At 38.9% G+C, this 144,179-nt stretch overlaps 1 long non-coding RNA gene across 1 annotated transcript in view; it reads right to left on the reverse strand.

Annotated features, from left to right (window-relative positions):
• Positions 1 to 4,842, reverse strand: part of LOC129145939 (uncharacterized) — a 138,004-nt gene extending 133,162 nt beyond the window's left edge. The window contains exon 1 of the long non-coding RNA XR_008552158.1: positions 4,785 to 4,842. This is a non-coding gene — a long non-coding RNA (uncharacterized LOC129145939). The remainder of the gene's footprint in view (positions 1 to 4,784) is intronic.
• Positions 4,843 to 144,179: the final 139,337 nt, after the last annotated feature.

Consider the following 144,179-nt stretch of genomic DNA (forward strand, 5'->3'; position numbering starts at 1 on the left):
ACCTATTAGGATCAATTTTTTATCAGTAGGAGTTCTAGAATCATAATAGAAACAGAAGGAATTCAATTATGAAAGAAACAGTAGTGACAATTTCTAGGAACTGAAGAACATGCATATATTTGCAGGGCATGAAAGAGACAACTTAATACCCATTATAGAGGAGGTGATCAGGTATAAATGAAGGAATGTTATTCTGGAATTTTACAACACTGTTAAGGATTAAGAGGATAAGGAATGAGAAGAGAGTTGGACTTTATGCTAGCCACATAGCAGACTAGAAAAAGCAAAGTTACACTTTCATAAATCTAAGAGAGAATTATTTCCAACCCGTAGAATATAAAACAAAATGTACTTCATATACATCACTTTTAGGACTACTGAAGATATATTCATGAAAATGATGGTAATTCAAGAATGAATAAGTTACAGAATGCAAGCAAGAAGGAATCCAACCTAAGAAAGAAGGACAAATGAATCCCCAGGAGGTGCTTGTACAGTAGGCTTAAGACTTCATTGGTCCAGAGAAAATAGATGGAAGTCACTTTGAGAATAGCATTTTTCATCATGACCCCAACTGGAAGCAAACCAAATCTCCATCACCAGTAGGAAAGATAAATAGTGATATAATAATGCAAAACATAGCCATATAACAGAGAATTAAAACAATGATAGTGAGCAGACTTAGAGCTCCATGCAGCAATGTGCTTGAATCTGTTGGGAGAACAAAGCAGACACCGAAGAACACAATGTATAATTTCACATCTATAAACTCAAACCCAAGCAAAACTAGCAAAACTAGGTAATAGAAGTGAGACCAGTTACTTTTTAAAAAATGTCTGTGACCAATAAGGAGATTAAGGGAGACTTCTGACAGGTGCGATGGGGACTGATAATGTTCTCTCCTTTGAGCTGGAGGAGGGCTACATAGATGTGTTCACTTTGTAAAATTTCATGAATTAGGATCTGCAAGCTCTTTTCTCTAAATGTAATATTTACAATGAAAAGGTTTGCTTTGAAAAGGCCAGAACACAAGACATGTTTACAGTATGATCCCAATTTCATTGAAAAATTATAGGCACTCACAATATAAAATATGACAGAGCACTGATAATACTGATAATGTTTACCTCTTGCATATACAATTATTCAGCAAATTGGTCAGGGATCGAACTCATGCTGCAGTGGCTGGCAATAGCTTGATAGCGCTGAGACTTTAGTCCCTGGACACTCCAGGGACACTCCAAAATTTGGATAATATTACCTTTCCTACTCCTATTCCTGAGTAGTTCAGAAAATATAAACTGTATACGGTCAGGTCTTGCCAGTCTTATTCACTGCTAAATCCACATCTCCACCCTCCCAATATAAAACATTCCCTGACACAGGGTAGCATGTTGAATGAATATTTGTTGAATGGATGAATGATTTATCAAAAACCATTGTTTTGCAAAGGCTGAATGACAAAATTTAGGAGCTGATTACATAGTCATTAAAAATGATCACTATTACCTATGTTTATTAACATGGAAGCAGTTTGAAGAATAGAATTGTCTGTACTGTTTGATGATCTAAATGTCTCTTTAGTTTGTAGAAATAAATACAATGTTCAAAATTATACTTCACATGCTGGGTAGGTGGGTGGGTGGGGGGGCTTAAGTCCAGGGATTTATGAGATGTTTATTGTAAAGCTAGGCTCTTACAAATATGTAAGTTTTGTGCATATTTCAAGCCAAGTTTTCTGCTGGGTTTTGTTACTATATAAATGGAAAAACAATATTTTATTCAAAAAATGAATCATCCACAAAAATAGTGCTATGGTGGGATAGAAAATAATTTTATGGATAGCAGTAAATCTTGGTGGAATAAGATCCTAATCTTTTTATGAAAACATGGGGTATGTGTCTAGATGCTGATTACCTCTATGCAGAAACTACACAGAATGTAAGTATTCTAGTCATCTATTCTAATTAAAATTTAAATTGAAATCTGGGTTCTAATGAAGAGAAGCTTAGTGCTGGTCCTGTGGGAACTTTTCAGAGGGTAACAACAAAAATGCACAAAGGCAAAAAGAGATTTCACACAGACATTTTCTTCCCATGTGTTTTATTTGAACATAAAATTTATGTTTTATATGGGAACATGTCTTTCCTTGATGGAAGCCAAACACTGTCCTTTTGACATGGACATTCTTAATACTGTGTCATATCCCAACAGCGTGAACCCAGCTATGTCATTGTGGACATGTTGGCATTATCCTTCTGACACCACATCTCAGGGAAATTAGGTGACAGCTCAGATCTACCTGAGAATCAGATTCATTACTACCAATTTTAGGCATGTGCTCTGGCTCAAACAGAGTTCAATGCCAAAGGTTATTGCTGTATTGGAAAAAAAATGAATGTTGAATTGCTAAAGGGATAGCAAAAGAATAATAAAAAATAAAACTATACAAATCTTATTGGACAACTTAAAAAATTAACTCTGGATGTCAAATTATTTTACATTACCTCTATAAGAGCTATTTATTAAGCAACACGCACAAGCACACCCCTACAGAATGCATTCAGAGATAACTTATTCAAAACATGAACAAGAAATAAAATGTAAGGAATAAAGACATTTCAAAAGAAAGTTGTCAAAATGGTGATTTCTGGTTAAAGGCATCATTGTCACAAACAACTTAAATATAGGAAATGGAAGCATTAAAAATCTCTTAGAGTATTTTAAAAGACTTATATTCGTACCACTTAAAATGATGTGATTCAAACAAGACATTTGAGTCAAATCCAACTATATTTTTTAACTGTAAAGTGCATTTGTTGCCAAAACATGACACACTGAGCATGTCATTTCTCTGTCTTCTAGAGTATTTCCTGCTTTATTTCCCCCACATTTATCTCTTGGGTTAATTGGGGAAGTGAAATTAATTCTCTATTCAGGATTCCTTCTCAGTTGAGAACAAAGGCTTTTCTGTTACAGGAAAATATCTGATGGCAGATGCCTTTCTAGAAAAGTAATAAACATTGTGTTAGGGCATCTTTCCCTGGTGCAGTGAGCTTTCTACAGATGAAAGTTAGCCACTGTCTTTTGGACACTGTGAGTGGCAGTTTGCAAAAAAAAAAAAGAGAGAGGACACGCTCATAGCCAATCTTTTGTGAACAATATGCAGTATCTCCTCAGGAACCTCTCTTGGTTACTCTGCAGAGAGCAAGCTGGGAGAGGGAGATCTCCCCAGCAACAGTTAAAGAAGGAACACAGTGAAATCACAACACCCAAAATAACAAGGGTAGATCTGACACAGACTACAAGCAGTATTTGATTAAAATGTACCAAAATTGTAATTTTTCCTTCCCCATTTAACTATAAGACACAGTCAATGTTGGTTAATGTCAATGCTGTTAATGAAGTTGTCAGGCTTGTCACTTTCATTGAATACCAAGAAACTGGTACTACAATTACCTCCAGCTCTATACGATTAAATTCATCAAAGCACGCCCAGGTTTCAGACTGTGCCAGATCTTTGAAGAATTTCCCTATGCCTTTGGATTCTGCCCCATCAGAACAACTCAAAATGCCCAGTGAAAGACAGATGTTTAAAACAATCATCAGGGAAAAAGTATTTAGGACTTTCTCTCCCAAAGTGGGCCAGCTGGGTAGTGAAGAGTTTCATTCTCCTTGAACAGAACTAACCTCATTCACATATTCTACAGCTTCTTTTGAGGCACTACTCCAGGACTCCGTGTTCCTAATATCTGTCTTCCCCACCTCTGCCACAAGTGAAATGAATTGCTTCCATTTTCCCTTTATTCAATCATTCATTCCTTTATTCTCTCATTCAAGGATTTGAATGTATTAATTTTGGATTAAGCATTATAAATCTAAGGAAGAGGAGATCTTCAGGAATTAGAAATTCTAATAGGGTAGAGAGACATGTGCATAAACAGGTAAAATCCAAGGGCGAAGTGGTAAGCCCTGCAAAGAAGAAAAAATGCTGTGGGCTGGAATTCAGGTGGGAAGATAAAAGAAAGTTTGAAGCTAAGGTTGCATCTGAACTAGGCTTTCAAGAGTAGATAATATTTGAATATTGGGGTAGTTGCTGAGCTCTCTCCTTGAAATGTTTTGATCTTCATATGACAAGCTCCTTCTTATTATTTGGTTTGAGATCAAATGTCATCCACTCAGAAATATCTCTTCCTGTACACCCAAGGAAATGACACCCCTTTCCCTCTCACTGTCCACCACATCATCCTGTTTATTGCCTTTATAGCATTACACTCTCTGAAAGGCTTGTGTTTATTTATTGCTTTCACCCATTGGAATAAAAGTTCCATGAGCATAGATGCCTTGTACCACTTGCTTAAGGCTGTTTTCTTAGAGTCAGAATAGTAACTGATGTACAACAAATAGTAAGAAAATAGAAATGAATGAATTGAATGAAAAAGAGGAGGGAGAGAAGGTTCCAGGTATAGGGAAGAATATACAAAATGGTGAGGAGGTTAGAAGACAAGGATGTGCAAATCAAACAGTAAACAGATGTCAGGCCAGGTGAATAATGCATTCTGAAAGGTCATTGGAGACAGATGTTGAAAGTGACAGAAGCTGATTTAAGGAATGAATTTTTTTTTTAAAGTGGGTGGCACAGATACTACAATACGAAAGTCCCTCAAAAACAGTATTGGAAAAATTTACCCTTCAACTTTGTCCAAAGTAAAGAGAAAAAGAGACTGAAGTCTGAAGATAGAGGACTATTTAATAATTTAAGTGGGAAGAAATTAGATTCATACCTTTGGGGAAAGACCACAGAACGTTGATTAATCCTCCACCCCTCTGTGTATTAGTGTATCCAATCTCTCTGTGGGAATTAAATAAAACTATTCAAGGGATAGTATTCAGTTTTAAACAAATGCCAGAGGGCCAAGGAGAAATGATTCTGGGTCCTGACATCTAAGCTGGTTGGAAAGACCTTCGGACTAAGAGATATTCTATTCCTGGGACATGCAGGGAGGAGGGGATGATCTTGAAAGGACCTTCAAATTGTTTACAGAGCTGGCCCTATCTTCAAGCTGAGAAGCCCAATTTGGGTTCTGGTATGCATTGTCTGGTTCCTTTTAATTCTTTAGGAAAAGAAAATACCATTTGATTGTACTTTGGTCTGCTTATGTGACCACAGAGGCAAAGCCTGCTTCTCACATTCGATGGTTCTTGGTTCTTTAAGAATATCTGGATATATAACATACAGTGACACCTGAAACCAGACCAACTGGGTTTAAATTCTGACTCTGCCTAATTGCATGCCTTTGAACAAGTTATCTAAATACTCAATGCCTCAGTTTCCTCCTTTGTTAAGGTGTGGTGATAACAGTAGCTCCAACAATGTAGAGCTTTTGTGAGAAAAACATATACAGTGCTCAGAGGAGTACCTGGCACACAGAATGTTCAGCAATTCTTAGCTATTGCTATTTATTCACATATGTAAATATATTTAATATACTACTATATCATGTATTTATGCCTTAAAATGTTAAATATAAGTATAAAATTAAAAAAAAAATTAAATAGAAAATTATTGTGTGTATTATTGCAACTCCTCACTGCATTTGTAGCATCATGTATACTACTCCATGTGTTCTCACTATTGCTCTTAATCTTAGAAAGTATGACTTTATTTATGCACTGGATTTTTAAAGAAATATCCTAGTAAGTCATGTATTCATCAACCTTCATAATGTCAGGACTCTGTTTGGATGATGAAATAGCTTCAACTATTTCCCTACAAAATTGCCATGTCACTTACTTTTCCATGAGTGACACAGTTCACTGATCCATATGTTCATCATCATCATCACCATCGTCATTATCACCATCATCATCACAATCATCACCACTATCCTAGTTATCAAGTTAAGTATTGAAGGTTCACCAGGTACCAGGCAATTCTAGTTGATCCAAATGACTAATAAGCATGCAATGTGTACCAGGAAAAACTTGAGAGTCTAGGAATGTAACAGTGAACAAAATCTTTTCTTTAACCTTAAGGAGATAGTAATCTTTTGTAAATATGGTTTCACTTAATCTTCCTCTAAGTAAGAATAATTATAACTTCTGTTATTGATAAAAAGCTTGAGGCTCAGAACAACTATTAAAATTTGAAAAATCATGTGTTGCTTCCTCAACATCTTGAATCTCTGACGTAACAAGTATCCATTTATAAATATCTATAGTTCATGTTTAGTAAAAACTTGCTTCTTTATTTGACAGTCATTCAAATTGACATTTCTGAGAAAGATATATTAAACAACTGGGCTAAAATTTTGCTTTGGATAGAATTCCAATGAAACATTTTTAGATTCCTCTTCAGAAATATACAAGGAACAAGGTATACTCAAATATGAAAGCAGTGTCTTGTTGTTCTTGGCTTTGTTGAAAACCAATACAAGAAAGCTTGAACAAAAGTGAAGGGACAATATTAATTTCTATAATTGAAATTTAGAGGGATAGATGCATTCAGGTATGTCTTGATCCATGTGCCTCAAAGAATATCATTGGGCTTGTCTTGATCTCTCTGTTGACTTGACTCTACTTTTTTTCTTTTGGCTTCAGTTCTAGACAGGAAACTCTCCTTGTGGTTGACTTGTACTATCAGCTAGTAATCATATAGAAGTTTCTTTTCATATGACTCTGCCAAGCTCCTGGGGAGAACTGTTTTTGAACCTGTTCAGGTCATATGACCACCAGTTCTAGGGGATATGGGCATTCCATCTCTAGGTCATGTCACTTACTAAGAGACACTTACTAAGAGAAACTTTGTCTTTGTCTCAGTTCATTGCCCTTTTGCCCAATTGAAGAAACAATCACTGTTTTCCCTTCTTACCCAAAAGTCATGGGCCAGACTGGATTTTTATAGAATACAAGAGATCTAAATATTGCTCCAAGAGAAGAATTCTGGAAGGGTATGGATCCAGTGTAACTAGGAAAGTCCAAAGCTACACAGGACAGAAAGCAAGCAGAGAGTGACAAAGAGTCCAATAAAGTTCACCAAAAGTAAGCCACAGTTAATCACTGGAATAAAAGATTAATGTGGTCACTCTGGTAATTTCATTACTTTGCCAGAAGGTTTGAATTACTTATCTGAAACTTAAAACTGGAAAATTTATGTGGGATTAACTTTTTACTGTAGTGATAAATGCTAGAGCTAACCCTTCCAAAGTAAACATATGCTCCATATGGGTTGAGTCACAAAATAGTTGCACTAAAGAATATATTTCTTTGCTAGTTGCTGGAAACTTTTGCCCTTGAAAGTTTCTAATCTTCCCCAAAGCAAATCCTCTTCTTGCATAAATTTATGATTGAATTGAAGAAAGCATCTAGGTGATAAATTTTATGTACACTTTACACTCAAGATTTTTCTTTTCATTTCCCTATGTTTTCATCTCCCCCTTTCTGTGCGTTCTCAATTTCTTCCATTTTTCTTTCCAGCTTTATGCCCAATGCATCTGTCAATCTCAATTGACTGCCTTCATTTTCCATAAACCCCTGTCATCATACACATAGATGTCTCATAGAACAAAGCTTAAGAATTGCCCTGGGGATCTCCCTGGTGGTGCAAGGGGTTAAATCTCAGCACTATGAAGCTATCGGCAGCCACCACAGCATGAGTTTGATCCCTGGTCAGGGAGCTAACCCACATGGCACAGCAGACCTCTCCTGCTGCTCCCCTCAGCAGTGTATTTCAGTGGATCTGCCTATTCTGCTCCCCACTCTCTCTGGTGAATCCTCTCACTGAACCCCCCCCCCCCACCCATACCTCTGACCTGTACCCTAATTCTTGCATGCATAAATAAATAAATCTTAAAAAAAAAGAGTTGCTCTGGGAAGATTTCCAATAGCAGTCCACACCAAGGTGTGATTTTTGTAAGAGAGTTGATTCCCACTCTGATGACAACCTTGCTCACATGTGGAGCAGATAAAAAAGAAAGGGACTAAGCAGTCCTAAGCCTCTTCTATGCACTAAACACTATGAAACTGTCGATGTCCTCTTGCTCCTCCTCTCCCCAGCTTCTGTGAACCAGCTCTGCTCACCATCTTACGGGAAAGCAAGTTGGTTGAAAAAGGGTAACAGCCAAAATTTAAACCATCTGCCTGACTCCAGAACTCTTTTCTGTTCCAGTTCTAATTACTATGTGATTTTTATGTCTGGACACCATGTCCTCTCCATTTTTTCCTCCTACATACTTCTTTAATTTCCACCCTCCAGGGTCTACTTTAGGCTATCACCATTGGTTCCTGGACAACAGCAACAGTCTCAACTAATCTTGACTCCTTGCTTATTCTTCTTCATGCCACTCTCCAATTTGCTTAATGACCATCCTAAATACCGATCTTCTCAGGATGTCCTTTTTCTTTAAAACTCCTGAAAGGCCCCAGCATTCTTATGGTCAAGTTCTTTTTTTTTTTCAAATGTAGTTAGATCTACCTTCCTCTACATCCTCAGCTACATCTTTCTTTTCCTTTATTTTATGTTCCAGTCATACTGATTTCTCCTAGGTCTTCACTCGTCTTGAATGCCAGTGTTTGGCTGCCTGTTCTTTCCTCTACCATCTGCCATTGTCTCTTTACTTTGCTGACTCCTATTATCTTTCTTGACATATCACTCCTTCTGGAAAGCTTTTCCTGACTTCCTAGTCTGTGTTAGATTCTGCTGAGCACTATGCATTCCCCTAGCACCACACACCTCTCTGAATGAAGTGTTTATCACATCCCAGAGAATTTTCCCAAGAAGGGCATAGAGCATGGTGGTCTTGCTCACCAGGGACTCCCTAATACTTAGCACAATGTTTGACATTGCAGTTGGCCCTCATTTTCTATTTGTCAACTGTTCAGTGACTTCAAGTTATGCCATTGCCTATGAGTCTCCCTGAGACACTAAATAGATGGTATGGGGTTGATCTCCCCAAAAGGGTCACGTAGGCCTTTCTCAATATGGCTAGCATAGGCCTCTTCAGTAATTTCACCTTGGTATGGCTTGGAGAACTAAAAGTGGGTGGAGACCATGTGAGCCTTGGGAGATCTAAAGAATATAGATAACTTTAAGTTAAGAGCATCCTCTAGGCTCTTAAAATTCTAAAGCCCTAGAAGCTAAGAGAAACTTTGTCTTTGTCTCAGTTCATTGCCCTTTTCCCTAATTGAAGAAGCAATCACTGTTTTCCTTTCTTATGACCTAGAAGCATGTAATTGGTATGTGGGAGGTTAGCATCCAGGATCCACCGGTCTATTTAGGGATGTGTGGCACATACAGAGAAAAGAATTAGTTAGCCTGGGAACCATTGTAATAATTGTCTGAGGAGGCCAGGAAAATCAATTTTGACTGGTGTGTTCAGAAAGTCTGGTTGGAAAACAACAGCTCTGATAGATATTTAGGATTGGAGGATCAAAAAAGAGTTGGAAAGGTATCCCTGGTGAGGGAAGAGTATGATCAATGCCAGAGTTAAGACAGGAGGTGATAGGTCTTCCTGGTGGTGCAGGGGTTAAATCTCAGTGATAACAAGCTGGTGCCAGACACTGAGGCAAGAGTTCTATCCTTGGCCAGGGAGATAACCCACATGGCACAGCAGACCTCTCCTGTCTCGCCTGCTGCTCCACAGCAGTGTATTTCAGTTGATCTGCCTATTCTGCTCCCACTCTGTCTCTAGTGGAGCCCCCTGCACCTCTGGTCTATACCCCAGTTCTTGCATGCATGCATAAATAAAAATAAATCTTAAAAAAAAAAAAGACAGGAGGTGAGTTAGCTGGAGTGAAGGGTTTGTATGGAGAAGGTAGACAGGATTAGACAGGTTGGAAGGGTTTGATTTTACTGAGTCATGAAACCAAACTGAGAAGTTGGCATTTTATGCTATTGAAGGCAGTTAGGAATTTTCTTGATATGCATATGATATAAAATATACAAACATTGTTATTTTAGAAACAGAAAATTTTCCTGAGTATTTCAGAAAGGTCAATGTCTTTCTTGTTCCGTTTCTACTAATCATTTCATAATTGTTAGATTAATATTCTAACTCCCACTAGACTTTAACTTTCTTGAGAGGAAGAGGCATTCTTGTTTCACATCTTCAGTGTCTAGCACATTTCCTGGCACATATCGCATGTTTGTTGAGTGACTAACAGATGCCAAGAATTGGTTAATCAGTCACTAAGGAATCAAGGGGTTATGTGATTTGAAATAAGCAGAGAAGAGATAATTGGTTAATGACAATAAACAAGGCATGACAGAGTAGAGACTTGGGATAGCTCTAAGTACTGATGCTAGAGATGTTTGGAAGAACTGTATGCGTCATCCTTGGTAACATATGGACTGATGAGACTAGATGAGGAAAAGAAGTAAGAAGCAGGTGTAAAATACTGAGAACCTGCAATGGATGGAAACAAGAAATTGAAAAGTAAACTGACGAACTTTTTTCTATGCCTGGTAGCCCAAAATGGAAATCTCTCACTAAGGAGAAACTAGACAAATATTGACTGAGAAACCAGAGATAATCATTCAAATAAAAACTTTTGAACAAAATGAGAAAGTTTCTAATGATGCTTATTTTGGTCCTTATCAAAATTTCATAGTGAAACAATATTATAGCATCATTATATTATTGAAAAGTATCTATAAAAATCTTCATGACATGCTGAACAGAATCTATGGAAAAGGTGAATCACAAATTTTGTCTATGGCCTTCAGGATTATAAGAAATTTTGGCTTTGCTTTTGCTTCTATGAATTTTTAGAGTTCTCTTAAAAACTATAAACACCTCTCAAGGAGTACTAATGAATCCTGGTTCTGTTTTAAAATTGTTACAGGGATAACTTAGGTGTTTTACCTTTGCTGAAATTGCTTTGCCCATCAGAGCAAGATATCAATTTTGGAGCCACGTATATACACATGAGAAAAAAAACCATCTACTTGTGAAACAGGAAGATGAAAAATATGCCAAACTATCCATCCTTTATGGCCATCAAGCTCCTTTACTTTACAATATTATTTTCAATTACATCCTCAAGTGGCACTTTTATTTTATAATTTAAAATTGTGCACTGGATAATATATATACCTGAGAGTAGCTTTACTACATCATAGTCCATGGAAATAAATCCTGCCCGTATCCACTCTAGTGTACTTACCTTGTAAATCTCCGTTAACTACATGGAGGCATTATGCATATGAGAAGTGGCATTTTTTTTTTTTTATTACCACTTGGTTGGAGCTCACTCAGGCTTCCCCTGCATACTGGTTTCAGCATGCGATATGTAAAATGGAATCTTTCCAAATCACATCTTCTCTCTGCTTAAGTGTGTGTTCGCCTGTTGCTCACTCTGCAATTTCTCCTTGGTTTCCAAATCCCCTCCCACTGGCCCTCACAGAGCAGCTCCAGAGAACAGTATCCTCCCATCGGTTTAGCAAACAGCTGGATTTCCTAGGCAGCCCTTTGGTTGGTGAGCAACTGTGTGTGCTCCAGTGACTCACACACTCGTAATTATGTGCACTCAGGGGCTCTCCATCCTGAGTTTGGTTTTTCACCTCCTGTAGTTTAAGTCATAAAGAGGGGACTTTTCCCTCTTTTCTAAAGCCCAAACAACCTGCTTGGGGCAGCCTTTGTGAGTCCTTCCGCAGGTTTCTGTTTTCCCTGTCCCTGCTGATCCCTCTGGCTTTCAACCAGGGTTTAACCATAAGACTCCTGCCAGAGTCCTTCAAGAAGAAAGGTTTCCTGCATGAGTACACTATATTAATAAATGAAACCCAACCTTTTAAAAATTACACTGTCAGAAAAACCCATTAGGCTGTAAAAGAGTTGAAGTAAACATTAGATTTTAATATCTACTGCTGCTTAGATTTTTCCGAACTGAAAAATCCCTGGTGAGCACTTAAAACTTCATTACTCCACTGAAAGGTTGTGAAAGGCTATTTAAAGGTTTTCAATTTTGTTGAAGTCTAGAGGTTATTACAGCTGGAAAGAATACAAACCCTAATATTACAAGGAACGAAAGGAATGAAATTTATGTTCTCATCTTCCCTGCAGTTTAATCCAGGTCTATTAGATTCATTGGTAAAAATTAGGGCAGGTTCAAAACTTTTCTACAGGTTTGATGAAAAATAATATTTGGACACTATGAGACATATCGCTTTCTGCATCACACTCAGAGAAATACTTATCTCCCAGGTCTCTGGTCAGAAGTTATTTCAATATCAGTCTCTGTTTAAACAGTTTTCAAAATGCAAAAATTTTGTTCATACCTGCAAACACTACCCAAAATATCAACACATAAAATTGGACCTTCAACTCAGACTCCCCAGTACAAGTAATTTGATAGTGATGTATTCTTTTTCAGTGATTTCCAAAAATTCTAATTTCTTTTAAAGGGAAGAAATTTTGTGACTTAATTTCCTTTTATTTTGCCTAACCTGAGATTAAAATGATTGAACCGAGTAGTATCAGATGCTTTATAAATCCTTAATTTGTTTTTAAACACCCACTTGATCCTCTCCAGCCAGATTCTGTACTGTGACATGATTTTGAGCTTAATAGAATGTTAAGATCTACCTGTCCTTCTACCCACTCATCCACCTACTCACCTGTTCACTCACTCTGCAAACATGCCTGGCACTATGCAGGGTTGCAGGAGGTCATGAAAAGATTACTGACTATTGGGGTGTAGACAAGTTACAAGCTGCAGCATAAAGTGGGGTGATGAGTAATGTTCTGGAGGTGTGTCCAAGGAGCAGTGAGCTCTTAGAGAAGAAATCTGACCTCACTGCCTGATAGAGAAGTTTATTGGAGGAAAAGATATTGAGCTGGATTTAAAAGAATGTGTCATGGAGAAAATGGTGAAAGGGAGCATAAGGCAAACCTTATATTTAGGCCTGGTGGTATATAAGGGCAAAACTTCTAATTCAGGTTCAAGGTGGTCATTGTAGAGTTTTGGCATGAGAGGAGTCTGGAGAAGTCTGTGATGAATGGTGAAAGGCTGTTGTTGAGTAATGCATGTGTTTGTTTTTAATCAAAATTTATGAATGTGCCATTCATTTAAACTACATCATTTTGGGAGTACAACTTCACACCTCAACATTGCACAGAAGTATAATAGATATGGTTAGGGATTTTAAATTTTTTTCTAAATATAAAGGTAATGATATGCGATTATGAAAAATTAAGAATTTAGAAAAGTATAAAGGAAAAAAATTAATCATCCATTATCCCACCATGCATTGTAAATCATTGCTTAGATTTTGTTGCATTTCTTTCTAGATTTCTATACTTTGGGGGGATATAGTTGACATCAAATCATACAATTCTTATATATTGTTATTTATCAAGTAGTAATAAACAAATGTATAATTATTATCCTTTCCTCCTAATCATAATTTTAATGGTTGCATCATAACCTATTATAATGAAACCATTGCTTAATTGATGGATTTTAATATTACTTTTCAGTTCTGACACTATAAACAATGTCATGATGACCATTTTCTGCATAAATATTTTTCCAAATTTTAGATTATTTTACTAGGTTTTGTCGGATTGTGTAGCAGTTGACTCAAATATTAGCAATTGTTGTGTAGTAGTTGACTCAAATATTAGCAATTGTTACTTTCATAAATGGAAACTTTGGGTATAAAGGTAAGATTACTTTGTAGTTTCCTGATACATGTTATACTTTTTCTAAATTATTTTAATGCTTTATTCTTCTGCAAGAGGTAACATGAAGTCCCTCTTTCGTTGCATCTTTTCTCACTGTAAATATTATCATAAAAGCAATTTGCTAATTTGGTAGTGAAGCATAGTAAGCCATTTTTAACGTTTTAATCTACATTTCTTTGAGTCCATTGATACCAAGTATTAATTCAATACTTATTAATATTTTGAAATTCCTCTTCTGTGTTCATATTCTTTGACCATTGTTTATAAAGGATTTGGAAAGCCCTTTGAGAGAACTGGGACTTTATCCAACTAACAATGGGGAGTCACTGAAGCTTTTCAAGTTTTTGCAGTAGCACAAAAATGACCAACCCAGTAATATCACTCATTGCTCTTTGATTATTAGCTCCATATAATACTAATTATATATGGTTTGAAGAGCCATGATGATAATAATATATTATAAAAGTGACTGCTATTTAATACATTCTTACTACCAGTATTTTCTAGGCATTTCTAATATTATTTTAATTAATCTTCTCAGTATTATGAAGTAGTTATTATAATCTCTGCACCATAGCTTGAAGTTTAGGAGTGGAAATTATTCATCTTTCCTTCCCCCTGATTACATCCATTAATATATATCCTGTAATGTAATGTCTAGACAACTGTAAGTATACACATGGGATTTGTCATATGACTTAAATGTTCACTCCTAACATACCTAAAATATAAACAATCGGCACTATGTTTATATGCAACTGCACAATGTGATTTCAAAAGCATTATTATTATTGTGTCTATTTTATAAATATACATAGTTAGTGGATGATCATTTGGGGAAATCTTAATAAAGTCATTAGGTAATTTGGCTATTAAATATGTGGAGTTGACACCATTTCCCCAAGAAAGTTCTCCTCAGTTTTAGGAAAGATTGTATGGTATATAGATCTAATTTCAAGACTGGCCAGAACTTATCTAAATCAAGCAATACAAAAAAAAAAAAAAAAAGCAAGTGAGGTTTTCATAATTCTGGTTTTGAACTGTGGTTCATAACCTAACTTCTAATCATATTTTTCATCCAAAATATGTGTTGATTCCAACAAGGAGTTAGAAATTGAAATTTGTCTTCAAGAGGAAATAAGCACCAGTAATCCACCAAATTCCCTTAGCATGTTCTCTTGTAATAAATACTTTCAGGGAAAGTACAGAAGGGGGCCTCCCCGGTGGCACAGCGGGTTGCTATGAAGCTGTCTGCAGCCTCTGCAGCGCAGGTTCGATTCCCAGCTGGCCAGGGAGATAGCCACATGGCACAGCAGACCTCTCCTGTCGCGCCCGCTGCTCCCCTCAGCAGTGTATCTTGGTCAGTCTGCCTGTTCTGTTCCCCTCTCTGTCTCTGGTGACTCCTCTCACCCTCCCGTGCCTCTGGCCTGTACCCCAGCTCTTGTATAAAAAATAAATAAATCTTAAAAAAGAAGTACAGAAAGATATAATGAGTCATAGAGAAGACAGCCCCAAGGAAGTGGTGTTTTGCCTGAGGTGAGAAGGTTGAGTTAGAATGGCTGTGTCAGGTAAAGATGCTTGGGAGAGGTCCTGAGAGGGAAAGAGAGGAAGGGTTTCTTCAGAGGTCGGTGTGGTTGGAAGCCAGGCTGGGCTGTTTCCATTCTGAAACAGAGTGGAAAGGAAATGGTTGTGTAAGCTCTGCTGGGAAGTCAACACTTCTGGGTATTCATGATTTTGTTTAATATTGTTCTAGCAGAGGGGTGAAGAATGGTTCTACCATTAAGTATATAGGCAGGTGAAAAAGAGTGGTGTTTGGTAGGAACTGAGAAAAGAATTATAAAGGGCTAATATTTTAATGGTATGATCAAACTTTCTAAAAATAATGGGCGGCACTGAGAATGGCTGTGCTATTTCTGCAGAGAGAGATAAGGAAGAAGACTGGATGGACAAGAGGGGAGAAGAGACGCCCCCAAGGAGGCAGATGGAGCAGAGTCATGTGAGGAAGAAGCTGTGCTTGCTTCTCAGCCTCGGACTTGTACCAGGGACCTGGGGCACATGGTACGAGCCCTTGAAAGAGTCAGAGATGTGGGTGAGAGACCCATGGGGAGGCTGGCAATGGCAGCCTTTGTCTTGTATTTTCATTTTGCTCTTTTCCTTCCAGACTTGCCTGGCCCCTTGTGCCTCTTTCCTATGGTTCCCCACCAGAAGGTGCCTTAGACCTGTGCCAAGCATTTGGGCCTCAGCTGCCCTGCTTTGGTTTAACCCTGTTTGGCTGGGCATTTACCCACGAGGGGATGGCTAACTTTGGGTATTTGATTGGAAACTATTTTAACTATATTTTTTCTCTTCTTTATTGCACACTCCTTGTCTCTGTTGCACACTAATTATATTAAAGCTCTTTCCTATTGAAGGTCTTACACAATAAAATCATGTTTATCTTATGCAGTGGATGGCAGAACTTATTTTGAGTAGGTAGGTTTGAGGTCCTAGGTGCGCTTCACCTTGCCCTGTAACATTTCCTGTATGGTCCTTTTAGAATGGGATTATATCTGGGATGTGTGTGTTGTGTTTCGGGGGGTAGGGAAATCACTGGATTGAATCATTTAAGGGAATGAGTTCATAAGATTGCTTTTCTTTGTTGCTTTGGAGACAGTGATTGTTGTGACCATACTGGTGTATGGGGTAAGGGAAAAGGGTAACTGATACAGAAAGGAAAGGGGACACTCTAGCTGATCTAGAGAAAGGAAGAAGGAGGAATTGGGAAATAAAATAGCTGTCATCTCATCCATAATTTTGGCTGGCTCTGGTGCTGGTAACTAGATAAATCTGTATTGCACTGATCATAGCTCAGACCACATGGCACGACAAACCTCTCCTGCCACGCCCGCTGCACCCCTTAGCAGTGTATTTCGTCAGTCTGCCTGTTCTGCTCCACAGTTGGGCCCTGGTGAATTCTCTCACCCTCCCGCACTTCTGACTATACCCAGTGCTTGTATAAATGAATAAACAAATCTTTAAAAAAAAAACCCATTTTAATTTCCAGACCCACACTCAGTTTACTAGTATTTGCATTTAGTTCCTTTCTCCCTCTACCACTCCCTTTCTGTCTTTCCTTTTCTCCCTCCTTCTATCAAAAAAGGACCATGCGTTGGGCATAAAACAAGCTGAATCTTTCTTTAAACACAGTTCAAATATTAAAGACCTATTATCACCAACCCTCCAAGTCCTCTCAGGATTGATACTCCTTGTTTTGTTTTCCAATCACAATTAAATTACTTTTAATTTCATAACATAAATACAATCTGCTTGTTGTTCCCACATTTCACACCAGGGTGACAGTTCGTCTGAAAGCGTTTAGTGGGGAAATAATCATTTCAACCCAAACAAGATAAATGCATGCTCTTAAGAGTTTCCTTTGCCTCCAAGTATTTGATTTTTCTCCACAGGTGATAGGAAATTCCTTATTTGACTCTTTCTTAAAAAAATAAATACACCTCAGTTGCCAGCAATTAGAAGCCCAACTTTAAATTGTTCTTTTAATAACACTACATTTTTGCCTTATTCAGATGATCTGATTTTCAGAGCTATGACTATAATAAAACAAGTAACTGTGCTAAAATTTAGATTTTCTATTATGAGAATGATAACGTTAGAGGAACCAATTAAATTAATGGTGCTCTGAGTAGGATGCTGTCTGCTGCATTGCTTGTCATATAAAGTACCCTTCTCTCAAGCTTCTGACCCCAAACTGCACGCACACTCAGATTTTCTCATTAGATGCCTACCCAGATGAATTAGTGTTCAGGTGCTCACTGCAGTACCAAATGCTTGACTCTCAAGCCTGGGTCAACTTGATCTAGCTCATGCAGACATCACATTAACAGCAGAAACATTCTTACCTTGAAATTGTAAGACCAATCCTATATAAGATTAAGTCCTGTTTCTCCGAACTTCCTGGCGATTACTCTTCTCATTTGACATTCATTATATACAACTGTTCTGAAATTTTATTATTTATTTATATACATTCTCACAGCCCATTTCTCCCCTTTACAACATCAGAAGGTCTTCTCACTGATAACCAATTTACTAAATAACATCTACCCGCTCCTTGAAGACTTCACCCTGTCACTTTTCTAGATGGAACTTGACCCTGTCCAGAAACTGGTAAATTAAGGACTACTGCCAGAGGCAAAGAGAGGGAAAATCAGGGGAAAAAATGACATACTGGTAACCCAAACATCTTATAAATATGTAAAAATATCTCACATTCCTTTTCCAGGCACTGTCTAGAGAGGCCATAAGAATCAGTCACAGCCAGTGAGGCACAAGTTCAAGTCAGCTAAGAACTGTCTGCGAGAGCTTATGCTCCTGGTAAGAAGCTGGGGAAGTAAGAGTGACTGTTTTTTCCCTCTTTCCTTCTTTTATACTGTGGTGCAATAGTATAAGGATGTGTAGTGTGGAGCTTCCATGAAGATCCTGCAGCCACACTGGTGGCCATTGCTTATACACTGTTGGTGGTAAGAGAGAAAAGTGGGAAGTGTTCTTGATGACATCATAGAGACTGTGTATGTTCTTCCTTGCTGAGCACCAACTACCCCAAAACTTAGCTGTTTAAAGCAATAACCATTTATCTAGCTTAGAATTCTATAGCTGCCTGTTTATGCTGGATTTGGTCTAATTCATGCATTTGTGGTGAGCTGTGGGCTAATTCGTGCATCAGTGGTGAGCTGTGGGCTAGTTGCCAGCTGGTTGGTATACAGAGGAGTGACAAGTGCATAGTTGGGGTGGCTCATTCCACTCCACATGGTTTCGTCCTCCAAAAGAAGTTAGTCCAAGCTGATTCACAGGGTGGTCAGTTAGAATTCAAGCATAAAAATGAAACACAACAAAATCTCCGGAAGCTTAAGTTCAAAATGTTTGCAACATTGCTTCTGCTGCATTCTCTTAGATCAAGAAAGGTTGCAGGCAGTGTAGACTCAAGGAGTGGAAAATAGGCCCAGCCTTTTGATGAGGGGAGCTGCAATGAATTGCGGCTAATTTTTTTATCTGCTGCAAATACTGAAATAATCCTGGGATCACCTACCTTTGGACATCTTGCTATGCAAGCAATAAATATCATTTTGATCTAAACCACTACAGTTGGTTTTATGTTACTTTCTGGCGATGTTGTTCTAATTGATCCAACCAGCATTCCAGCCCTCTTGCAGTCCAACAATTGACCCTCAAGTTGAGGAGGTAGCCTTCACTCTAGGCAAAATTACAAGTTAAACTCTTTAATGTTCAGAACATAAATACCCCATGCGATACTTGGAGTGCTGGCATGCTGAGAAAATTATCCTCCTTTTAATCAACAGCACAGAAAATCTGCATTTCTGGGCATGGGAGTGATTTCCACTTTTAATTGTCTTTTATGCTGTTTCTGTCAAAGAGGAACAGACAATTGCCATCCCACTGGGATTACCTGTTAAACCTTCCTTTAGAGTCTCTAAGCCTCAATTTATTCTGTCTTGCTTTCCAGGTAGCTGCTCGCATGCTGGTCTCCAGCCCTGGATGGCACCCAATGCTGTTACCTCCATTCCCCATGGCTCCCTATTCCTGCCACACCATCTCCAGGACCTACTGCTCTGCCTGACACATAGCAGGGACTCAGAGTTTTGTTGAAGTGAAAAGGAGGATAATTGTCAATGGTGACATAGTAAAACCTCCATCAAATAGAGAGTCACCTACTTTCAAAATTCAAGTATTCCAAGGAAGGGTAATAGGGGCTCTAATGTATCTCATTACGAATTTGCATTAACCATGTTTTTAGCTTCTATAAGCTTGATGCTTAAACATCTTCCCTACAGGCATCAGCTGGACATGCCTTAATCTGGACAACATGATAATGTGCCTGAGTAGCCCTGTCTTGACCTCTTGCCTCTTTGGTCACCCCTTTGAACTTCCCATCCTTCTCCAGAGAAATGCTCTTCCTAGGGCCATGCTTTTAAAATGGCAACCAACCAATCCAGAGTTCACATATCAACCACCTTTCTTATCAGACACTCATTCTCTAAACCCACTATCCACCTGCTTGAATCATTCAAGGGGCAGGTACCAGAGAACCCAAGATAGCCCCAAGGGTCTAGAACCCTCTGAAACTATTCAAACTAGTCAATTCTAAGTCTGTTTACCTTACCTTGTCTTTTCCTTCCCAAAGAAACCACAGTAAGACTCTTACCCATAGATTCCCTCTCTGTTTCATGACCTACCTAGAAACTTGCCCATGTTCCCAGCCCCTCATAATGTGATGTGAGCTCCCTCATGGGATCTGTCTGCATAAAAAAAAATTGTCTTTTAAATGTCAGTAATCTCCTGATATATTGACTTTACAACACCTAAATAATAATAAAATCTCAAAATGGTGTAATTGTTACACATCTGACCAATGTCCTGCCACACCTATCATGGGTTTGGAAATGAAGAATGAAGACCTGTTTTTCCCTTAGAGTGCTGACAATAGAAAAGATATTTTTCAGGTATTTACATCATGGGAATTGGCAAATAATCTTCTGATTCCTGGTCCTAGATCCAGGTGATAAATGCTTACCAGCACACCACAGCTGAGGAGCTTTTTAGAAATGTAGAATTTCCAGCTCCACCCCAAATCTACAGAATAAAAATCAACATTTCAACAAAACCCCATATGGGGATTGAAAAACTCTTATGGGGTATGAAAATCTGTTATGAAAGTTAGAGAAAAGTATTGATAAGGGCCAAATTATTGACATGGTACTCAAAGGCCGACAAAAGGCAGCTTCATCTCCCATGACCTCTCCCCAGTAACCTTGTGCCATCTCACATAAAACCCTCAAAGAATCCTCGATTCTTTGTTCCTTAGCCTGGAAAACCTACTTCTCTCTTTACTTTCATTGCTATAATTGACTATCATCTCTTCTAACTGTGCAGGCAGAAATAATTATTCTGCTTTTTTGCTCCCTGATCATTGTGGCGCGTTCTCTTAGGTTAATTCTTTTGTGTTATGGTCATGCTCATTTACATATTTATATCTTTGATTTTCAAAAGTCTCTAAAGGCAAGAACTGCAGGGCCAACCCAGTGGCACAGCGGGTTGAGCGCCGCGCTGTGAAGCTGTGTGCTTCTTTGGGGGTGCCGGTTCGATTCCCGCCCGGCCCGGGGAGAGTCCCACATGGCGTGACAGACCTCTCCTGTCTTGCCCACTGCTCCCCTCAGCAGTGTATTTCGGTCCTTCTGCCTGTTCTGTTCCCTGCTCTGTCTCTGGCGGATTCTCTCACCCTCCCATGCCTCTGGCCTGTACCCCAGTGCTTGTATAAATAAATAAATCTTAAAAAAAAAAAGGCAAAAACTGCAAATTCATCTCTGAAGCCTTAGAAACCAGCACGTAGTAGGTGCTTAGGAAATAACTGCTAAATCTCTTAATCGCTCTATTGAGGAGATTGAATGCAAAAGTTCTGAAAAATCTGGCCTGTCTTGATAACATATGCATCTGGAACAAATGTGAAAACCTCAGGAGCTGGTATAAACGACAAAAAATAGGGGGAGGGTTTCTGCCACGGTCTGTGCAGTACTTAGGAATAACTGAAAATTAAAGGCTATTGCTGCTTGTTTTGTTGAATAATACATCTGCAAACTGGAAAACTGCATGTCTATTTTATTTACCAGCACAAATGCCCATTTGCTCACACACATAGCTGTTTGCAAGCAAATTTTGTTCCCATGCAAAACAAATGTAAATTTGGCATTAAACAAGTGCCAATTATTTCCTGAATGTGGAAGGGAAGGAAGGGTGATTTAACAGATAGAGAGTCTGGACTAGGAAGCAGAGAAGGCGGCCTAGCTCAGCTGCACGGGGCTTTTTCATCACAAGGAGTGAATGTTTAATCTGCTTAATTGGGTGGGCATTCACTGCCGATGAGCAGGGACCCAGCTTTCCATGTCATTTTCTTTCTCGACGAGATGCTATGACCTTCGGCAGTCTCCTCTGCTTGCTGCTGGAAAATAGAAGCTAATTTGGGCTTGTTCTCATGTTTCTTTCATGCGGTGGAGAGAATTCGTTTGATAAGCCCTATGTCAGTTTTTATTGTGAGGCGTGATTACTGTGATTAGTTTTAATACTACTAGTTACCATTTATTAAAGACCCACTAGATGCCAGGCCCTTCATTCACTGCAGAGCTTCAAGCTCTCTATCTCTGTGGAAGTTTTAACCCTTGTCGCTAGCCTGAAGTGAGGCTGGAATGCTCCTATTTGCAGATCAGGAAACTGAGTCATGCATTGGTGAGTGGCTGAGGCGAACTGCACATCAAATCTATTTATTCTAACTCCCCGCCCTGGTAGCATTCTTTACACTGTGCCACACTCCCTTATTTTCATAAAAACTCTAATTAATCCTCTTCCGAGCTGGGTGTATAGGCAATGGCCAGCTGTAAGAACTGTCTCCCTTTCTTAGGTCCTTTAGAGGAAGAAGCAACCTACTTTCTTGATACCTCTGTCTGCCTTAATCCCGACTCCTTTCTCCCTCCACATCCCCCTAACTTTCCCTGTGAGACTGGGTTCTCCTGGGATCTCATTCTGCTTACAATGCAAGCCTGCAGCCCCTTCTGTTCTGTCTCATCCTTGAGTCTCCAACCTGTACCCTATTCTTATACACAGGGCTACTCTCTCCTCCCTGCTCCTGCCACACACACATACATTTAACATTTACCTGTCTGTTGTCTTTTAGTCCAACCTTCCAGGTGACAATTGCAAACATGTTTAACTATTTCCTGCTCAGGTCCTTCTGGGTTTCAAATGACTTAGTTTTAGTTCTAGAAGTAGTTATATGTTCAACAAAAATGCCAGGGGCTGTCACAGGCCCGTGATGTTCAGCAGTAGCAGCCTAATCAGTCCTTGACTTCACGGAGCTTACCTGAGAAACTGCTCAGCACCTGCACTGTTCTGGGATCAGAAGACACAAATGTAATCAAGGCTCAGCATCCACACTTGGACGTTCGCGGACAATGGGTGGCTCATAGTTTAACTCCATAAATGGACATCATAATAGTTAGCATTTACTGGGCATTTATTATGTTGACACTTTCCAAAACCTTTTGTAGATATGACCTAGATGAAATTTCACCACCTACACTAGCACACAGTCACTAGCATTATCCAAATTGTATAAAAGAAAGGTATGACAGAGAGGAGCAAAGTAAATGCTCTACAGTTGTGCAGTTACTGAACAATGGAGACAAGATTAAAAACAGGAATGAAGCTCCTCATTCCACCAGGAATCTCTGTCAAAAAAAAAAAAATCTTAATGTGGAAAAGCTTTTGTGAGTAGCAACATTCACTGCAGCTATATTTCTAAGAGCAGGAGGTTGGAGATCATCAGCATCTAGCCAGAGGGGTGGGTTAAGCACGAGTATATTGAAATTTTTAGGAATCTCAATTTCACTTGGAAGTTCACATCAGCTACCCCATTTCAGCATTTGGGCATCCCTGGCAGTTATCTCTCAAGTCAAAAAAAAAAAAAGCCAGATGCCCAGATGCCCAGACTTCTATATTTTTCTGTTCTTACTTTTGTTTTTTCTGTAGTCACAAGTATTGTTCTGTCTTATTTTCTTCTCATAGGTAAACACTCCCCTGGATATATAAACTACATGTAATTTGAGGTATTCAAAACCCAATATGGCTGAACATATTGGTATTATTGTAAATCTCAGAATCATGAAGAACAAGCTTAGATGCCAGAACAAGATAGTTCCAGGGACCTTTCCTCTATTTAAATACATGGGTTTCCATGGTAATAGAAAGGAGAAGGAGCAGGAAAGAGACCATAGGGAAAATTCTAGCATAGGGCCTTACACATTCTTGGCGAAAGTTCCTTTGAGTCAGGTTGGAGCTGGACATTGCCTTGTTACAATGGCCAAAGATTATTCCAGTCAGTTTCTTTTATATCACCCCACATTTAATGAAGAAAAAGATAAAGGAAGAAAAAGTGAGATTTGTGCCATTAATACTGTAAAATAGGACATGATGTGTCTTTCAGCAATTTTATTATAGAGACAATGTAATAAAATAGTACGTTTTATGATATTAATTAAAATATAAAAAGGAGGATTAAAAATTTGTGTAGAATAAGCAAAAGGCTCCATTTGTGGTTAACTTAACTATGGCAAGTTTATCAATTTTTATGATAGCTGTTGCTTTTCCTTGCTTTTCAAAAGTAAAATGTTCCAATTTGATAAAATTCAATAGATTATTTTTTGTATTTAGAAATACTCAAAAAGTTTTCCATATAAATTAATGGTAACAGTATGTCTAGATCCAAAATAATCTAACAAATCCTACCAAATAGAAACATTCCCCTTTGTTTCAAACAGAACAGACACCTAAATGCATTGTGTACATCATTCCAATACCCTGTTTCAGGTGTTCAAACCTACCTTTTAGCCTAACCTTATTATATATTTTTGTATCTGTGAATGATTTGAAAGTTTTTTGAAGAAAGTTTTTTGAAGATTTCGCACTGTGTCTGACCAGTGCCACACCTCAAGGCTTTCAGGCAATAATAAATTAATTAAAATCTTATTTTTCTATTTCTTTCTCTTACATTTTTTGACCTATTCTGGGTACTCCTTCATTTTCTTTTTTAAGTAGAAGTTCACTTTCTCAGGTCTGAAGATTTTTTTGACAGAAAGTAAATAATTAGAAGTTGAAGGGAAGAAAATGCTTAAATTACTTGTCTTTGGTGTCAAGCTCCAGATGAAGTCTGAGGGGGTGGTGTGGGGGAGCTGGTGACCCGAAACAGGCAGGAGCTGGAGAGGTAAGCCTAGTGTCCGAGTTCTAAGCGTGAGGACCAATTAGCCAGACGCTGGCTGGGGGCTAGAGTCAGAGGTCAAGATGGGAATTGCAAAATTGAGTCAGATAGCCAAGTGAAGTAAAAAGTAAAACATGAAGACAGTGAATTCTAAAGGCAAGGCCTTGAGAGTCAGACAGAAGGTGCTAGAAAGGCAAAAGGAAGATTTTCTGGGATTCATTGTGACTGCCACTGTACTTGGCTTACAATTTCCCTTCACCATAGAGAATCTCCTTTTCCTATTTTTCTGGAACCTCGGGTCTAACTGGTAACATCATCCAGCTGGGTTTTATTTCACTAGGACTAGAACTTCTCCCTTTCATCTTCCTGTGGCTTCTGTAGATTCCTCCTTTGCAAGCATTGATACTTTTGGTCAGTTGTAGATTTCACATTATGCAAGTGGATTCTGTGTCTGGCCAGTGCCACACTTCAAGGCTTTCAGGGAAAGAGGCTGGAGTAAGTATCCAAACAGGATCCAAGTTAGCTCTTGTCTCTCCCTTGCCCCTGTGCATGGCACTTGAAAGCACACATTGAAAAAGAGCATTTTCATCCCCAAAATGGCCTCCAGCAATGTGTGTGAAATGGTTATCATTTTACAACAAGTGGGCCCAGCACCACTTACAATATTAATAAAATCATTATGGTAAGCACTTGCTTTTCAAGTCTATGGAAGATTTTCTCTTTTCTCTTAAACATCAAAAAGAATCAGTTCTTACTACTGATTTGAAAGGATACCACCCACCAGGTCTTCCTTGGAAATTCTAGCAACATGTGCATTTTAGTCTTCTATCTATGATTGTTACTCACTCATTTGCTCATTCATTCATTCAACACACCCAAGAGATCATGTTGAGAACTCTGATGTGATGGACACTCTTATCAGTTCCTTTATAATTTATTAAATACTAAGAAACTACTATGTGTCTGCTGCCATTCTAGGTTCTAGGGATCAAAAGAGCACCCTGAAAATCAAAATCAACAAAAAACTATGAACCAGAGACACTTTTAGGGGGGCGGGAGGGGAGGGATTGGGGTCAAATGGGGGGGCTGCAATTGTATGGGGAATATAAAAATAAAATTTATTATTAAAAAAAAAAGATGCAATAAAATGTTTTTAACATGGTTGCAAAAAAAAAAAAAAAAAAAAAAAAGCACCCTGCATAAATTCACGGGGGAAAGATAAATAATGGACAGTGATTTCTGGAGTTAGAAAAGAGACCATGCTAAATAACTTTTAACTTCTGATAACTAAAAAACAAACAAACAAACAAAACCAAACAAAAAACTAAGGTTTCAGACTTTAGGGAGAATGGAGCAAAAGATTAAAGAGAACTTGTCCTTGAGCTGCTAAGTGACTATTTCAATCAAAAGCTGAAGTCATATGCTCTAGTAGATGTGTAGTGGATTAAAGATAGAGTAGATTGTGCAAGAGAGAGAGAACCTGTCCCAGGCTATAGTCAGAGATTTTTTTTGAAAAGGGGCTGTCATTGCTAAGCAGAGAGTCACAGCCTGTCACTGTCCCCAAACAGCAGGGAATCATTGATAACACAATGTCTTAAGTAGAAATGGATGAACAGACTCATCAATGAACTATGGCATTGATGAACCATCCTAATCCCAGATCATCTGCACCTCATTGCAACTTCACAGGAGGACACAAATTACTCAAAGTGTTTTTTAATAGATGAAAAAAAATTGAAGGCAATTTTAGGTAGAAAAGTTGGCATTCTTTTTTCTTTTTTTTTGAAAAGTTGGCATTCTTATCCATGATAGCATGTTCCTGAAATGTTGCCTATACCAATGACATAGAAAGTACAATGGAGTAGATCGGAGTGCTTTAAGTTAGGTATATTTTTGAAGATTTGTTGTTGGCAAGATATGTCCTTTTTAAAAAAAATCTGTGTTACATCTCTTAAATAGTACTGGGTAATGAAATAAATAGTACTGGGTAATGAAACTTAAATAGTACTGGGTAATGAATGAGTAACAATGATAGATGCATGATTCAAGTGGCTCAAAATGTATTTGTTAAATTGTATTCAATTGAGAATGTAGCAGATACACTGTACCTGGAGCCAGAATCCCTGACTCAGTTTCCCCCTTTTTAAAAATAGGAACATTAGGATTGTTGTGAAGCCAAGGACTGGCACACAGTGAGGCTATAATTGACATGTATTTATTATGTCTCCTGGCAAGTCCTAAGTGTGATTCTGGGACTTAGCTTTTATATAATCAGTACATGTCAGGGAATTGGCTTCAGGGAAAGTTTTTTTTCAAATATACTGCCTGCTACACTCCCATCTCAAAGCTTTTCATCTCCACTTTCCAACACTGCTCTTCTGAGGTCATTACAACTTGCTAATTGCCAATGTAGGGTGTCTTTTCAAATTCATCCAACTTGACTTTTCGAGAGCATTGAAAACTTTCAACCACATTCCCCTCATTTGGATTACATTTCTTTGGCATTTAAAAGAATATTCCTCCCTTCTTCTCCTCTTAATGTTTTGACAACTCCTTGATTACCTTTGCCAACTCTTTGTTCTGCATTATATTTATCAAAATAAGCCACTGAGTTATCAACTCCTGTTATTCCTATTTTGCATGTGAGGAAATGGAGACTTACAGAAGTTTCTTGCTTCAAGTCACACAGCTAGTATTTTGGTTTAGATTCACATGAGTTTGCCTTCTGGGTCTGCACTGATATAAAATCTGTTGTTTCTTGAATTAGATTGAATTACATCATGAGGAATCTTAGAGACCATTGTAACAAAAATAATAATACTAGTCATAACTAATATATTCCTTATGCAGTGCCAGACACAATTCTTTTATTTATTTGTTTATTTATACAAGAGCTGGGGTATAGGCCAGAGGTGCGGGAGGGTGAGAGGATTCACCAGAGACAGAGAGGGGAGCAGAACAGGCAGAAGGACCGAAAGCACTGCTGACGGGAGCAGTGGGCGAGACAAGAGAGGTCTGCCATGCCATGTGGGCATCTCCCTGGTCAGCGGGGAATTGAACCAGCACTGCAGAGGCTGTGAACAGCTTCATAGAGTGGCACTCTACCAGCTGCGCCACCAGGGAGGCCACCAGACACAATTCTAAAGCATCATATATTAAACCCTTTAATCTTCAATGAGTCTCTGAGATAAATATATTATCCCATTTTACAAATGAGAATATCAAGAGTACAATTTCATTTTTGTCACTTTTTTTTGAGGTATCAGGGAAATGCAAATCAAAACCTCATTGTGATATCACCTCCCACCTGTGGAAATGGCCCATATCCAAAAGACTGGAAATAAAATGTGCTGGCCAAGGTGTGGAGGAAAAGAACCTTTACATACTATGAGAATGTAGACTGGTCCCATCCCCTGTGGTAAACAGTTTGGAGGTTCTCCCAAATATTACAAACAGATCTACCATATGACCCAGCAATTCTACTCCTTGGTACCTATAAGAAGGCAGAAAGACTACTTCAAAGGGACATCTGCAACCCTGTGTTCATTGCAGCACAAGTTACAGAGCACTTTTTCTTCAGAATTTTAAGCAATTGGCTCTTATACAGGCAACTAGAAGCTCAAAAATAACCCTAAGAAGGGAGGCACTGTGACTTTGTTCAACTCCTATAGAATGTAAATTTTAGGAATTTGGGGATAGATTGAAGAGGCTACTTTGGTACCTAGAAACCTGTTGGTAGCTGCTAAGGATGGTCTAGATTAAAATGATGAAGATGTAAGGAAAATTTGTGGCAATAAGGACAGAAAAGCAAAGTCTTCAGATATTTATCAGATATTATCATTAAGGTTTGGTGACTGGCTGGATACAGGTGGGGGGAAAAAAGGGAAGGCGTTGTAGATGTTAGTTGCAGGGTACACTCTATCAACAGTGTGCTTGTTTAACTGCATTCTAAAATTTGGGTATTTAGCCTTTCAGACTGGCCTTGTGCCCTATTAGACTCAATTAATAGGGTTTGTCTGGAGAAGCAGTTTCCTGCCAGTGTGCACCGTGGCCTCTGCTGCTTTCTCCAGCTGATGCTTGCTGTGCTGCCACCTTCTCCCTGCAGCCCTGTTCTGGCCCAGGGAAGAGTGTTTAGGCTGCTGGCTCAGTGGCCACTCCATTATTGCTGTTCAGTGACATGGCAATGCTCTTCCCCTTCTGCCAGTCACCAGCTGCTGCCTTGCTGAGAAAATAAGAACTTAAAACCATTCTTGGCTGCATCTTCAGCTCCTCTGCAGCATCAATTCATTTTTATACCCAACTTCACCCTCCCTAGCCCACCTGTGCTTTCTCAATTGCTAAGACAAGATGGCACTGTTAGCTTCTGACAAATATGACTTTTTAAGTGAATGCTTCTTGCCTGTTGCAATGGGTATCTTATTTTGGAAGCTAACAAATATATATTGGAAGTCCGGGAGAGCCCTGACAGAGTTGAGTGAGATGCTGCCGATAAAAAGGTGAGTCCTGTCTTGATCTTTAGGCTCTTATTAGGCTGTTGGGGATGTGGAATCCACTTTGAATCAGACAGGCTGCTTCTTTTCCCTAACTGCCAGTTTGTGTCTTCTAGATGTTTTCACCTAGAAACAGCCCAACTCAATAACCTGACTCAATTTCTCATGGGTGACGATGAAAAAAGATTTACTCACTGATTTCTTTTTATCCCTGACTATGAAAGAAGAACAACCCTCTGCTCTCTCTTTAAGCTGATAAGAAATTGGGAGACTTTCTGTTCATTGTTACAAAACACCACACACTGCAGTCTTTTCTCTGAAGACTCTTGTCAACCAACCCAGGACTTTAAACACAAATGACTTAAGTTTAGATCACTCCCCTGCTTGATCCTTTCAAACTCCTTGGTCCTGTCCCTAACAGGAAACACCTTGGGACTGCCTGTGAATTGAGAACTGAAATCATGGTTCCATTCTTTATAAAGTGGATCTGATGAGATTTGGTGGTTGCCTGTACTGGGGCAGAGGAAGGAGAGCAACAATTTTATGTTATTTCTTGGGCATTAGAGTTTGACTCCCTGTTTGAAAATAAATTCCATGAAATATACTCAATCATATGATTACATTATCTGCTGAGACATGAAATTTAATTTCCTTCAAACTAATTGTTTTGAAGTCTTGAAGTTTCTTTTCAGACTCTTATCCTCCCATAGCACTCTGAAGGAGTGTTCTGTTATTGGCCAAAATCAAGCCACCAGATGAGTATTTAGTGATTCTCAGTTGCCCCAGGAGGCCCTCCTGCCTCTCAAATCAGGAAATTCCTCCACGTACAGTGCTTTGAAAGGCACAGTTGTCTCCTTTCCTTTTGTATCATGTTAGTTTTGACACATCTTTATGGTGAGCAACAATTCTAAAATCCAGAGCCTACGCCTAGTAAATCTTCTTTCCAGCAAGGTCCCTACCAGGTAACTAGATATTCAGCAGTATTATTTTTTCCTAGCTGGATTGCCAGCCATTCCTCAAACACCACCAAAAGACCGACCATGTCCATCAAGCCATAGGCAGCAATGCCAGCTTCTCACCTCTCTAGTGTCAGTCTCATCCATTTATATTAATTCAAGGATTGATTGAGCCTGAACCATGCGCCAGTTACTGGTGCAGTGCTTGGGAATAGTGTAGGGAATAACACAAAGAACCTGAACTCTTGGAGCTTAGATTTGATGGAAGAAGGAAGACCATGAGCAAGTAAACAAATGAACCTATAATGTAGAGAGTGAAGTGGAATAAAAACATTTTTAAAAAGAGAGATGGAAAGTATTTTGGGGGCTGAAGGAGGCTGAGCAATTTAAATTGATCAATAGGGTAGTCCTTATTGATTCTTGAGTGATTATAAATCAAGATCAATCATCATATGGCTTAGAGGAGGTGCTTCCTGGACAGAAATGCTAAGGAAAGGACAAGTTTGGCTTGTCCAGTGTAGGTGGATGTGCCAGTATGTCTGGACCATAATTTAAATCCAGTTGACTTTTTTTATTCTGTACTTCTACATACTTGCACTCTGGTTTTCCAGGATAATTGGGTTATTTTTATGCATATTGTTTCTTGCTAAAACCCTATATTCCTCAAGGACAAGGGAGTATGATACACTTCACCCATTTTTTTCCTACCACTTCTAGCATAATATTGGGACCATTTCCAGGTGCTCAATAAGTTCTTGCTAAAATTCACTGGAATTTGTAGTAATAGGATTGTTCTTCATGATATCAAGAGTGAAAAAAAAAATCTATAAACAACAGAGTGACACTAACAAAGGTTTATTCGTGTACTGACTATAAATTGTTCCACAAAGACTTGAAGGACACACTTCCATTTAATGATCATCAGCCCCTGATTTGTTAAAGCATCATCTGAGTTTAGAAAGTCATTTTCCATGACAGCTGTCTAAATTTTTGAGAGAGAGGAATTTGCCAGAATATGGCTTTGGTAATTACAAATGATTGCCGTTTGTGGCTGAAAGACAAGAACAGGGAGGAAAATAAATTTATTTTCTGTCTTAAGACCTAACTTTCTGGGGCCAACGGCAGGGCTAGGGGCAGGTTCTAGGATCTGAATTCAAGGAGACAACAAAGAGTGAATCTGCATAACAATGAGCCCAAGAAGAGGAGACCCTGATAAAACAGCCAGATCTAAGGCCAGAAGCTGGTAAACCAAGGTAACTAAGTCACAGACAAACTGAAAAATAATAGGCAGGTCAGAGGTTCAACCCAAAGCAGGCAGGTCTGGGTGCCCAGAGGATTGTCTTGGAGAAGACTATAGGGTGCTCAGTTAGAGGACTGCTTTATTTTTATTGCATCCTTTGGCAGACTCAAGGAGGCACGTTGTACCCAGAACATCTCACAGTGAGATCTTATTTCACATCTTCCTCTATGCTGATGAGGTTCACATTTTTCTGTTTCATGGGTCTTTATGGCTATGACTGATGTCACAGTGACACCTCTGAGGACAGTGTTGCTTCACACTGCTCCACGTCTACAATCATCACCTTGATGTTTACCCTTCCTTCTTCTTCTCCCTGTTCTTCCCTTCACTTCTCCGCCCAGTCTCTTATCTTTATTGTCTCCCTTCATTAGTTCAACCAATATTTTAAAAGCTTACTAGGTGCTAAGAATACTGCTCTAGGTGCTAAGAATATAGTGGTGAAGTAGGCAAAATTCTTTCCATGAACGATAAGGGCAATGCAGAAAAAATAAAACAGCATATAAATATATAAAATAATTTTACATAAAAAAAGAAGTCCCACTTAACTCATAATCAGAGAGATTCAAACAAAACAGTACATTGAGATACCATTTTTCACCTTTCAGGGTGGCAAAAAATTCACTGTTGGCAAGACTGGAGAAACAGCATTTTTACACATGGCTGGTGGGAGTGTAAATTAGTATAATCCCTACTGGGAACAATTTGGCATTATCTATTAAAATTATAAATGTATGTGGCTGTTGAACCACTTTGGGGAATTTAGTCTATACCTATATTTACAGAGATAAAATAATATACATACAAAGTTATTTATTTAATAGAAAAAATAGGAATCACCCAAATAAACTATGGTATAGTTATATAATAAAACATACTGTGGCTTTAAAATCACTAAATCTAAAAACTCTAAATGTCCAAATGAGACGTTATACATAGCAGGGGAGAGTCAGCAATAGGAGAAGAACAAGGAACCAATGGTTTGTTTAACATAGACTCTTTTTTTTTTTTGCAAAAAAAAAAAAAAGAGAGATTTGAGAACATTTATATATCTGCTTATATTTTCATAGGAAATCTGAAAAGATGAACAAGAATTGAATACATGTGGGCCTTTCCTGGTGGCACAGGCGGTTAAGCGCCGCGCTATGAAGCTGTCCGCAGCCTCTGCAGCGCAGGTTTGATCGTGGCCTGCTGGCGAGGGTCCCACATGGCTAGCAGACCTCTCCTGCCTCGCTCATTGCTCCCCTCAACAGTGTATTTTGTCAGTCTGCCTGTTCTGTTCCCCTCTCTGTCTCTGGTGGATCCTCTCACCCTCCTGCACATCTGGCCTGTACCCCGATTCTTGTATAAATAAATAAATAAATAAATAAATAAATAAATCTTAAAAAAAAAGAAAAAAAAGAATTGAATAAATATGGTTATCTTCTACAGGGTGGAGAATGGATGGAGGGGTACTGTAAGAGTTTTCAACATACATTAAAAATATTTGATGTTTGAAACATGGGAAAGAATTTATCTTATACTAATAGGTAACCACTGTATTTATTAAACTGAATTAAGTTCTAGTGTTTGTTTACAAATACAATGCAAGGTAAAGGTTTTGCGAATTAAATGAGGCAGGTTTGTGTCACAACTCCTATTATTGAAAGTTATATGCCTTTGGAGAGACCTGTTGTGTCCTGTGAGTATCCCTACAATTTCTCCAATGCCTGAAGCCATATTAAAAGGATTTTAATAGGATTAGGATTGCTTGATGTGAGATCGATATCACTGCTGCTATTTAGCATAATACTAAAAGTTTTGCCCAATGTTGTAAGCACAGAAAAATAAGAGAAGTAAAGATTGAAGGAAATATTTTTAAATATTAAATAATAAAACCAGAAAAACTATTAGAACTAATATGAAAGTTTAGACCAAAATACAAAATATTAACAGAAGCTACTACAAAAGCAATAAACAACCAGAAAATTTAATTAAAATAAAAACCATCCACAATAGCAACAAGAGTAAAGAATATTAAACAAGAATACATAAGACTTATATGGAGATAATCTTAAGACTTTAAGAGAGGGATGATCTGAATAAATAAATAGACATTTTATGCTCTTGAATGATCCTTTCTCTTATAAAGATGTAAATCCTTCCCCAGATTTATTCATACATATGCAATCCCAATAAAATTTCACTGAAATATTTTAAAGAACTCAGTTAACTTAGTTGAAAATTTATATGAAAAACTAAATATCCACAAAGAACCAAGGCAACAAGAAAGCAGGACCTGTTTTGTTGAATTTGAGATGCATCACCAAGCTATGGCGAAGATCCCAGTGCTCTCTGGCATGTTCTATTCAGCTAAGGTAATTACAATCACAATTCAACAGGGAGTTTTATTTATTGTGTTTTGTTATATTGTGAACTGTGACACACCGGTTCCAAAATCTATATGGAAGAGCAATGAACCAAAACAATGGCAATATTCCTGATGGAGTAAAGTTATGTGGGAGTGTTGCATGCAAAATATCAAAACTTATTGTGAAGTTATGGTATTAAGATAGTGTGTTGTGCTTACAAGGACAGACAAAATGAACAAAGGTAAGATTACGGATTCCTCAATTGAACTCAAGGATACACAAGTATCTGATGACAGAGGTGGCATCACAGAACAGTGAGGAAAGGATAGATCTGACAGCAAATGGTGATGGGAGAGTCATTCATATGAATTGAAATGACACTGAGGTTTTATGTCATACCACAAGCAAAAATCAATTCCAGGTAGATTATACACAAGTAATATAGATCGACTTTTAGAAGACAATATAAGAAAAAAAAATTTTCAATCTTAGAATGAAGATGAATCCTTGGGGGGACAAAAACACAAGATATAAATGAAATGATGGATAGATTTGATTGCATTATATTGAAGATCTTTATCAAGAATGACCATAAAAAATTGAAAAGCTATATATACATTGGTAGAAAATAATTGCTGCTGTAAAAGGAAAGACAGGGAAAGGAGAAAGAGACAGAGAGAGAGAGACAGAAAGAGAGAGAGAGACAGAGAGAAAGAGAGAGAGTTCTTAGGAAGAGAAGACAAACAATCCAATATTAACAAAAGACAGGTGGAGGTAACAGGTATGAACAATAAACATGAAAAATTCAATCTGTGTATAGTTACAGAAATGCAATTTCAAAGCACAATGTTCATCACTGGTAAAAAGGATTAATTGTGGTAGTTCATACATTGAAATATTATACAGAAAATTAGTGAACTACAGATGCAAAGTGTGAATATTCATCAGAATAATGGCATTAGAAAGGGCACAAGGAATATTCTATTTCTTAATAGAAATAGCAGGCTCCTCCTGCTCCAATTCTTTTTATTTTATATATACCTTGTAAATATCCTTTTGTAGCTAATAAATAATAGATGTAAGTTATTATTTTTTCAAAAAAGGTCTCAACATTGCCAGGCCTGGAGGTCTTCATAGATTCTGTCCTACAGAACCACCAAGGTGGGCAAGCTGGTCAGAATAAAACACTAACTGTGCACCATAGGAAACCTTGAGCTCAAGAGAAAGTCGTTTTCACCTGAAATGTTAAAACAGATTTGGATGCTAAAATTGAGATTGTATTTTATGCCTTAAAGTAACTGTAGGAGTTTTGCTTCCTTAAGAGAAATCAAGGAAATTACGGGGCCAGAGCAAATGTCCATGTGGAACAGAAAAAAGTTTCTCATGGTACACATTTTAAAGTTACATTGGGAAACAAAAAATGCATATTATTATACCCCACAAATCCTGCTTGTTCGATCTACTTCATAGGGCGGTCAAGGAAATCACGAGAGAGGAATATAACACCTTCTGCATGGGTGAGTGCATCAGATACTAGCTCAGGTAGTTCTCATTACCTTATTATAGGGTGGAATAACAAAATGGCTTACTGTTTTCTTCGTACCACTATTATGGTAATTTTCACATATAGATCTACTAAACATGTAATCACTGAATTTAGGGGAATTCGCTTTACTAGATTTATAATCCATAAGAAATCACCAGTATTGAAGTTTTTAATATTTGTAGTGTTCAAGCAATTTGCTCAATTCAGAACAGCCATTTGAGTCTTTACATCATCCCCAAGAATGGAACTGTGAAAACAGAAGTCACCCCTGGAGAAGTGCTGCCATCATCTGAGAGCTGACTTCTCTGTTTTCATAAATAAATGAAGCCATAACTTCCTTTGAATACCATAACCCCCAACTTATGACTCCATTTACTTACATTATTAGGGGGAAAGACAAGGAATACTAGTGAAGTTAAGAATTTGCAACTTTGGGCCTCCCTGGTGGTGCAAGGGGTTAAGACGCAACCCATGAAGCTGTCTGCATCCTCTGCAGCACGATTTCCATCCCCAGACAGGGAGGTGACCCACATGAAAAGCAGACCTCTCCTGACTCACCAGCTGCCTCCCCCCCCCCCCCCCACAGCAGGGTATTTCAGTCAATCTGCCTTTTCTGTTCCCCGCTCTGTCTCTGGTGAATCCTCTCACCCCTGCACCTCTGGCCTGTACCCCAGCTCTTGTATGCATAAATAAATACATCTCAAAAAAAAAAAAAAGAATTTGCAACTTTCTCTTAGGTGTCAGCTCTTGTTTTGCTGAATTAAATTCACCATAGTACAAACAAGCAAATAGATTTGGAACAAATGCCAAGATCCCCCTGTGAGCAGATTACAGGATCACTGACTGAAAGAGTCAGGGACCTAATGGTACATGTCAAGGATCAGTAATTTTAAAAAATTAAAGTGGAATTTTGGGGAACTAAACTATGTCTGTCCCTAGAGATGACATTGGGATCATTTGAAGAAAAAGGGCCAGAAAATATTTGGAATGATTTATGTAATAAGCAATTTCAACAGAGAAAAACAGATTTTTTAATCAAATAAAAGAAAATCTACATTTATGTTATCTTCTGCTAAATGAGAGTTTGACAACTTAATATGCCCACAGGGAAAACCAATATATAATTTTCAAATAACTAAATATAGCCAAAATGTGCATTTTTTGTGTGTTAGTATCTCACTGCTTCCTTTAGAATCTTACTGTTATGCCTACCTTGATTATTTGGACTTTGAATCTTTATGGCACTGTGCATGGAATAGGAAAAAGACAAAACTATATGTTTGCAGATGGCCTAGCTCCAAGGTGAGAAAGAGAATGATATTTTTATGTTTTATGTATTTTCTATGATCAAAATGTGATTTTCCAACTCTTATTGTCTGGCCAAGTACGTATTCCCTATGTAGCAAATGGGTTTTCATTCTATTTCTATTGAGATGGCCTGTTGATTCTGATCAACCCCAGGTCCCAAGTCTGGCAAGAGAGTATTGAGACCATTGTTTTAATCTCAGATTGTGTTTAACTTAGAAAAACTCAGCCCTAAGCTATCTCTCTGCAAATCACTCTTGCTTCTGACTTACTTATCAACTCACTGTTCCCTAATCCACCATTTTTGGCCATGCATAATCAAAGCATATTCTTCTCCATTGCCATCCCAGGGTATCAACGCTAAAATCTGTTTGTAATTAGAACCACCTCCCCATCGAAATCCATCATTTCTTTATACCCCTCCCCCATGAACTTTATAGAAAAATAAACATGCCAGTGTTATTCTCACTTACAAACAAAAATCAATCTATATAAATTCCCTGCTGTAATAAGTATTAGCTTGTCACCAAGGACAAACTCTATATTTACTTAAAGTTCTGTCACTCCAAACAAAGCTCCTCAGATCTACAGTAAATAAAGATGCAGGCCTGTTTAGGCATTAAAAAAAAAGAGTCATTTTGAGAAATATAATCCACTTACACAATGAAAAGTCATGGAATGAATGTACAATATGCCGATAGTGATGTGCCTCAAAGAATAATGAGTTCCATTCCGGTGAATTTGCTTTAAAGTTCATTGACGTTATAGCCGACATATTTACTGCTGGCCTATGAACAAAGTGCTGGTCCGGGTTTTTGAATATTGGTGTAAAAGAAAGACGTGGCCGAAAGATGTTATGTGTGATGAGGTGGTTTTTTCAATTGTGGCTAACTGCCCAGTTCATTTCATTTCTTCTTTCTTTTTTTTTTTTTTGGAGTAATTTAACTTTAGAAAATTTCATAAATGAAAGGTTATTTTAATAATTAATCCTGACATCAACTTCAAGGCAAGTCAGTCCATTTATAAGAAATCCCTTTATGTTTTCAATTCAGATAAGATAAGCTCTTCTTAGGGGGTTATCTCTTTGAAGATGACTATTAAAAATAGCAGAATATAATATGCTATTTTCTATAGCTATTTGTCTTATTTTTATTCTTTGCTAGAACTGTACATATATAAGGAACAGGATAAATGCCTGCTTCTGAGAATAAAGTGCAAACTTCTGACATGCTATGTTTTCTCTCTTTCAGTCTGCATAGTCTAGCAATTGGATTTTATGTTTAAATCACAGTTTGAAATAACCCAAAGCAGAAGTCAGCAAAGGACAACAAAAATTCAGATGAAAAGTTAAATCTAGAGTTGGATATTGCAGATTATATATTGTCTACCCTAAGTACTATGAAATGTAATTAACTCATCAGGAAAAAAATAATAAGCAAAAATAAAGCTAATTAGAAAACCGAAAGATTTCCTAAGCATGGACTTCAAGAAAATAATTATCAAAAGAAAAGAAAACATTGTATTAATGTTAACAATATCCATTTAACCAAGGTATCCTCTTTAAAGTGACATTCGCTACAAATACAGCAATTTAACTAATGTCAGATTTCCCTATGAATTACATTAACTTAAATGTTAGTTTTCTTTGAATATTTCATAAGCCAATTTTCATAAGGCTGGTGGTCTTAGAAGAGTGGAACACAGTTCTGTCTTATAACTCATAAATTGTCTTTTGTAATATTGAAACTCACAGGAAATTAGAAATATTTGGGGGGCCTCCCTGGTGGCACAAGGGGTTAAGCACAGCACTGTGAAACTATCTGCAGCCTCTGCAGCATGAGTTCAATCCCAGGCAGGCCAGGCAATCTTCCTATTCTGTTCCCTACTGTGTCTCTGGGTGAATCCTCTCACCCCGCTGCACCTTTGGCCTGTACCCCAGTTCTTGTATGCATAAATAAATAAATCTTTTAAAAAAAGAAGGGAAAATATTGCTGATATATGAAAAGGTGTTTAAGATTGATAACGATAAAAATCAAGATGCTAAAAAATCATATAGCATGATCTCATTTTAAAATAATAATAAATTAGATTATGTAGACTATTACGTAAAGAAATATGCACATTTTATGATATTTGAATTTTATGTAACTATGACATTTGTGATCTGAAAAACATATGTGATGATACTAAAAGATAACAACAAATATGACTTCTAGATATTCTCTGATTATCTTTTCCATTATTTTGATCACTCCTAAAATGATCTCTTTTCTTTTTCAGTGTCTTGGAGTACATTATTTGTTTTTTATGATGTTGAGAGAATAATGGTTGTGTCCCCATTAAATATTTGAAAGCAATTATATCACAGCTCCAATAACCTTTCTTTTTGAAATTTTTGTATTTTATGATTTCAAAGATAGATAATTTACTTTAAAAATCTGTGAGACTCAAGCTAATTAACTTATTTTAGATATTAAATTGTCTCTTTACCATCAAGTATGGACTAGAGTAGGAAATATCTTAAGCACTAGTCTAACTTTTCCCATTAATTAATTTTGTTCATTGAATGAAAGTGTTCCAAACCTAATTAGAAGAGAGGATTGGGCAGGAAAATTCTTTCCTTAAGCAAGAGTCCATTTAAACTCTTTGAGGGTAGGAGTTATAATATATAAGTGGAGATGCACATATTATAAATTCTTTCAAAAATAAATAATAGCAATAAATTTGTTATAGGGCAACTCCAAAGGGAAATGAGATGAGCTGGGTGTGAGTCCTCACCTATGCTTAAAAAAAAAAAAATCAGAAAAGGACTCAAGGGCAGGACATATAGAAAAGGTAATAAAAGGTTGATTTACAAGGGAAATGAAAAGTGGGGGAGCACAAAGAGTCACAAAGAGATATAGAAAAATTAGTTGGTTAATATGTCCTACTGGTAATTCTTCCTGAGCTGGGGTCTTAGGTGCTGCTGCAGGCAGGAAAATCAAGTCCCTCTCCACTCCCCTATGTGTTTGGTTTATACCAAGCAAAGCTGCCTAACTCCACCTTTAGTTCCCAGCTATCTCCCCCCTCAAGAAGTCAAGAGTCATGTCCAATTCATAGCATAATGGGAGTAATAGTCCTCAGCTCCTGGGATTTCACTGGCATGAAGGTTGGATGGTCTCTAAAACATCAGTAGGTAGATTTCATTCAGGAGGTACTGTTCCCTCAACAAAAGGAATTTATGTGATTAATCATATGTGCAAATATATAATGTGTGTAAAGATATCATAGAGTTTATGTGAGCATTTTCTGAATGCCTTGTCCTGGTTATTCTAACTTGGTCACACTATCATGTTTTAGAACTTTTCTAATGGGTCAAAAAATCTTGTGGGATTGTCACTGTGCCTTTCCCCCCCCTCTATTGTAAAAATCTGACCATGCTTGTTCAGAAATAACAGCTTCTAGATTTCAAATTTAAGTATTTACGAAGGGGGAAATTTAAAACATAGTCTGTTGTGGAAGGCAGCACACTCCTGCTTGATTTGTCTCCTGGGATTGGGAAGGCATTTTTTTCTCCCTTTGTTTTCTCATCTAATTTGTAGAGATACAAATTCATTAATATTTATACCTAACTATTAAAAGAAACAAAATTTCAAGCACAGAGCCCTGACATGGGATGTTTCTTGATAGATCTGTGCTTGCTTGGCTTCTTGTCAGCACTGTAACTTGACAAAACCATCAATTCTGACTCGGAATCATCCATGGGAATTCAACATAGGCCTCTAGGGGATCAAGTGATAAAAACATGGGGTAACAGCGGGGAGACCAAGCATTCTAAAGCATGATTGGGAGTAGCAAGGGTCCAAATTGTGAAGAATAATTTAGACCCCAAGTGCTTTGTAGAAATAAAAGGAGCTCATGAGATGAACCCTATGGTCAAGTAGACTCGATTCAATATCTGGACAATAGGATGATAGCAGACCAGGAGCAAACAGCAGACAAGGGTGAAGTTCCAGAGTCTGATAAAAGGGGGTAAAAGTGCAGAGGACTCATAGTTCATATTTGTTCCCATTTCTTCTGATGCCATCTTCCAAAGGCCTATGATGTAGACACATCTGTTCTAGATGTGGGGTATGATGGTGAACAGAAGACAGAGAAGCTCGGTCTTAGTGGAAAAAATGTACTAGCATGGAAGACCGGCATCTAGGAAGAGAATGCTCCAGAGTTCATTCTGTGGATGGGTTGGGGTTGTTGCTGTTCTACAGAGCTACAGATATTCCACCAGTTATCATACCAGGACTTGTGTGTCTTCCTCAGCAGTGAACCCTTGGAACAGAGAATGTGTCTCAGTCATTGTTGAATTTCCAGCACCAAAGATAATGCCTGCACATAGTAGGCCTTCAAATAAGTATTAAAAGATTACATAAAATATTTCAGGCAGCTAAGGACATTACAGTATCATATTAAGCTGTTCATATATTGTGAATACTGGAAAAATGTTAAGTAGAGAGTAAATATTGGAGAAGATTGTTCTCTTGAGTATTTGTCAGAACACTGAGCTAAGCCCTGTGAATTCCCAGTTTCTTTGAGGTGCTTTGTCCCCAAAGCATACCATGTTTTAATTCTTTGTGACTATTTCTTAATACCAAGCAGACTTCCAAGATACTCTATTTGGCTATCATTTTCCTTCTGCAGTGTCTATTTGCAAACCCCTTTCACTTCTTTCTATGGATATTACTTTCTCCAAAAGAATGTAATAGTGATCACACTGCAAGCCATTTCTGTAAAAATATATAAGTAAATATAGATATTTGATTAGGATGACTACAGTAATGTTTATTTTTCCCTGGTGCTAAATCTGAATTATGGAAAAACATCTATTGAGTAGATAATAATGCCTTGACTTTGTTCTCATAACACTTGTTGTTGGGTCTTTATTGTTGTAGTAGAATCTTCTATTCACTTATCACCTTTCCATTACAAATTAGACCATGATTGTGGTATCTATCAATGAATACTTTAAAATAAATGAATATTTGAAGTGTTATACACATGTCAGAGGAATATTCTAAAATGAAAAAATAGAAAACAATGCAAAATATTTAGAAATAAGTATTGACTTTATCATTGTTTCAACATTTAACTTAGGTACAGAGTAATCTTTTGACAGTGTTGTAGATTATATCTTGATGATGAAAGTCCAGAATTCCTTGGGAAAGTGTGTATGTGTGTAATCTGAGTAATGTGCACACATGCATAAACACACATTTCTAGTTTGGGGGGTGTTTCAGAACTAAACAGAATAAAACATTGTAAATGAAAATCTTACTTTCTAGTAGTAAAACCTAATTACTTTCATGTCTATCAGAAAAAAATTAGATTATAAAAAAAATTATCAACCAAAATTAGATTTGGCTTTGGAACTATATCAATATTCTCTTTGCTCTTAGCCAAAATAGAGAAATGACAGCATGTACAGTATGAATCACTGGTCCAAATATAAACCTCACGATGGTGTTTTTTTTTTTCAAGTTTTGTTTTGCTTGACAGCTTTTAAGACAAAAAAAAAATATCCAATTTGAGATGTGCCCCAACTTTCTCCTATCCTTACCTCCAATCAAAATTTAACAGAATATAGGAAGATTTTGAATGAGCCATCAGTTTCTCCCAAATGGCATGTTTTTCAGAAATCATATTTGTTTATCAATTTTGAAATCTACATCATAGTTTCTATTTTTAATTCTGCCAAGATAGCAGATTCTTCAGTGTCCAGAAATTATTCTGAAAGTTAATATTAACCCAATTTTTAAATAATTTTTTCTTTTTCTTTTTTTTTTTTAAAGATTTATTTATTTATACAAGAACCAGGGTACAGGCCAGATGTGCGGGAGGGTGAGAGGATTCACCGGAGACAGAGTGGGGAACAGAACAAGCAGACTGCTGAAATACACTGCTGAGGGGAGCAGCGGTTGAGGCAGGAGAGGTATGCCACACCATGTGGGATTCTTGCCAGCCGGTCGAACCAGCGCTGCAGAGGCCATGGACAGCTTCACAGTGTGGCGCTCAACCGCCTGTGCCGCAGGCCCCTTAAATAATTTTTTCTAAATACTAATTTATTTACATAGATTTTGCCTTGACCTTATACATTTTTGACTCCTCAGAGCTTTGCATTATATGTAGCACATAGTAGATGCTCAATAAATGTTTGTTAAATAAATGAAAGCAGGGAATGTGGGTAAGAAAATCCTTTACAATACCTACATGATTAGAATGTCACATATTTCAATTATATTGCTATTTGAGATTCTCAAATCAGAGGTTCTATAAAAGTGTATCCTCAATAACAGTAACAAGCCTTATTATTTGAAAGTGACAACATATCTGCTGTTCCTTTAATGACTCATATGCCACAGTACATAATGTTTCTGTTTGGTAATGAAACATTGCATCTTCTAGACAGTATGCTAGACATGATGATTTAAGTGGCTGAGTTTAAAAATAACTTCCAAGCAGTCTCACTAAATGAACATGCTGTGTGATAAGGACTAAGTGAAATGTTTGGTTTTCAGGTTGAAATTATTGGTAGCAATTCTAACCTATTTTTATTTTGTGTAAAGCATTTATATGCCTATAATTTCACTTACTGATTTAAAACAAAGGTTTTATTATAATAAAGTATAAGATAAATGACTGTTTTTCCTATGTAATATTTAAGACCATAGACAAAATGAATAAAACTTGTCTACTTTTGGTAGGCAAAAAATTGGAAAATCACCAAATACTATACTCAAATAAAATTTATTCCCTTGAGTAGCACAGTTATATTAACACAAAATACAAATATGTTGTAACAGGGAGGGGAACATTTCCTAAACATCTCCTATCTGCTGGTTTTCTCTCATTGTTTTAGTTTGTTCCAGCTGCTATAGCCATGTTTGTAGGGTAGCTTAAACATAACATTTATCTTTCATAGTTATGGAGACTGGGTGTCCAAGATTATGGTTCAGGCAGATTTTATATCTGATGATGGCCCTCTTATGTTTGATAGACTTTGTAGTCTTCTCACTGAATCCTCACATGGTGGAAGTGGCAAGGAATCTCTGTGGATTCTCTTTTAAAAGGGCACTAATCCTATTTATGAGAGCTCCACCCTTTCGGCTTAAGCACCTCTCAAAATTTCCACATTCTAATACTGCCACTTTGGGGATTAGGATTTCCATAAACAGAATTGGGGGAGCACAAACATGCTGAGAGTAGCACTCAAAAAATCTTCATACCCTACTTAAATAACTGGTGGTTGGGGCCAGGCTCTGGTCCAATAGGTCTGGAGGGCAGCAGACAGCCAGGGAACTGCTGGGAAGGGCTAAGTGCACCTACAGGTTCCTGGAGACAGTTGGGAGCACCCAGTGGAGTGGGGACCGAGCCCAGATGTAGGACCTGGTGGGGGCTCCTGGGGAAATACAACATATCTGCTATCATCCAAGTCTGCACTATCACAATCCTGCGCAGGCAGTACATGTACAACAATTTAAAATAAACTGAAGCTTTTAGGAAATGTTTGCTGAAGTAGCACATGCAGGTAATGCCCACACTGGTACTATCTTATGAAATGATGGTTGTTATCACTGTTTGGTGGCTAAGAAATAAAGTTATAACAGTTTAAGAAACTAGTCCATGTTCACAGAGCTGGGAAGCAGAGTCACAATGTAACTCTCCAGAACCAATGGAGAACCTTGCTCCATTTATTACAGAGCTGTAAGAAAAGATGAGGGAGACTCCTGCTAATTCATGCACTACTGTAGGAAAATCAAAGTGACTCCATCTTATACCAATGCCAATCAACATGACCAGTCATTGGCCAATGCTGGGAAGCTAACCAAATTACCCACTGTTTCTTTCACATGTATTAACTTGTACTCAGTATCCATACTCAACTCCATCATCATAGTAGAACAAAGACACATACCTGATATGTCTCCCGCAGACATCTAACTTCAATAGTTGCATACAACAATGATCCCAAGTACTAAGCAAGGTATAAGGACATCTTTGTTAGGATGGAGAGGGTGGATCTTTTCTCAGCCTGAAGTCCAGTCTACTGGTTCCAGTGCCAAGGAACCCTGAACATAAATTCCCCTTAGTAAATTTTAGATATGATTAATGGATGTTCTTTAGACTCACAGTACTTTCTCAATATGGGGGAACATATTCATTTCCACAGCATGCACATACCAAAGCTGATTTAAAAACTCTAGAATCAATCCTACTTTCAAACTTTAAAGGACACTCCATTGTTCCATGGACTATTGAGAAAGAATGTGAGGTCAAGAACCTGCCTTTCCCTAAGACCACACCTGAGAGAAGAATCTACTGCGTGAGCAATGATGACCTGACCAGATTCCAGAGCTGTCTTGTCATCATATCACTAAGAGCACAGAACTAATTGCCCAAACCTCTGCGACAAATCTTGTCACCACGTACACAGTTCATTAAGTGCACTTTCTCAGGAATGATCACATGTGAGTGCTGCCCAGCTAATGACCGTAAATGCCACCAAAATGCAAATTAGATTGAACAGTTAACATCAAATGGAAAATGGGCTTTTATTGAATACTGCATGGAAGAAGACCTATTCTAGATCCACACTCAGGCTTCTGGGCTTAATTGGTCACTGCTAATGTATTCAAATGCCAAAAGGTGTGCAGTTACCCAGAATCTTCTTACAAGAAAATAGGTACCTTGCATTTAGTTAACCTTCATCATTTAAAAACAATGGTTACGGACATAGTGTACTTTGAAATATAGTATACCCCAATCTGAAGGCTATGTTATAAATGCACTTGCATTTATTATTTACCAAATCCACCCCTCTTGTTCTACAGAATTTCAAATGTGGAATTAGTCTCTTATTCCCAATTTCCAAACAGGGCCTGATAACTGTGAAAAGATTGAACCACTGGCTAGGGATAGAAGTAAACAAAAATAATTCCTTGTGTCAAAGACCCATCCAAGATATGTTTTTCCTGGGAAGGAAAGGAAAAAAAGAAAAACACCTCACCACAATCAGAATGCAAAATCAGATATGATATTGATAAGATATTTTTCTCCTTTACTTCCTAAAGCTCTTTCTCCAGCGTTATCATTTTTCCACAACAGGTTTTGTTTGTTTGTCTTATTAAGATGACATTAGTTTACAACATCATACTTGATTCAGAAGCTCAGGATCACATCTCCTCAGCTGTGTATCATTGTAGCACACCCTCCACCAAGGTACCCACAGTCATACTGCATTATCCAAAATGCTTCTAGGCATCTTGATATCAAGTCAAAAAGGACTCAAGCACAAAGGCATAATGACACTGGACATGAAGATATCTGTGTTTGCTTTGGTTTGCTATTTTGTGTGCAAGGGCAATGTTGTGTGGGATTGCTTAGAATGCTGAACAGTAAACCTTTGTCTTCAGCTTGGACACCATTCAGTTGAGCAATTATATTTGCTCATCAGACAGCACCGTGGAAAGCAGATATATGAGAGTGGGTGGGAACCATCAGTTGGAGGTAAGAAAACACAGCTATGACACCTTTGGGAATACACTAGAAAGCATCAAATTTCCAGTGAATTAACAAAGTCCACTTAGAGGGAACTTCATACCAATATATTCAAGAGACTGAGAATCATCCACAGAAATGAATAAGGGCAAATACAAAGATCCTACCAACTTCAATGCACATGATAAGAAACAGATGAAGCAGGAGCGTCTGAATAAGGAATCCATAATGGATCAGACTTCTCTTTTGACCTCGTGGATTAAGGGTTGTCATCAACTTCTAAGTAAGGAAAAATCAGTAGTTTATCTCAGAACCTAAAGTGCATATAATTTAATTTATAATTTTCTGTGTTATGTGTATTAATATCTCAGACTACTCATAGTGTAGGTTTATATTGTTCTGAACCATTTCTTTTGTCTTCCTGAAGTCTCAAGTTGAAGCCCCTCCAAATGGTATTTTCTGTTGATTACTCTAGAATATATCCCCAAAGACTATTGCAGTTAAACTTCAGGGATCTAGAGTGGTTGGATAGCATCAGGTAAGCAGTGGTTCACAATATTGTCTTAACAGAGCTTCGTCTTGCATATGTGCGACCTGCATATCAAAGCATTGAGGCAGCTAAACTCCTTGGGAATCTGCTGTTGTTTAGTATAACAAGAACGCATAATCACAGACTTGTTCATCCTATTTTCTTCTGGTATTTAAATATGCTTCCAGGAGGCATAGGAATTATCGCACACATTTTAGCGAAGGGTAAAAAGGAAGATAGAAGTAAAATGACTTGCTTAGAGGCATAGTAGATTCTCTGGGAAATGAAAAACTGATATCAGAAGTCCTTCCCCTCAGGGCTAATTCTCTGTTGCACTTCCTTCCTGAACAAATATACCCAAATCAAATCATCTCTCATCCTTGTCTTAACAGCATCTACTTATATAAGCTCTGCAAATTCAAAATCCCGACAAGAAAAAGGACAGAGCATTTATAGTTGTGACCCACACGATTTAAAGTTAGCTGGGAGGCTGGCAAAACACAGTTTCATGCTGAAGTTATTTCCAGAACAGCAGGCATCTCTTCAAGCAAACCAGCTAAAAGGATGTCAAACTTGCCAACCTATTTTCTCCAACACAGTTCTTCTAAGATTGAGTGAATGGTAGAAAAATTTTATCTTCCCTATATTGAAATTCATTAACTGAATCATGCACACAGTCAGACTAAAAACTGATCTCAGTGGCAGCATAGATTCTGGAGTTGGACTGTATGACTTTGAAACCAGATACAGGCAGGACAGTTGTGGGAAAATTCCTTAAGCTCCCTGTGCCTCAGTTTCCTCATCGGTAAAATATTGCTAATAATAGTACCTGCCTCGTAGGGTTGTAATGAGGATTAAATGAGTTAATTCACTTTAAGTGCTTAATGAAGTATGTGGTTCATATTAACTGCTCGTTAACAGCAGGTATTGTTATATCTCCACCATCCAGTCTGATGTCTGGCACATTGCCATCTTTTAATATTGTGAGTTGGACTCTTGAACTCTCAGGTAGTTATTATTCTAGTTGGGAAACAAAATATACATTTTAGACAAGAATTACCAAATAGTACGGAAAATACACATGCATTGTGTGTTTATTATAAAATAATAGTTCACATAAGGGAACAGTCATTCGTGGCGAAATAAATGTAGAAGTTTCCATAGGAACAGTGGATGCTCTTGGAATAGTCAAGGCATCTGCATGGAGGATTATTCATTCAAGTAATATTTATGCAGCATCTACAATACCCTGGATCCTTTATATAAAAGTTGACTCTTATGACATCAGTATTAGTTTAAGATTTTCAACGGTGGAAATGGAGATAAAAATGATATTATTCAGTTATAATATGTTGTCTTTTGTGACAACATGGATGGAGTAAGAGGGGATTATGCTAAGAGAAATAAGTCAGAAGGGAAAAGACAAACACCGGATGGTGTCACTTTTATGTGCAACAGAGAGAGACAAAACAAAGGGTCAGAAAACTAAACCATTAACAAACACTAGAAATTTGACTATACACTGGCATTTACCAGAAGGGGTGGGAGAGGAAGAAGAACAAACTGGGAAGACACAGCGTGTGTGGTGTGGTATCATACAGCTGAAGGCTGTGACCCTACATCACTAATCATACACCATGTTGTAAACCAGCATTACCTCAATTAAAAAAAAATTAAAAATAAACAAAGACAAGATGTGACTATGAGTTTCAAGGATTCTTGTATGGATCGTACCTAGTTTTGAATTAATGGTGGGACACTCAATATATTTTTGTTGACTGAATGAATAAATGAAATATTTTTAAAATGAGTCAGAGAAATATTATTGCAAAATCTCTTAGTCAAAAATTCTAAGGAAGTAATGGACTCAAAGAAAATAAAAATTGAAGAGATACGATAGTTCACTAATATAAAGTTGTCGTCTTAGTTTCTAGAAAGTACTAGAGGAGAGGCAGCCATTGGGCCATGAAAGATAGCCTGGGGGAGGAATGGCTAGTGAGTGGAGGAGTGTGGAAGATGAATTATTTCTTTAAAAAAATGAGTATCATTTTTAAAAATGCTAAGGAAGCTTTATTCAAAGCTATTACAATAGGTAAGAGAGCTTGAACTCAACACTAAATATAGCTGGGGATATATAGAGTGAGGGAGTCTCCATACAGAAAATTATTAAAAGCAGGTATCAAGGGTACGGTAGGGGCTTATTGCTAAACTATCCTAACAGGATTCTTGCTAAAGACAAGGCCAGGACTTAATATCAAGGGCAGGGGTGAAGAAGTTGATCAGCCATCAAGGATTAGGAACTTCCTGCCAAATTGCCTGAACAGGACTCTTGCTAAGACAGGCCCAAATTGAAGCTTTGTTGAAAGAGAGTTCAGCGACGTCTAACTGAGGTTTGCTCAGGGAGGAAGACTTTTTCAGGGAGCACCTCCGTGGAGTGTGTTTTGGAGTCTGTGCAAAAATGTTTCCTACACTAATAAAGCATTCTGCCTTTATCTTTCATCTTATCCTGGGTATCTTCTTTTAAAACGCAATGCTTTCAAGGAGGCTAAGATATGAAGCCAGTGAATTAAGCAACCTTGGGGGTTCTCTTGTGTCCCACATTCCTCTCTGAGAAATAAGGCCATCTTCAAGGTCCTTGGAACACATATAGCTATTTCCTTGTCCTTTCTCACTCCTCTAACATCATTCAGAATATATTAGTAAACTCTTCTGTTTATTCCTCATTAGAGTCAACTTTTGCTTTCCTGGAGACCATTGCTACCCTGATATTTTAGATAAGAATTCTATAGTAATATTTATGTAATTCACTTAAAGTTTATTGGACTCATTCATGCATTTAACAAACATATTGATTGAGTATCCATCATTTCTCATCACTATATTAGAAAAAGTGTCTTCCTGGCTAGTGCTGGTTGGACCAGGGATTGATACTGGAAACATTACAAAACATTCCAAAAGAGTGAATTGGATTATCTCTATAAGAACATGAACAGATGAAGGTCACACTGGACCATGAACATGAAGAAAAAAGATGGATTGCAGAGAGAATGTCCTTTAATCACAGTACCCTCAATTCCCAGAATCAGCCAGTATAAAGCAGAGGTGAATCTTCTACAATGGGTCCCATGAGCTCCTTCTGGATTCTTCATTAATTTAGCAAGGTTTTTGTTATTTACAATGAAATGTGCCCAAATCAGTCCTTCCAATGGCACCATAATGGAAGAGTTAAAAAAATCTTTTCCTTCGATGGGACAGTCACAACTACTTAAAAATGAACATAAATGATGGCTTGAAGATAACCCACAAAGATAATGTAGAGATCAGATTACTATATTCATACCACCCCCACCCCACCCCATTCCCATTTCCACCTGTGCTTTAAGAATCTAAGAACCTATAGGGGTCAGGGGGTGATTGCTAGAAAGAGCATAGCCCAGTAGCACTTTCCTAAATTACAATATTTGCAATCAAGGGCTCTAGGGACTAGAAGCATTGTTTTAGCCTCTTTATAGCCAAGCCCTGATGAATACTAGACTCCTCATAGCCCAGGGAGGAAAAAAAAAAAAACCCAGAATCTCAAAGTGGGCAAACTCGATTTCTGCCTCACAGTCACCCATAGACCCAGCATTTGACTTGCAAGTTTGCATCAAAGTCTTCCCTCACTTCTCTTTTTCTTGGGAGGTGTTACTCCTTGGGCCAAATTTAACATTTGCCATCTGCCCAAATCCTGAGAATTCTTGATGTGTATGCTATCTGTATGTGCAAAAATGCCTTTTGCTTTAGGGAATAGGGGAAACCTCTTCCTTCCCACTGACTTTAAAGGTATGGTACATTCACAATAGCCATGATTTTGAACTTGTACAGAGGGGGAAAATAACTTTAGTGTCTTAAAATGGGACGCTACAATGGTAGTTCAATGTAGAAATCATGTCTGGTGATTATCAAGTGTGTGATTTCACTGCACTAAAAGCCCTCTGAATTGGGCCCATTTCTGAATAAAGATTACAACCACTCTCCCAAACCCCTGTGCTCTGCTGGAGATCCAGCCCTTAAGTATACTTTCTGGTCTTTTTAGATTCTGATCACATTTGCTTCTCAAATTCCTTTTCTTTTATGAAAGCCCGGGTGATAAAGGGTAGGTAGCAAATATAACCATTGGTTTCAGCCAGGAAAATGCAAGCAAGGGCACATGTTTCCACCACGACAGTTCCTGCATCCCTTCTCTCTGAAGGCTCTTTCCTACTGGGTTACTAATGAAAAGGTAGGACCAGCTATGAAAGGAAAAAGGTGGGAAAGAACAGGGGAAAGTGGAAAATTGGAAAGACACTGGTAGCATTTTAATTTCTGAATAATAGAGCATTTTCTATTAGCAAAGCTGTCCTATGTCAATCTGTTATTCCATTACCATTTCTTTGGTTTTATTTGCATATGGATAAGCAAAGTATAGCTGGCTCTCCTGCAGTCAGATAGAGGAGCCTAAAATAATAAAGTTTTAGTGGGATTTCTGGACCTCTGATGGTTGGCTGTCTCTAAGAACACTCTTAAAGAGCTGTAATCTTTTTAATAAACCAGATCAAGACCTAATGTTTATTGATAAAGCCAGTCAAGTGGTTGTTATTAGGGAAGAACTTCAGGATTACCAGTTGCTAAGTCACTAGGCACCATTTCAAGGAACAAACTGCCATTGCTTTCAAGAACTGAGGCTTCAAAGAGGATACAAAGATGAAAGGGTAATGCTAGGAAATCTGCAATTGGCATGAGGCTCAAAGTTCACATGAAAGGTGTGTTGAGGAACAATGCAAGGTTCAGAGAGAGATGCTAGACTCATTCAAATTCCCTTGCCCCAGAACTGGGTTGACCCCAATGACAAGGCTGTTTCAATTTGTGAGAATAGAAACAAGAGGTAAGAAACAAGAGGTAAGAGGTGCTTGACATCTTAGGCAGTCCCAGGTGGTGCTTTGCCAAAGAGTAGCATGCCACATATTTCAAGAAAGTCTTTCTGGACTTGAAAAGGAAAAATGTGAACTATTCTCATCATTTGACTTTTAAATGATCTCTTGGAGGAAGATTATCTTTGAAATATTCAGCATAGGAGGTCTTTTCTCAAGGCCAAATTAAAGCCAGGATTTCCTTGGCGAATAACTTTAGAACTAGAATATTTCAAATCCAAAAGGATTGTTTAAAAAAACCTTGAAATTCAGACAATACTACAAATGATATGAGAAACCTGGTTCTTCAGTAATTTTTGGAAGTGGGAGCAAATAAACACAGTGTGTATTAAACTTCTTGCTGTATGGTTTATCCTGAAGGACAGTCTGAAAATAACAAAAATGGAGCACTCATGATCTAAGAAACAGCCACCAATAAGGCTAATAAACTATTTTCTTAGTGGACATGTACAATTTTATGAACAATATTAATCTAATTTCTTTCTTTTCTACCTATGCAAATGAATAACCTTTGAGCTTAATGAAAGTTGAGCAACGTGAAGCTTCCCCAATCTTAGAAGAAGTGTATTGCCTGCCCAAAATTGAACAGTATATCGGTTTCAACATCACCATTAGAACTAGGATCTGGTAATTTCTAAAATTTCTATTGTTACAGACTAGAACCTTGATCTCCAAATCATATCACAATGTCTCCTGCTTCTAAAGGAGTCTTCCATCTTTCTTCCTTTTGTTAGAGTTACATTTATTTATTTATTTATTTATTTTTAATTTTTTTTTTAAACTTTTTTTTTTTAATAGAGGCATGTTTTTATTTATTTATTTGTTTGTTTGTTTTGTTTATACATGCACTGGGTACAGTCAGAAGCGCAGGAGGGTGAGAGAATTCACCAGAGCCAGAGCAGGGAGCAGAGCAGGCAGAAGGACCGAAGTACACTGCTGAGGGGAGCAGCGGGCGGCAGGAGAGGTCTGCGCGCCATGTGGGACCCTCCTCCGGTGACCGGGGAGCAGCCGGGGATCGAACCGGCACCGCAGAGGCTGCGGGCAGGTTCGCAACCCAGCGCTCAACCGCTGCGCCACCGGGGAGGCCCAGAGTTACATTCATTTAGACTTGCTTATCAGATTTCTTTGAAAATGTTTTTTTTTTTTTTTTTTAAGATTTATTTTATTCATTCATACAAGCACTGGGTGCAGTCAGAAGTGCGGGAGGGTGAGAGAATTCACCAGAGCCAGAGCAGTGAGCAGAACAGACAGACTGACGAAGAAGTACACTGCTGAGGGGAGCAGTGGGCTGCTGCGCCACCTGGGAGGCCCATTCTTTGAAAATGTTAACTCATCCTTAGCACTTGCAGAAAGGGCTAGTCTCCCTCCCATGCATAACAATTAGAGGTCCTACCTTACACTCCCTGCTGGGTGTCCAAACTTTCCCTGGGGCTATAAAAGCTTAAGTTCTCTACTTGCTACAAGGAGATGATTTAGCACTAGGAGGCTCTAGATTATTAGTTATCTATAGAATGAACATTAATCCTGCTTTGGGAGTGTAATTTCCATAGTTTCAAGGAAAAACAACTCAGGAGAGAAATCAGCACTGTTTTGTTTACCAAAAATTTATAACATGTCAGTATTCACTTCATAGCCAAATAATTCCTCTCTTTTTGGGAACCTGATGACCCCCATTTCTGATTCAGCTTTGATGGTTCTAAGATTTAGCATAATTAAGGACAAAAAGTAACTTAAGTATCTGAGATTAGGAGGAGGACATGGAAGCTGGCCTTTGTGATAACATGCTGGAGAAAGCAGTCTAGTGATTGAAACACTACCCCCCCTCCCTGTCTCCCTTATCATGCACTGCAGTCGGCATCTTTGACCTGTATTTGATTCCTTTTTGCAATATACGCTTTTGATCATGAAACCACTGGGGAAAGTCTCCTTCTAAACCACGAAACAAGGTAAGCTGTTTCTTATTTGTTTGAATATACAGGAGTCTGGTGACAACCAATTTTCTTCTTCTGCATTGAAGAAATCCAAAGGTCAGGTGTTAGGAGGGATTATGGAGAGTTTATGAGGCAAATAGCCCTCTCCATGCAAGCCTTATCAGAAACATGCCCAGCTTTCTCTCCTAAGCCTCTCCTGGGTGTCTTGTGCTCCGTCACCATAGCTGGCTTCTACAGTACATATTGGACCGTTTATCATCAAGCAGCATCTTTGAAATGCCAAACTTTATTTATTGATCTTACAATTCTATGTTATCTCCAACAAGCCAAGGGAAAAGTAATACATTTTGTATGGATTAATCCTTGTAATTCTACACAACATACACCCAGAGATAACTCAAGCTCGCTTTGTCTTCTCATTATCTAGACAGACATGTCTTTTTTTAAGTCATCAACAGAGGTCATCTCCCAAATGCCCTTGTGGAATATTCATTAATCAAATAACTAATTTGAAATGGACCTTCAAAGCATTATTCATTTCCCCATCATTCTCCCAACATCAGTTTAAATGCTTTGTGGGTATAATGATTATGCTGATGTTTAATTAATTGTGAAATTGTGAATTAAGGCTAAGTTAAAAGATAAATCATCCTTCAGTGCATGAGATAGAAAGAGAGAATGCCAGAAAGGGCAAGCAAACTGGTTTGGTGGCTTTAGTTTGGGATTCTTAACAAATGTCCCTTTATTCACGGCAACATGACAGCATTAGGCTATAAGGTTAACCTCTGTGAAGCCCAGCTTATTTGTCCAATCTTTCTTGATAGATTTCAGATTCCTCGCCACATCAAGGAGAAGAGGCTGCAGGTCACTGCACAAATATGCAGTTGTAACCTGCTCCTCGTGGTAAGTGGGTGAAAAAGTAAAACAATCACTGATGGATGCAGGGAGTGATATCATAGTCATAATTTGGTCACTGGGGTGACCAAGTTCTACATATTTTTTTAAAGATTTATTTATTTATGCATACAAGAACTAGGGTACAGGCCAGAGATGTGGGGGGTGAGAGGATTCACCAGAGACGGAGTGGGAAGCGAACAGGTGGATCTACTCAAATACACTTCTGAGGGGAGCAGCGGGCAAGACAGGAGAGGTTTGCTGTGCTATGTGGGTAGCTACCTGGCCCACTGGGGTCAAACTTGTGCTGCAGAAGCTACGGATAGCTTCACAGTGCTGTGGTTAACCCCTTGCGCCACCAGAGAGGCCCCCAAGTTCTATATTTTTGATCTAGGAAGGAAAGTTTCAGTTGCGCGCAGAGGCCTTCCTGAACTTCCGCCCGGGGCTCATGCCCCCAGTGTGCCCGAACATATCGTCAGGTCCACAGCAAAGTCAATCAGCCTGTATTGTTTACATTTTCAAACGTTTCCATGTTCCCCTGTCTGACCACTACTCCTGACTGCAGCTACAAGCCCCACTTGTCTCTGTGTAATCAGTATGGCACTTGCAGCTCTTGGGGTCAAGTTGAACAGCCCTGGCTTCAGGTTTGCAATTCCCTCTGCCAGGGGCACCAGCCCTCCCTGACTCTCACTCCTAGGTGAGCTATGGTTGGCTCCTCCACATCATTCAGCCTCTGTTCAGAGGTCACATCCTCAGCGAGACCTTTCTTGATGACTGTCTTAGTCTGTCTGGGATACTAGAACAAGGTACTGGAGATTGAGTAGTTTCTAAGTAACAGACTTTTGTTTTATGATTTTGAAAGCTGAAATCTGAGATCAAGGTGCCAGCATGGCCAGGACCCTCTTCTGGGTGACAGGCCACCTACTTCCCTCCATCTGCTCAGTGGTGGAAAGAACAAGAAAGCTCTGTGGGGTCTCTTTCATAAGGACACTAATCTCATTCATGAGGGATGATTAACTCCCAGAGGGCCCAGTCCTCAATTCCATTATGTTGGGTGTTAGAGTTTTAATGCATGAGTTTTAGGGGGGCACATTTAGTTCATAATAGCTACTTGATCTGAAATCCCTCGCCCCTCACCTGAATTATTTTTTCCTTCATAGCATTTGTCAATGCTTAATGCTGTATTTGTATTTGAGCTAAAATGAGCTTCTTAAAAACTTCTTGAGTTAAGTCTATTCTAATTACCTTTCTGTCCCATGGTCCTATGACAAGAATATTTTATATGTAATAGACACTAATAACATATTTATTTCTAATGGGTAGATGAGTGAATGGATCAACCAGTAAATAAATAGCCCACGAATGAGTAATAAATCGATAGGAGATGTTTGCTCTCTTACCTGTTCTTAGGCCTGAAGAGTGAGATGTTGCTCTACTGGCTCCTCTTATTTCTTTTCTTGATGAATTTTCAGCATTGCTTATCTCTTCTGTTCTTCTAGAATTACCCAAGACCTAAAGAAGCGAGGGGAGATAGAGAAAATGGATCCAATATTAGTGCCCAACAAAAATTCAGATCTCTATAGAGACTCCCGTGGATGGCCAATGTGTCACTCTTGAATATCTCTGTGCATCCCAATTAAAGATAACTAATCCTTCTAGATCTCAGGAAAGAACGGTTTTATACCTGACTGGGTCCTTTACAATGCTCCCTCCCCCTATTGCATGCAGCTAGTTTTTTTTTTTTTTTTAAGATTCATTTTTTTTTTTTATTTATGCATACAAGAACTGGGGTGTAGGTCAGAGGTGCAGGGGGTAAGATGATTCACCAGAGACAGAGTGGGGAGCAGAACAGGTAGATCTACTGAAATACACAGCTGAGGGGAGCAGCAGGCGAGACAGGAGTGGTCTTCTGTGCCATGTGGGTTAGCTCCCTGGCTGGGGATTGAACTTGTGCTGCAGTGGTTGCCAATAGCTTGATAGTGCTGACTTTAACTCCTGTGTCACCATGGAGTTCCCGCACACAGTTAATTTAATAGGAGTACTTTGGATGGAGAATGTTATGAACATTGGTAGTATAATGGATAATGATGTGCATTCAGATGTCACTGACTGTGAGGCTGGGTTGAAGCATGCTTATTGCTAACTTGGTGTGATGGTTGTTGTAAATAAACAAATCAAACTTAAACTCACAGGTCAATTACTCTGAAGAATATCCTGCTAATTTTTCTGTTTGAAAAACTACCAGTAAATTTTTCAAACAAATCAGAAGCTTTCAATCACTGAGCTGCTTTAACTAATAAGCAGGTCTTATGTTTTTGAACACTTGGAATAATGGTGACAAGATCTTTAAGCTACAGGATTTAGAAGGTACTACATACATACCTCACTCCAGAGAGGCACACCCCTTCACAACTAGTTATAAAACTAACAAACTCCATCTCATCCTGAGTAAAATAATGTCCCTAAAACACAGCAAACACTGTGACCATCAATTCTGAATCAAGCCACCTTCCTCTTAAGAAAATGACTATTCAGGGAAGTCCTTGTGATTTCTTACTGAGGTTGCTTAGCTCTGTGGCTAGATAATGAAATGAAGCACCTGATAGAGATTAGGGACCCAAGACCTTTGCATTTCATGAATCAGTAAAATCTCCCTGATCAAAAATATCGGAAATCAACATTGAGTTGCCAGCATTTCCATTTATCAAATACAGGCCACAAAGCTAAAAGGCACAAAATAAAATCACTCTCTACTGTGACCATGGTTGGATGAAATAAATATTATCATAACAGATATAAAAAAGTAAATAGGAAGAATATAATTTCAGGAACAAAATGCAACCCTTTAAATTGAACTAATTTAGCTTTCAAAAAGGTTCCATGGTGTACTTATTTCTTCAAATTTCACAGAAGATAGATACAAACATAACCTTAACACAGGTCTTCAGAGTAGCTTCTAAACACTAGCGGTCTAACTTTCAATTCTGTAGGTGAAATGCTTAAGGAAACTTAAGGCAAGGATAGCTGTAGGAATTATTGTGAAATGTGTCTTGCAAATCCACCCATGACTCCTGACACTGACCCTTTTTCTGTCTGATTTGTCTGTTCTTCTAATCTTTTGCTGCCTGGATGCAAGCCAGGAAGTATTTCTCTGAAGGAAATGCCCTGTTGGCTGTTATACACAGGGGCCTTCAGTCACTCCCTCCTGTGGTTCTGGTTCCTCATCCGTAGAACAGGAACCAACAAGCTAAGTAACATCTAAAGACTATTCATTTCTGAAGCACCATCATTCCAAAGCCCTTGCCATGTCACAACCCAGCAAGCACTTCCTCCTTGCTCCAGGAGCCTATCCTTGAAGGTTCTTTAATACACCTTCTTCTGTCCTAATAGCACAATGTTTTTTTTTTTTTTTTTTTTTTTTTTTTCCCTTAGGAACTCAATCCTTGTGATTCTGGTGGGGCTCAAATCCACAACCCTCCTTTTCATCATACTCTGGCTCATGACTTAAGCTGGGTCAACTGCAAGAGGGTCTTTGTGCTGTAGACAGCAGGAAAGATGCCTTTCATGGACTAAATAGTATTCCTTAGTATTCATGTCCACCTGGAGCCACAGAATATTGGCTTATTTGGAATAGGTCTTTGTAGATACAATTGCGTTGAGGATCTCAAGAAAGATCCTTTCTTAGGATGACTTAGGACATCTCCTGAATTAGCAACTGGTATTCTTTTTTTTTTTTTTTAAAGATTGATTTATTTATTCATACAAGCTCTGGGTATAGTCAGAAGCGCGGGAGGGTGAGAGAATTCACCAGAGCCAGAGCAGGGAGCAGAACAGGAAGAAGGACCGAAGTACACTGCTGAGGGGAGCAGCGGGCGGCAGGAGAGGTCTGCGCGCCATGTGGGACCCTCCTCCGGTGGCTGGGGAGCAGCTGGGGATCGAACCCGCGCTGCAGAGGCTGCGGGCAGCTTCGCAACCCAGCGCTCAACTGCTGTGCCACCGGGGAGGCCCACGACTGGTATTCTTACAAGAGAAAGGGGAGGGAGGTTTTTTTTTTCCCCTGAAGGCAAAACATGTATTGTGAAAATAGTTTATTAATTTATTAAATTTATTTAATGAAATAATTTATTAATCAGTACAATGTATAAGTTGATCATTAATCTGTTATTCATTTTAAAATGAAAGAAAAGGGGGCCTCCCCGGTGGCGCAGCAGTTGAGAGCACTGGGCTGCGAAGCTGCCCGCAGCCTCCACAGAGCCCGTTCCATCCCCGGCCGCCGGGCGAGGGTCCCACATGGCGCACAGACCTCTCCTGCCACCCACTGCTCCCCTCAGCAGTGTATTGCATCAGTCTGCCTGTTCTGTTCCCCGCTTTGGCTCTGGTGAATTCTCTCACACTCCTACGCTTCTGACTGTACCCAGTGCTTGTATAAATAAATAAATCTTTAAAAAAAAAGAAAGAAAGACAAGGTATTATTTTAGTATAGAAAATATCCCACTAGCATTCCACTATATGAATCATATTGACACATTTGATGTTCTAAATACTTTTTTCTATTTTTAAAAAAATTAGTGATATATTGTTATTTTATATCCTTTTTTGCTTTTCACAGTATAGGTTTTCTTCCTTCAGTTGTGGTCACCATAGTTTTCCCGCCACCATAGCATCCATATTCCTCCACAGTAGTCTCCTGTGCTCTCCTCAGGAGAGGAGATTTTATTTTTTTATAAAGATTTATTTTATTCATGCATACAAGAACTCGAGTATAGGTCAAAGAAAGGTGTGGGGGGTAAGAGTATTCACCAGAGACAGAGTGGGGAGCAGAACAGACAGTTCTACTGAAATACACTGCTGATAGAAGCAGCAGGCGAGGCAGGAGAGGTCTGCTGCACTATGTGGGTCACCTCCTTGGCTGGGGATCGAACTCATGCTTCAGTGGCTGGTAATAGCTTCATAGCGCTGAGACTTAACCCCTGCAGCACCAGGGAGGCCCAGGAGGAGAGATTTTTAGATACACAAGAAAATACAGAGAAGGCATGTGAAGGTGGAGGCTGAGATTGGTGTGATACATCTAAAAGCAAAGGAAAGCCTATAATTTCTGGCAAACACCAAAAGCTAGGAGAGAAGCATGGAAGAGAGTTTTTCTCAGAACTTTCAAAAGGAATCAACATGAGTGACACTTTGATTTCAGACTTCTGGCATCCTGAATTGTAAGAGGATAAATTTCTATTGTTATACGTTGCCCACTTTGTGCTGATTTATTGCAGCAACCCTATGGAACTAATACACTGGACTTGCTGAGAACCATCCTGCCTGCCAGAGAGAGCATGTCCTATGAATGGAGAGCGACAGAGTGAGCTTCGATCATCACACTGAGTCCCTGGATTCAGTTAGGCCTGAAATCAGCTGTACCTCTCGACTTCCCAAGGTGTGAGCCAATAAGTGCTCACTTTTTTGTTGACACTCATTTGAGCTAATTTTCCATCATAGACAGCTGAAAAGTCTCCCGATGAGATACACTGAGAAAACTTTATTCATGTTTCAAGGCCCAGCCATGGTGGCATTTTCTCCACAAAGCCTTCCCTGGGCTCCCCAGCCTGAAAGGTTCATTTCTCCCTCTGGGCTACTCCAGCTCTGTTCTCTTTCCCCTCAGGATACGATTAAACTCCTCTGATCTCCTCTTCTAGACCTTTAGCCTTTGGAAGTCACGATCCCTGTCGTGATTTTCTTTTCTTTGCTGCACAAGTGCTATCCATTTACATAGCAGGTGCATACTGGATAAACAGATAAGTGAAAAAATGAAGGAATAAAGAGTGGAATTTCAGCGTGAGACTGGAAGAACAGCTTTATGTCACAGGCTCACCTACTGGTCCTAATCACACCAAGCACACAAACCTCCAAGCCACTTCTTCATAAATTGCCCTACTAGGGATACAAGCCAAAGACCAGGACTGCTGTGAGCAAGCATTGGGTTGGGTTATTTGCCAGCCTATTAACTGCCAGGCTTTTGTTAAAGGGCAGTTGGCACTTCAAATCTGAACTTATCATCTCACTCTCTCTGGTTTGAAACCTTTCAGTGGCTTCCTGCTGATCTTAGGAGAAAGCCCCAACTTTTGTTCATGGCATATGAGGTCCTTTGCAACCTTGCTCCTCCTTGTGCCTCTAATATCACCACCTAAAACGCCCCACCTTGAAACTACGCTCTGGTTTCATGCAGTTCCTTGATCATGCCCAAAGCTTCATCTGGTCTCTCTTCTCTTTCCTTGACTCTCTCTTCTTATGTCTCTCTCCTCCAGGTCTGTGTTCTTCTTCTGGAACAATCACTCCCACAACTCTTTTCACCTAACTTACTTTTATGCATGCACTGGACATTGGCTTGGACATTATTTCCTTGGGGGTGCTGGCCTCATCCATGGGGCCTCCCCAGTAATGTGTCCCCAGAACGCTCTGCACTTCTCTAGCACAGCTTTCGCTACACTGAACAGTAATAACCCATTTGCTCGACAATCTCCATCACTACACTGTTTGAACTGTCTATTTTTACTGACATTTCATTCCTAGCACAGAACACAGTACATGCTAGAGCTATCCCATACCTATGTGTCAAATGTCCAAATGATGACATAAATAAATGATGGAGAATTTAATGGTAACTTTCCAAAGCTAACTTGGTCTTAGTCATACCCTTCTTTGTTCATTTTTTCAGTCTCAAGGAATGAATAGACCTTTCCACCTGGGTCAGAGGGAAAGAGAGGGAAGTAAGGACTGCAGTATCTATAGAGCAAGGGAGACAGGACATTTCTAACATGGGGTTTCTGTTCTTTAACTGCTCATGAGAGCAATAAAGATGTCAAGATATGTCTAATATTTTAAAAACTTAACAAGAATGCAAATGTCCATGATAAGACCACACAATTGTTAACCAATTGTGGGTTGGAGCCCAAGGCCAAAGTCTGTGGACAGTAGACAATACATGTTCTAATTCTGACTCTCCTCATGGATCTGTTGAAGAGCTGCACTTCTACTTGGGGGCAGACATGGCCATGAGAACAGCAGAGCATGTCTCTTTCTAAGGAAAGCATTAAGCACTGCTACCAGATTTCCAGTCTTCTCTTGTCTCAGCAAGCACAGACACGTACGCTGCGATGGAAGAATCACATAGATTTTGCAGACTTGGTATGAACAAGAAATAATCCTGTTCGTATAAACCATTGTAAGTTTGAATGCTATAATAGCCAAACTGAGTCTGTTTCGACCAAACTGCTATGTTATTCATATTTTAATCTCTAAGACCTAGCATGGGGCCTGGCCCAGAGGAGATAGGGAGTAAGGGCTTGCTGAATGAATAAACAAATGAATGAGTGAACAAATAGAAAATAATTAACTGTGAAGTCTGTGCACTGCAGACCTTCACAAATTAGAAAATAGACTCTGAGGATTAAAAAAATTACACATGAAATAGATGCCTCCAGGTTAACATCACAGAGTCGACTTACTTCTTGCAGCAGAAGTAACTTTTGCCAGCAGACCTCAGTGAAGAACACAAGTGTTTTATAAGAATCACTGCTCATAAATGTAAGCTCTTTGATTATTTCCATCATGAATGACTTTCTTCAAAATATCAGAGATGAAGGATTTATGATATTGGTCTTAGCGGCTCAGTGGGATTTAAGATTCTCTTTAATGAATCCAGGAAGTAGCTTGCAATTCATTCCATCAAATTCAACAAGTATTATTAAATCAGATGGGGATCAATTTTCAAAATCTTTTGGTAGAACTTTATTACCATGTGACTACATGCACCTGGCTGGAAATCATTTTGTGGCATATGCTGGTTCATATCTGTCTCTGAGCTTGCAGAGGCCCACAGTGGGTATCAGTATTGGAGGCAGGGGCTTTCTTCTATAGTACATTGATTTTAAATTAAATTAACTCTGATCTTTAGGTCATCTCCTAGATTATAAAAGCTGAATGCCTCATTAATGATGAAAACAGTAGGAGTAAACGTATTGGAGCAGGTTGAGCAATTTAAATGCTTTGAATGCAACTAGTGCAAAGCAAGGGTATTACAGGCTATCCAATTAAGAGTTGATTCCAGATATGCTGATGGGGAAGAACTACTTGAAAGTGAGTCTTGAAAAATAGTTAGGATCTTCTTACCCTTTACTCTTTAAGTCCTTCTTCTGTACTCACATGAATTTCATTTTCTACTTGAATTATGATGGCCCATCTTCTTCGACAGTATTGTCCACCTCCAGAAGAGTTCCCTATTGTTTCATAACAAATTATCCCAAAACTAGTGGCCTAAATCAATAATACTTGCTTTCTCTATAGGTCAGGAATCTAAATAGGTCTTCTGCAATGTCTCTCACAAAGTACAATTAGGTGCCAAAAAACTGGGACCTCAGTCATCCCAAGAATTGAAAGAGAAGAATCTTCTTGCAGAGGGATCCAATTCTAAACTAAATCATGTGGTTGTTGGCATTCAGTTCCTTGCAGACTATTAGTCAGAAATTGCCCTAAGTTCTTGCCATGTGGATCTATTCATAGGGTAACCCAAGAAATGATGACTTGGCCCATCCCACAAACAGGCCAAAAAATAGCCTATAAGAGACAGACAGAGAGATAACAAGATGGAAGTCACAGGTTTTTATAACCTAATTCTTGCAGTGCCATTCCAATACTTACCATATTTTATTCTTTTGAAGTGAGTTGCTCTATATAGCTTCTGCTCACTATGGGCTTCATTGGACATGAATACTAGTCAGTGGGGTCATTGAGAGGCATCTTAGAAGTTGGCCTAGCACAAAGAGCAAATTCATGGTAGGAGAAATTGCTTCTCAGAATTTTTCTCCACTCAGCCCACTAGAAGAGGAAAACGGTTGGATATTTGTGAATAAAGCTGTCTTCTGTGAGTGAAAAAAATTCTATGATATACTTTAAAATGAAAGAAATTTTGCATTTTACTTCATCATCCTATATTGCAATAGGAGTTGATACACAATGTAGGATTCCATTCCAGGCACTATTCTTAGTGCTGGAAACATGTATCTCATTTAGTTCTCACAAAAAGCCTATAAAGGTATTATTATTAATATCTCCATCTTAAATATTAGGAGACTGAGATACAGACAGGTAAATAACTTGCCAAAGTTCACTCAACTAGTTAATGAAAGAGGCAGGATTCATTCGAAGCAATCACCTCCAGAATCCAGGCTGTCATAAATTATATTTTGTTTCTTTTCAAAGATGTTTAAATTACTTGTTCTGATGGGCTGAATTGCAACCCTTCAAAATCTTTATATTGAAGTCATACCCCTCAATATCTCATATTGTGTCTGTATTTGAAGAAATGATCTTTAAAGAGGTAATTAGGCTTAAATGAGGGCATTGGAATGGGCCCTAGTTTAATATGATGGGTATCCTTGTAAGAGGAGGAGATTAGGACCCAGACACAAACAGGAAAGACCATGTAATGACATTGGAATAAGACTCATCTACAAGGCAAGCAGAGAGGCTCCAGCAGAATGCAATCCTGCTCTCACCTTGATCTTGGACTTTCAGCTTCTAAAACTCTGAGAAAATAAATTTCTGCTTAAGTCACCCAGTCTGTGGTATTTGTTCTGGCAGATGTAGTAAACTAATATACCTTTCATCAGGAATATGAATGTCCCAGGATGATGTACCACGTAATAGCTGTGGTTTCCAGTATGCCCGGGGACACCCTAATTTTACTAGCTCAGGTATGACAGAAAGCACTTGGGAGTTGGAAGTCAAAGCCAGAACTATCCTTAACATGTAACATGCAAACTCCATAACTTCTCTTTAAAGTGAGGCTAATAAGACCTGCCTCATAGAGCTGTTGAAGAGATAAAGGAGATAATGTGGAAGTGTCTGGCACTGTAGCTGACATATATTAAATCCTTAGTAAATGTCATTTTTTGCTTAAATGGCAAGTCACATGTTAAACCAATTGCTGAAGACACATAACTGAAGCCCAGCCCCTTGTTCTCTCTCTCTCTCTCTCTCTCTCTCTCTCTCTCTAAGTCCATGCAGTTCTGGAAAGAGATGGGAAAAAAATTCTCAGGATTTCCTCAGTGCAGGCATTCTCTACATCGGTACATTGCAATTCTTCTTCATACTGGTCTAGATCTTTACTACCATTCTCATTACAAATACAAAAATAGCAAAAGAATTCCCAAAGGGCCCAGTTTTCAGTCTTCTATGAACCCTTTTGACTAGAGATGATTCAGAAAAATATAAGACTCAGTGTGACAAAGAACTCCACTGCTATAGATTCTAGAGCAATTTAACCAGTGCTACTGAGTACCTAAATGCCAGACTGAGAGCAACATGCCTATGAACTCTCACCCAATGACTAATGTAATAAAGGCAATTTCAGCTGCATCAAAGCAAGACTAGTTACAAAATAGAGAAAATATGAATATTTTCACGTTTGATATTGATCAGCTTGCATTGGAGGCACTGTTTTCAATTGTAGACGCCCTTTTTAAATATAGAAATTACAAAGAATATAGTGTTCATGGTTAGTGAGAAATGGAGAAGGCAGCTAGTTTACAGATAACAAAAACTAGGGAGGACATATGAAGTGTTTTTAAATTCTTAGAAATCTAAGATATGGCAGGAAATCTCATCTTCATTACACTCAGCAATAATTGTAAGCACTGTGTCTTACAATGAGGACGAATTCATTTGACAAAATCAAAAATGTTTTCTATGGACTGAACTTTGTCCCCCTAAAATTCATATGTTGAAGCCCAATGGGACTATACTTGAAGATAGGGTGCTTAGGTGGGAGTTCAGGATAAACAACCTTATCAGGGTTATCCTATAGAATGGGATTTATGCAGAAGAAGAGAGAAATCTCTCCATGTTCACATGCCCAGCAACGGTCAGCTAAGGATGCAGAGAACTGTTGTCTGCAAGTCAGGAAGAGTTCTCAGCAGGAACTGAAAGGAACAGAACCTTGATCCAGAACTGTGTGAAAATAAGCTGTGGATTAAGTCACCTGGTCATGGTATTTAGCTATTGCAGCCTGGACTGCCTCAGATAACATCCAAAAGGCCCAGATGCATGTGTGCTGGGGCCATTGAGGTGGGTAAGAGGTCCATGGACTGATTTTATGTTCCTTTCCTCTTCTGAGAATCTATGGTGTTATGTCTTTAAAGCCCTATGAACAAGGAAACACAGATCACTTGTATCAGACTCTCCTCACTCTATTAATGATGGAGAATAAACAAATTGGTATTATTCCTTATGACAACCTCAATTAATTGACAGTGGTTGCTTGGGACACTGTTTTAGGAAGTGATTTTGAGTCAAATGAGAAAAAAAAATGCCATGATTAAAAGAGCTAATCCTTCTTGGGTGCTTACAATGCACCTGGCCCTATTCTAAGCACAGTATGTGTGTTGATTCACTACAAGTCTAAGACTTGGATCCTAGTAGTGTCAATATTATTTTGCAAAGACTGTTGTGACCCAGACAAGTAACCCCTCAAAACCATAAGGTGAGTAAATGGCACGTCGTCTACGAACCCACTTGTTTGGCTTGACAACTTTTACCTCTAACTGATATATTATAATGTCTGGTCTACAATTTATTTGCAATATTTATCATGAGCAGAGGGGATTGAAGAAATAGGTGTTCAGAGGTCTTTATCTATCGATCTGCTTTGGGGGACACTCAAAAGAAGTGGACATAATCTATTTTTATTTCAATGCTGTGACCATTCACACAACAGAAAAAAATTAAGGACTCTTTTTAATAGTTGAGTAAGAGCTTAGTGGTCTGTATTCCAAACACTAACCTATTGGGAAGCAGTATTTGCAATTCCATTATTTGTTCCAAAATTGTTTGAGACTATGCTGTTCTACTTAATCTTAAATGGGTGGTGGAAATATGTAGTATTGGTCATAAACAATATTTTTCTGGCTCTAGAATCATCTATAAGTGCAGGAGTACTAACTCTTACCTCCCAGATATCTACTTTTATATGTACCCTGGGGAAAATGCTCAAACCTTTCCCAGTTAACTACTGCATTTCACCACTCTCCCCCTTTTTGCTCTGGCTCCCTATGACAGTGTCTACTGTTGAGTTTTCTCCTACAACCACTAGTTCAGGTTGCTGAGAGGTGCACAACTTTTTCCTGCCCATCTTGCCCCCAGCTGTGTCTGCCGAAGGCAATGCCACTGTCTTTCTCTCTTCTGGTCCAGATTTGGTAGATCTGCTCTGTTAACCATGTCTGTGAGTGCTCTATCAACAGGCCCCAAATTTGACACATAACAGTAGACAGTTTTCTCCAGACCAACACAGTTCTCTCTTGCATTAACCCCAAAGGACAGTTCCTAATATCCCATGCCTCTGGGGATCTGACAGATTTATGAGAGACAAGGAAATGAGAGGTACTGACTTATAAAATCTTTCCAAGACAAACATTCATTGTGAATATGCCCAAGTTTTTACACTCTCTGAAGAGAATTCCACATCTCTCCTTATGCAAGTCTCGATGTGTCTTATTTTTAATTTGTTTAAAATAATCCTTTCTATTAAATTGGTCTCAAGAGTCCTGCATCTTTTCTCCTTCCAAAATTTCCCTGTGTTCACTTTACTGTGGATAAGGCCAAGAAAAGATGATAAAAATCTACAGTCCTTGATCCTGCATTTTAAAATGCAAGATGTTAAAATCAAATAAAGTAGGTCAAGGCTTCTCCATATTTAGCAGCGACTAGCGCTTTTCCATATCAGCAAATATTAAAGTTGATAGGCAATCAAAAGTGCTATATCTTCCTTTAGTATAAGAAAATGTTATTAAGAAGCTAACATTCTATTTTTATCGTAGTCAAAGAAATGAAACAAATTCAACTATATAACTTTATTGCTTATGATTTTATAGTGGCTATTTTGTACATTTAAGGAGAGGCACTCTATTTTGCCTTTATTTGGACAAGAGTAATACTTAAACACATTCAACTAATTAATTATGAGTGAAGTCTGTTTAAATGCAGCCTGTGGTTAAGCTTATAAAACCCTCAGGGGGTTGAAGCAATATTTAAAGTAGAAGCTCTGATAAAACAAAATGGAGGAATATGTGAGGAGGAATAATACTTGAATTCAAGGCTAGAGGTACCTGGGGAAAACTTTAAGTCTTTGGTTTATTTTGAGATTGGAGAAGGTTATGAATATCCTCCATTATTCTGGAATATAATAGCACTCAGTTGGACAAATATAATAAAATGTGTAAGTAAATTCAAACGATGGTGCTACTATTCTTCCTAATAATAGCTACTCTAACATCTAGGATGCATGCTACATTCCTTTAATGAAAAAAGAAAATGCGAAAACCTCTAAAGTGGGCCACAACTATTAATATAATGAGTTATTTTGTAAAACTTTGCTCACTAATGTCAATGAATGATTTTAGCAACCACTTGCAAAATGAAAAGATGTTGCTGCAAGTTAATGGAGAGAGTCATTGGGTTTAAGGCATCATCATCTCCTTTTAAATATAGCATCTGCCACCCAAGTGTGCAAAGGAGAGCCATGTTTATACCTATCAGAAATCAGAATCAGCACGTGAAGAGGATGACATGAACTCCACATCTAATCTGCTCCCTTGGAGTTCATGTTATTGCTAGGGGAAGGAGTTTCTTATCTCTGTTAGGCCCAGCAAACGCAATAGCCAGATCCTGTCTTTTAATGCAGGGAACTTGAATTTGGAGCATTTGGGGCAGTGACTGCTAACTTATCCTGGTTGTGATTCATGGTCCATACCCACGACTTTAGTTTTGTATCCCTGATATTGCATCCATTTCAGTTTTGATCTAAAACTCAAACTGAATCTACATCTCTAAAAGTTTCCAGTGAATTCATCCTACATCACCAAGATGCTTGGCTCTCCCAATCTCTAATCTAGACTTTAGATGTGACTCTAAACTACCTGGTTTATCAGACTTACTGGAAATTTCTGCCCCTCTGAATTCTTTGCTGGTACAAAAACTTCCTCCCACCCTGCCTAATCACTTGCAATTTGCAACATTCCTGTTGAAATGCTATGCAACATTCTCTTAATCTTAATCATAAATTCCATATCTATTATTTGCTTTGTGCCACATTTTTGTACCCCAGAACCCTACAACTGGAAGATATTCCAAACTGGTTTCCAATTCCACTTGCTACCAACCATGTTTCTTCTCCATGTGCTTGCTACGCTGGCCCCCATAGGACATGCACATAAGATGATGACCTTTGGCCCTGCCCCTTGGGGTTGTAGAGCTCACAGTGTCTTAAGGTATGAACAGCAGCTGTGTAACTAGAAGTCATTCATCGCCAGGAAATCTAGCGATATCTTAACTATATATAGAAGGAGCAAAGAGTTATATAAATACATCCCACTAAACACAGATTAATGCATGAACTTGATTTCCCCTTAGTTGGTTCCCAAATACCTGCAGCCCCATTCATACGATCTGACTTGAGGAAGGTATGTCAGAGATTAGCCTGAAAACAAATAGTGACCTGAAATAATTGTGCTTAAATTATCTTATTTATGCATATTTTAGGCATTCATAGGGTTTCTCTCAGAGTCTTGGAAAGGGCTTTTGCAATTGGGGGGTTCCGGAGCTTAACTTCCTTAACTTCATGTAAACTCACCTTTGGCAGCAGTAAGCATTTTCCTGACTACTGTAAAATCATGGGAAAGAAAGACCTCCATGAAAGTGAATCGATATAACCTAGTGTTTCTTTGAGAAAAGAAGACTAGAAAATAAATACTAGAGGATACTCTATAAAGGATACAAAATACTAGAGATAAGTCTTGTGTAGTAATCAGCATTTCAAAGCAAGGTATGGCAGTCCTCTGACGATGTCAACTGATAGGAATAGCATGAAACAGATTGCAAGAAAAATTCAAAAGGTACTGAAGTATGCCCAAAGATCTTTCATTTCCCTATTGAGGAGAAATTCTATTATCAGAACCTAGGATGAGTTTGCCCAAAAGGGCAAGACTTTTCTCGATAGGCCCTTAACATCTTGGTCTGGAATAAAGGTCAATCAGGAGGTATCTCACCAGTACTTAAAGAATGCAGATTGTTCTGTGTGAGAGCACTGAGCACCCAGAAGGGCTGGAGAAGCTTATATTCTTGCCCAAGTCCTTCTCCCCTCTCTAGTCAAAGAAGAGATTGATATGTCCCAAGTTTTTTCCCTTTTCTTAGTCAGTCACTGCCCTCTTTTTTATAGTCTAGAAGAATATAATTTTGGAGGGTGTCCTCTAGTTCCAGGTTTATCAGTAAACATGTTCTGTCTAATAAGATCATCTTTGCTTTCAGAGTAAGGAATGAGGTCACCCCCTTTTTGTCTCTCTTGTGAAGAATTGTAAAGTCTCCTCTCTCCTTCATGCCCAATGTCCTAAAACACAGGCTAAATATTTCTGCCTGGCTCCATTAGCCTTCAGAATTTACAACCATGTGCATTCCCTACACATTTGTTATTAAATTCATTGTCTTTCCTTTGCTAACCTGTCTGGTGCCATTTTGATTAATCATTCAGACCAAGGAGAAACAAGAGGGGTATAAGAGACATGTAGAAGATTTCATTTGTAATCCCCCAAAATGAAAGTATCTTATTCATAATTTTTGCCTATAAGAATGTTTTAAGGCATGCGTATTTTTATCCGATAGTATCAATTTCTGTCATTCTCAAATTTTGCTGTTGTAAACTCTCCAGGCAGGTAACAGATCTGTATGGATGCTCTTTATGTACTGTCTCTACAGCCCTGATTTTGGTATCTAAGTAGGTAAACCAGAATAAATAATGTCCACCTGGAGTTCTATCTTAATAAAGCTTATTTGAAGGTATGCCAAAAGTTAGAGAAGAAGAAAACATTCCAAGAACTGAAACTGATACAGGGCAGCGAGGGACACTAAAACTGGCCAAGGCCACTGTCCAGATAGTTTCTCGGTCACTGTCTGAGTTCTTCTCCTGTGCGCACTATTGCAAGACTACTCAGGTTCAGAGAACAACAATAATGGGGTTTATCTAACCAACCAGGGAAAACAAAGAGCTACTGAGGACAAAAATGGCCGTGTACCTCACCCGAAGCAGTGTCCAGGGTTTCAAAGTCCTAAACGCAAACGATGCCAAGATGGTGCCTTCGCGCAGCCAGACTACAGGCCAGGAGCCAACTCACGAAGGCAAGAGGAGATGCTCACCAGGGGATGCTCCGGCCAGCACCAGACAAGCCACACTCAAGGCAGCAGCTGCAGCGGCCAAAGGACCGGACAAAAAGCCCCACTGGCGCAGCTCATTGAGAGGCCGGCTGGGGGTAGTCCCCTTCCCCTCTGGGCTGTAAGGACAGCAAAACTAGAAACAGTTTCAGTCGCTCGGCTACTTGCACAGCCTCCCAACTTTTCCTCCTGAGTTAGGCAGCTGGAGGCCTCTTCTCGTCCTTCCAAGGCCCACAACAGCCTTCTGGAAGACGGGCGATGTGGGGGCAGAAATGGCTGAACTGGGAATCACTAAAGACCGAAAATGCTGAAATCCTGAAAGCTGAATCCTGAATTCTGAATGCTGGGGGCTCCTTCTGTAGTCCCTTTTATTTCTTATCAGATTCTCCATCCACACCTATACTTCTTGCACATTTTCCCTGGGGCTATCTATCCTCACCAGCAACCCCCTCCAGGGGACACCACTTGTAATAGTCTTTGGCTTCAGCCACCACTTACAAAACAATCACCTATGTTATCAATATGCATTATATTCCTATACACATATTCATAATCCTACTAACACAGTGTATTCAATGTACACAGTATGTTGCTATAAACCTGGGTATCCCATGCTGAAAGCTTAGATTTCAAAGTATGGTGGGTCTTCAGATGATACGTAGAAATTGGAACAATGCAGAAAACAATGACAATAGATTCAGACAGCTGATGGATGTGCTGGATGATAAAGTTTAAGTGAGATTTAAAATGACAATTATAAGATATATGACCATTTGTTGCAAAATAATTTTTTTATTACGGAGAGGGATAGAAGCACCCTGAATCTCTGTAAGAAACAGGGAATCTCTTATTGAACAAAACTAAATGTAGAGTCAGGAAGTGAAGATGCTTATTCTGAATATAGAAAAAAAAAAAAGTTAAAGTTACCAGGACATTATTCCATGTTAGGGCTTTCACTTCTTAAAAACCTGCCCAAAATTATTGAGGGAATCAGGATTGTGTTGTATCTAATTCTCATATGTAACTAAGAATTTGTTGAAGAAATACAGGACTGAAAAATACTAAAACAGGATTATCTTACTTATTTTTCTTTGAGATAAAAAAAAATCTAATCTTAGCTACCTAAAGATATTTTCCATTCTTAAAGATTTCCAGGAGATTCAGAACCCTACATAGACAAAATTCTAATGTTTATAATGTTCTCATCAAAGATGAATTCTTCCATTTAACTCTGACAGAATAACCTGGGTTCTTGCTTTGCTCCTTCTATAAAAAAATAAACTCAGCTTATTCATAATCTTTTGCACACTAACCATTCACACTGTATTTTCTATTCTGACCAGAAAAATTGTACTTGCTTTGATATTTTCTCATATAACTCTTAATCTACTTTTTATGACTCTTCTCTTAATTTGATCCCTCTTTATTCCTGTAGCTCAGTTTAGCTCCTTTTATACAAAATTTTGTTATTCTATCAGTCAGGAATGTATTTGCCTGCAAGAAACAGGAACCCCTACAAATAGTAGCTTAAACAGGAAAGGAGTTTATTTTTCTCATGCAATAAAAATGCTGAGAGAGACAGGGAAAAGTTGCTGGTGGTTCAAAGATGTCTGAAGGATCCTTTGTTCCCCATTCATCTTCCTTACTCTGCTATCCTTAGGATGAGGCCTTTCTCACCATGCTTTGTAATCTCAGTCATTGCTATCTTTCCAAGTTTGTGTTCATATTACACACAGAAAAAATGCAGGAAAGGATTACTCCTCTCATTAAGAGGTGAGGTCTGTTTTCCTACCCATTTGATCTGGGTTGGCCATCTGACCTTCCATGACCAACACAATGTGAAGGAATTGAAGATATTCCAGTTTAAGTCTATGCTTCAAGTGCTCCTACATTCTTTCACTCTTTATGAAAACCTATTTTGATGCCAATAAAAGAGCCCTGCTGGAGGATGAGACACCTTATGGAGCAGGAACTAGTTATTTCAGTTGAGGCTACATTAGATCAGTGAGCCCTCAATGGACACATACCTAACCAAAGAAATATGAGTGGTTAAATTGTAATGAATGTCCAGATGATTTCCCTCCTTCGTGACCTAAAAAATAAGTAAATGGTTGTTTTAAGCCCCAAAATTGGAGGCTTAATTTATGCAGCAAAAGCTAACAGATACACATGGGTTCTACTCCACCCCATATCCACCTGCACTTACAATGACCTAGACGAACTCATTTCTATCATCGTTGAATTCTTACATCTCGTTCACCATCAATAGAAATTAAGAGGTGCTTTAGTTTCTTTCTGCAAAAGCCTTTTTTTTTTTTCCAAACCAGTTTTAGGGCAGATGACAATAAACCCAAATGATTTCTCTTCATGCACTTCTCACACATGAAACCATGTATTTTGCACAGATTAATTCTAGGAAAGCAGACTACCTAACAGTCACTCCTTCTTGCCTTGGGATATTAATGTGGATGAAATATCTCAATATAAAATACCCCCCAAACTTTATTTATTTTAAAAAAGATTTATTTATGCATACAAGAACTGGTGTATAGGCCAGAGGTCAGGGGGTTGAGAGGATTCACCAGAGACAGAGTAGGGAACAGAATAGGCTGATTGACTGAAAATACACTGCTGAGGGGAGCAGCAGGCAAGGCAGGAGAGGTCTGCTGCACCATGTGGGTAGCTCCCTGGCTGGGGATCAAAACACGTGCTGCAGTGGCTGCTGATAGCTTCATAGTGCTGCACTTAACCACTCATACTTTAGAACATAAGTATAGAACTCTCTAAATCATCTTAAATTCCTCTTGGCTTACAGTTAAGGGGTAAATACCTCTCCTACATCTTAGTGAATGGGTGAGACTCACAGTATACCAACTGTTTCCGATAGTCAAACCCCTGATGCCTCCTTGGAGAGCTGAGTTAAGAACCATTTAGCTGATTTTTGATCACTTCTTGCATATTCCAGATCATCGTTTCTCATATCACCTTGGAATGTGACACCTATTTCCATATTATTATCCTGTACTCTGAGACAAGGCAGTCTTCACATGCAGATTTTGAAGTTTTCGGCATATACTCAAGTCACTCAGGGCCAGAAGTAGAGAGAGGAGGAGTAAGTATCTGCTTTCTAAAATTCAATACTTAGCAGAAACTATGCCACATCTTAGCTCAAATTTTAATCACAGAATTTTAAATTCACTTGAACATCATCTTTATCACCTGGGATTCAGAGCTACCTGAAGGATATAAACAAAATGTAATGAATGCCAGTGAGGTGTCATAAACGTTGAGAGGGTGCCTGGTGGGATGCTACAGGAAGCAGCTGCCCTACAATGTCTGTTCTTATTTAACATCTTCATTCATAAGCCAGAATAAGGAGCAGACAGCACACTGATGAAATTCGCAGATGGTACTCATTTGGGAGATATTATGAATACCAGGGATATCAGGGAAATGATACAAAAGGACCTAGAGAAGGAATAACAATGAGACTTGACTTTGAAAATGCAAAGCAATGTGTCTGAATATAAAAAAAGAAACCTTCAACATTTAAATAGAGGGGAGAAAACTAGAAGTCAGTGTTGAAAGTGACATCAAGTTGGATAATGGAGTTAAATTTTAAAACGGGCTCTTTGAAATATAGCAGTAAAATTGCTAGTGCACTTCTTAATCTTCTCTGATCGCTGAAAAATGAATTAGATCTCATTATTATATGTTCCCATATTCTTAACTTACAACATTGTTTTTATAAATTACGTTTTGACTTCTCCCACCTTCCCCATCTGACGACTTCCCTTGACGCCTGAGTTGCATTTACGGTTGTTAACTTTGGACCTTACTTTGTGATAGGAACATAGTAAGCACTAGATAAATATTTCTTGAAAGAACAATGAACTACTTCCAAAAGCACATCTTTTTATGAGATGCGATGGTAAAAAGTTATCAGATAATACTTTGATTTCAGAACTGCAGAAGGAGAGAGGAAGCCAGGGGGAGTTAGGAAGAAGTTGGTGATAACAATAAGCAACTTTCATTTATACAGACCTTCCGTAATTACTGTTTGAACAGAAAAAAAGAGACTTACTCTTTTATTGTAAAGGGACACAGGGAATGAATTCCTCACTATGGATATAAAACATTGTAGATCTCTGCTTGATTTGTAGGAGGCATTTATGTCAGTTTGAACAATCCGTTAGATGTGCAAAATGGGTTAGCGTAGAATGTAGATAGTGAAACATTTACCTTAGTATTATTTGGGTACCTCTACTGGTCCCCAAAAATTTTTCAGGTAGTTAAATGGTCAAACATTTTCACCTAATACTAAGATGTTATTTTTCTCTTTTTCTCTCATTCTCTTTGGTTTGTGCAGCAGTTTTCCAGGGATTAAATAATTTGAGGATGTAATCATCACTTCAATGACCAGCAGAAATTCTGTGCATTCTTATGCTTTAAATTTTTCACAGCTCGAATTTCTATTTTTTAAAAGATTTATTTATTTATGCATACAAGAACCGGGGTACAGGCCAGATGTGCGGGAGGGTGAGAGGACTCACCAAAGACAGAACTGGGAACAGAACAGGCAGACTGACTGAAATACTCTGCTGAGGGGAGCAGCAGGCACAACAGGAGAGGTCTGCCGTGCCATGTGGGTATCTCACTGGCAGGGATCGAACCTGCACTGTGGAGGCTGCAGACAGCTCCACAGAGCTGTGCTCAACTGCCTGCACCACCAAGGAGGCCCGCAGCTTGAATTTCTAGTGCAGTAAATATTGATAGACCTGACGTACAGAGGTGACCATTTTGGAGTTCTTAAAAATTTTGAAGGTGGTAAAGCAGCCCTGAGATCAAAATATTTGATAACTACTAGCTTAAATTCAGACTTGGCAGTTAAACCAATGTAGATTAAAATCCCCATTTCACACGCCTCTCACTTATTTAGCTTTTCTAAGCCTCAAAGTCCTGGGCATAAGAATGACATTTACCTTATGGAGTTGTTGTAAGGATTAAATGAGAAAATATGTGCAAGGAGCAGAGCTTACCACCAAGTGCACTGTCAAGACTTGATAAGTGGTTTATCATCATTTTTAAGAAATGGTAACATGCAGTGACTTCCAAGAGCATTTTTATAACCCTTTGGCAATCAGGTTCCCTTTGCAGTACTCCAGCCTCCTTCCAAGAAGAGGAGAAGAGAGGAGGTGGGCGTTTAGAGCCTTCATTCTTCCTCCTTGCAATCAGTGAGAAATTAATGATTCTGCTGCTCTGACTTCTGGAGGGGATGGGTTCATTAATTTTGAACCTGCCACTAGAAACTCCTGTGTGTAAATCAGAACATGAAGCAGATGATGTCTCCCCTCTGGTGGTTAGAGCGGGAAGGTCATCAATTTCAAGCAGGAGGAGCAAAGAGTTCTATGCTTCTTAGCAATGGCCTTTAAGGAGACAAATTTCTGCCACTGACAATAGTACCAAGTTGGAGGCCGGGTATCAAGAAATATGCTTTTTACTTTTTTAGAAAAGTCTGGTTCCTATGGATTACAACATTCAAAACTGTAAAATTAATACAAGTTGTAAATCATAATGGTCGTCAAGTTTGCATTTATCTAATATAGCCCAATGAATGCTTTGGTATGCATAGATCTATAATACCAGAGCTAGAAGGATCTTGGCGATTATCTGCATTAAATCTCTCAAGGGAGCATTGATATGAAGAAAATAGCACTCAATTTAAGTTATTTATCCAGATTATACAAAGAATAGAAGAACCATGATTATGTTAAAAATCATGATAACTTGATGATCTGGGTAATGTGGATATTATTTATTGCATCCAATGCAGAGGAAAGAATTGAAACTTAGATTTAACTCTCCAGAGTCACCTATGGAGTAAGTAGCCTAGCCAAGACTCAAGTCCAGGTCATCTGAGGATAGGTCACTTTACAAGTCCAGGTCACTTTACAATGAACTATTACTGTCATGTTTTTAAAGATGCTCACTTGACAGAAAAACAAGCATGAGAAAAGATGATTCAAGAGAAGCTGGTAGCAACACTTTTCTCCTTACATTTCCTTTCTCCACCAAATATTTGATTCCTAACATGGCCTTACATGGAACTGTGCTGACTCAAGCATTCTTAGTGTTCCCCTGAATAAAAACCTGTATATTGGGGAGATTAACATATATTTTTGGGTATATGCTCTTCAGTATATCCCACCAAAGAATTGGTCTTCCTCAAGCAAATTCAATGACTTTGTGGCAAGAAGCAACAACAGCCTCACTGCTCAAAAATTTTTGCTGGACCATTTTGTTGCTGTGGTGAAAATCACCCCAACATTTTCATTTACATTAGATTTTGAAGGCTTTTTAGCAAAACAGGAATATCGTATTGGGAGGGGGGATGCATTAACCTTATTAGACATTATAAACTGACTTTTCATATTAATGCAAGTTATTCTGTATTGAAGACGAGAAGGGATATAAGTCTAGTAATAACTATAATGCTAAGCAACTGGAGGTTACTGGATATCCAGGAAAGTCTTACTATAGTTTCTACTATTCTGACCTTTTAAAGAGATAATCTCCTTTGATTTTCACAGTTATCAAAGTTGGTTTGTTTGTGCTCATTTACGTGGGGCCTTTCTATAGTTCTACCCAGACCTTCACGTCTATAATACCAGAGCTAGAAGGTTCATTAAGAAACCAGAGAGCTCATTTGTATTGTGCAGAAGTTGATGTCCATCCATCGCCAGGCATCTCTTCTCCATGCCTTGCTGGTGGCCAATGGTATCATACCACCTGTCTCTGCCCACTGGGGGGCTTCAAGCTCTCCCCTGTTGTGGCTGTGAGGCAGCAACAATCCACTTTCAGCAAGTATCAATATGTCCTGCTGATGCCTCTGGGAACTGTGTCTTAACTCTACAGCAGCAGGAGCAAGAGAGGTGCTGCTGGAGCCCCGTACTTTCCAAGAGAGCTGGTTGACCAGGTAGTGGCAGCTGTCATCACAGAGACAGGATTGGCAGTTGAAGGACATGGGAAGTGAATCTGAATGGGCTATTAATTCGGGTCTTACACAACTTGTATTGAGTGTTTTTACAAAAATTATTTTACCACAGAATAAGTCTTTGTCTTTAGTATCTTGAGGACCCAGATATTTGTAGAAAACCTGTCAAGACGCTCTGCTATAAATATATTTCTGTTCTATGAGCACTGAGCAAGCTTGAGCTACTAGGACAGATTAGTAAACATCTTCCTAATATTATAAAATATGTTCATTCTTCTGTGTAGCCTCCAGTTAGAGCATGGGAGACACATTCATGAGCACGGTGTTGGCTTAATACCTTTCTCTGCTTCCTATAAACTATGTGTACTTGAGAACATTACTTGAGAGTATGAGCTTCAATTTCCTCACCTCTAAAGTGTGAATGATAATAGTGACTTTATAGAATTTTGGTTATGGTTTTAATAACTTGCAACTCTTATCATCGTGACTACTAGTTAAGCAGTTAACTACAGTATTTGTCAAATTAACTAGTTTGTGTCACAATAGCAAATTAATCTAAAATTCCTGTGGCTTAACACAACAAAGGTTTATTTTTCACTCATAACACTTGTCCATTGTGGGTTGGAGAAGGCCACACTTTGAAACCCAGGCTGCTAATCTCTCCAATGTTGTAACTCAACAGCACAAGACATATAACTCAGTCACTTCAACTGAAGAGAACTCTGCATTTATGCAGGAATTCTGTCAGCAATTACAATATTTGGCCCAGAAATGACATATGTCACTTGAGCTCAGAGCCTAGTGGCTAAAGTAGCTTCAAAAACTAAAATAAAATTTATAATAAAAAAAAACCCTACATAGCCTGGATACAGTGGAAGTCCAATGTGATTTTGTTGATGGGATAGATGAATAAGCCAATAGGAAAAAAAATTAATGTCCATATAGCATTATTTCTAAGTGCTACAAACTGTGATTTTCACCTATTTTTCTTATTTAATGACTAAATGAACATCACTAATCAAGAGTCATTGGCCGTGGTACTGATATAAATATACATATATATGATTTTAGAAAAATTTTAAAATATTCTTTTCCCTTCTTTTGCAGTATCAGTTTAAAGAGGATCACCCAAAAGCCCTGAAGTCCTGCATTGGGTTTGCGTCATTTAAAGTCTATTTAAAGGAATTTGACAACGACGTTAGGTGTCTCCATCATGGCTTCATAGATCAGTTAATGTAAGCTTGCTTTCAAGTCCAAATCTAAAAGTCTAGGTGCATCTTAACTCTGAACCCTTTGAAGTTTACCCATCCTCATTTAATGTGATAATGTAATCTATATGTTCAGAATCCATTTGAAGGGCAGTAAAGGGAAAATGGCATGTAAAGGGAAGATGAACTACTCTCAGGGGTGAAATTTATCTGGCTCATGCATTTATCTTGGGCAGACACTGTTGTTTAAACTAAAAATAATCACAGTCAGTTCTGTGACATTAACCTGCTTAGTTACTCCTGCATAAAACCAGGAATGAAAATGAGAGCAAAGGTTAGCAGTGAGTCTGAGGATTATTTTATTTTTATGCTAACAGTCCTTCATCTTGCCTGGAGGAAAATGGTGCATGTGTGTGAGACGCTCGTGTTGATTTCTCAGGTTATAATTAATATACTTGGGCTGTTGTTAACATATAAAAGATTAGAATGCTGAACACCCTACTTACTCTAACAATGCAGCCAGATTATCACTTAATGCTCAGAAATGTCTTCTCCATTCCTGTGAGCTGCATGGTTTTATTCAGAGGCCAGTACTTTCTCATTTCATTTTCCTTGTCTTTCACCACATTCTAAACATGTCAAAAGGTAAACATATTAATAGGTTTATATATCTCACTTCAACCAAAAAGAATGGGAATAATAATATCTATCTTGTAAAAAGACAAAAGAGAAGAAAAGTCATTCAGAAAAAAATAAAGGGGAGAGGAATAAGCACTGAGACTAGAGGGGAAAAAAAATGGGAAGCTGGAAAATAGAATTTACATAATGAACAAAGGAAAAAAGGTTAAAGCTTTTTTTTCATTATTTGTATGCTGGATCTTAAGAATGCCTCTAGGATTAGAATAGACATTAGTCATATTCATACCACATATGAGGAAAGCAGCCTTAGAATATTATTCCTTTTTATTATTAAATAAGCAATTATTTCTTATTTATGGGGGAAATCATTAGGAAGAGGGGGAAAACAATAAAAAACAACAAAACAAAAACCCTCAGGTAGTAATGGCTCACACTTCCAACATTTCTCATGGTTCTATTTGTTATCATGAAACAATTCTGTCAGGCAGTCTTAAAATCTTTTGATTTTTTGGAATTTTTCCTCTCTGAGTTTCCCATTTCAAATGAGAAACAGTTGCCTATATAACAAAATGACAGTTATCAAAACCAAACAAAATGGAAGTTGTTTGCACAACAGTTGATCTGTTCAGGCTGACTGCAAAAGACAAAACGAAGTATGAAATCTCAAATAGTTATGTTTTTTGAAGTGAGTGAGTCAAGTCTCCCCTGCCTCTCACAGTGGTGCATGTATTACCACTGTGACTTTAATAATGGGTCAGGAACACCTTTCTTAGCTTTTCTGATTATAGGTACCCCTTGTAGACACAAAGAGGAAATTTTGTCTTGCCCTTCTGAGTTTTTCAGTACTGGTTGAGCAATCAAATTATCATCAAATAGATTAGTAAGTCCAAAGAACAGATATAAGTACATATATGTGTGTGTGTATGTGATGGCAAATTCTGCGTGGACATAGATTTTAAAAATGAGTCAAATCTATCTATCTATCTATCTATCTATCTATCTATCTATCTATCTATCTATCTATCTATCTTGTATCTATCATTACAAATGGGATAGACAATGGAACAGAATCAAGAGCCCAGCAATAAAACCACAATTATTTCATGACAAAGGAACCAAAAGCATACCGTGGAGATGGTGCTGGGGAAATTGTTCATTCACATGCAAAAGAATGAAACTAGAGCACTATTTTATACTATACACTAAAGTTAATTCAAAATGGAGTAAAGATTTGCACATAAGAACCTGACATTAAATACACAGAAAAAAAAATTAAGCATCCCTTGGACATTGGTCTTGGTTATGACTTTGTGGATGTGCCTCGACCAGTAAGACAAACAAAAGAGAAGATAGAAAAATGGGACTAAAGTCAAACTAAGAAGCTTCTATTTAGCAAAAGACATTGTTAAAATGAGTAGACAGTTTACTGAATGGGAAAAGATATTTGCAAATCATATCAGAAAAGGGGTCATATTCAAAACACATAAACAATATATACAACTCAACAACAAAAAAACATGCAAACCCATCTAAAAAGTGGGTGAAGGATCTAATAAGCACTTCACCAAAGAAGATATGCAGACAGCAATGCACACAAAAGAAGATGTTCTACACTGCTTAGCATTAGGGAAATGCAAGTCTGTACAATTTCTCACTGTGAAGGACATTTCACTTCACACCAGTTATAATGGCTATTATCAAAAAATCAAGAGATAATGTGTTGATAAGGATGTGGAGATAAAAGGAACCGAGTGCACTGTTGGTAGGAAATTTAATTGGTACAACTACTATGGAAAGTATGAGGTTCTTCAAAAAATTAAAACTTGAACTGCCATGATTCAGTAATTCTACTTTTGAGTATTTGCTAGTCGATGAAAACACTAATTCAAAAGCTATCTGCACCCCTATGTTCATTCCAGCTCTATTCACAACAGCCAAGATATGAAAATAAACCAAGAACTTAACAATGACAACAGATAGAAATGGTTTAAATATACAATAGAAAACTACTTTGCTATTAAAAAGATGAAAATTTGCCATTTGTGACTATATGAATGGAACTTGATGGGATTACGTCAAGTGAGAGAAGTCAGAATAAATAAGACAGATACAGAGAGTAAAAAAGACAGACACTGTATGATTTCACTCATTTGTGGAATACCAAGGAGAAAAAAATCAATAGGACAAAAAAACAAAACACAAAACAAACACTTAGGTTCTGACACCAGAATAGTCACCAGAGGGGAAGGAGCTGGGAGGAAATGGGTAGACAGAGTCCATTGGTTGTTGGTAGGTATCATGCACCCATTTGTATTCTGGTGCAATTATGTGCTTCTCCTTTGTAACAGCAACTACCACCTGGATTTTATATTTTCTGGCATGATTATTTCCTTACTCATTTGACTCCCTGGGGATAGTAGACATGTTTTTTTCTTGGTCTACCATTGTATCCTCATCTCCTAGTATAAGTCCTGGTAAGTGAAGACATGCAATGGAGCTGTGTTGGATGAATATTAACAAAGGTAGATTAAACCAGTAGCTGGCCAAGTTATAGTCAGGAATCCTAATTACTCTATCCTTTTGTCAAGTCTCTTTCTCCTGCCCCCATACAGTTATTCCATGTGCTCTTTACCCCAGGACTCTCCTTGAGTAACTTTTTCTTGACTATGAACTTAATTTGTTTAGAACAGATTTAGATTTAGAGGAAAATTTCAAAGTGTTCTCACATACTCTAATCCCAGTTTTCCCTAATATCAATACCTTGTATTAATGTTTGTTGCAGTCAATGAAGCAATACTGACACATTATGATTAGCAAAAGCACATGCTTTATTCAGAATTCCTTAGTATTTATCTAACATGATTCCTCTATTTTAGGATACCATCTAAGATGTCCTATCACATTTAATCATCTTGTCTTCTTATGTTCCTCTTAGCTGTAACAATTTCTCAGACTATGCTCGTTATTGAAGACCTTGACAGTAGAGGAGTATTGGCCGAGTACTTTGCAGGCTGTCCCTCTACTGAGATTAATCTGAAGCTTTCCTCATGATTAGACTGGGGTTATGGTTTTGCAGGCAGAAGACCACAGAGGAGAAGGGCCGTTTTCATCACATCATGTCACGGGTACATATTATCGACATGACTTATTACTGAGGTTGTTGACCTTGATCACTTGGTTGAGGTCACATTTGTCAGATTTCTCTACTGTTTACAGCTACTCTTATGAATTTTGGATTTATGCTCCCTATTTTGAGGGTGAAATATCTAAACTTATTTGGAATTCCTCTGCATAGGAAGTTTGCTATGTGCCCTTATTTATTTGTTCATTCAATCCTTCGTTTATGTCAGTATGGCTCATGGATATTTATTTCATATTTAAGGTTATAATCTAATACCATTTTATTATGGTATCACCACTTTAACTGTTCTAACTTTGGCCACTGGGAGTTTTTTTCAGTTGCTACCTTTGACAGATCCCATCATTATAGGGTGTTTTTGCTGTAACTATTGTTTATATTCTTAGCACTTACTTTCTGACACTATAAGATAGATATTTCAGATTCATCTTGGATTGTTCCCATAGAAGTCCAACCACTGATTCATTAAAAGTGAAGAAAATGATTCTCACTTTCCTTCTAAAAGAAGAATGAAAAATTGCACACCTCCTCATTAACCTCCCTCTTCTTATTTCCAATCAATCTTAATTTTTGAAAGGACCCTCTGAATAATTAAAGTGGTCAGTTGTGGAAGAGTCATTATGATCCAGGGGGACAATTGGTTTTATATTTGCCATGGTTCTCCCGCCCAGATGACTGGAATGCGTAAATGAGGGAAATGGTAATATATGGCTAAAGAGTTCATTCATTGTTGTTTGCTCATCAATAATAGATACTTTCACTTAGGAAGGTTAAGTGACCCATACATTATTTGCCCAGTGTGGTTTTATAGTCTAAAACACACCCAGAAGACAATTGCATTCTTTTCTCCCCTCACACAGCCCCTTGCACCCCGAGTCTCGTTTTAGCTGGTTCGCTCTGGGACTGAAACTGCAATTTAATGCAATTTCTCGTCCATTTCACTGATTGCAACTATTTAGTACATTCTCAAAGAAAGATGATTACAACTCGCTGGTTCTTAATGCTTAATTTATTTACATGCATGCCTGCTACAGTTATTTTATTCATCTGCCAAATGATGGCATAAAATCATTGAGAAATGATGGGCAATAAACAGGACTATTCTCTGTCGTCCTCAGTAGAGAATAACACCCACTGTCACTCCTAACACTGGTTGACCTGTGTTCCATTGCTCTTAAAACCCAGCCATAATGAATGTGGCACAGACATAAAATTCCTCTATTGCCATTTTGTCCTGACAATAATTGCACAATAACAGATTTTTTTTAGTTAAAATAAAACCCATACCAAATTGGCATTTTGTGTGTGTGTTGGTAACTGAAGCAAAACCACATATTTTTCCCTTTTTCTTTCTTTCTTTTCTTTTTGAAAGAATGTCATATTAGTTGGAAGAAAGGGTGAGTTTTTGGAACCACGACTGCATTCTAATTGTCTCTTCTGTTGTTGCCCGGGTAAGGTATGCACATTAAGCTGAACAAATGCCACATTTGCATTTCCGATAAGTACTAGCATTTTTCGCATTTCTTTGGCAATTCTCTTTTCAGTAAGTACACCTGAAAAGTATCTAAATTAGTCTACCAGGATAGCTCATCATCTCATCAAAATGGAAAGGGGGGAAACTAAGATTTTTCTCTAAATTGCAAATACATTTTGAATCAGCAGAATGGACTTTGCACTTTTTATTGGGGGATTAGAATAAGAAAGAGACAATAAAATTAAAATGGACAGAATGGGTATACACCCCCCCCCCTTCTCTAACAAAATAACAGAGGGTAGTTGGTGCCAGCAGTCAGTGAGTGTTACCCACATGCCAGCCAGCAGGATGCATTAATGCAATCACTGTTCTCCTATGACTTCTTATCTAAACAGCTTCCACAACCTTCCATTCCTTCATTAAAAAAAAAAAAGAAAGCAGCGTCTATTTTTTTTTCAGTCAAAACAAAATCCACATTCACATTGCCTCTTTCTAAATCACATTATTATGTTATTATAAATAAGGACTAGATATTTCTCTTCAAGGAGGCTGCTGAAGGACTGCCAGGAAAGTACTGTTTGTGCTGCAATTATTGGAACTTCTAATGATGTTTGGTTCCCGAAAGATGGCAGAGAGGAAAAATCAAAAGGTAGCTGAGCATTCTATCCCCAACCTCATGACTTCCTTCCAGAATATAATCATCTCTGTCCAATTTTCAAACTTTTTTCTGACAAGAGCTAAAGTAAGTTAACTTCGGAAAGTTAAACGGCAACAGAGAAGCAGGAAGGAACCCCAATTTTCTCAATGGACAAGAGAAAGTGGCCACTGCTGCTCAGCCTGATCCCGTCCTCACCCCACAAAACAGGCAGATAAGTTAGCAGCAGTGAACCAGCCGCTGTCCAGTGCGCTGGGAGTCGCAGAGAGGATGCTTCAAGAGAAATAAAGAAAAGTCTGGAAACTGTAGATTTCCCTGTAGAGAAGAAAGTACAGGGAAGAATCTCTGAAGGGGACAGTGGTGAAAAACAGAGATGAAGGAACTTGGTTGTTCAATCCATGCTTTTGCTTCCCCTCTGTCTCACTTACTTGGGGTTCCCTCATCCTTCTCCTTAATCTTCTATTCCCCTTTCATTGGGGTAAGATGGTTCTCAGCTGGCAAAAGAGGTGATCAATTCCTGCACAAGCCTGAGCATGAATGTGTGAGCTCACCCACACAGGATACCTGTGTATATAACATAGGGGGCAACTGTGAATCAGAGTTACCTGAAGTTGGGAATTTAATATTGCCCCCCCACTACACCCCCCAAAAAAGATAGATTCATGTCCTCATTGCTAGAAGCTGTGAATTTGTAGAAATATTTGGGGGAAATGATCTTTGTAAGTGCAATTAATTTGAGGACATACTGGATTGTGCATGTGGACATGAAATCCAATGGCAAGAGTCACATAGAAGAGAGGGTAATGTAAGGACAGAGGCAGGTGCTGGAGCAATGTGGACACAAGCCAAGCTGCCAGGGAATCTTGACAGCCCTAGAAGCTGGAAGAAGCAAGGATTCTCCCCTAGAGCTTACAACAATTTAATTTCAAACTTCTGGCCTCCAAAAATCTGAGAGAAAACATTTCTGTTGCTCTAAGCCACCCAATTTGAGGTAATTTGTTGTGGCAGCCCTAGGGAGCTAGTACACCTGGGGAGACTGTTAAAATTCTCATCTCAGACTGCACCCCAGAACAATTAAATAAGAGTCTCTGCAGGTCGGCTATAAGCATCAGTAAGTCTGAGGCTCTCCCGAGTGATTCCAATGGGCGTGAAGCTGAGAACCATGACTCTGGACTCAGGCTACTGCACCGACTTACCAGCTAAAATCACTCCCATGCAGACCCTGAGGCAACCCTGATGGGGGAAAACTTTGTGAGTCTGTCAGTTTGATTTTCCTGATAGAAGAGTTGCTGGGCTCTCAGGCTCACCCAAAATGGTCCTCTGAATCTAATCCTACCATAATAACAACAATAACAATAGAGCTACCATTTATTGAATATCTCTAGGTGAAGTTACTGGGTATAAAATGAACAAAGTAGACTTAGTCCCTGTGTTGTACAGCTTACAGTCTAGGGAAAGATATAGATATGTAATATATATTATTTATTTTATATATATGTATATATGTATGTGTAGATATATATATATGCCAGTGGTGGATAAAGTAACAAGACCCAGATGTAGTCATAGTAAAAAATCCCTGGAGGAAATAGCTTCCAGGTGAGGGCAAGAAAAATTAAAACCCAGCTAAAAATGAGTTGCTATGTGAAAGGCAGAGAGAAAGTATCCCAGGCAGAGGGAATAAGAATGTGGATGGGGCCTCCCTGGTGGCGCAAGAGGTTAAGCACCACACTGTGAAGCAATCCACAGCCTCTGGAGCACGGGTTCCATCCCTGGCCAGCCAGGGAGCTATCCACATGGTGCAGCAGACCTCTCCTGCCTTGCCCGCTGCTCCCCTCAGCAGTGTGTTTCAGTCAGTCTGCCTGTTTTGTTCCCCGCTCTGTCTCTGGTGAATCCTCTCACCCCCTGTATCTCTGGCTTATATCCAAGCTCTTGTATGCATCAATAAATAAATCTTAAAAAAAAAAAATGCGGATGAAGGTGTCAAGTGGGGTGAGGCAAAAATCTAGACTAGGGCTTGAACTCACATTCCCACCAATCATCCTAATCTCCCATCTGCTAGTGCTAGTTCACAGCCATGTCCCTTCATCTATGTAGCATCTGTGGCGGCTTTGCCACCACAGTGACAGAGGTGAGTAGTTATAACACAGGCTATTTGGCCCACAAAGTCTGAAAACATATTTACCGTATTTACATTTACCTTTTGCAGGAAAAGTAAGTTGTTCTCTGTTCTAGAGTCAGGCAAAAGAGCCCACAATACTGTGTTTTAAGTGTGAAGGAAAGTATAGTTTAGGGGAAAGCTTAAGGTGGGGCGTGGTTGGGGTATAGAATCTGCAGTCTGCAAGCCAGAGGGCAAGGTTTGCATATCACGGGGGAAGCAGGTGTGAATTACTGATGAGTTCTAAGGGGACGGAGGCACCAGTCAGAATTGCATCTTGGAAAGAAAACTCAGACTGCAGAATGCACTCAACTGCTAACAAAACCAAGAGTCGGGATTTGAGCTTAGACCCCTGGGGCCAAAGGCTGAGTTGACTCCATTTCACCAGGCTGATCCTGCAGGTGAATTGCTCTGGCTTCCTAGAGTGTCCTCGGAAGCGGCCTGATGAAGCAAGGTAAACCCAACATCTCATTGAAAATGGAGTCCTTTCTCTCCCGTCTGACCTCCAGGCCTGCATGAGGGAATTGTGGGATGTGCTAGGGGCCACAGAAAGAGCCCAGGTGAAGCCTGGAAGGCATCGTCTGTATTTATTCTTGTCTGCAGAAAACTTGAGAGTGAAGCAAGGCCCAAGTATGGGTTCAGGAGGCAAGGTGGGGCAATGGAGAGGGAAGCCCTGAGGTGGGTGGTGCTGGTCTCCAGATGAGTCCTTACTGAGAGCCCATTTCAACCAATGGGAGATTTGTTAGTAAATGGAGTCATAATAAATACAACACTCCAGACTTGCTTGGAGTTCAAGTAGCAATTTCATCATCGGTTTTTATCAGAGGCTGTCTTCTGTAAGCCCTTTTGATGAGTTTTGTACAAGCAAAATCCATGTGGGCTGGAATTTCTCAAACTTAGTTTCAGGTTAAAATTAAAAATAAACATTTACTGAGAGTTAATGTCTTGCAAAAAAAAAAAAAAAGCTTTAAAAAAATCTTTTCAAAGTCTTCCATAACTCAAGAAAAATTGTCTTGCCTTCCGAAATTCAACTGGCATGTGTTAATCCTCCCCAAGCCCCAGGGAGGTGGCGAACTCGAGAAGAACTAATTTAGGAATAAAATTTTAAAATTAAATTGGTTAATCTTTTCCATGTTGATGAATCAGCTTAGCAAATACTGTGGTGGGTGTCATATATGACAGAGGACGTGTCCAGATAGGGCATCGACTAATGGCCTTGTCAGTGACCCACCCCAAGCAGTGGGGAGGAACCAGAGCTTGGTTTCAGTTGGGTGGACACTCTCGCTGCGTTTAAGCCCACCACGTCACTTTCAAAAAAGCTGTAGTTTATGGGCCCTCCCCAGTGGCACAGCGGGTTGAGGACTGTGCGATGAAGCTGTCCGCAGCCTCTGCAGCATGGGTTCGATTCCCGGCTGGCCAGGGAGATACCCACATGGCAGGGCAGACCTCTCCTGTCTCTCCTGCTGCTCCCCTTAGCAGTGCTTTCTGTCCACCTGCCTGTTCTGCTCCCCACTCTGTCTCTGGTGAATCCTCTCACCCCCCCACACCTCTGGCTAATGCCCCAGCTCTTGTATAAATAAATCTTTAAAAAAATTTTTTAAAAAGCTGTAGTTTATCACCTTGTCCATGAAAGCCCAGCAAAAAAATTAAAAGTAGAATAAATCTACTTTTTGTGGACAGAAATTGATATGGTGGAGGACTGTGGAAGGAGAGATTAGTATCTATGAGGGTGGAACAGATGATCTGGAATCTGCTCTCAGGCAGCGAAGAATGCAAGAGATATGCTTGCTTCCTTGGTCATGTCCTTCCTTGGATTTGAAGCTTATTTAAAAATTGTGTTTTTTTTAACCAATGACTATAAGTAAGTGCTTTTCACCTTTCTGACGTGACTATCTGGAATGGCCCTCTCTGAAATGTTCACAATAGAAAATGATGTGCATGTTGTTACAGCCATGGTAGAGCCAAGTCTCGTCTTATGGCAACTACTACACCATATAACCACAGGTGCTGTAAAAAAGGAAAGATGAGTGGGCCTCCCCTGGTGGCGCAGCAGTGGAGCCCTGGGCTGCAAGGCTGCCCACAGCCTCTGTAACACTGGTTTGTTCCCCGGCCGCTGGCGAGGGTCCCACAAAAAAAAAAAAAAAAAAAAGGAAAGATGAGTGAGACATCCGGTATTTTTCTTTTTCTTTCTGGCTTATTTCGCTGAGCATGATCCCTTCCAGCGCCATCCATGTTGCTGCAAATTGCATGTGTTTATCTTTTTTGATTGCTGAGTAATATTCCATGGTGTATATGTACCACATCTTCTTGATCCAGTCATCTATTTTGGGGCATTTGGGTTGTTTCCAAAGCTTAGCTATTGTAAATAGTGCTGCTATAAACATAGGGGTGCAGGAAAAAAAACTAATTGTAATAAAGTAAAAATCAAAATCAACAAGCAACTATAAACCAGAGACACACTACAGGGGTTGGGGGAGGAAAGGAGTAGGATCAGAACAAGGGGGATGGAAATTGGGTGGCGACTATAACCAAGAAGAAAATGCATACATTGTGCAAAAATGAGAAATGATGTAAAAATATATATAAAATAAAAAAAAGTAAGATGTAAGGAGGGAGAAAGTGAGGAGGGAAGATGAAGGAAGGAGTAAAGAACTGAGCTCCTTGGCTTGTAATGAGCCAACCTTTTAGTCTGTGCTTTTATTGAAAAGCACAATGATTTGAAATGGAAAATAGGAAAATTGTACTATTTTGGACTTTGCAAGATGAAAACACCATTTCCCTGCTCTTGGTTCCCACAGGAGAGTTGTTCATGCTCTTGAGCACAGCTCCCCTCAAGGAACACTCTCCTGCAGCACAGGGGACACGTGAGGGCTGCTGGGTCCAGCAGTGGTGTGACCCAGCAGATAGGTCTGCTTCATTCTGGAATTCACTAGTCAAAAGTTCACTTGACTTGCAGAACCAGCCACTCCGGCTTCATCTGTGCTGGTATTTTTATTCTCTATCTCATATATTTTCTCAAATTGCTCAGAACTTAAATAGAAAACAACAACAACAACAACAAACTGTTGTTAACACTTAGCAGGTCTTCCTTATTACCAATTAATTTTGGCAAAGATAGAGCAGAAACTTAACAGTCTCTGCAAAGTTGTTGTTTCACCAGGTTGTCAAACCGTAGGCCCTGAGTCCATGAGCTTAAAAATATTTGTCAGAAGTGTTCTCGAAACAGCTTGATTTTGTGCTCTGTGTTTACCATAGATGGGAGATAAAGAATTTGCGGCCATATTAGCGTCATTATGATAGACAGTCCCTTGAGAGCTTCTGCCTCCTTGCAATGATTAGAAATTTGGATGGTGGCAGCTGCAAGTCACCGTGAACTCTGCTTAGTATTTCAGTTTCCACAAAATCTTGTGGTTTTCCGCTGCCATGGTTGTAGCCACTGGTGCTATCATGACATTTCCTAGGCCCAAGAGAACTTTCTTCCAACAATATTTCCACTTTTTGTTTAATTATGGTCAGCTTGAAGCTCTATGGAGAAAGTGTCTTTTGAGGTATGAGCCAGCCATACAAATCTGAGGCTAGTTCCCTCTCTGCCATAAAGATAGGTTTAAGGCAATATAAGAGGACACAATTTGATCTGGTTACTCTTCCCAAATTTAACAATTAGATACATTATTTCATTTTTAGAGTGGCAATGTGAGTAGAAGGGAATCTTTGAAAAAAATTCACCTACTCCCCATGGAAACCAGAGGGGAGACGTGATCTCAGAACACATTTCACACTGCTTCTTGGAAAATCCAATTTTCTTCTTCAAAGGTAACAAATAAAAGGGAGTTGCCACAGGTAAAACATTTTGTAAAAGGTCCTCTTGCCTTTTAGCAGCAGCTGGGAGAAATGTCGGCACAAATACAGTGTAAATAATTGATATATCCTTTTGGACAATTTCCCAATTTATATTTTCCCCTTAAAAAATAAAATAAAAACAAAACCTAAAAGCAACCCATGGAGATCAACTAGATGTGTGAAACTCACTTTTCCTTAGGAAAAAAAAGTCAAAACCAATTCTCTTCCCAGCTTGAGCTGAGACGGAATGTGCAGGCTTGAGGGCTGGGAAATGTGTTTTCCAAAGGGTGAAAACAGAGTCTAGTACCTGTGATTTTAATAGTGACCCGAACTAGGGAAAGTCTGAAAAAGAAATAAACTTCCGAAGGTTTCACTGTCCTGTGTGTCTCTGCCTGGCTGACCTCTGATGTAGCTGCTGATAGACAGCAGATGGGCGGAAATTCCAAGTGGGAATGCTATCCCAGGGTCACTGGGATAAACATAAAGTTGGCCACTTGTGGAGAAAGGTAGTGTCTAGAGTGGTTAGGGCAGTGACTCTGAGCCAGTCAGATTGGGTCAACCCTGGGTCAACTTTAATCTTGGGTAAATCACTTAAAGTTTTTGTGACTCAGTTTCTCCATGTGATGTTGATGATCACAGTAGTAGAGATGTATATCATATCATTGACTTGTTAAGATGAAATGAATTGCTATATCTGAGGTACTTAAAATAGGGCCTCCCACCTAATCTTTACAATACACGATTATCAAATTTACTGAAATCGCAAATGAATAAGGTGGTAGAATGAGGCAGAAGTCGATGTATCGGCCTGATGGGCTTGCATTAAATTTCTGCTTTGCTGTTAAGTACCAATAACTACTATGAACTACATATTACCTCTCTGAGTCTAAGTTTTCTTTTTCATAAAATGTGGAAAATACAGCCTAACCTCATAACACTGCCATGAGGATGAAATGAACAAAAAGTTTCGAAAAGTGCTCTCCTGCAGTGGAGCCTCAATAAATTTCTTTTTTTACCATCTTCCCTGCCCCCTCCCAATATTTTCACGATTTCTCAAAATTAAAATACACTCTAAAGACCTAAAATATCAAGATGTTATAATGAATCTAGAAATCAATCCTGTCAGTGAACTAAAGGAGGTAGATCAAGAAGCTAGGGGAGGAGGGTAGTGAAAAGGGAAGCGAGGCTGCAAGAGTTTGAGTCAAGAGCAACAAAGAAATGCATTCAAGAGAAAGAAAAGGGTGGGGATGACCCCTTGGGTGCTTCCTTGAATTTCCCCCAGATATTTATTCTTTTCAAATGTGAGCACTTAAAGATTTTCCTTTAATCATATCTTTGATTACAGCTACAAACTTTAATATGCTGTGTTTTATTTCCTCCAATTAAAAATATTTTCTAATTTTCTTTTTTTTTTTAAGATTGATTGATTGATTGATTTATACAAGCACTGGGTACAGTCAGAAGCGCGAGAGGGTGAGAGAATTCACCAGAGCCAGAGCGGGGAGCAGAACAGGCAGAAGGACCAAAGTGCACTGCTGAGGGGAGCAGCAGACCATGTGGGACCCTCCTCCGGTGGCCGGGGAGCAGCCGGGGATCGAACCGGCGCTGCAGAGGCTGCGGGCAACTTCCCAACCCAGCGCTCAACCGCTGCGCCACCGGGGAGGCCCCATCTTATTTCTTTCTTAATAAATTATATAGAAAGGTATCACCGAGTTTTCAACTATCTGAGGTTTTTCAAAATATATTCTTTGTATCTAATTTAATTCTCTGATATCATAAACCATTCTGATCATTATTATGATTGTATTTTATTTTCATGATTTATTCATTATATATATGCATATATGCACACACATATAATGGGTTTCTCTATATCTTTAACTAAATACAATCCATATCACATAATATTAAGCAATTTCATATGCACTATAAATACTTTACTGTCCTATTCCATAATTTGTACAGTTACTGTCATGTATTTTTATTTCTACACAGGTTATAAACACATGGTATATTTTTAACCTTAATTTTACCTAAATATTCTTTAAATTAACTTTGAAGGTGACAAAATATTTTTACATTTTCCAATTTATCACTTTCTGCATTCATTTCTTTTTGTAAATTCACTTTTTCATTTTGTATTTTGTCTGGGCAATTTCCTTTAATATTTCTTGTAATTCATGTCTGCTAGCAACAGATTCTGGCAGCTTTGGTGCATAAGAAAGTCTTTATTGTCAATTGACTTTTGGAAGATATTTTCACTAAGTGTAGAATTCTAGAACGACAGCAGTAGCTTTCTCTCCATACTTTAAATACATCATTCCATCGCCTCTGTTTGCAAGAATTCCTTTGAATTCCAAGGTGATTCTTATCTATTCTTTTATATGTATTTGACCCTTTTCCTTTGACTACTTTTAAGATGTCTCTATATGCTTTTCAGTAATTCAATACTAGTGAATCTTAGGGGGATTTTTTTCCTGCTTCAGTTTCTTAGATCTGTAAGTTCTAAATTTTTTTTATCAAATTCATATTTTCTGGTCATTATTTCTTTATTTTCTGTTTTTTCCCTGCAAACCTTTTTTCTTAGCTCCAATTACATACAAGTCAGACCACTTGATATTTTCTTTGAAATTCTTCTTTTTAAAAATCTTGTACTCTGTGTGCTTAATTTTGGGGTTGTTTAGTTATTATGTTTTCAAAGGATTTAATTGCAGTAACACTTATCCAAAAAACATTTCATTTCATTTATTTTCCTTTTCAAATTTCCTTTTGACTTTTTTAATATCTTTTGTTTGTATCCTTGTTCTATTAATATCTTTCTTAATTTTTTAAAATCATATTTAACTTCCTTTGTGTGCCAATGCAGTCATTCTCTGTTGTGGCTGCGCCTGTGTGCATTTACTGATATTGTTTTTCCTGTTTATGGAAATCATTTTCTAGCTGCTTTGCATGTCTAGAGAATTTTTATTAAATGATGAACATTATAGATTTTACATTGTTGAATGTTCCTGTTTTTCCTTTAAAGAGTGTGGATAGGCAGTGAATTTACTTGTAGGTCACACTGATCTTTTTGAGACTTGATTCTCTTTTTTTTTTTAATAGTAAGTAGAGGGCTACTTTAGTCCCACTAGTAAGTTGAGTGCTCTGCAGTGTCTGTTAAATGCTCCACAGAGTCAAAGGTGGTCTCTCCACACTTTCTTCTGGAAGCATAATTACTAGCCCTGTACTAGCATTATGGGAAATTTAGCTTATAACTCTACAGAACTGTTCTTTCCTAGAAAGTTATTCTTAGCTTGATTTCATGGAGTTTTCACTTTACTAAGTCAAGGCCTCAGAGTAACTCCTAGGTAGATCTTGAAAGCACTTGTTTTTATTTTTATATTCCCCTACAATTGCAACCCCCTGATTTTGACCCCAATCCCTCCTCCCCCCCACCACACCAAAGTGTGTCTCTGGTTCATAGTTGTTTGTTGATTTTGATTTTTTTCTTTCTTATATTCTTTTTCCTGGTCTCTTGTTTAGGTTTTCTAGATTCCTGTTATGAGTGAGACCATCCGGTATTTTTCTTTTTCTTTCTGGCTTATTTCTCTGAGCATGATCCCTTCCAGCTCCATCCATGTTGCTGCAAATTGCATGTGTTTATTTTTTTTGAATGCTGAGTTATATTCCACTGTGTATATGTACCACATCTCTTGAAAGCACTTTTGCTTGGGTTCCCATTTTTCCTGATAGTCTCTCCTGAAATTTTCAGCACCTTCAACCTTCCTAAAGTATGATCTCTGTTGTCTCAATTCTAAGAGTTCTGTTTAGGGTCCTTTTCTCTGTACATTGATGCAGAAATTGAATTTAAGGAAAAGTCGCGGTTATCTTAGGATTCACCTCTGTTGTTTTCCTTTATTAAGGATCACTGGCCTATGATGTCTGTGGTCCAGAATTTGAAAGTTGTTGTTCATGTGTTTTGCCCAGTTTCCTAGTTATTTATGGTGGGAGGATGAGTCTGGATCCTATTATTTTCTCAAGGTCAGAAACAAGAATGGTCCAATTTATTTTTCCAATATTGTACAAAGCAATCCAATGAAATATTTAGGACATCATCTCTAGAAGAACTATAGAGTGAAATGCTTTTGTTTTTTAATAGCAAATGCTAGTCCTTATCGACAACCTATCAGTATGAGACACAGTGCTAGATGTCTGTATATCTTTTCTTATTTTGTTGTCATAATAACATTGAAAGAGATGTATTATTATTCCCACCAGACAAGCAAGGAAACAGTGGTGGTAAGCAGTGAGTGAGCTCAAGAGTTAATATTCAAACCTGGACTATGCTACATCTGGTAATGGCCCCTTCTGCTGTGTTCCTCTCCAGCATTTGAGTTGCAGAGAAGGACCGGGGAGTTGTAGGGGACAATCCATGGGAGATTATCAGAGCAAAAAAAAAAAAACAACAAAACTTTAGAGTTAAAGGAGGAACCAGAGATGAAAGAGTGTGTCCTGACAGTCGCTAGATAAGGGTGGCCTCTCTCCATCACTCGGATTCCTTGGGTACAGCAATGTGCTAATCTAAAATGGAATGCATGTTCCTCACTTTGAAAAGTTCAGTTTAAATACATTTGTCCTAATTTTCACAGGCTCTCTACACCATTCCTAACATGTAGAAAGTTTGTAATTTTTCCTCCTGCCATTTGGAGTCTTTGGTTTGTGAAGGCTGTGTCTAGTCTCTTATTAATTTCCTCTGATTTCTTGTCACTCAGCTAGGCCCCTGCAGGTTTGCTCTTTGGGATTTTTCCATCTCTTTCTGCTGCTATTATGAAATAGACCTTTGGTCTCTGGGCTCTGCTCATAGAGTTTTAAGCATATTTCTGTGATTCCTAATATTTTTTTTGATTCCTATTATTAAAAAATCCTTCCTCGATCATCAACTTCTGCCTAAGCACAAGCCAATTTCCTCCCTTGTATTTTTGGCTATGTTGCTTAAGGATAGATCTCAGCCTGCCTTTTCTTTTTTCTTTTTTTAGAAGATTTATTTATTTATGTATACAAGCACTGGGGTACAGGCCACAGATGCAGGGGGTAAGAGGACTCATCAGAGACAGAGTAGGGAACAGAACAGGCAGATTGACTGAAATACACTGTTGAGGGGAGCAGTGGGTGAGACAGGAGAGGTCTGCTGTGCCATATGGGTAACTCCCTGGCCTGGGATTGAACTCGTGCTGCAGTGGCTGCAGATAGCTTCATTGTGTTGAGACTTAACCCTTTGCGCCACCAGGGAGGCCCTCAGCTTCCCTTTTCTGCACAAACAGGCCCCTGCAGCTCCTCTCTCACCAGGATTCCCAGACTCGTAATAGTATACAAATAGCACTCAGAGATGTACTTGAAAACCTCTTGCTACTCAAATCAAAGAGCTGTTCATCAACCCTGGTTTTATTGAATTTAACTTCTGATTTGGGGATTCAATTTGTCACTAAAACCCTTTATCAGCTTCAGTTATCCTCATTCTCTTCTCTCTTTAAGACTTCCTCTGCACTCTGACTGGACTTCACACCACAGGGTATTACTTCACGTTCTTCTCTCTCTGGGCACTGCCAAATTCAGTTTGGAAATCAGGATCTTTCTTGTATCCAAACCTGTTATCTGCATGTTGTAACTGGGCGCAGAGCTTTTGATCTCACTTCTTATTAGGATTAAAAACTAGACGCATGGTGGCAGGTAAGTGGCACACCGACTCTCAATAAGCACTTTGTTAAGTTTAAAAGGGAAAAATCTAGCTACCAATTAGCAGTGGCTACTGTGTTTATGGAAGAGGAGAGTTGTGACATGGGTGTCAAATGTTTGCTGACTCTGGAATCTTTCCCTTCACTGATGACAATGGCTAGGGACTGACCTGACAATGACTAATTAAAAAAAAATAAAATCTTCAACTTTTAGACTAGAAATAAATCCCATGGTATAATTAGCCTTTAATAAGTGCTTATTCTATGCCAGAAATGATGCTAAATTCTTTATATAATTCATATTACTCATATCCTCATAGGCACTATATGACGTGTGTATTACCTGGTTTAAAAGTGACGGTGAGACACAGAAAGTTGGTGTGGATGACCCAATGCCACATATCGAGTAAGTGAGGGAATCTGACCACACTCCCAGTTGTCTGATCGGAAACCACACCAATGATGAGAAAAATGAGGCAAAAAAAATCCACTTGTAAATTTATGTAGCAGAGATAAGTTCATTTCATTTTCTATCTTGACACAGGAAAAATACATTCCCCAGCCTTCCTTGCTAATAAGGAGGAGCCTATGATTGGGCTCCAGTGGGGGGATTGTGGGTGGTAGTAATCCCTGTACCTTCTAGCTTCTGGGTGTGCGCAACCTTAATGTAGTCCTTCACAATCTCTATTGCTTTTATTTCTCCTGGTTTACCTGGGGTAGAAAACTGTGAGTTCCTAAGAGGTGTGGATCTAAAAGAGGCAAAGACCTCAGGTCCCTGAATGCCTTGGTAATTCAAAGCTCACAGCTGACCACAGTGGTCTGTGATGTGTGCGATAAATACATTATTATTATGCTAACCCACCCATGTCTGGAGGTTGTTACAGAGGTGAGCTGACTCTGGGTGATTTGCAACTCAGGTTTCCTAATGTCCAACCCACTGCCCAGCACAATGAGTCAAGGTGTGTTCTCAAAACAAGCTTGTCAAGTTCTGATCATCTGCTGTCCTATCAGTTTTATATTTAACCACAGATGCACATCTCTCTTTTCTATACGTGCTGCTTTAATGAGCTTAAACTCTTCCTCTACTTCATTTACCTTGACTCTGAGGGAGGTCGGCTATCTCAGCAGCTTCTGGACCCTTGTCCACTAGCAAATGGCTGTCATTTCACTCGTGTGATTTTTGTTCAATTGTCCCCCATCTCTTGAATATCTCAACCAGACCTTCTTCTCCCATCACAATTATTTCCTTCTTACACTAAATATTTGTTTTAAATAATATTGTCATCCTGAGTTTAGACTGAGAAAAAGGACCTTAATGTGCTCTCTCAAAATTGGAATCCAGGTTCCTACTTGTAGGATTTCTTTTTCCTGGTATATTGTTCCTTGTTTGGTTGTTTGTCTGATGTGAATCGTATGTTCCAGACTTGCTGGCATTCTTTGAAAGGAAAGGCCCTGTTTAAAGAAGTTTTGTGCTATGCTTTGTCAAACACAAAAAACATTTGTGCTTGTTAACATTCTGTTGTTATTATGGTGTCTGTCTGACGTTATCACATATGTTTAATACATGGTAATGTTTACGGAATCACTTCATTACAGTTACAGTAAGGTCTCGTGATCACAACAGCAGGAAAGAAGCTTGAAGCTTGTCAAACCAGCTCATTAGAAGCCAACTGCCCTTTTCTCTAGAAGTACATGTGAGTGGGCTTGAAGCCTGCTGCCTTACCGCCTTGCTGTTAGGCCGTGTGTTCCTATGGGGCTCAATTTGCAGCCATTTCCACATCCCTGGGGTGCATTTCCACATTCCTACTGAGTTATTGCTGCTTAAAAACCCCATGCAATGGAACTGTGCCTATGAAACTGCTATGAGGGGGCCAGAGATTGAATCAGCAGAAAGGTATTGAGCTAGTATAATAATTAATAATATATGGATATATCATTGTATTTCCGCTTTCAGTATGAGACTTGATTCCATAGAATGCCACCCATGGAAATCCCACACTAAATGCCTCCTAGAGAAAGGCAATGAGCAAAGAATTACAGAAGAGGCAAGAAAAACATTGGCAGAGCAGGAGCAGATTTTCTTCTGAAATTTGTCAGAGAAAATAAATGAGAAGTGAAACACTTCAGAGAATTTTCTATCCAAGTCAGCATTTCCCCAAATGTATTTTTTCTGGAATTCCAGTCCTCAGGAGGTTAATAGGAGCTAACATACAACAAAGGGACTTGTGCTTAGATGTATGTTTTAAAACCTGGGTTTACCAAGTCCAGTTGGTTCTGCAGGACTTCCAAGATCAAATACAGTAACGAGCACTTAGACTCCATGAGGGGGCAAAATCAGGCAATATGGGCTTGGCTTCCTTTTTGACTCTGAGTCTTGAAACAAGAACATTCATCACAGAAATGTGAGCATAGTATGGACACGTACGTCCAGTTATAGGCTCAGGGTTATCAAAATAATTTCCTTCATCACCACCATTAGCATCATGCAATAGGGGGCTGCTCTTTGCAAAATATTTTGACCTGGAAGTTGGAAGACTTAGATTATCTAGGAATCTTCAGAAAACATTTGACTTCACGCTTTGGGGTCTAATGTTCCTTGAGCTCTTTCATTTTTATTTTTTGAGGATTTATTCATTTAACTTTTTTAGCCGATTTGTTTTATTTTTTTCCCCTTACATCGTTGTGTGGCTGTTTTAAAGATAAATAACTGTTCATTAAGCACATTGAAATTATGAGGGAGAAATTATAAATTCTATATGCTACTGACTTGACTCAAGTTTATTTCCTGTATCTATGATGATGGCAGAGAGGATTTGGAATCCTGCCTTCTCACTTTCCTCCCCAAGCCAGGAAAAAGAGGACACTATCTATTTTCCCTCTTTCGAAATACTCATATACTCTGGTTATATCCACTTATATCTTTGTACCCATTTTCTTTTCTGGAACCTCCCCCTGTCAATTATCCTTTCTTTAAATTTGTTACTTTTCTCTGTCTCTTTCTTCCCTTCCTACCTTCTAATATGCTTACCTATCCCACAACTTCATAAAATAACCTACCACTCCTCTTACTACCTAATTTCTCAAATAGTTTGCTCTCTGCTCCTTTTACTTCTTTGTTACACCTCACTTCTTAACCTTTTGCAATATGATTTTTATTAAAAAGATGTTTGCAAACAGGAAATATTTGCAAATCATGTGTCTGATAAAGATTCAATATTAGAACATATAAAGAACTCCTGAAGCTCAACAAGACAAGCAACACAATTTTAAAAATGGTCAAAGGACTGAAATACTTCACCAAAGAAGATGTGCAACTGACCAATAAGCTCTTGAAAGGTTGTTCACATCATTAGCCATTAGGGAAATGCAAATCAATACTGCAATGAGGTACCACTTTGTATCTATTAAGACTACTATAACCGCAAGACAACAACAGCAAAAAACAAAGTGTTGACAGGATGTGGAAAAATTGGAATCCTCACACACAACTGGTGGGAATGTAAAGGGTGCAGCCACAGTGTAAAATAGTTTAGCAGTTTCTGAAAAGAATGAACAGAAATTTCATATGACCCAGCAATTCTACCCCTAGGTGTAAACCGCCCCCCCTAATTAAAAATGACTACCTAAACAGATACTAGTACATCAATGTTCATTGCAACATTATTCACAATGGCCAAAAAGTTGTGTTCATCAAATGCCCATCAGCAGATTACTAGATATCTAAATGTGGGATAACACATGATGGAATATCAAGGAAGGAAATTCTGATATAAATTACAAAATGGATGCAACTTGAAAACAATTGCTAAGTGAAATAAGCCAGAGGTCAAAGAGATAATTCTGTATAATTCCATTTATATGAAATATCTAGAATAGAGAAATTCATAGAAATACAAAGTGGATGAGATGTTACTAGGGATGAGGGGCGCAGGCAATAGAATGGAGAGTCATTATTTAAAGGTTTAATGGTCACAAAGTCTCTGTTTGGGAGACTGAAAAAGTTTTGGAAATAGATACTGGTAATGGTTAATTATTAATGGGTAATAATGTCACTGGATTTTACATTTAAAATGGCTACAATGCATAAATTTTATGTTATTTATATTTTTACAACCAAGAGAAAAGAGAATAAGCTCTCTTGAGGCAGGGCAGGGCTTTGTGGGTTCACAGAAATCTGTTCTGTGGGATTTACATTTGCTTAGATACTACTTTTTTCAGGGAAGCCTTTCCCAAGCGCTATTTAAAATTGCCACACTCCCTTTTCTAGCATTCCCAATGGCCCTCTTTGCTTTATTTTTCTTCATACATTTGTCTTCATGCAGCAACACATACCTTAATTATTTTTAGTGTATCTCCTCCAGCGAGGATGTTGAATCTATGAGGGCAGGGACTTTCACATACTTCCTCCCCTCTGTTTTACCCTCAGTTCCTAGAACAGTGTCTAGCATAGTGTTGCCTCTCAATAAACATTTGTGGAATGATATATTTCTAGAAGCTCACATGGTCCCTGAGTCATACATATACTTATTATTACATTTTCTGTAGCTGCCCTTCTGACACAGGGATTAAGTTCTTTGTCTTATAAGAATATTAAGTTATAAACTAAGAAGATCAAGAAATATTTCATATTGTAGTTGGCATGACTAGGTTATGCTACCCCAAAAGATGGTGCCTGGGATTACTAAATTGTTTAAGTTCAAGGAGTTTGGGAAATGGAAGTTTCTAGAAGGACTCTCACTTTTCCCTGAAACAAATCATAAGATAATCAGGTGGAGCAGATAAAGAAGATATGGCCTAGATATACAATGAAATACTACTTAGCCAGTAAAAAGGATTAAACCCTGCCATTTACACTGATATGGAGGACCTAGAGGTGATTGTGCTAAATGAAATAAGTCAGAAAGTGAAAGACAAACACTGTATGCTTTCATTTGTATGTTACGTAAGAAAGCAAAACAAATGAACAAAAAGAAAAGAAAAAAAAAAACAAATGCTTAGACTATAAGGACAAAATAGTGGTTTCCAGAAAGGAAAAGGGTTGGGAAAATGGAGTATGAGGGTCGATTGTAAGCTGATGGATGAAACCAGAGTTTTGGTGGGGAGCATAATATATAAAACATATACAGATGTCTGTTTATAAGGTTGTACACTTGCAATCTACACAATGTCATAAATGAATATTACTTCAATAAAAAAAGGAAGACCCTAATGTGAGAGGTATGCCCCTAACACATGGGGAAAAGGAGCTTCCTTATCCCAGAATATGGAGGGAGATCAAGAGGGTCTAAATGAACAGGCCTCACTAAGTTTTCCCAGTTTACTTTCCTTAGCTCATATCCTTTGGTCCTACCACATTTCCACTCATCAAACCTAGCTTGAAAGTGCTCAAGTTTAACCACTTTTTGAGATCTTCATTTCCTTATGAAGGCTTCCAGTCATTTGACATTTACATTAAATAAATTTATATGCTTTTCGCTTATTAAACTGTCTTTTGTTACAGAGCCCCAGCTGAAAACTTACAAGTGTAAGAGTTTTTCTCCCTACACAGCTGCAACAGATCTTTTTAAAATGTTAAACCACCACTACAGTTGCGTTTTTAAAAATATTTTGTTTCCTTTACTGACCTAACCAGAAACATTCTGGCTTCCAAGTAGCTTCTTATCCCAGTTGAGCATACATTTTCCAGGAACCAAGCAAAAAGAAACAAATAAAAATAACCAATTTTATTTGCACAGTCATTGCTCTGAGGAAGTAGGAGGGAGAGGCTAAGAAGGAAATCCCGCACCTCACTTTTTTTTTAAGATTTATTTATTTATAAAAGAGCTGGGGTACAGGCCAGAGGCACAGGAGGGTGAGAGAATTCACCAGAGACAAAGCAGGGAGGAGAACAGGCAGACGGACCGAAACCACTGATGAGGGGAACAATGGGCGAGACAGGAGATGTCTGCCATGCCATGTGGGTTATCTGCCTGGCAGGCCAGGAATCGAACCCGTGCTGCAGAGGCTGTGGATGGCTTCACAGTACTCTGCTCAACCGCCTGTGTCACCAGGGAGTCCCTCCCGCACCTTACTTAATGGAGGGTCTCTCACTGTCAGGAAAACCCTAGGTAGTGGATCACTTAGGTGGACTGTATTCCCACCTCTGAGCGCAGCTGCCAGTTTCTGCCCTGGATGCTTGAAAACCACAAGAGTCTTCGAGTTTGAGGCTCCCTTCTCCCTGCCCTGGCCGCTAGTCTTCTGCTTCCTCCATCTTTGATCTGTGTTCACCAGCTTTGCTAACTGGCCCCACCCACTCCCACAGCCCCCAGACTCTTAGTTCCTGCAGAATTCAGGTCATGTATGAGGCTGCTGCTTTTTCTCCCTCGGTCCCTGTCTCAGGGAACATTCCTAATATGTATTTGTTGAACAATTCCAGTTGAAATACTACTTCCAAATAATGACATTTGTCTTGCTGCCAGCACAAATCCACAGACCTTCAAGAGGTCTAAAAATATGTAGGCTCTGTGGCCCGCTACAATCACTGTTGTACTTCAGAACCAGCTCTTCTATCTCCTCTGCTTTGAAGCTTTTCCTGACTGTCCCCCACTGTCTCCCCAAGTACTTTGTGCACCCTTCTACTGAGCTAGATGAGTGCATTTGGCTCCCTCTCTAGTCTGGTGAACCCCTTTAGGACAAAAGATGACATGTATGTTGATCTGTGTGACCTGTTCCTGGCGCCAAGGCTGAAACACTTCTGAGGGTCTCTGCTGCCTTCCTTCCTTGCCTGCTGCCTCCCTCCCTCGCCCTCCTTACTCCTTTCTTTCCCTCCTGCTAGGACCAAAATATTGAAATTTTCATGAACTCTTCAAGAAGTTGAATCATGAAGCACTTCACATGATTCGGTCATCTTCCCAGACATTGTCCTTCTTTCATTTTAAACATATGATTCCTTAGACTATTTCCAACCCTCTGTTGAAGTTAATGGTTGTCAGAATGTGGATTCCTTCAAATCCAACATGAAATTGTGTGTGTGTGTGTGTCTGTGTAGAGAGAAGGTTCAAATAGTCTTAGTCCTGACTCCCCCGATCTCCCAAAGAGGTTAAGAATCACAGATCTAGATACTTTATTATATTATAATATAAAAGATGAGTTCACTTTTATAAAATAAATCCAAAGACATGGGAAAAGATAAACATCATTTAAAATGCTTCCATAGTTTTCAAAGCATTCATCTACGCACAGGCAAGGCATCAGAGGACTCTTTTGTAATCAAAAGTGGAATGAAGTGACCTGAGCTTGCCTGCATTGCATCAGGATATCAAATCCACACTCTTGAAAACTACACAGAGCTGCGATAAGCTGTGTCCTACATTCCAGGAAATGTGCAATACTCAGTACAAGATGACAGATTCAGAGTTTTATCCAGAATCAAATTATCTTTGTTTGTTGCTGACCTGCAGAAATTCAAGTTTCTTGGGTTATGCTGCCTTGGAAGGCATTTCCCATTTGAGGAAATGCCTCATCGCAGCCTCAGATGGATGAGGGGCATTTGGTGGGGATGTGCTAATACATAACATGTCAAGTACAAGAAATCATTTTGAGCAATTATGAGTAATGACCAGGATGTCTGGCATTTGGTATTCTGCAGCATTGGCATCTTCCTCCATATTGACTTCCCCATGTTCTGCCCCCCACCCAACTCTCACCCCAGCCAACTGCTTACTGGCCATTCGGAGCTTTAATTGAAAGGACTTCAAGACAGAAGTTTACAGACTTTCTTCAGGGAACAGCCTTACTTCAGTGGGCAACAGAAGAAACTATTCAGACCAAATGAAGGGTCCCTTCTGTCATTAACTATACAGTCAAGGAAGGTCATTTAGAAAAGTTTACTTTCAAGTAACCTCAGAGAAATCCTTTCTCAGCCAGAAGAATTGAGGGATAACTTTGCAACCACAAGAGTGTTGATCAAGAGGGAAGTTTGGAAATAAAGTCAGGGGAGTTTTGATTGGGGTCCCATCTTCATTAACCAATTAAGTGGCATGTAGTAATATTTGACCTTTAACAAAATTATTCACTTTTCACTTAACTAGAAATTACCTATATTATCACATTTTATACTCAAAACAAACTTATCAGTGGAAAAAAGTATTTCATTCTCTAGCAGAGGAAACTGAGATGATGTGACACTGGGTAATTTGCCCAAAATCCTACAACTAATGGGTGGGGAGAAGGGTGTCTACCTCATCACAAAATTCAAATCCTAATTTATTACCTTCTTCTGCTTCTTCACAAAGAATAATCAACAGATATTTATACCTCTGGATTTTGTGTGTGTTTTTTATCCAAGCAGGTGGTCAGAATAAATCAGGCCTATCTTTTTGTGAGTGTGCATTTACTTACAATTGATCATGTCCTGTGCTTTATAAAACCTTTTCTTAGAAATCCAAATGAAGGATGGTATTATTTTTGTACCAGCCAGGGTTCACCAGAGAAACAGAACCAATTGTGTAAGTTCTAGTCTGAATCCAAGTCTAAGACAGAAGACAAATGTCCCAGCTTGAAAACATTTAGGCAAGAGAGGGAGCAAATTCCACCTTTATTCTGCCTTTTTGTCATATTTAGGTTTTCAAAGATTAGATAAGGCACATCCACATTATGGAAGGCAATCTGTTTCAGTGGTCAACTAATTCACATGTTAATCACATCCAGACACATTCAGAGTAAACTTTAACCAAATAACTGACACTCCATGACCTAATGAAGTTGACACACAAAAAATCGACAGCACAATTACCCAAATATTTGTTAAAAGAGGAAACTAAGAGTTTAAGGAAGTTGGCCAATGTCACCCAGCTGATGAGAAGCAGATGTGTTATCCAAGCACTGGCTTCTAAAACCTAGATTCTTGCTGAATGTACCAAACTGTACTCATTTGTATAAAATTTACCCTTCTTATAGTGGCAAGAAACAAGGAAAGTAATCAGGAAAGGCAGTTGTGATCATTTCTAGTAAACTTCTAAAACCAAGGGGTAAGGATTTTGAGTCTGTCATCTACCTGTCCTGCAGTTCCTTCCCTGCTGTGATGGCTACAGTTGGAATACCTAAGGCATTTGAGGAATCACCAACATAAACCTACTTTAATAATGTCAAAGAGAGATGAAACAGGTCAGTATTAACCAGGAAATTCTCTAGTTCATATTAATAACCTAAATCCATCTCCTCATTAATTCATTCTTGTTTACTGCACAGACACCAACCCAACAAACTCTATTCGAATATTTCCTCTGAGATGGAATTAATTAGGCCATGTGCTACTCTGCACCTAATTGTTACTTACTTCATTTGCATTTTTCCCCATTTTATCATTAACATGAGGTGGGAGCTCATAGCTGGGGGAACTAAGAATGATGTCAGCATGAATAGTCTTAGGTAAGATTTTCAACTCAGTTGGAGTTGTTGGTGTCCAACAATGCTCTTGGCTCATAACTTATGGTCATAGAAATGTAAACACGTGATGTATTAAGTATTTGTGGATTTCTATTTATAATACCAATTAATTCACTGATAACTATTCTACTTTCATCAACCAAACTCCATATATTTCCTTTCTCCAATGCAAGAGCTTTCCCTCTATGCTATTCAGCTTCAGAATTTTAACTTTTCAACAGCATTACCTGGAAAATTCCTGCCCTGCTGACTCCGTAGGGTCATAAAATATGCATACAGTATTTCAAATACTGCCACTTTAATTTTTTTCCTGATTTAATTTTATCTTTATCCAATTAGTGCATGCAATATTTTTAAAGGTCATGTAATTACTGTGATACCTAAAAATTAGAAAAAAAAACTTCACACCTGATTCTCACTCTCCTTAGGCAACCTCTTCCAATTTTCCTTTAGTGTTTTGTTATTTGCCACCATTATTCAAAAGAACACGCTTTTTTAGGAGTCAAGTAAGTCAGTCAAGTAAGTCAAGTCACGCTTTTTTGTTTCCTGTGGCTCAGTTGGCAGGATTGCATGTAGTCCTCTATATTCTGTTGATTCATCACACCACAGCCACTCCTTACCTATGTCTAGAGTCCCCAACTAAAAACCATTTTATTTCAACCTTTCTAGAGAATCCGGTTTGTCATATAACAGGCAAGCTGGTGACAAGTTCTAATGGCCCAACTATGGTCAGTAGGTGAGATCGGACATGTCACTTTTTTAAAAAAATAAAGTTTTTTTGGAACACAAGTCCATTTATTTAAGTATTGTTGATGGCTGCTTTCACACTGTAGCTGCCTAGTTTAAACAGCTACGATAGAGACCATGTGATACACAAAGTCTAAAATACTATCTGGCCTTTACAGAAAAAGGTATCCAGCTCCTAAATTATACTGACACAGACTTTCAATCAATCCAACTGTTTTTAACTCATCCTGTGCTGTCAACTTCAAAATTGCCTGATATCTTCTATTCCGGAAACTTCAGGAATCTGTGATACAATGTCAATCAGTTTACTTCTTATCACCATTTCACCACTACAGATAGTCGAGTTTCGGTTTTCTTCTGTCAGTTACCACTTACTCATCTGAATTCTATCCTCATACACACAAATTCTGGCATCTCACCTGTTGTTTTAACTCACATTCTCATTGTGGCTAAAGATTAATGCTTCTTTTCTTATTTTACTATCATTTTTTGTGAGCTTTGGGGATGCCAGTTTGTACTTTTCAGAAAATAATAAAGCCATTCAAGGTATTTCAAGCAGGAAGGAATTTAATTTAGGGGATAAGATATATAGAACATGGTGGCTACAGCTAGAGTTGCAAAGATCATGTAAAGCCTCTCCTTATGCTCAAGTCTATCATTTGCTTTCTGGGAGTTAAGAAGCTGCAGGAACCACAGGAAACTGCACATAGTAATCACTGATGTACACAACACTGAGTCACATGCAATCCTGCAAACCCCTTAGAGGCAGCTGCAACACCCCAGATCCACTGAGGCTACATTTCCATACATTCTTGCTAAAGGGCCCATAAAATCACATCTGGCTCTGTTTGAACTTCCATCTCAGCTGGAAATGCTCTGGCAAAGGACTTTAATAAGTATGTTCCAAGAAGGAGGGACAGAAGAGGAACTGTGCTGCATTGCCAACTGCCCAGCAGCAGGACCAGCAGCGGCAAACAAGTGATTTCAATCAGCCATATTTAACTTTTCTATCTTCACCATTAAGGATTTCAGTAAAGCCACTGCTGTCCACTGGATGGACATTATACTCTGGGTTCACAGGTATGGGTAGGATACTAACTCTAGTGTGACCTTGGGCAAATTGTGGCCAAATGAAAAGGAAAGAAAAAACAATTTTAGGAAGGGAATAAGATAGTGCATGTTAAATGTTTACTAAACTGCAAAATGCCACCTAAAATGAAAGCAAATCTACATAGACAAATTAATTCTAGCTTGTTTCTCACTGCAAAGAATCGCAATGTCCATCTCAAGGGATTATATTTACCTGTCAGTCTCATCTTTGAATTCTTTTCATCTGTTCTTTTTTTATATTAAAATAGCCTATTTTTTGCCTAAATGTAGCAAAATGTCACCACTGTACTACATTTATTTCATTCATCATCAGCCTATGGCATATGTTCTGACAGATAATGAGAACTCTGGACAGCTTGAAGACTTGAGGAAAAGTGGCTCAGATTCTACTTTCTATTACAAAATCTTGTTTTTATGCAGAGGCCTCAAGGTTACAAGATGTCAGTTTTATTTTTATAATTCCAGTTGAGGTTTCTCACTGCCAATATCACTCTCAAACCTTAAATATATGTTAGGACCAAAAATAATACCTGCAGTGAAATAATAAAAATCACTGCTTTCACTAATTTGAAAACGGACCAATTTTTTACTAATTCAATGTCAGTCTTGTGCCTTGGTTATCATTGTTAGGAAATATGTAGCAAACTTGTGATCCAATGGAGATTAAATTTCTGTTTTGTGTTCATTCTTCTTTAGAAAAATGGTACCAGAAAGCCATGTTGGCGACATAGGAGGTCCATTCTCTCAGAAGGATAAATAGAGGGCTTTGGATTCACTGAAAGTAACTTTAGTCAGAAGTGTGGGCACAGGGTCAGCATTTTATCACCAAAAAAGCAGGTATTTAGAATGTTGTGTGCATTGATTGAGAATTTAAAGGAAAAAAAATTCCCCAACCCTGTGAAGATCCTTGGAGGGGAGGAAAAAAAAGATGGGATTCTAGGTTCACAGGCAGCAGATGCTTGAATCTGCTCTTACATAGAGCCTGTGGCAAGGCTTATATTCCAGACCAGGGCTGCTCAATTGTGGTTCAGGAAATCTGGGGATAAGCAGACCATGAGATCAAAACTATAAGACAATTTTCGTAATATAACAAGATATAGTAAGACATTATTTGCCTTTTATTTTGTACACTTTGTTGATATTTGCCTACATGGTGCAAAAGCCATGGTGGATCATGAATAAAGCATGAATCAAAGCAATGCCACCTAATTACAGTAGCTAAGATATTCTACACGTACACGCACACATAGCTATGCGCACACATAACGTGTATGTGTGTGTGTGTGTGTGTACACTGTTGGTGGGGATGTAGAGTGATACAGTCCATAACAAAAATAGTATGAAGATTTCTCAAATATTAAAGTTTATCAAAAATATATTAAAAATAGATCCACTATATGATCAAACAATTCAACATCTTGGCACTTACCCAAGCAATGCAAATATACTAATTTAAAGAGACATACACACTTACATTTTTTAATGCCAGTTTCACTTAAGAATGCATTTAATGAAACCACAGAAACTAATAGCTTTCTTAATCATTGACCCTTAAGTACATGTCTTTTTAATATTCTGTGTGACAAAATGGGAAATAACCCACAAAGCATATTGGTTTTATACCGGAAAAGGATGGTTGTTACAGAGAAAAGCACTTTTGTAGTTATTTGAAATGTTAGCTGAGCTAGTTATTTTTGTTTTGGAAAAACTGTTTTTTTTTTTGGCTGGAAAGAATGACTAACAAATGGCAGTTACTCTGACAAGTATTTCACAAATATTTTCTCAAAAATAAATGAACCTAAAGTGATTCATCAGGTCTGTTAGGGACTTTCCTGGTTTTAGTGCTGAAACTCTAGAACTTTCCCAGGAGCCCCTTAATTTTGGGCAAAGCGGTATATTTGATCACCCTAAGTGAACCTGTCATTTCTGGGAAAACACTAATGGTATCTGTTGTCAATTATAAAGTTCAAGCTTTCAAGAGATAATTAGAATTTTGGAAAATTTGTTTGGGCCCCCATGAGCTTGACAGCTTCCCAAAGCTTAAAGACTTTCTGACAAGGTGAAGGTCATATTAATAAATGTGATGTTTTATATTGCATCATGAAATGCATCAACATTTGGAAGATCTTTACGACACAGGAAACCAATATTTTCTTTTTTTTTTTTTTTTTCCAAGATGCATAGATTTATTTATTTTTAAAGATTTATTTTATTTTCATTTATGCATACAAGAACTGGGGTGTAAGCCAGAGGTGTGGGGGTGAGAGGATTCACCATAGACAGAGTGGGAAGCAGAACAGGCAGATCACTGAAATACACTGCTGAGGGGAGCTGCAGGGAAGACAGGAGTGGTCTGCTTCACCTGGTCACCATGTATGTCAGCTCCCTGACCGGTGATGGAACTCATGCCGCAGTGGCAATAGCTTGATAGCTGAGACTTTAACCCCTGTGCCACCAGGGAGACCCTGATGCACTGATTTAAGTAGTTTTTTCTTGGAGGGAGGATTTTGAGAGTGATTGTAGAATCTAAAAGAGCCTATTTTGGCATAGTTTAGTCCCTATTACCAATAACTACTCTTTGGAGGAACATTGCAACTTGTTTCTGGGACTCAGAAATCATTTTCCTCTTTCCTCTAAACCTCTTTGAGTTGAGGAGCATGCAAGAGGAAGTCTTTTCTCATCCATCTGACTCCTAGCTTTGTATACAAGGGTCTTCTCTCTATGCTTTGAGGGCACAGAACATTAAGCAGTCATTTTATAATTTCTAAAATCTATTTGAATCATATCTTATTTTTGTTGTGAAATTTCAAGTGTTGTCAATCTGATGGGTGAAAATGGTATGTTCTTTTTTTTTTTTTTTTTTTTTTTTTTATAAATTTTATTGTTATATTCCCCATACAATTGCCGCCCCCCATTCTGACCCCAATCCCTCCCCTCCCGCCCCCGCCCCCCTAAAAGTGTCTCTGGTTCATAGTTTTTTGTTGATTTTGATTTTCACTTTCTTATAGTTTTTCATTTTCCTGGTCCATTATTTAAGTTTTCTAGATTCCTGCTATGAGTGAGACCATCCGGTATTTTTCTTTTTCTTTTTGGCTTATTTCGCTGAGCATGATCCCTTCCAGCGCCATCCATGTTGCAGCAAATTGCATGTGTTTATCTTTTTTGAATGCTGAGTAATATTCCATGGTATATATGTACCACATCTTCTTGATCCAGTCATCTATTTTTGGGCATTTGGGTTGGGAAACCAATATTTTCTAAATGTTCAATGCATAATGTCACAAAGTCTTGTACAGGTAAAAGGTATTTAAAGTCAAAGATGGATCAATAAATTTTAATATAACTGAGTATTGAGGGTTCATTATTTTGGTTTCAAGGTCTACATTACAACTCACCATTTTAAAGTTTTAGTATAGTATCAAAGAATAATGTTTACATTTATATTTTAAAAAAATGAATGAAAGGCTTCTGACTTTTCCAATTATATATCAGTGTAAGGCAGGATTTTCTTCAATCTGAACAATAAATTATGACAGGGTGACTGCAGAAACAGAACGGAGATTTTGTCTTCTACTAAGTCAGTCATTAAAGAGATTTGCAAAAATGCAGAACAATGACAATTTTCCCACTAAATTTTCTGTTACTTTGGCAAATATGTCTATTTTCCACAAAACTGTATTACTTATATTAATATATAGTGGGCCCATTATTTTTATTTTTAAATAAATAGATTTTTAAATTCTCAATTCTCATTTCAAATACAGTATACATTGATAGACATAACCCATATTAGCCAAAGCTCTTTGGGAATCATAATAATTTTTTTTAAGATTTATTTATTTATGCAAGAACTGAGGTACAGCCCAGAGGCATGGGAGGGTGAGAGAATTCACCAGAGACAGAGCGGGGAGCAAAAGAGGCAGACAGACTGAAAACACTGCTGAGGGGAGCAGCGGGCGAGACAAGAGAGGTCTGCCGTGACATGTGGGTATCTCCACAGCCAGCTGGGTATAGAACCTGTGCTGCAGAGGCTGCGGATAGCTTCACAGCGTTGTGCTCAACCCACTGTGCCACTAGGGAGGCCCGGAACCATAATAATTTTTAAGAGTGTAAAGATGTCCTGAGAACTAAACGTTTAAGGACAACACCCTAGCAAGGGGAACGGTTACTAAGTGAATCAAGTTCCCGTTGCTAGAGGACATTGTTCCTTTGAGAGCAGCATTGAGGGACTCAGCCCTGTCATTGCCTTCCGAGCCCTGCTTTCTCTCTCTCTCTTTGATGAGAGCCAAACCCCAATACCTTCAGTTGACCAATGGTCTTCCTTAGTTGCCATTAGTTACAACTGTGCAAGGCCCTTCTCTCCATCACAAGTATGAGCTTATGTCCATCACAAGTATGAAGTAGACTGGAAATCTCTATCAAGATATGCATACGCCAGAATTCTCTGTACCTGGAATAATAGTAGAGGTGACTGAGAATTTGTGCTTCAGAAGTGTTATTTATCTCTCTAATGGGAATGTGTAAGGGCTACCAAATCAATTTAGGAAGAGTCAATATTCCCTCAAAATAGATGAATGCGTCTCTCTTTGTCTTCACTGTGAAGTCAATTATACGACAGCATTTGTGAAAGCTGTAGGTTTGTTATTTTGAATACTGTCTAATGCGAAAGAGTGTATCATATTTATCTTGTCTTTTAAAATTATTCTGATCATCTACCTTGCCAGTCTTCAATCCTGGATTATCCTAAACTTCTACTTTCTCTGCAGCTTCTCAGCAACTGCTGAGCACAGCTACAAACAATTCCACACCCAGTCCAATTGGCATGACCAGCAATGGGAGGTTTTCATGATCAGCTATGCTCTTCAGCTTTTCAGCAATTCCTTATTTTGCCCCTGGTCAGAGCTCTTTCTCTTTCTCATTTAGCTGCTTCAAATCACTAGGCTTCTATTCCATGCCAGTTTTTTCTTCAAAGATAAGTTCTATACCATTGTTACAGGGAGACACTCTATTCAGCAGAATTGTTAACTACATTGGTGACAAGAATCCTGAACACAAACACTTTTGGGGAACACTGGTCTAAACCAAATGGAAGTAGGAGATTTCTTTTGTGTAGGACTTCCACACAGGACTCTCCTGGGCTAACATTTTGTTTCTCAAAGATCTGGCTTAAGTTTTCATTCATGGAGCCTCTGGGGAACTTGTGTTATATAGAACACACTTTGGGGAAATAATTATTTCCTTTGACCCTCATAGTTTTATTTCTTCTAATTATTTCCCTTCTAAAATTAGTAATGATTTTCTAATCATCTCCTTAGTATTTGTTGTTCTAGTGCATAAGATAGCATAATGGTAAAAAACATGATGGTGGAATCAAATAGCCTACGTTGGAATTCTGGTTCAGTCATTTACTAGCTGTGTAACATTTAGCAAATTGCTGAACCTCTCTTTGTGTCTATATTCTTATCTTAAAATGGGAACAATAATTATACTTACTTGTATGATAAAATTAAATGACACATATGTAGAGTGCTCAGAGCATAGTGAACATTATAAAAGCATTAGTGAATTGATATAGTTGCCTTTTGAAGAAAAAGACTATGCATTCATATTTGTATCCCTCGGTCATTGCTCTGCTACTGGTACCAAGTAAGAACAAAATTAATGCTTGATGAATAGTAATACCTACTACCGTTCTTTCAATTTTAAAATTTGCAGCATATACTAACTCATCAAATTCTTACAAAATCTTATTAGAGAGACAGAGTAAGAATTAACATCTTTTTTCTCTGAGAATGAAAAAGAGAAAAAAAATGAAATTAGACAATTTTCCCAAGGTTACATGGGTTAATAAGTGTCATAGTTATAACGAGGACCCTGATTTTGGACAACTGTCTAACACTCCATCTAGCATTCTCTGAAAAATACATTATAGAAAGTATTGAGACATCCCAATTTTAGACTAACAATGTACTGCCTAAAAGAAATTTTTAATGAGGAAAATAATCTGACTTTTAATTTCTTAAATGTGTATTGTTTACTTGAGATTAAAGAACCATCTAGAATCAAAATTACATTAAACAATAAGCATAAACAATTTCAAGATGATATTTGGTTCTGAACAAAGAATGATAATTTGAATTTCATTTGGCATGCATGGCAGAAAAGCATAAAAGATGAATTATAGTCTCATTCTCTGAGTATAAATGGAATATCCCAAATCAGAGTGCTCTTTTGAATTCTATGAAGAAATTTGGAAACAAATTAACCATGTTGAATATCAATAAAAGCACTTCTGTGAGGGGTTTGAGCCCCAAAGCTGAGGGAGGTACACATACAAGAAATCTCTGCCTGTTAGAATGGGAGGATGTTCTTGTATGAGCACCATTGTTTGTAAAGCAGTGTCCACCTGTATCCTACCTACCATGTCATTATCTATTCTAACTATGGGTACTTAATATTATTTCCATATAGTTAATTTAGTTATATTCTGTTTACCCTTTGAACCAAATCATTCCTTTCACCTTCTTACCAGCTCAGTATTTGTTCATCCTCATATTTCCCCTGGTCTCCATCTTCACCCATTTCCTTGTGACCTATTTGAACTCTGAACAAGGAACTCTACCAATAGCCAGATACAGGTAGCTCTCTGAGCCATGTTATTCAATCCTGATACCTATATCCTGATTATAGACTTTTCTAGACATTGTTGGCTAGAAACAACCTGGCATTGGTTCCACTTTTTTTTTTTAATTGTACCAGGAGAATAATTTGATCTGTTTTGGAATTGGCAAACTGAGGCCCATAGGTGAAATATGGCCTCCTACAGCCCATTTTTGTAAATTAAGTCTAATCTGAATGTAAACATGCTCATTTATTATTGTGTTGTATGTGGCTGCTTTCACGTGACAAACACAAGGTTCGTTATTTGAGAGACCATATGACCCACAAAGCTTATAATATTCAAAATGTTGACCTTTTAAGAGAATCTTTGCTGACTGAGTGGTCAACACATTATATGTTAATGTTATATACTTTATATATATGTAACAAAAGCCCTGGATGTGTTATTTTGTCCCTATTTCTACTTTTTGTTTTGACCTTCCAGAGCCAGGCCCAATACCATGCATAGATCTCCTGACCTGCCCTATGTAGAGATGAAACCCATCTCATCACTGATTACAAGATAGCAGAAGCCAATTTGCAATATCTATGTTTACTTTTCTTTAAGGGCTATGATTCCCAAAGGAAAAGCATCTTGCCTATTTCTTCTTCTGCCTTCCTCCAATCCAGATTTTTTCTACAAACTTTGGCTTATTGCTAACTTCCACTTTTCTTTCATTTTGTAATCTACCTCTTCCCAGTCTCATCACCCTGTTCTTTCATTATGGAATACTCTCCTGAGGTACCTAACTTGGGATACCCTGGGCTTCTAAATCTCTTCTTAGTCCTATATTGATTTCTTGACTTTGGAGTTATGTCTCTTGTATCATAAAAAAAAGCATTATGTTACCTCAAATGTTAGTTTAACTGTGAACAATTGAAGACCAGTTTAATGTTAGTTTTCTTAAAGTAATTTCACTTTAAGATTGATTGTTGCTTGGAAAAAGCAATGATCCATTTTAAAGAGGGTATTCTTTGTTCAAGTAGGAGTCTTCTTAGCATCCCTCAGATTTTATTAGAAAGCAACCACTTGCTATTCTATGTGTGATGACCTACCCATCACTAAGACTTTAAACAACATCTCAGTCTGGTCATCAAAGCTGCTAACATCTGATCTCTATTCTTTTTCAAACTTTATTTCCTCCCAAGGGAATGTACTACATCGCTTATACATAATTTCTACCTAACAATCTTCCTCTTTAGCAGGAATGAACAGCTCATTTCTTTTTGTCAAATGATAAACCTCATGTCTTTAAAGTAGCTGAGAACTTACATTTCCCATGTGACCTATGCTAAATGCGCCATCTTTATGGGTAAGAAAACTTTATTAGTATACTTTCAATTTTCATAGGCAAATAGAATGCCCAGGAATGAACATAAATATCTCTGACTAGTTCCACATACTGTTCTATGCCCTTGAACATGTTCGAGCATATCAGTCCCCTTCTTCACCATCTCCATTCAGCACTGTTTTTCACAATTCAAAATTGGCAGCAGAAGAGCCACATCTATTTGCACTTATAAGGTGAATTATTTCCGAAGTGTTTTTCAATCATTTTGAGCATCTTGGTATTTTCTGTATGAATAGGTTATATATAAGTCCCCTCAGAGGTTTCTAAGCATTTTGTTTCCTTTTCATCACACTTCTTTGCCTGATACAATGCTTTAAACACAGTTCATGTTCTTCTAGCCAAAGATCTATCTTAAAAATCACAAGTTTGACTGAAATGTTTCTAAGATGTCTCTTGTATGAAAAAAATGAATCATTGCTTGTCATTTCTGAAGCCTTCACACACAGTCTGGTTAGCATTATTCTTCATATTCTTATAAGTGTTTATCTCAGAGCTACAACTGCATCCTAATGCCTCTAATTACCTCTAGCTTTAATACAATCTCCACGCAGCCACCAGAATTATCTTCTTGATAATTATCTAAACTTGAGAAAGGTTGGAATGCCCTGACCCTTCATATTCACTTAATCAAATCTTAGCTGCTCTTCAAGAGTCACCTCCTATCTCCTAGATTTCCTCGTCATCTCTATTATAGATGATTTGAAATTCTGAAAGAATGCACACACACACACACACACACACATACACCAGAACCAATAGCCAACAAAGAAAGAAGTCTTGTGCTAAAGCTCTGTGCCCCAATTCAGAGCTGTCACTGCCACTAAACTCTCTACACTAAACCTCAATAAAATTCTCTCCACTAAATCTCAATAAAATTCCCAAGTAGACCATGAAGAGAAAGAATACCTGCATGACAATAAGGATCCCTTGTGGCAGTTTTGACTCAAAAACTCCTACCTACCCCCAGTCACATAGAGAAATGATAAAGAAAAAAATGGGTCTAATCTATGTGCACAATTTAACAAAACAAATTTACCATTTAGCAAATGGTAAATAACATCCCCTGATCTTACCAAAAGGATCTGTATTTTCCCTCTTAAGATTAAAGGACTTTAATCCTAAACTGAGCACCTATTTGCGAAAGGATAGAAATTTAAACCTCATTCTTCTATTTCCTTCTTTTTATCCTGTTTACCTTTAGGAACTGGAGACCAAAGCCCATTGCCCATGAGAAGTGTGACTTCTTTCTTGGGGAAGGAAGACAATACAATATCAGAGAAGGTGGACTCCCAAGATATTCAACTATTTCATTGTGCTCCAGAAACCAGAGTCAAGGGTATTTAACTTGTTGCTTTTATAGATTGTGAAGAAGCAGGAGATTGAGTTAGCTCCGAGGTCACACTATATTGAGCCCAAATCTATATCCTATCTTGAGTTAAGAAATAACTCACCAGCTTTGGCACCACCCACCAGCTTTGGCACCAACCAGGTTTTCTGTAGGTTACACAATGATTATCATATAATAGCTGATTCAAATTATTCCACATCAGCAATATAATATTATCTCAAATTTGAATCCTTTCCATTCAATTTCCCTCACAAAAATTAAATCCCGTTACAGAAAAATACCTCTCCTTGTTGTCCTAACATTATCTGATTCCTTAGAAAATAAATTACCCCAAACTTTGTGTTCTCCTAGTCATTTACTTGGAAGGAGCCAGACCTTGCTTCACTCAGATGTTTGCTTTTCCTTAATATTGAGTTACTCATGGAGGTGCCTGTCTCTCTGAGGAAGCTGGTCATTCTTAGAGGGCAGGGACTGCTTAATTTATTTGGGTATTCCTTAGAGACCTGGCCTAGTGCTTCTAAGTGGTGGACAGAAGATACAAACAGCTATTAAGGAGATAATTCAGGAAGTATTCAATTGTCGAATGATGACTGTTGAGTTGAACTACATGCATCTAGCCAAAGGATCTAACTACTATGGAGCTGCAATTAAATTCTTGATACTTCTGGGAGTAAGAGTCTTTCCTATCTTTGGCAACTTTTCTTCATTACCAGAACCATATGACTGTTGGACCTATCAATTATCAAAAAGTTCCAAAACTTGCAAGGATCAAATCTCGCACCACAATGATTAGAACCAGATGGAACCAATGATAGTATCTGAGAGAGGTTAGAAAAAGAGGAAAGGAGTCTCCAGCCACAGACAAGTTTATTGTTGTTTTTCACTCTTTGATAAGAGGAATAGTGAAGTTTGAATCATCCCAAAAGTGATGCCTGATATGATGGAAATTTTGACTCCCCACTACATTCATCAGGAATAGTTATATAAAAAACTACCCCAAAAGTAGGACTTAGTACAGCATGCATAATCTCACAGGGTCTGGGAATCAGGAATACAGGTAGAGCCTGGTGGGGTCCCCTGGCTCAAAACCTCTCACAGGCAAAAATCAAAGCATCAGCTTGAGTTGTAGTCACCTCAAGGCTCTCCTGGATAAAGAACTGCTTCCAAGCTCTCTCACATGCTTATTGGCAGAACTCAGTTTCTCCCTGGATCTCGATGTACACCACCCTCAATTCTATGCTACTTGAGCCCCTTCAAAGAGTATCTTTCAGCATGCAGCTGGCTTCATCAGAGCAAAAAAGCCAGCAGAACCAGAGGGAGTGCAAGTGAGAGAGAAGACACCATCTTTTTACAAATGAATCTTGGAAGTCACATCCTGTCCTTTCTGCCATATTCTATTTGAACCAAGTGACTGTACTCAAGGGGAGGAGATTACATGGAGTATTGAAAACCAGAAGGTGGAGATAATTACCATTTCAAAGCTGTCTACCATATCCACATTCAAATATAAATATGTGCCTACAGCATATTCCCTTCTTCCAGTCTTCTATCACTTCCTTTTCTTCTGCTATTCAGGACCACTATAAAGTACCTGGGACTTTTAGAATCCATGCTAGAGCCACTTTTGCTTCCAGAGGCTACAGTCAGGCTAACATTCTATTCCATCAGCCAAACCATAGTGCCAAGGAGCTTCTGTATGTTAGTTCCCTTCAGATTTTGCAGAACTTTAAATGCTTGAGTAAGTTATGGTTTCAGCTAAAAACACATTGATTGTTCCCACTGGAGAACAGAGTTACAAACACTGCTGAAACACAGGCTTTAACATTAATATCATTTTTACTAAGTTTCTCTTTGTGAGCAGAAGTAGGTAGTAAGGATATTCTATTATGCATACGTTTTTCCATTTTTTGATGACATATATTGGGCTATTTCTCACTCATGCCAAAAACTCAACAATCTCTGTGTGTGGAACTATCTCCATCAAAACAAACACTGTATTCCAAAGTGTTATTGTGCAGAAAGTAATGCTTCTGATAGAGGCTGTCATTGCTTCAGCACAATGAAATGAAGATTAATTTTACTGTAATCTAAGCCAGAAATAGAACTAATGTTCCTTCCATGCTTTGCTTCCCCCAGATCCACACAATAAAGACCCCATATCCCTATATCCTCATGCTATCTCATAGCTGACTTTAATGGCCGGTCTGAGTTCATATTAATGCCAGCTCCCAACTCCTAGGTGAATTCTAACAGCCTTCTTATGATACATTTGTCCTTCTGCTGCAGCCCAAAAAGCAGAGGAATAAAGTAAAGTCAGTTCTAGGCTGCAAGAAAGAGCTCCCAAAAACTCTTGAGTCACCCAATAAAAGATTATTTTCAAGAATAAATAATTACTGCAATAAACCCATTTGCTTCTTCACAGATCATTCTCTCCATTGTCCCAACCTAATTAGAGTAATTTGTGTTTAAGGAGATATTGATTTTGCATAATGGCTTTCTCTTGTATTACACACATGACAACATTCTCCTTACTTAACCTAGACAACAATCTTGTTGACTGATATGCTCTTGCTCAGAAGACTACCCCTGGCATCAACATCTCAAGGAGAGAAGAGTTTAAGTTGCTATTGATGTTATTATTGAATATATCTATAAACCAGGGAAATAGCAGAGAGCCTGGGAAGAAAAGGCTCCATTTGGCTGACCTTGTTAGCACACTTGGGACTTGGGCCGTGGGGCTCTGCTGCTCCATTAAAATAAGTTTTGTTGTTTTTTTCTATTAGTTGTTGCCTCCTGTGCTCTCTGAATAACTCTGGTCCATTCCTGGGACAGGTAAAATTGAAAAAGTCTCTTTATTTCCATAGGCTTAAGGCAAACCCCTCAAAACAAGCTATTCCAGAGTTGAGCTGGAGTAGGGCTAATGCCGCGGTTGGCAGCTCATGCGCGGCCTCCTCCTTGGCGAGCACAACTGCTGCTCTTATCCACTTCAGCTGTCTTTTAAAAGCCTCCTTCTCACAAAAGACAGAGCTGATCTCAAGGGCCTGGGAAAATAGAAAATTCTCACACTGTGATGGGAAACACTGTCAAGGCCTGAGACTCTATAGTGAAGCATCAGACACCAGTGTGTAATCGTCCAGAGTGAGGGGAATAAGGTTGTGTGGAAGAAACAACAAAATTAAAATAGACTGGTAAGCTGGAATTTAAAATGTTGGCTGAGTAATCAAGACCAATTCTCTCTTCAGAGAGTCAACCCACATCTTAGTTGCCTGTTAACTGGTGTCTATTTCTCATCTCCTGCACATGGCCTTAAATGAAGTCTTACCATGGGCTGATGAACCTTGGGTCTGAGCCCCTTGACATGCTTGCTAGGGGTCAGGAAGGAGACTGACTTGCTTATAGAGAAGATTAAGGCTAAATGTGAAATGTGGTTCTGGAAGTGTTTTCTGTTTGAGCTGGACGCGGTATCTGATCAAAGCCATAGCTTTCGTGAAAGCAGAGCACTCAAAACAGTGGAATCATATTCTTCTAGGTATTCCTATTTATATCCCTCTTAGAGACTGACAGTTTGCTTCTATCCACCTATGGATTGATGTAGTTCTTATCACCAAAGTACTTTGAAACTCAAAGGATAAAGACAATGTATTCTACCCACACAGGCCAGCAGGATGACTAGTCCCTGACAGTGTAAAAATGAGAAGCATCTCAGGCAATGCCTTCTTTTTTGACTAATGCTTCTTTAAATAGATAGTAAATCATATTAAAAAGCCAGTTTCAAAAGCACTGATGTACATGATAATGCACCACACAGCAAAGGCTTTTTGAATTTTCAAATGTTCTGGGAGCGCATCTTCCAACAGAAATTGCGATTTCATTAGCATTTATGACCAGCCTTCCAGGGATGTTTGCCAAAGGGATGAAAGCAGAAAAAAAAAAAACAAAACCAAAACCAAAAACCCACAGCAGCCCTTGCACAGACCAGCACAAAGGTGTTACTGAGTGATAGTTTTCCTTTATAGACAATGGCCCAGGATGCAGCACCAGTGACCATGGACCTGTTTCCATGATGCTTAGAAAAACAGCAAACACATTAAATGAAATGAAAATTTTACCTTGGGAAGCTTTATGCTCACTAATGGCCTCCAAACAATGAAGAATTATTATATTATGCCAAGGACTATGAGAAATTATTTTCTGCAGAGGAAATTAGCTCCTGCTTGGGCAAGGTGAAGCTGAATTTTCAACAGTGAGACTTTTTCGACATAGAAGAGTTGAATTACAGAAGGAGGTGGCAGCAGAATTCTTCTGAAAATAAAAGAAAAAGGAAATTTTGTTTCTCCTCCCATTAATCGATGCTAATTTATCGACACAAAGGTCCTAATTTTCCAGTGTAGAATCTTCAGTGAATTAATCAATCCCAGTAGTGACCATTTATTGAATATTTACCATGTGCCACGTCCACACTTCTGTTGTGCCACCATCCCAGGCTGGGTAGGTTAGCCGTCAGTTCTGGCAGCTTAAAAGAGAATCTTGGAGCCCTTGGCATCATCCCCACAGGTTTTTTAATAGTACACAGGGAAACAAGCCAGCAGGGAGGCAGAAACTTGAGCCCCCTGAGAATCTCTATATCCTCTTTTTCTCTGGCATTCTCTCATGGTCTCTTCCTGTCACAGCCATCGCTCATCCTCTCGTAGCTTGTTCTCTCGTAGCTGCTCTGCCGCCATAGCCATCTCTGAGTAATGCTGCCCTTTCATCCCTTCCCTCATAGGCACAGGTGTGCACACTTGCACATGAGCACACACCCCATGCTCAGGTGTCTATAACCAGGCATGCGTGCCCCACACCCAAGCACCTTTTTCGTTAACAAGATCAAGGCCTCAGGTGATAGCCACAGAGGCCAACGGCCTAAAAGCCTGACCAATACACTTACCCTACACTTCATCTCTCATGGTGGAATAACTCTTGAAGATGGCATTGTTAGCCCCGCTTTTCAGATTGATAAGAAAATAGTCAGTGAGGTTGAATTACTTCCCTCAAGTCACACAAGTAAAATGTGAGAGTTAAATTTATATCAAAATATTTGACTTATCCCAATCCAACTTCCTTATCCAGCTGAAGGGATTTGAAGATCAGGGCCTCAGATTTCATCCTGGAGCCCAGGCAGATCTTATTATTTGAATGAATAAAATCCTCTGCAAAATACTCTTGAGTTGAGCAATTTATGAGTGAATAAGCTAATTCTGATTGACCTGATACTGTAAGAACACAATATCTTCAAAAACTACTTATTAGGAAGTTTACCGTGCTAGCTGCTAACTTTGGAAAGAGAAGCTTCTCAGCTGGTTTGCTCTACCCCTTTGCCTAACCTCCTTTAAGCTCATCACCAATGTAGATTCCACTGTCAACTCAGAGGTGAATCCCAACATTGGCGCAAATGTGATGAGTTGGGAGAAGGAACATAGATTGAAGGGTGTTAAAACATGCAAAATGTTCCTTAGGAAGGGTCCTGAAACAAGGTGTGGAGGTGCTTCTGGAAAGAAGGTGAAAAATAAACATGCTTCAAAATAACTATCCTTTAAATTTTGAAAACGGGGATTTAGAAAAGGACACACGGCATGTTGTTGCACTTGGAACACACTTTGTTCTGAGTGATGATTTAGGATGGAGTACTAAAACACGGTCCCAGGACTTTAGATTAAAGTAGGTAAGATAGCACTGTAAAGGGTTATTGAAGCAAGCACAAAAGGTTGATTTGAGGTCGCCATCAAGAATGAGAATCGTGCACACTTTCAAACAACTCTGAGGACCAACTCACATACAACAAATCAACATCTGCCTAATTCTGTGTAAAGAAACTTGGTTTTCATATTATTAATTGTACTCATAAGGAGGAATATGATGATGTTCATAGATGGTACACCCACCACCATTGTAGATCCCACAGTCCGTTTAACCGAGGGGTGAATCCCAAAGTTGTTTCAAATGCATGGAGTTGGAAGGAGGGACAGGAATTGAAGGGCATTAAAGTGGGCCTCCCTGGTGGCACAGCCGTTAAAGACTGTGCTATCAAGCTACTGCCAGTCACTATACTATAGAACGAGTCCGATTCCCTGCTGGCCAGGGAACAACCCACATGGCACGGCAGACCTCTCCTGTCTCACCCGCTGCTCCCCTCAGTGGTGTATTTCAGTATCTCTGTCTTTTCTGCTCCCCACTCTGTCTCTGGTGAATCCTCTCACCTCCTAAACCTCTGGCCTACACCCCAGTTCTTGTATTCAGAAATAAATAAATCTTTTTAAAAAATAAAAAAAATAAAGTATAGGAAAGTTTCCTTATGAAGGGAAATGAAACAAGGTGTGGAGGAAGACCATTGGTTTGGGGGACACTTATGGAAAATTGCAAAACTGCTTTGGACCTGGTCTATATATTTGGATCCTGACTGACTTGTAAAAAAATCTAAAAAAAAAAAAAAGCTTATCTAAGTAAAATTTCCACTCATCCTCATCTCTCTTGAAGATCGTGAAGTATTCTGCTATTCAGAATTTATGAAAAGTGTAATTGGAAACACTAGTCATTGCTTTCCCAATATCTTGCAGTTTCTGGAAATCTCCATCTTATTTCCACATCACACCATTTAATTTCTGTTGGCACCACCACCCCACACAGTGAGGTATGTGTGAAAGCAAGAATGTGCCCCCGACTCATCATGCTCTTTCACCTTTATCTCAAACCACAGCCCCTGAGAAGTGCATTTTGAGCACACCCATTTTTCTGCCATAAACCACCTCTGGATTAGATATTTTCTCCTCCACCCTATTTTTCACATTTTTCAACATAGAAACCCAAGGGCCAACTCAGAGAAAATTTATAATAGAGAGAAGGGAAAATAATGATAAAAACCCAAAATTGCATTTTTTTTTTTTTTTTGCAGGGAGTGTGGTGGGGTGGGAGAGGGAGGGGTACTACAGGGATAGGCTGAGGACATCCATAAGTCAATAATTTCATGCTTTTATAACAGTGTGCAAGCAAAATTCCAAAACAAATGTCAACATTTGAGGCTACTGTTCTAGCTATTATTGACCTTGATGAATCAATGGGCAATGTAATTTATTAACTATGCCAGGAACTGCGTGGGAACCCAATGGAACTATGTGATTTCCACCTCCAAGTCTGTAGAAATATCACTGGAATCACGGATTACTCATGCCTGAGACCAATATTAGCACCATCAGCTTTATGATTTGGTGTGACTAGTACTGGTGTTCATATAGAGGTCTTCTGATTCAAATTCTCCACAACATAACCTAATTCACATGGATTCAAAGGAATAGGTAGTCCTGGAGATAATATAGGAGTTTCTCTATAGTTTAACTAATTTAATGAGGTCATCACAGAAAAATCTGACCAATCACCAAGGAACACTATTCTGTTTTTAATAGAGAAATGCTTCCCAGTTATATGTTGACAACTTTCTATTAATTGTATATAAGCACAATGATGTATAAGCACATGATTCAGGTGAAGCTTCCTCTTGTCCCAGGAGAGTTGGGAAAGAATCAGTGTTCAAGGTAGTAATGTAAGAATATATTATGCTAATCACATTACTAAGTTTATTCTTTTAATTTTTTTATGAAATACTATTATTTTACAACTGTGAAGGGCAGGACAGGACACAGTGCAGGTTTTCTGATCCCATGCAGATCGGGTAAAGGAGGAGTCAGAGTCCTCAGTGTTTTTTTGCAGGTCTTTTATTGGGGTTCACCAGGCATATGGCAGGTAGGGGTGCTGGGGGGTTGGGAGGCTGGCAGTACTCCCAGCCCCCAGCAAATCCGCACTCTCTCTGGGCTCTCTGGTATTCTCTGCTTCTGCTTCTTTGCTTCTCTCTTGGCTTCTCTCTTGGCTTCTCTTCAGCTTCTGCTTCTTCTAGGCTTCTTCCGGCATCCCTGTGACGCCGCCCTTAAAAAAAGCACAGTCTTAGCGCAGGTGTACCCATTTCAGGTGCCCGCCATCAGGCATGCATTCAGGATCACAGCGTTCCCTCATCTATCCTGATGGCAGGAGGGCAGAAAAGCCTGATACCTTTTACCTTACCCTACAACAACCCTTTTAATTTTTTGATAGGATAGGATTTCTCTTCTCAGGTGTGGTCACTATAGTTCTCCCACCACCCCAGAACCCATAGTCTTCCACCATAATCTATTGTGCTCCTCCCTCCCCCTCATTTTCACCTCCCCTTCCGGATGCCCCAGATCCACAGTCGGCTCTCAAGGGTCTGTCTTAAGGTTTGTCTTTGTGTCACCCTTTGCTTGGTGTTTCTATATTCCACATCTAAGTGAAACCATCTAGTACTTCTGTATATAATTTAGCATTAACCTAATCAAATAATAAGCATTCATGTTATGATTTGTTCATAATTTTATGAGTTCTTCAAAACTTAGATGTATTTGATAAGGGTCCCCTTCCTCACCCATGTTTCCAGGGTGTGGTTGAGTAATATCAACTAGGGCCTCTCACCTCAAAATGAAAGTATTTTTTTTTATGCTATAGCTCAAAGAGGAGCCAGAAAGAGGCCTAAAAACTATTCATTCATTCATTTAACGAATATCTGGTAATGCCCACTATAACATTATACCCTATGCTTTGTACATGAGGCATAATTATTTTTTTTTAATAATAAAGTTTATTTTTATATTCCCCCATACAACTGCACATGCCCCATTCTGACCCCAATCCCTCTCCTCCCGGCCCCCACCCCCCAAAAAGTGTCTCTGGTTCATAGTTTTTTGTTGATTTTGATTTTCACTTTCTTATAGTTATTCATTTTCCTGATCCCTTATTTAAGTTTTCTAGATTCCTGCTATGAGTGAGACCATCCGGTATTTTTCTTTTTCTTTCTGGCTTATTCATGAGGCATAATTAAGAGCAGATACACATGTTCCTTAGTGTCATCAACTCATCAAAATTGGGGTCTAGCTAGGAAGACAGCCATTGAGTATGGCCTGATGACCATCTAGTGGAGGTCAAAGGTCAGGGTGTGCAGAATTGGTCTGAAGCCTCCTACCTCACAAAGGAAGGTTCACCACATAATTCACGCCTTCAATGTAGACTACAAAATGTGGCTTGAAGGTTCAAGCTAAAGGTACAGCAAGTTGTGCATAAGTGAGGGCTTCATTCCTCTGTAATTCTTCCTGGTGAGTTGCACAACAAGCTTATCAGCAAAGACTAGAGAACTCAAGGAGATGGATAATTCTTTCTCAAGTCAGCTGGGACACATACTTCAAACGAAATCCTTGTCAATAACCTTCCTGTTGTACTTTAATTAATGTGTGGCAAACACTTTTTATCTTCTGCTCGGATCTATGTCCATGTTCAAAATTTCTGGGCAGCTTCCAAAACAGTGATAGGCAGATTTCCGACAAAAATAGTTGTTTTTGGTTTTTTCTCTCCTCCTCTTCCATTAGCCATGGCCTCTTGCCATGTTTAGTCTTGCAAATGGACACAAACCAATCAATCACCCTTATAAAAATGTCAAAATTCATCCTTCCCACTGTGAAATGAATGCACTGACCTTAACACAAATGTAGAAATAAATAAAAAAAAAAATCTATCCCCAGTATGGACCCCGACCGCCACACTTAAATTTCCACACATTTCAGTTTGACAAGACTGACATCGCTAAGAAGAATTTCTTTGCTTCCCTTTCCTTAAAGGCTGAAAGCAGATAAATATGCCTCCAAATTTACTAATAAGAATGTATTTACATAGAGGCTCTGCCTTGTCAAGGAATGACGAGAGGACGAGCCACTATCCATCCAGAAGGAAGAAATGAGAGCAATGGTTCAAAACACAGGGAGGGGAGAACATTCATTTTTTTGCCTTAAAAATAAAAACAAATAAAAGTGAGTTTTCTCAATTTAGAGACCACCTAATTCTTAACTGCTTCATTCAGTATCAACCTCTAGTTCACGCAGCTTAGCACTGGCTTAGAGTGTACGCCCTGAGATGGGTAGAGGTCAGCTCAAGGTCTGGCTCTGTCGTCTGCCAGCTTCATGACCTTGAGCAGGTCACTTAATCTCTTCAACCTCCAATTTCTTCCTCTGTAAAATAAAGGCAATGATGTATATTCCCTAGAATGCTGCAATGAACATTTTTTTTTTTCTACCAACATGGGCATCTATTTGTAGGAGTAGAGAGGAAATTTTGCTTATCCCTCTGGGTTCTCCAGCTGGTTGAGCAATCAAATTAACATCAGACAGATTAGGAGGAGAAAATAACAAATTTAATTACATACATATGGAGAATCTACATGGATGTAGCTCTTAAAGTTAATGGGACAAAATGAGGATCTATCTCTAAATCTCTATCATCTATCTATCTATCATCTATCTATCTATCTATCTATCTATCTATCTATCTATCTATCTATCTATCTATCTATCTATCTATCTATCTATCTATCTATCTATCTATCTATCTATCTATCTATCTATCTCCTTAGCTAAAGGAAGAAAATAAAGGCCTTGTAGGAGGAAAAGGGGGGACACACATGACAAGGGGCATGTGATTTATATGACAAAGACCAAATGCTATAATGAAATATTTTCCCCTTAATTAGCTATTTTCCCTGCCATACAGATAGATTTCTCTGATAGAAAGTTTATTTCTCCTATAAATCCTAATTCTAGGTAATACCCCCCAACTTCTACTCTCTTAGATAGTAAAAGGGGTGGTAAGAGTTCCTCCTGAGCCTGCAGCGCCTCCACTGAGCTTAGCTCAAAATAATCCACATGCCAAAGTGACACGTCTTGGAACTTTTCTGCCTTGGACAACTCAGGGAGCCTAGCCTTCACATCTCTAGTCTTCAGTCATGGGATGTTAGTTATCTGTGCAAGAGCACACTTTGGAATCTCATGGCAGTCAGCTTGGAGAAGGGCATAACCCCGCCTGAGGCTCCTGGAAGGGAGTGTCAGAGCTGGATCTGGACCTCAGGGCATCACAAGGTCATAGAGTTGTTTCAAGGTCATAGTTCATCACAGTCTGGGACAAGACTCCTACTAAGTTGTTTTAGAAAATTATTGGGAAAGAAGCTCTCTGGGCGCTGGAGAAACTGAACTGATAGGAATTAGATCTGAAGGCAGGGAAACCTTGGAGAAAATCTGCCCGAGCAAAACGTAACAGACACAATCAGAGAAGGGAGATGGAGAAAGACAGATTCAAATCCCTGGATTCTGCTGTCCCTCTGCATTTTTTGGTTGTTGTTGTGGTTCCATAAGTAAATACATTCTCCATTTTGTCTTGGATTGTTTGAAGTGGATTTTTGAGAATTTTAATTTTTAATTGAAATAATACATACATGAGATTTGAGAATGAAATTAAAATTTACGTAAGGTGCTTAGTACGTGATGTACAGTAAGAACTCAACACATGGAGTCATACACTGTGCTGTATGTACACACACGCACCAACACACCTAACCCCCCACACATACACATGCGCTCATGAGGTTGTTTTTTTTTTTTTTTTTTTTTTTTAAATAGAGGCATGCTTTATTTATTTATTTGTTTGTTTGTTTTGTTTATACATGCACTGGGTACAGTCAGAAGCGTGGGAGGGTGAGAGAATTCACCAGAGCCAGAGCGGGGAGCAGAGCAGGCAGAAGGACCGAAGTACACTGCTGAGGGGAGCAGCGGGCGGCAGGAGAGGTCTGCGCGCCATGTGGGACCCTCCTCCGGTGGCCGGGGAGCAGCCGGGAATCGAACCGGCGCCGCAGAGGCTGCGGGCAGCTTCGCAACCCAGCGCTCAACCGCTGCGCCACCGGGGAGGCCCCATGAGGTTATTTTTTTTTTTATATCTATATCTCTTTACCTTTAGTACTTGAAAGTTATCCAAAGAGTCAAGAAGTAGAAAAATAGCCAACGTCTCAAGCACAGCTATTATGTGCCATAATCTCAGGACAATTTTGATCCTGTGTTTAGGAAACAGATCACTTTTGGAGACTTCTTGCTCATTTCTTTGTGCAATGTGGCCATGAATTGCAACACTGACATTTTTTTTTTTAAATGAGTAAGAAAGTAGAGTACGTGAGAGAGCAGGCATTGGGTATCGATAAATCTTTAAAGCAAGTATGATTGCTGATGCTCCTGGTCTCGTGATTCTGTTATTCTTCCAACATTCCAGAGTTGCCTTTTCCCAAGGATCCTGTGTCTATACTGTATTTGTCACATTCCATCTTCCCTCCATCTTCTCTTTAAGAGGCTGTCCATTGGGAAAAAGTATAAAATAACCTGAAATCCATTTGGGAGCAAATAAATAACAGTGGCTTAGAGAGTAACCCTTTCCATGGGGAATTTGAATGTTAAAGGAGACCAAAACAAAAGCAAAAGTCACCTGGCCGGTGTGAGGAAGAAGGGAACCATCTATGGTGTGCACCTGCTCTGTGTGGGGCAGTTTCGAACCTTGTGCAAGCCTCATAACTACTTTGGGAGGTAGGTGTGATTATGCCCACTTTACAGGTGGGAAAACAAGCTCAGAGAAATCAAAAAAACTTGCCCAAAGTCACATAACTCAAAAAGGATGGATCTGGAATGGAACCCAGGTTTAATTAACCCAAGCCATATTTTTTGGTTTTGATTCTTCCTGGTGAGCCTGGAATCATGACTGTGCTGTCTGAGCAGCTTTATGACTGTCCATGGAGATAGAGGCACAATTCAGAGATTACTGGCCCAGCATCAGGATGACTTGGAGGCAGGACAGAGTGACAAGCGGATTTTATTTGAGGAGATGAATTTTTAAATCCAATCACAGGAACCACCAAAGCTCTTTAAAAAAAAAAATGAACCTCAGTTAAACTAATTTTTAAAACTGCATAACAGCACCTAATCAGCTTGGTCCCTTTCTTTCTCTTTCCCTTTAATTTTATTTTAGCTTCCAGCCTCTCTTGGTTGGGAAAGGGGTTGTGGTGCTGGCGGTAAAATTCTCTGTGCTCTGTGGTTTCATTTCTGCCTTTCTCTCCCTTCTCACATTGTAGTCTTAATTTGATCAACAGTTATGAAAAGGGAGCATTAATCCTGGGAAAAGGACATTGTTCATGGCCAGACAGCTTCGTTATTGCTTCTAAAGTGAAGTGCTTTGTGCTCGGATATGAGTTTTGCCCCTTGGGACACTGTAACTTCAGATGTGAGAACAGAAAGGGGACAAAGTTGCTAAGAATCGGACAGATGACACCTGGTACTGGAGGCTTGTCGAGTAGCATAAAACATTCTACACCCCAGCTGAACTCCTGGGTGAGAGGAACAAAGACACTATTGTATATGGATGTGGTCTCGGGGGCACGGGCATGGGGCAAGTGGGGAGGGAGAGCAAAGAGGAAAAGGAATCATGGGTTCTCCCCCTACCCCAGTACATTGGAACAGGTCAATCTCCTATACCCGTGCAGGTCAGCCTACGTAATTTATTAATTATTTGTATGGCACTGCCGTGTTAAGAGTTCTTTTTCATGAGGATCGCATTTTCACCTGTGCCTAAAACAAGAGCTAGGCATTATGGGAACAGATGAGGCTAGGGAGGCTTAAGGATGACGTAACTTGTGTAGGACTTGCCATGCACTTAATTACCACACCATACCATCTCCTGAGTGTCTGTTATGTACCAGGCACGGGGCTACTAAGCCTCAGGGATCTAGCCATGAATTAAAAAAGGCCATGGAACTCTCAATCCAGTGAAGGAAATAGGTGAATGAACCAACTGTATGACTTTAGTCCTTTGCACAGTGTCTGGGCAGTGAGAGACATGCAATTGGTAATGATTTAAGGACAGATGAATGGCTACAACAAGGTGAGTGATGATTTACCAGATACTGACAACCATGATGTAATTCGCTCTATATTGTGATTCTACCATCTTCCAGCTCCACCAGAGCAGCTCTGAACATTGTCCTGCTATCTGAGAACCAGAAACTATAGAACAAAAGCCAGAGCCCAACATTCTAATTCTCCATTCACTCTCCTTCCCGGGGTACTGCCAAGCCTTTCTCTGACATTAGTTTTCTTCCTTCTCTCCAAGGCGGACAGATGAGCTTCCAGGGGAGGTGTGGATTGTCTATGAAGCAGGCACTGCAATTTTTAGACAAAAGAGCATCCATCCTGGGCCTCCCTGCTGGTGCAGTGGTTGAGCGCTGGTTTGCGAAGTTGCCCACAGCCTCTGCAGTGCCAGTTCGATCCCTGGCCACCAGGTGAGGGTCTCACATCATGTGTAGACCTCTTCTGCCGCCTGCTGCTCCCCTCAGCAGTGTACTTCATCAGTCTGCCTGCTCTGTTCTCCGCTCTGGCTCTGGTGAATTCTCTCACCCTCCCGCACTTCTGAGTGTACCCAGTGCTTGTATAAATAAATAAATAAATTTTAAAAAAGGATCATCCATCTTTTAAGAACAGAAAGCTAAGTTTCAGGTCCCCGTAAGTAATAATTACAAGAATAAACAATTACTAACAAATAATTATATAATACTTTATAAGGTTCAATGGTCTTTCAAATGTGGATTATTTAATGATAGACCCCAACAACCCCATAAAGGACAAAAAATCATTCTCTTTGATATCTATGGAAGTAATGCTCAAAAGACATGAGATAAAGCATCTGTTGATCATCTCTAAATGCTGGTTCAATACTGGCAATCGAACTTCCTTATCTCATTGAGGCTCATGGAAGCCTGGTAATTAAGTATTTGTGTTCCCATGATTGCCATTAAGTAAACTGAGGCTGAAGGAGGTCATGAATTTATCTAAGGGAACCCAGGTAGTAACTGGGAAATAATTGAGCAAGTTGGGACAGAAGGCCAATTTTTCTTATCCTCAGTACAGTGCTCCTTGTATTTCAATAACTTGCTTCCTCATTCCTCAAGAGACTCAAGAAGACCAAAAAGTCCAAATCCTGTGAGTGTTTCCACACAGACTCTTGCAAATGTCAGGCATCTTGGCAGTAATTGTTCACAGGCCACCAAAACCTAGATACTCTGGCTATAAAACACAGACGCCTGGGCCCAGTGCCAGCTTTTGCGGGGAAAAAAAAAAAACAAACTGGCATATTAAAAGTTTGTCTTCTTTCTTTGTTTACCTTTCAGAATCATTCGCTCCCATTTTCTTTGTTGACACACTCTCACTCCATTTAACATGGTCATATTCTTTGTTACTACCATAGGTGCTTTGAATAATGTTTTGGGTCTTTGGAATGGTGTGTGTGTGGTGGGTGGGTGGGTGTGGGTTTGTGTTAGGAAGAGACATATCAGTGCTTCTTAGAATTACATCACAGGTGAAAGTAGCATCCACTGCCTCTTGCTAGTTATATCATTAAAACCACCCGCCGGTCAAAATCATCTTCTATCCCGAGAGTAGAAGCATCTCGATGGTGAGAAGCCAGTTATAAGTACACCCACAGCAATGGGGCTTTGTGACTTCATCTACCATCCAGAAATGTGGCTCCATTAAGCTGGGGAAGATAAGAGCAAAGTGGGAACTCTGGGCTCAGAGGTCCCCTAAAGAGGTAGGATGGCTGCGCCCCAGAATAAAGTGGTGTTGCCCATTCTCAAAGGAAGCAATGCACCTGCCAATCTAGGGGAAGAAGACTGAAGTGTGAGACCAAAGTTTCTACAGGCAGTTTTTAGATCTGCTCAGATGAGGAACTGGCAGGCAAAGGGAAAATGATGGTGCATGGGGGTGAGGAGGTAGCATGAGCAGATTTGGGCTCTCAAGAGGTCTCTGGCTGTAGTATGAAGGTAGAGTGGAGAGGATCAAGACCAGCTAGGAGGCAATCCTAGAGTAACCCAGATCAGAGATCATGGGGAATGTGAATCATGGTAATAGTAAGCAAGCCTGAAAGAATAGGGGGTTAAGAGATGGTAGAGAGAGAGAGTCCTCAGCCCAGACAGTCTTAGGGGTAACGCAGAATGAGGACACTCATGCCTGGAGCCCTGGAGATAGGAGCCACCATCAACTGGAAAGACAACCCACCACACATTTGTCTGACTTAGAAATTGCCTTGTGTTTGCCAGCAAATCTATGAATGACATCAAGCGAAGTTGCGGGGCGGGTCTCTTCTGGTATGCAGCCCTGTTTTCTTTGCTATCTTGTCCTGGCGCTGTTAACTCCTCTGGCCTCATAGGACAACGGAGGGCATTTTCATTGCTATGTCTGGTCAGAGCTTCTGATTTATGTCCTGTCAGAAAGATCTATTTCCCCAGTAATAGTCATGTTTCCTCTGGTGATTTCCTTCCCCTTGGGCTTGAGATTGCAGCAAGTTCTACAGCCTCCTGAGGCACATCACCTAAATGTTCCCTTGGAAATTGCTCCTGCAAATATTCTCAATCAAAACCCAATAAAGTGTCTGAAAGCTTGTATTACCCTGAAGGCAGGGAATTGCACACTAAAATCGTATGCCAGCCTATTAAACAAGAGGCCAACGCAGGCTCCCTCCCCACAACACAGACCTTGGGAATTCCAGCTGGACCTTAATCAACTAAAGACAGACTTGGTTGTTGAATCAAGAATATTTTACAGTTATCAGGAGGCAGTTAGAAACACTAGCACCTGTTAGATACACTCAGACTGTAGTGGTAGCAAGCGGTGGTTTGTGAAAAATTTTCACTCAGAGAATTTCTCCTTTCATTAGAATTACATAAAAATTGCACATTGTACTTTATATCAGAACGTCACGAAAGCAGATGCTTATAAAAGCCACTCCTTCCAAAGAAGTGATTTTTTTTTCATTCCAGGAAAATAAACTTCTGGTGGCATATTAATTGGAGAACAGCCTATATGGTTCTAACAATGTTTATTCAACCAGTTGCTCAAGCAAGTTAAAAAGTTTTGTCTTCTGAGCACTGAAGCTTCCAGAAGAGGAGGGTGGGGGCTTGAGAGCAAAGGGGGGAAGGGACTCAAAGGAATGTGGTGGAGGAATCTGGGGGCTTTGGTGGTGGGTGTGGAAGGGTAGCTTAGAGATGTGACCCTTTACCCCCGTAACATACACAGTGTTGTAAATCAGTGTTACCATAAACATTAAAAAGTTTCATGGTCTCAGTTATAATCCAAACTGGTGGGTGAACCAAGAATCATTCAGAAAAAGGATTCCTTTGCTTTGTTCATCTCTAATGTCTCAGATGCTACTCACTATTTTTATTTTAACTCAAGAAAAGAGAGAAAGAGAAAGTGGAGGAAAGTGATATTTTTTTTTCTTTCTCAAGGATGAGACCTTGAAGTTGTTCACATAATTTTTACTCGCACATGCAGTGGCTCAGCCTAGCTATGGGGTCACGCCTGGTTGCCAGAAAGCTGGGGAATGTGACCACTGATTGGGTAGACAAGCTTGGCCATCTATAACTCAGGGATATTGGGGAGCCTTACCAAAGTGATTCCTGCATAAACTTCATCTGGTGAATCTTTTTACCTTTGCTCTGGCCACACAGAACTTCTTTTTTAATTTTATATATTTTTTACATCATTTTTCTTTTTTGCACAATGTATGCATTTTCATCTTGGTTATAGTCCCCAAACAATTCCCACCCTCCCTTGTTTTGATCCTACTCCCTCCCCCTCACCCCTGTAGTGTGTCTCTGGTTTATAGTTGCTTGTTGATTTTGATTTTTACTTTATTATAATTAGTCTTTTTCCTGGTCCCTTATTTAGGTTTTCTAAATTCCTGTTATGAGTGAGACCATCTGGTATTTTTCTTTTTCTTTCTGGCTTATTTCGCTGAGCATGATCCCTTCCAGCTCCATCCATGTTGCTGCAAATTGCATGAGTTTATCTTTTTTGATTGCTGAGTAATATTCCATTGTGTATATGGACCACATCTTCTTGATCCAGTCATCTATTTTTTGGCATTTGAGTTGTTTCCATATCTTAGCTATTGTAAATAGTGCTGCTATAAAATAGGGGTGCAGGTGCCCTTTTGAATTAATGATTCTGTGTCCTTTGGGTAAATACCTAGGAGTGGAATTGCTGGATCATATGGAAGCTCCATCTTTCTTGAGACATCTCCAGGCTATTGCAGGTCCCTGAACTGGTCTTCCTCTTCCAGGAATACATTTGCTTTCCCTCTGAGCCAGCTTAACTCTTGCTTATCCACTGAAATTGATCTCAGGTGTGACTTCCTTGGGTGAATTCTCTCTGTTCCCCATTGGTTCGTTCAGTGAGTAGAAGGGGTTTCTTTAAGAGACACCACATTGGGCCTCCCCAGTGGCTCAGCGGTTGAGCGCTGGGTTGCGAAGCTGCCCGCGGCCTCCGCGGCGCTGGTTCGATCCCTGGCTGCTCCCCGGCCACCAGAGGAGGGTCCCACATGGCGCGCAGACCTCTCCTGCCGCCCGCTGCTCCCCTCAGCAGTGTGCTTGGGTCCTTCTGTCTGCTCTGCTCCTGGCTCTGGCTCTGGTGAATTCTCTCACCCTCCCGCACTTCTGACTGTACCCAGTGCATGTATAAACAAAAACAAATAAATAAATAAAACATGCCTAAATTAAAAAAAAAAAAAAAGACACCGCATTAACCACAACAGTGTCATTTGTTGTAATTTCTGCGTCTTCCTCTGGACCAGGAGTTTCTTAGACTGTAGAATGGCCCTACTCCAAATCAATTGATTTAGAATCTCTGGGAGCTGGGCCCAGATATCATTTCTCCAGTTGAGTCAATGTGCAGTGAGGTGTGGAAACCACAAGCTGGTTTACAGGCAGAAATTTTATTTCTGGACCATTCATACTTGAAGAAGCAGCTAGCCCTCTATTAACATTCAATAAATATTTAGAGAATGAACAAATTAATGAATGAAGAATTGCCAATTCATATCGTGTTCTTGAACACAGATATTAGTACCAGAAGGGATCTTCGAGATGTCAAAATTCATCATGTCTGATGGATGAGGAAGCTACAATCCACAGAGATCTCAAGGTAAAGTCACAGCCAGCACAGACCCCTAGGACTTTACCTGACAAGTTTTCTGACTGTTAGACCATAAGACACCTTGGCTCTATGTAGCTACCAACATTTTTTTTAAATTAATTCTTTTATTTTTTATTTTTTGCATGGAAGAACTAGGATATAGGCCAATAGTACAGGGGTTGGGGGGTGGGGAGGAAGTAGGGCTGAGAGGATTCACCAGAGACAGAGTGGGGAGCAGAACAGGCAGATGTACTGAAAAACACTGCTGAGGGGAGCAGTGGGCAAGACAGGAGCGGTCTGCTGCACCATGTGGGCAGCTCCCTGGCTGGGGATTGAACTCTGGCTGTAGTGGTCACAGTGCTGAGACTTAACGCCTAGGCCACCAGGGAGGCCCCGCTTCACCTCTCCAAGCAGGACTGACTTCTATCTACCAGACCCTTCTGAATCAAAATAGAATGTTCATTATTCTCTGGGTTTGTCATCCTTTCAGGGCAGTTACTCATTGTTTGGAACCAGCTCAGTATACTGTTTTACTCCATAATGAAGACAAATGCCCACAGTTTAGCTACAGATTTAGTTAATGACAAGATGTATAATAATACAAGATAATAGGGCCAGGCCATTGCATTCTAATTAAATATTTTTGTCAGATTCTTTCCCTCATTAATCTTCTTTTATTCGCTATGCTTTTTGGCTACTTTGCTTTCCACCTTGAGTATATGTACACTTGTGATTTTAAGAACAGAAATTGGCTCCAGGTTTTTATGGAAATTGGGTTTTTTCTCCTCTTTGTATCTGTTAATGTGGTTGTGCCACTGAGTTTAGGAGGAAAGACATCACAGGTAACCCAGACAAGGCCTCTAATTGGTATGCCAGCGCATGCGATGCAATCTGATTACATTCAGTAACTGGCAGGGACAGAAAGCATTTTCAAGGGAAATAACATCGTACTGTGAATCTGGGAATATCTATGTAAGGACTGAAAGGCAAACATCGGCCTTAATTTTAATGTCTCACATTATGCAAAATTTTCAAAAGACGAGGTCTCCGATATTCAAGTCCACCCCCGGGGACAGTGACACCATCATAAGACTGTTATTTGAGTCCGTGTCCAATTTCCACCTGTTCCTGGATGCCATCAGAGTTTTAGCATCGGCCTTTTCAGATCGTCATTTTCTCTCATAAGCAAAAGTGTTTGCCCATTAAGAACAGTCGAAGGCTGCGATTCCACGGGCTCTCTGGCTGTCGGCAACAACCCCTTTTAGGTCGAGCTTTGATGGGGCAGTATTTAGGTTCTAATGGCCCTTAAAAGCTGCAAGGTGCAAATGTGAAACGATGAAATCCAGACCACAATGGCCATTTACAGAATGATCCTTGCAAAACTGCTGAGAGATTTGGTGGTTGATGAAGCATCTCCATCAAAATGTGCTCCCAGAAATGCTTTCTCCGTGATACCTGTTTCATTTAATGGTGATCATTCTCACCCTCCACCCCCTTCCCACAACTAAAGATGATTACTCTGACAGCAAGCTGTGTCTCACCCATCATTTTCTGTCAATTTTCTTGCCTCTGGAAAGAATTCTGTTTGGGTTCTTATATTAATTCTCTAGGCAAAACACTCACTCCTATTCTTGCTATCTGTTCAAAATAGATATCCTGGGAGAGTTAACTGAGCAAACAAAACTTAGACTATGATTTAAACACAACACACTAATTACAAGTTTTCAGGGGGAGTAGAAAGGATTCGAGGATAATTTTGGACTGAAACACACACTCGATGTGGCTATAGCTTGACTTTGGCAGTGCTGCTTAGCCACCCACCCATCTATCTAGATCCATCTCCATCAGCATCTGCAGCACTGGATGGGCAGACCTGGTGGACATATGGAACCAAGAGTGAAAAGGATTATAATAATCACAGAGCAGCCACACAACCACTAACAAGGGGTTTCTACTAATAGTTAATAACCACTCACCCTTCTCATAAGGAGCCCCAGGGTGACATTCAAAATATCTTTTAGGACTAAATTCCTGGGATATGAGGATTTCACTTCACCTTCTCTAGTCGTTTCTTTGTGACTTTTCTTTCTAACATTGAGCACATTCAACATCCATAAAGATGATGAATCCTCAGTGTCCAAGATTTCAGCCCCTCAGAGAGGAGTTGGGGAAATATTTTGACCTATGCAAAGCATATCGAGTGATGCAGGCAGATGTGACATTTAAAGGGACTGTGGAGAGTGCTAAAGGCAACAGGAATCAGCCTCATTTGGAAAAGGAGATTGGTTTCAAAGTTGGAAAGCCCTTATCTCTCACTTATTGGGGATCCTATGAAAGTGCCCATTGTTCATCCTCTGCCCTCCCCTCTCCAAGAAAATTGATTAATTTGGGAAAATCCAACTCTGAGATGCCAGAAGAAAGATTTACGCTGGTGGCGGTGTTAGATCGTGAGGTCTGCATTTGGACGCATTAGTTAAAATTTATGAATACATTAAGTGCACCATGGGGTCAACGTTGGGATGTAGAGGGAATCAAATAAAAATAGAAAATTTATTGACAAGGAAAAGAGTTAGTATGTGTGATGTACGGAAATAGTGAGACTTCACATGCCGATGTGGGGAGCTGGAGAGTTAAGACCACTTTCAGATCTTGTCCCCATGACCATGGAATTATTGGGATTGGATCTAATGATGCCATACGGATGAAGGATCTATTCTGCAGCTCCATGATGATACTGTGGTCCCCAGTGGAACATTTTCCTAAACACCAAAAAGAGAAAAAGAGGGCAAAATTTCATCTCACTAGTGTATTTGATTCCTGAAATGAGAGGAACCCTAATTTAAAAAAAAGTGGGGGTGATTTTTCTCTCTCTCTAACTCTACTCCCACATCATTCCTGGAAAATCATTTTCTTGGAAGTTCTATTCGTTGTCCTGCTTGCTCTGCTTTTAGATGTCTACTCAACAACACATAAAAAGGCTCTGAAAAGGCCCCACATAACCCACATTAACTTGTCTGACCAAGGTGCTTCTTCCCACAGCACACCCACAAACACACCATTGATCTTGTGTATAACTGGAAAGAGCCTTTGGGAAATGCTGCACGAACTCAAAGATGTCTTCTCCTGTTCTTCCATGACTGCCTGCTTATTAAATCAGTGGTTTCTTCCCCTTCTGCCCCAAACTATTATTCTCGCCTGCATTTCTCTTGCTCTTTTAGATTCTTTCCATCTTCACTGCTGTGGCTACTCCATATTTAACCTGTGAGCTTAATATTCTTCTTTATGTGGCTTTCCTTTTTCTTGACTACTTTGTCACCTTCCAAACCTGGATTTCTTTTTTCATTCCATTTAGCTGCTTTCCTCCCATCCCCATAAGTTTTGTTGGTTTTCAGTTATTTAATTAAGCTGACTGTTCGTGCTGACCATTCTTTATTCTCTCCTTAAGGACTTTTAAGTCTTTAGAAATATTATTCTTTCAGTATATCTCAGAAAAAATTATATCCCTTTTTTCCTTATATTTCTTGTCTACCATAATTCTCTTCCTGTTTAAATTTACTTTTTATTTGTATTGATGCAACATTGGTTTGTATTGTTATTTGTATTTTGGAAGAAAAGGATCCCCCCTTCTTTTTTTTTTTTTTACTGTAGCACTCCCACCACCAAAGCACCATAGTCCATTGAGCTCCCTCCATATTCTGTGCTCTCCTCTCCTGACCCACTTCCCCTCCCCCTCTGAATGTCTCAGATCTATAGTCTGCTTTTAAGGGCTAGCTTTTGTGTTTGGCCTTATCTGACTCTTTGTCTAGTTTCTCTGTATTCCATATGCAAGCGATGCCATCTGCTACTTGTCTTTCTTCTTCTGATTTATTTTGTCTAGAATAACCTCTTCCTGCTCCTTCCATGTTGCCTTATATGGTATGAGTCTATTTTTTGATGACTGCATAGTATTCCTTTGTGTATATACACATCTTTTTGATCCATTTGTTTGTCTTTGAGAACTTAGGTTGCTCCTTAGTTTGGCCATTGTAAATGATGTTACAATGAACATGGGGGTGTAATTCCCTTTGAATTAGTGTGTTTGTGTTCTTTGGGTAGATACCCAGGAGTTCTTCCCAGTTCTTATGCTTTTTCACCCCATATCTTATCTTTATTTTGTACATTCCAAAAAATTTCCTTAGAGTCTGATTTTTGTCTTTTGCATTATATCTTCCTTCTTAAAAATTCATAGTACAGAATTACATTCAATAAATTAATGTAATAACATCCTGCATATATTTGTTTACTTGTGATATTTGATTGCATATGAAGAAGTCCTACACATATTTCTTTTTAATGAAATATAAAATAACTTCCCATATTTCTTTTTATTCATGTAAATTATTTGGTGCCCTATAAATTGTAAAATCTTTATTGTTTTGGTTAAATGCTTTCAATTTAAAAAGAAAACAACAAAACCTCAGGGTATTTTGTTATCTTTCTGAAGTCCACATTACAAACCACATTACAAAACATGACTAATCACCTCCAGTTTCTGAAGTTCTTAGTAATCAATCCGTTGTAAATGCCATTTTTTTTACAAGTGTTTCCTTCCCAAACACACTGTTTTTCATACAGTAGTGAGAATACAGCTTTGGGGAGGTAGAGAGGATTTCATTTTTTGGCAGGAGATTGCCTTTAAGACCTATAAAAAGAAAATAGTGTAATACCTATCATTTATGGAGAATTTACGGGGTATTGTCAAGCTCTACATATTACATATCTTATTTCATCTAATTCCTTGCAGTGTGGATATTTTTATCCCCATTCTGCAATCAGGAGAACCAAGTTGCATAGAAATAAATAAATTTTCCCAAAGTTATATAGCTTCTAAGTAAGCATTCAAAGTGGGGTTAGAGCCCATCTTTACCTGAGTCCAAAGGCCCTTACCTATTAGATCATACTACTGTACCTTTATCTGAAAACAACCTGTACTTTTCACAAACATGAGTAAAAACACCAACTCTAGGACCCTGCTAGTAATAGAACAATCTCACAGTTGGGGAACAAAGATTTAGAGATTTCATACAACCATCTACTTTGTAGTGGACATGAGTCAGCAGCACTATCCTATAGTGGGGATAAACCAGGTTAGATTCTTAGAGAATAGTATTCAATAAACATGGAGATGGGTTAAATAATAATCCAAGGTGCTAGTGATCAGATCATAGAAAAATATGCATGCATGTACACACACACACACACACACACACACAAGGTGACTGGGTTTAATGAATTACATAACTGAAAGTCCAATAACAGACTTGGCTCAAAGCATGGATAAGTTCTTGAATAGCATGCACATTGTGTCATCAAGAGTACCACTCTCTCTTCATCTACTGACACAACTCTTTTCAGTTTCGATTCATTTTCAGGTTTACCATTCTATTACAGTAGCACCATGGTCACTGGCCATATAGGCTCATGTTGAACTAGTTCAATGTAACCTAGTGGAAACACATTCTCACAAAAGTTCTATGGTTATGCAAGTGAGGTGTCCTTTTAGGAGCTAAACAATTACTCTGGCCAGAGGATGAAGTAAACTGGTTGTTTATACCTGGAATGCAAGTTACTTCTAGGAGTGGAGGGAAGAAAGGAGTGTTAGCACAGTTAAACTCACATGAACTGGAGCCTCGCAGCATGAGTTCAATCCCCAGGCAGGGAGGTGACCCACATGGCGCAGCAGACCTCTCCTGTCTCACCTGCTACTCCCCTCAGCAGTGTACTTCATTCAGTGCATCTGCCTGTTCTGCTACCCATTCTGTCTCTGGTGAATCCTCTCACCCACTGCATCTCTGGTCTGCACCCCAGCTCTTGTATGCATAAATAAACAAAACTTTAAAAAAAGAAGAAAATCACATGAACTGAGAGTGGAGAGCAGATGTTTCTGAAAGAAGGTAAAATAAATTCTGCATATGCATGAGAACAACAAATGTCCGCCACTCTTCTATAAGAAGTAAAACAGAGACCTACAACAACTAAGAAACATAAGTGCCAAGATTGATTCAATACCTGAGCTGTTGAACTAGGTATCTTAAACTCTGTGATGCAAAGGACAAGATTAGCCTTACCTCTACCAGGGTGTCATTGAGCTCTACTAGGAAGGAACTAAGAATTGTAAGGACAAGGAGCCAGACATTCATTACTTATATATTCATTCATCCCACAAACACATGTCCATGTGGTCTAACACTGCACATTGCTCTACTATGTGGCAAGTACCGTGATAGTTGCTGGGGTGTAGATGAGTTCTAGTAGTTCTGACACAAAATTTAGTCTACAAGGAACAGGAGAGCAGGCTCAAGTGATAGCTGAAACACAGGCATTCAGTAAAACATTCCATTTTCTAAGATCACCTCTTCTGGTTACAATGCCCCAAGAAGCATTTTCTAAAGAAAAAACAAGCATAGTTCACGTATTAGGAAAACATCATAACCACAAGCCTGCTTTGCTTATTAGGAATTTGTTCTCTTTGGGATTCTAACAAGAATTTCCTCTTTCTTTGGGAATTCTAAATGTAACCATAGCAAATTCTCCTGTAAATGAAATAGGAACAGGGTACAAATAAGCCACAAATTATTTACACTTGATTTTGGATTAAACAGCAAAATAGAATTTGGCTTCGATTCAAATGCTGTCTTCCTTGTTTACTAGATATAAAAAACAGGGACCTCTGTTTATGTGTCTGTAAAACAAGGATGCTTATGACAAAGAGAACTATAATGAGAATTAAATGAACTATTCAATGTAAAGTTCTTAGAAAATCAAACTGTTGGAGTGATTATACAATTGATAATGGAGACAATTCTGTTTTACTCATGCTATTTTTAGTATTATTGAATTATTATTAAAGATCAGAGAAGGCAGGTGACTTGCAAAATTCCACCAGCTTGTTAAAAGAAGAGTCACATAATCTACATATTGTGCCTACTGCTTAAACCTTACAACAATCCTCTGGTTAGGTACAATTAAGGCTTCTGTTGTTGTTATTATCTTAATTTGACAGATGAAGATGCTGAGAGACTTTGAGAGGGAAAGACATTTGCCCACATCAAGTAAGTGCCAGGGCCATGCTTCAATCCCTAGCATGCTAATGTTTAAAGAACAATCATTAACCACTTACCTATATTTCCTCCATATTCCATTTGGTATTTCCTGTGTACCTATATGTTCAAGGTATTGCTGGAGTCTAACCATAAGCCTCCAAGAACAGCTTTTTTCCAAATAGCAGGTTTTTAGTTCAGAGTAAAGCACAGTAATTGACAAGAAACTAAAAAAATATGGTATAGCTGTTGTTTCTGCTGTTTTTAGAACTGAAAATGAGAGTGACATTATAAAAGAAGAAGTAAAATGAAATCTGATGGAGTAACTGCATGAGAAACACAATGAGAAGCAGTTTGTTCTACAAGCTCTGTCTGTTTTTTCTCTCTTCTGTCATGTATTTATGTCATATCCTTGAAGAGGATTTTGGAGAATAGAAAAAAAGGCAAATTTCCCTCTGGGCCTAGCACATTGCCCAGGTCTTTGTAGTGCCTGCAGATATTTGCTGCATCAAATTGAGCCATGCACGTGTTTGGCATAGCCTGCTGCAATTCCAGTGGGAGGAGAATTTTTCGGGAAGGAAGGGAATTTGGCACAGACCACCATTCCCAAATGGGATGCTATGTTTGGGTGGTAACAGAATCTATACACAACCCAGAGTGTTCTGCAGTGAGTAGCTCATTCCTTAGTGTCATGGAGTTCAGCTGTGGTCCTCAAGACGCATGTGCTGGGCTCTGAGGAAGCCACATCCTCGGTTCTGACCAGAGGAAGGACCATTTGAGACAGAGATCCGGGGGTGTACTCGGTGGGAACAACAGTTTAATCAGAAAACCTGCAATGTAGGGCCTCCCTTGGTGGCGCAGTGGTTGAATGCTGGGCTGCGAAGCTGCTGGCAGCCTCTGCAGCACTGGTTAGATCCCCGGCTGCCAGTGAGGGTCCCACATGGTGTGCAGACCTCTCCTGCTGCGCCAGCTGCTCCCCTCAGCAGTGTACTTCATCAGTCTGCCTGCTCTGCTCTCCCCTCTGGCTCTGGTGAATTCTCTCACCCTCCCGCACTTCTGACTGTACCCAGTGCTTGTATAAATAAATAAATAAATAAATAAATAAATAAATAAATTGTATGGGGAATATAAAAATAAAATTTATTAATTAAAAAATAAAAAAATCTAAAAAAAAAAAAAAAAAGAAAACCTGCAATGTTAAGAGAC

This window comes from Talpa occidentalis, unplaced genomic scaffold (genome assembly GCF_014898055.3).
Source record: "Talpa occidentalis isolate TD23 unplaced genomic scaffold, MPIMG_talOcc4v2.1 talOcc4.16, whole genome shotgun sequence".
Lineage (NCBI taxonomy): Eukaryota > Metazoa > Chordata > Mammalia > Eulipotyphla > Talpidae > Talpa > Talpa occidentalis.